At 32.4% G+C, this 135,498-nt stretch overlaps 5 protein-coding genes, 1 long non-coding RNA gene, 1 other non-coding gene and 3 pseudogenes across 37 annotated transcripts; 8 read left to right on the top strand and 2 right to left on the bottom strand.

Annotated features, from left to right (window-relative positions):
• Positions 1 to 26,831: 26,831 nt before the first annotated feature.
• On the bottom strand, positions 26,832 to 26,904 carry TRNAR-UCU (transfer RNA arginine (anticodon UCU)). Its single transcript has one exon. It is a non-coding gene; the product is annotated as a tRNA-Arg (tRNA).
• Positions 26,905 to 29,708: 2,804 nt separating this feature from the next.
• Positions 29,709 to 33,630, top strand: LOC146896828 (uncharacterized). 3 transcript variants are annotated; one of them, XR_015022990.1, is made up of 6 exons: positions 29,709 to 30,122; positions 30,287 to 30,425; positions 31,613 to 31,716; positions 32,719 to 32,805; positions 32,918 to 32,933; positions 33,257 to 33,630. It is a non-coding gene; the product is annotated as an uncharacterized LOC146896828 (long non-coding RNA). The 3 variants fall into 3 exon arrangements; XR_015022988.1 differs by having other exon boundaries at positions 31,571 to 31,716; XR_015022989.1 differs by having other exon boundaries at positions 31,571 to 31,716; positions 32,700 to 32,805.
• A 1,843-nt stretch (positions 33,631 to 35,473) lies between these two features.
• LOC146896827 (uncharacterized) lies at positions 35,474 to 44,116 on the top strand. Of its 24 annotated transcripts, none has more exons than XR_015021719.1 (21): positions 35,474 to 35,776; positions 36,169 to 36,239; positions 36,578 to 36,607; positions 36,684 to 36,790; positions 36,918 to 36,962; positions 37,304 to 37,422; positions 37,790 to 37,894; positions 38,602 to 38,676; positions 39,130 to 39,170; positions 39,272 to 39,391; positions 39,524 to 39,583; positions 39,761 to 39,868; positions 40,498 to 40,576; positions 40,676 to 40,884; positions 41,120 to 41,158; positions 41,241 to 41,422; positions 41,513 to 41,564; positions 41,790 to 41,942; positions 42,510 to 42,616; positions 42,895 to 43,136; positions 43,700 to 44,086. XR_015021719.1 is itself a non-coding variant. In XM_085733328.1 (21 exons), exons 19-21 carry the CDS (start codon positions 42,578 to 42,580, stop codon positions 43,731 to 43,733), a joined length of 315 nt encoding a protein of 104 aa, XP_085589454.1. In that variant the 5' UTR covers positions 35,474 to 35,776; positions 36,169 to 36,239; positions 36,578 to 36,607; positions 36,681 to 36,790; positions 36,918 to 36,962; positions 37,304 to 37,422; positions 37,790 to 37,894; positions 38,602 to 38,676; positions 39,130 to 39,170; positions 39,272 to 39,391; positions 39,524 to 39,583; positions 39,761 to 39,868; positions 40,498 to 40,576; positions 40,676 to 40,884; positions 41,120 to 41,158; positions 41,241 to 41,422; positions 41,513 to 41,564; positions 41,790 to 41,942; positions 42,510 to 42,577; the 3' UTR covers positions 43,734 to 44,086. The 24 variants fall into 24 exon arrangements, 19 of the variants coding, with proteins under 19 accessions (XP_085589454.1, XP_085589453.1, XP_085589456.1 ...); XM_085733328.1 differs by having other exon boundaries at positions 36,681 to 36,790; XM_085733327.1 differs by having other exon boundaries at positions 36,681 to 36,790; positions 41,862 to 41,942; positions 43,700 to 43,885.
• Positions 44,117 to 44,700: 584 nt separating this feature from the next.
• LOC146896826 (ethylene-responsive transcription factor ERF039 pseudogene) lies at positions 44,701 to 45,681 on the bottom strand (annotated as a pseudogene). Its single transcript, XR_015023983.1, has one exon. The product of XR_015023983.1 is annotated as an ethylene-responsive transcription factor ERF039 pseudogene (transcript).
• Positions 45,682 to 66,497: 20,816 nt separating this feature from the next.
• Positions 66,498 to 70,742, top strand: LOC146896825 (uncharacterized). Of its 4 annotated transcripts, none has more exons than XM_085738837.1 (10): positions 66,498 to 66,680; positions 67,333 to 67,409; positions 67,895 to 68,123; positions 68,256 to 68,410; positions 68,535 to 68,580; positions 68,668 to 68,759; positions 68,925 to 69,021; positions 69,224 to 69,280; positions 69,447 to 70,058; positions 70,704 to 70,742. In XM_085738837.1, exons 1-9 carry the CDS (start codon positions 66,552 to 66,554, stop codon positions 69,618 to 69,620), a joined length of 1,056 nt encoding a protein of 351 aa, XP_085594963.1. In that variant the 5' UTR covers positions 66,498 to 66,551; the 3' UTR covers positions 69,621 to 70,058; positions 70,704 to 70,742. The 4 variants fall into 4 exon arrangements, with proteins under 4 accessions (XP_085594963.1, XP_085594965.1, XP_085594964.1 ...); XM_085738839.1 differs by having other exon boundaries at positions 67,328 to 67,409; XM_085738838.1 differs by lacking the exon at positions 69,224 to 69,280.
• Positions 70,743 to 72,703: 1,961 nt separating this feature from the next.
• On the top strand, positions 72,704 to 81,267 carry LOC146896824 (putative calcium-transporting ATPase 13, plasma membrane-type). The gene is made up of 7 exons (XM_085738836.1): positions 72,704 to 74,269; positions 74,396 to 75,079; positions 75,231 to 77,801; positions 78,994 to 79,419; positions 79,585 to 79,654; positions 80,106 to 80,207; positions 80,957 to 81,267. Exons 1-3 carry the CDS (start codon positions 72,943 to 72,945, stop codon positions 76,274 to 76,276), a joined length of 3,057 nt encoding a protein of 1,018 aa, XP_085594962.1. The 5' UTR covers positions 72,704 to 72,942; the 3' UTR covers positions 76,277 to 77,801; positions 78,994 to 79,419; positions 79,585 to 79,654; positions 80,106 to 80,207; positions 80,957 to 81,267.
• A 3,704-nt stretch (positions 81,268 to 84,971) lies between these two features.
• Positions 84,972 to 103,621, top strand: LOC146896821 (uncharacterized; annotated as a pseudogene).
• LOC146896823 (uncharacterized) lies at positions 85,910 to 90,443 on the top strand. Its single transcript, XM_085738835.1, has one exon. The coding sequence runs from the start codon at positions 88,831 to 88,833 to the stop codon at positions 90,244 to 90,246; it is 1,416 nt and encodes a 471-aa protein (XP_085594961.1). The 5' UTR covers positions 85,910 to 88,830; the 3' UTR covers positions 90,247 to 90,443.
• Positions 90,423 to 94,297, top strand: LOC146896822 (uncharacterized). Its single transcript, XM_085738834.1, has one exon. It carries the CDS (start codon positions 90,423 to 90,425, stop codon positions 93,471 to 93,473), a length of 3,051 nt encoding a protein of 1,016 aa, XP_085594960.1. The 3' UTR covers positions 93,474 to 94,297.
• A 9,961-nt stretch (positions 103,622 to 113,582) lies between the features above and the next one.
• Positions 113,583 to 116,171, top strand: LOC146896820 (uncharacterized; annotated as a pseudogene). The gene is made up of 5 exons (XR_015023380.1): positions 113,583 to 113,715; positions 113,806 to 113,836; positions 114,079 to 114,167; positions 115,139 to 115,235; positions 115,988 to 116,171. The product of XR_015023380.1 is annotated as an uncharacterized LOC146896820 (transcript).
• Positions 116,172 to 135,498: the final 19,327 nt, after the last annotated feature.

Genomic DNA, 135,498 nt, shown 5'->3' with positions numbered 1-135,498 from the left:
TTGAATGATTCTTGAAGGTTTTTTTTCCTTAAAATCATCACATTTTAAGCCTCTTCAAATATCAAACACAAGGTAATGTCTCATTCCCTCAATTTATCATTGTTGGGTTCGTGTTTTTTTTCTTTTGATTTACTCAAAGCGGGAAAGACATGTCAATTTGGATTTGTGTCGGGCGGGTACCCACGGATACGGGCTTTGTTGTCATGTCTAGTAGCAGGGGGCCCCGTGCTGATAGTTCCAGACCATCTCAGATGAACAAGTCTGAGCCTCAGCCCGAGCAGCACCATATGAAAGAGGAGAATGAGGTGGATGCTGAAAACGCGGATTATGATGGGCAGCCACAGGAGAATGTCAGATTTAGTAGTAAGATTCAACAACTTTTATCTTTTTGTGTAATTTTTTTATGTAAGTTGAGTGATATGTTTGTTTAATTATTGTAAACTCATGTTAATGTTTTGGTTTTAATTTTTGCAGTGACGTACCACTTTAAAGTGTGTGAACAACAGGAATAAGTTACAGGCTATACATGATAATGTAAATGTGGCTACTGGCTAGGATGCAAGTGCGATGATTCAAGCTTGGGGATTCCATTATTATTATTATTATCTTCTTTCTTTAAAAGTTGCAAATATTAAAAAGAAACTTAGCATGAAACACAGTCACAAGCTCTATATCACTGATACATCTGGTTGAATGTGTGGTGTCTGATAAGTCTTTGTGTCCAACACCGATATAACATTCGCACATGTAAATACTTTTAATTATGACATTTTTTTAATTATAAGAACAAAAATGGTGCTTTTTTTTGTCCATGATAACCATAAAAATGTTTGGGGAATATATAGAAAAAGATTTATTCATAAAAATAATTAATTATTTTATTGTCAAACCCGTAAATTATGAGATATAAATCAGAATCGGCCTTATGTGTTTAGGCGTCTAAAAAATTTTATAGTGAGGTTCTCATGCTCATAGTCATAACGTACATATTTCCGTTTGGTTGGACTATAAAGAAATGGACGATCTTTGCGTATTTTCCAATGACAACCTCCCTTTTCGTTTTTACAATCATTGCAAAAATCACCAAAAGCTCTGAACGTTTTCATCAAAGTATAGTCCAAGCCTAACTTTTTGTGCACCACAAAAGCCGTAATAACGATGTTCACCTAAATTATGAACTCCTAACTTTTTGTCGGTTTTACATACAATACTCACCCGATCATCTTCTTTATCATATGTTGGAAAATCTTTAGGTAAGGCGTTTTCAAAGGAAAGAGTATAATGCGGTGACCCCATGCACCATATACGACCCCAATCCCATTTCCATGCATTTGCTATCTTAGAAAATACTAGTATTAGTGTCAAAATAATTTCCACTAACAGCATTAGTGCCATAGATAGAAGATTAATCTTAGTTATGCATATATATGCACATGCATTATGACCCTTAAATAGTTTGTAATATTGAAGTCGTTATAATTGTTTGAGAGAAGAAAAAACACACTAGATTAATTAACTTTTTCTTTTCTTGCATTAAACGCTTTTCATTAATTACTTATAACTGTCCCTAAAAAAATTAATTACTTATAACTGAAGTACGTATATGACTACACCAATTTGTAGGATGAAAACGTAAAAATATTATGATTATTTTTTATAATTTTTTTTTTTGGAAAATCTTGAATAAAAATCATTGTACAAACTGTGATTTTAATTGATATATACCGATGATTGAATGGAATCATTGAAATAATTCAACATGATTTAACAAATAGATTATTATATTGATACATTGCGTTCAATTATTTTAATGATTCTACTAATCTTAATTTTGTAGGTGTAAAACTGAATTTGACATTTTTTATTTCTCGTAAAATGATTTTGCTTCAAGAATGAATTCTAATTCGAAGATTAGAAGCTAAGATTTGTATATTTTTAGTCTAAACATGATTTATATATTGAAATTTATTGTTCAACTTACATTTACATAAATGTCTTTGATAAGCGTCCCGTGAGCATAGCTCAGTTGGTAGGATAATGCATTATTATATGCATGAGGTGGGGTTCGAACCCCGGACACCCCACTTATTAACCTTATAAGGTGAATTCTAGTCACTATGCTACCTGACCAAAAAAAATTGTCTTTGATAAAAAAATGGTTTATGAAAGAACACTATAAAGTAATTTGATTAATGAAGTCATTCACTTGATTAATGATATAATGTTTGGTTGCTGTGGTTATTTTTATATAAATGTATTAAAATATAAATAACTCTACATTCAACTCATTTTTAAATAAAATCAACCATTGATCATTAAAAGAAAATCAATTCATTCAAGGCCAAAAATGATTAGCAAAAGGTAAAAGAAATACTCCCTCCGTTTCAAAATGAGTGTCGTTTTAGGTGTTTACACACATATTAAGAAATGCAATGATTAAGAGAAAGAGAATGGTTATTTTACCAAATTATCCTTATTAACTATTGGTTCGTTTTAAAAGTAATACTTTGGAAGTAGTGTTCAAAGTATTAATTGGAGGGTACAATTGAAAAGAAAAAGTTATTATTGCATTGAAAACTGAAAGCGACACTCATTTTGAAACAATTTTTTTTGGCTAAAGCGACACTCATTTTGAAACGGAGGGAGTATAGTTTTGGTTAAAGGTAGAGACGGTCCAATTGAAAAGTCACTTTTTTTTTCGTTCTGGAAATCTGTCTACGAGCCTTTTGTGTACCACACCATCTTGTTAATTTGACCAGTAGTCTATCTACCTTTTGGCTGCGTCACCGGAGGGAGACCTGAATAAGCCATTTAGCGTAGGAGACATGATTTTCTTTGGTTTTTTTTTGGTTTTTTGCAAAATGAATATGAAACATTGGATAAACATAAAAACTTTTGAATGGTTGTGATCTATAGGTAATGTGACCCAATAAAATGTTATTATTTAAATGGTTAAATAAGTTTTTAGTCCTTACAAGTATATCGAATTTTTTTTTCAATCTTCATAAAAAATATCATATTTCTTTGTCTCTATAAAAAATTTCGACACGCAATTTTAGTTCTTATAAATTAAAATTTGTTCAATTATGCCCAAATTTTAAATTTTTTGAAAGATTTCTTACTTATTTAGAACATTATACAAAGTTCCTCCGTAGAAAAAATGTTTTATCAATCATTTAAAATTTAAAAGTTTAAGCATAATTAAATAAATTTTAATTTAATAGAGACTAAATTGTGTGTCAATTTTTTTTATAGGGACCAAAACATAAGACTTTTTTTATGAAGATTAAAAACAAAATTTGATATATTATAGGGACTAAAAACTTATTTAACCATTTAAATAATAATATTTTATTAGGTCACATTACCTATAGATAACAATCATTCAAAAGCTTTCATGTGTATCCAATGTTTCATATTCATTTTGAAAAGAAAAAAAAACAAAGAAAATCATGTCTCCTATGATAGGTGACCTATCCAGATCTTCCACTGAAGACAAGGCCCTGGCGTTTGTTTTCGTTTTCAAAGATTGCTCTGTGAGCCTTATGTGTTTTTTTTTAAGGGGAAGAGCCTTGTGTGTTTGTTTAAAAGCTTATCAATTTATCGGAATATAAATCTCATTGACATAAATCTATGGTTGAACGTGTGGTGTGTTCTATGAGTATTTGTGTCCGACACCGATATAACATTCACACAAATTAATATTTTTAATTATGGCGTTTTTTTAATTATAAGAAGAAAAATGGCGCATTTTTTTTTCATGATAACTATAAAAATGTTTGGGGAATATATAAAAAAAAGTTTTATTCATAAAATTAATTAACTTTTTTTTTATTGTCAATTCTGTAATTTATGAGGTATAAATCAGAATCGGCCAAGTATGTTTAGATGCCTAAAATAAATATTATAGTGAGGTATTTAAAAAAAGGAAATGTAAACTAGTGCCGCCGGGACATTAGGTAAGGACTTTAAATTGTGATTTTTTTGTGAAAGTTTGTGTGATAGTGTATTGGAAATTGAAAACTTTGTCATTTTTATAGAATGCTTAAAGAGTATCCCAGATGCACTCTTTGAAAAATATTAACAACAATGCTTATAAATATAAAAATGAAAATCAAATTTTAATGAGTAGTGCGAGATTTGAACCTAAGCCAAAGAGGATAAAAACATGTTCTCGGTCAATCCCATCGGAGTCCATATCAATGAACTTACGACAAAACTTGGTCCACCTACGGCACAACCGCGGCAGATTAAACAGTTCTGAAGGTACGGTTAACGACTACCACCGCCAACACGGAGCGTCTACTTACCAAACTCTTTCGAGGAACATCCGGCGAATCAAATCCACACAGATGAAACAGAACTTTTTGAAACCATATATTAAATCTAGAAAATCCAAATTTAAGATTAAAAACAAATCAAGATACGGATCAAACCTCCACAATTTCATCTTGTAAAACACAAAAAACCAGAGAAAACATAGAAAAGCGACGAACACCAAAAGGAAAGAACATATAACGGTTTCCCCTGGCACCAAAATTGATTATAATCAAACAATGCATTTGATATCTTAGAAAATAGTATTAGTGTCAAAATAATTTGCACTACAACATTTGTGAAATTTCTGGTAATGACTATGTTATTCAATCTTTCTTTTACCGGTGCCATAGATAGAACACTAATCTTAGTAATATTGAAGTAGTTATAAATTGTTTGGAAATAACAACAAAAAAACTCTTTTGTCTTGCGTTAAACACTTTTCATTAATTACTTATAAAACTGAAGTACGTATATGACCACACAAATTTGAAGGAATGAAAACGCCAAATATTGTGATTAAATTTAAAAAAAATGAAAAATTTTAATAAAAATTGTTGTACGCGGAAAGACAAGGATTCACGTGTTCTTCTTTCCGTTTTTATATTGCGCTAACGTTTGTAAATTATGAACGGTGAATTTTTATGAATTTTTAATTTTGATAAAAAATATAAATATAGATGTTTGTTACTTTCAAAGTATAAATATATCATTTTTATAGTCAAATTTGTTTACCACTAGAAAAAAATATTAAATTAGTTTAAGGATATAATTATAAGTAAAAAAAGTCATCCCAACATAGATATATATACATACACACACTCACGGTTTAGCAAATAGATTATTGATAGCCCTTAAAAAAACAAAAATAGATCATTGACAAATCATGATGAAATATTTCAATAATTCTACTACACCATCTTGATTTTAGCAGCTATAATTGATTGTAAAGGTGTAAAATTTATTTTGATATGTTTTGTTTCTTTTGGATAGAATTGATTTTGCTTAAATTATATATCTCAAAGTTAGGATTTGTAGCTTTTGCATCTAAACATGTTTTTTACATTGAAATCTAGTGATCAATTAACTTTGGGAAATGCTAACTTGCGCCCTTAAGACACAAGTTTAGAAGACAAATGTAGAAACGTATTTTTGAAAATCGTGCATTCAACGTCTTGAAAGGTTCAAAACTTATTTTTTTAAATACAATAAGGAGAATGTTAACCATTGCCCTTGGAGCATTGGTTAAAGTACTAAAATAAGTAAATTTGTATTGAAAAGTTGTGTAATTATTGCTAAGAAAAAATAAACATTTGTAATTCCAAGACAAAGTTTCCCTTAATGGAATCCTTAACCATTGCCCTTAGGGCACTGGTTAGCAAGACCCATACAATAATTATGTTTTAAATCTTTTTTTAGATCCTTAACTTTTGTCATTATGACACAAGCTAACATATCCTATTAGCTTTTATGTAAATGTAACCGAACATAAAACTCTTTCGGCTCACTTTTAAGTAAAATTAATTTTACAAAATCAATTATTTTTATGCATACAAAAAATTAAGGGCAAATTGCACCGACCTCCCTTGAGTTTTGCAAAAATGTCACTCACATCCCCTTTATTTTGCAAAATGGCATCGACCACCCTTATTTTATTTTGAATGTGACACATACCTCCCTTCGAGGTTAACGGCGTTAGATCGCTGTGAAAACAAAACAAAATTTGTAAGGTTCTTATCCCTTCCTTTGCAACTTTAATGCTCTAAGGTTGATGAACGACATAACTTCCATAGTAGTGAGCATGTGAATCTCACAAGGTTATACTCATACTTGGTTGTTTGACTAGTTTCTCATATTTCCATTCATAAGTAGGTCCATGGCATAAAAAAAAACATTAGGAATAACCTGTGATTGCTCTCCACCCAGCAACTTTTGCTCGCGCCCTGCACTGCTTCCAAATATACCCTTGCGTTAGTTAAGTCACGTAGCGTGACTTAACTAACGTACGTTGTAAGCCATGCGCGACTTAAGTCACGCAAGCTGTAAGCCATGCGTGACTTAAGTCATGCACCACTGGCCTATGCGCGAGTTAACTCACGCACGTTGTCCGGTGGTCAGAACTGAAGAACAAACGTTTTTTTGGTCTGTGGTCAATGTTTCAACATTCAATCCACACGTTTTCTACCAAATTTTACACGTTTTTTGACCACATTAATGGTATTTACCACCTATACTACCATTCCCACCTATAAATACCCCTCCATACTTCCCTAATTCCTCACACCATACTACTTTCTCCCCCTCATCACTCTCTCCCTCTATTTCTCTTCTTTCTTTTTTTTCTTTTCAACATTCTCTTTGGGGTAAAAGGTGATCAATTTTCGTCGGGGTAAAGTAGTGAGTAGCCGACTTGGGGAAATGATCGACCCTTGGGATAATTTTAAACCTATTTTTTTAACCGCAGAAACTTTTTACCGTGGGTAAAAAGAACTTCTTGTGGTAAAAAAACAGATTTAAATTTAGCCCAAGGGTTGATGATGTATTTTCCCCAAGAAGGCTGCTCACTATTTTACCCCACGAAGATTGATTACTTTTTACCCCAAGGAGAAAATAAGTAGATTTAGTGAATAAGTTCAAACTTATCATATGAATTATTGTAATGTAATTTATGAATTATTAATAAAATGAGAGATTATTTATGCCTCAATTTTGTTCCTTTGTTTTATATTTGTTGTATTTACCTTTATTTATATTTGTATTGTATTTACCTTTATTTATATTTGTATTAATTTAAAGAATAATATCGAATCAATAATTTAGAATAAAATTAAGAAAATAATTTAGATTAATGTAAACAAAATAATTTCAAAATAAAGTTAATAAAATAATTTTGAATAAAGTTAATAAAGTTAAGAAAATAACATAATTTGAATAAAGTTAATATAAATAAAATAATTTTGAATAAGTTAATAAAAATAATTTGAAAAAGTATCCTTGCGCCACTTAACTTGCGCCACGTGACTTAACTTGCGCAGTAACTTACACTTGCGCAAGTTAACTAGCGCATGAGCATTTTCGGCATGGCTGCAAGGTGCGAGCAAAAGTTGCTGGATGGAGAGCAAAATTCACACATACCTGCGAATGCGAAAGTAGGCCCAACATATGCTATAATGGCCTTTAATGGAGGTGCTTTTGATTTATCGCTCAATTAGATAAAATCAATTAAATTTGTTGATTTAATTTCTCTTAAAAAATAACATACTAGTAGTTCATAAATCAATCTAAGATATTCAACAACACATATTACTTTGAAGTTGAACACAGTGTTTGGAATTTGAACAAACTTTTTTCAAAGTGCAGAATCACATTTTTTTGTTTTGTTTTGTTCAATGGTCTAATGGTGTTAACCTTAAATGGATGTAAGAGAAAATAAGGGAGATTAGTGTCACTTTACAAAATAGAGGAGGTGTGAGTGACATTTTGGCAAAATTCAAGGAAGGTCAATGTAATTTACCCATATTATTAATTCACTTAAAATCAACTGGGATTATTAAAATCCAAAATATTTTTTTTATAGAAACAAAGTTAATTCATGTCATTAACAAGAAAAGATTCAATACTTGCCAAAAAAATAAGTTCAATACGATCAATCTAAAAAACTTGGCAACTAGCTCAAGAACCGACCACACTAGCTAAATTATGAGCAGCCGTGTTCGCTTGTCGTCTAATAAACTTCACCTCAAAGTTGAAATTAATAGACATATAGTTCTTAGTAACCGTAACTATTACATAAAACTCAAACACTCCACTAAGTTGAGACAAAATGAAGTTGACAAGGGTGCTTGAATCTGAGTCAAAGATAACATTGCGCCACCCCTCGCAGATAACAAACTTTCAACTAAAAAATTTAGGCCTTGAGCTCTAATTTGGGCAGATTAGCCCTTGGCCCGAAGCCGTCTATAATATATATTTATTGAGTGACATGTGAACAACTAAAATGGAATAATTCTAAAATAACCATATAAAAATAGACAACAATCAAATGTTACTTATTTTTGTTACAAATCAAATGTTACTTTGATTATAAGATAGAGGAAAAATTATTATTATTATTAAAATAGCAACCGTATAAAAAATTTTGTTAGACAAGTTGTCAAATTAACTTTAAATATAGTTCCTCTAATAAAAAAAATTACTCATAGTCATATTGTACATACTTATCTGTGATTGGATTATAAAGAGAGGGATGATCTTTTCGTATTTTCCAAATACAACCTCCCCATTGGTAATTTTTACAATGATTGCAAAAATCACCAAAGGCTGTGAATGTTTTCGACCATATAGTTTTTTCATTGCTAGTTTTTTCGTCCAAAGTGACCAAAGAGACACTGCAACGAAATGTTGGTTCTGGCCCAGATGATTTATTATTATCATCTGATGCACCACATAATCTGAATTTTAAATCATCCCTGTCGGCTGTTCTATTAGTATTATCTGATGGTCCATTACATCGGATAACCACTGGATTATTTTGAATACTCCATGGTGGAGAATCATTGTAATTTTTTTTGAATGAAATTGTTGGGAAATCTTTAGCTAGTTCGTTATCAAAGGAAAGAATATATAACGGTCTCCCCTGGCACCAAAATCGATTCCAATCCCAAAATGCATTTGATATCTTAGAAAATAGTATTAGTGTCAAAATAATTTGCACTACAATATATGTGAATTTTCTGGTAATGACTATGTTATTCAATCTTTCTTTTACCGGTGCCATAGATAGAACGCTAATCTTACTTATCCAGATGTACAAGCATTATGACCCTTAAATAGTTTTTAATATTGAAGTAGTTATAATTGTTTGAAAATAACAACAAAAAAAACTCTTAAGATTAATTAATTTTTTTAACACTTTTCATTAATTACTTATAAAACTGAAGTACGTGTATATGACCACACAAATTTGAAGCATGAAAACGCCAAATATTGTGATTAAATTGAAAAAAAATGGAAAATGTTAATAAAAATTGTTGTACATGTAATGAATTTGTTGGAACACTAGTTGAATTTGAGTGGAAGCCGGAAAGAATAAACACATGTCCCTTACGAAAGAACTAGTGTTGGTATGAATTGAAAAATGTCATATATTGGATAAGAGTTTGTTTTTTCTTTTTGACAAATATATTGGATAAGAGTTGACCGCCAAGGTTATGTCCTTGGGTACCCACACTTTTGCGAATGGATGAGCGCTTACAAAAATATAAATATATATGTGTTTGTGTGTGTGTCACATGCACGACGCCACCGTTCGGCTGGACTCGGGTCAAAAGAAAATATATATATTTTATCACCTGAAAATGATAAATTAATTTTTTATTAATTTAATCATTATCCGAAAACGTTAAGTTTCGTTATAATTCGATCCAACAGAATATCCGGAAAGTTCCAGATATATCCACTCACGAGAAAACAAATTTGCGGATTACTTATAGATTAAGTTTGCGTAATCCTTAAGTCGCTCTGAATTTGTTACGAACTCTCCCTATAAAAGGATAGCTCGCCTCTAGGCATGACAATGGGGTGTGGTGGGGACGGGTTTTACCTTCCCCGTCCCCATACCCTACTCTCATATACTTACCTGTTACCCTATCCATACCCAGTGGGGATGAGAAATCGAATCACATCCCCGTCCCCGACGGGTTCGGGTATCCCTGCCCATCCCAATCCCCATCCCTGTAGTGGATAATTTTTTTAATAAAAATAAAAGTATTTTTTAGCCCCGGAAGAAATGTTGTAAAGCATTATCCAACAAAGAGATGTTGGTGATCGATGACTATGGTGAAGGGGAAGAAATAAGCCATGAGTGTGAGATATGGAAGGAGAAACCTGGAGCGACCCAAGTGTATCTTCCTTTGTTTTTAAGAATGCAATTATAGTTTATTCGTGGGCTTGACTTTGACTGCTTGAAGTAGGAGGAGATAAGTTATATCAGTTCTATAAGCCATTAAAACATTGTTATTTTAGGTCAAAAATAGTATTTTCTTCTTGCAAAATCAGAAAAACCAAATTTAGTATCAGGTAAAATATGTCTTTAGTCCCTTTAAATATATCAACTTTCAATTTTAATTCCGATCAAAATTTCCTTCAAATTTCAGCCACTCTAAATTTCTGCTTTCAATCCCTTAAAACATGTTTAAACTACACAGTTAACCCTTTACTATTTGACTATGTGAACCGAGTTCAACAGCTAGAAACAAAAGAAAAACCTCACTCTCAAACTTCAGAAGATGAGTACCTCCATTGAATTGAAGAGAATATAAAAGTAGAGAAGAGACTATGCTATTTGTGCTTCATTAGAGCTCTTTCTGGACTTGTACTTTGATTTCTTCTCCAGACTTTTCGGAGAATACCTTCGCAGGAGGAAACAAGAGTGGTGCATCGATTGTAAGCATCATTTTATCATCGTATAGTCTTGCTGTATTTTGCAAAGCCTACACAGCAGGAGAAAAAATAATATCAAACATTACATGCATGCATGCATGCATACACATATATAGGAAGGTTTTGAGTGAGACCATGAGCCCTGTGATGTTAATATTGATCATTCATCTACAATTAAATGAGTATTGGCTCCTGCTACATTTTTTCCATCTAGAATTTATGTTGCTATTTTGAAGTTATTTAGAAGTTCTCAAACTTTTATCATATTAACTCTATATATCAATTACAAATCAAGAGACATGTGCGAATGAACGAATTTTTAGTTAATCGTCAAAATAACTTCACTCATAATCATATCGCACATACTTCCCTGTACTTGGACTATAAAGAAAGGGATGATCTCTACGTATTTTCCAAGGACAACCTTCCTTTTCTCTTTTACAATCATTGCAAAAATCACAAAATGCTATGAACGTTTTCCTCAAAGGAGATGGATAGTGTTGGAACATATGTAGAAATTGAGTAAAAAGACTAAACACAAATTCCCATGTTGGGTAGAACTAGTGTTGTGTGAATTGAAAAAAGTGGAAGTCCCACATCGGATGGAACACACACATTAGTAGTGTTTATATAGTGGGGGTGTACCTCTAATTAATGGGGGTACATAAGCACTAGAGAAAAAAAATATATTGATATATATTTTATTATTTGGAAATGATAAATTAAATAATTAATTTAATCATTATTAGAAAGTGCTTTCTTAGTCCCCAAGTTTTGCTAAAATATTTTGGTACATACTATAATATATTTTTGTACTAAATTTAATATATTTTAGTATTCAATTAAGATATTTTTGTACTAGATCTAATATGTGAATTACTTAATCGCAAAGTAATATGTTACTTGTTCCCAAAGTTTCTCATATTACTTGTTCCCAAAGTTTCTCACTTATTAGTTGTGAATTTTCTCTATAAATAGAGAGCTCACACAGTGCATTCCACACACCAAAGAGTTTCATTGAGTTGTCGGGAACTCTTTCTCTCTTCTCCCTTTTTTGACTTGTGTTGACGAGTCTTTTCATCTCTTCTCCCTCCTTCGACTTGTTTAACAAGTCATTCTCCTTTTTCTACTCCTTTCTGTCCCTTCGGAATTAAGAGTGTTCTTAAGACCATAGTCCCTTTTCGGTTTAATGTCCCTTCGGAATTAAGAATGGTCTTAAGTTCATAGTCCCTTCGGTAATATATGTCCCTTCGGAATAAAGAGTACTTTTAAGATCATAGTCCCTATTTTGAATAATAATGTCCCGTCGGAATCAAGAATGATCTTAACAGTATATAAATATTATAACAATATTTTTCTATTTGAGGAGAAATGGTAGTAACACCATATTTGAGTGGTCATAGTACCATATTGATAGTTTGGAGAACTTAAGGGTTAGAATGGTGGAAACACCATATTTGAGTGGTCTTAGCACCATAATAGAATGGTAATAATACCATATTAAAGTGGTTTCAGTATTAAAGAGTGGTCTTAGTACCATATTTGAAGGTGTAATTCTCGAACGGTTTTCTACAGTGCAGTAGTTAACCGCACAATTGTAGCTGGGCTTGTTTTATCCTGGAGGCGACGTGGTTGATAGTCTACCTTGCACAATTTTGGGTAGTGCCACGAAACGTCTTAAAGAGAGCGACCTGGTCGTGACTCAACCTAGTAACAACTTCGGTAGATAATAGAATTTGGAAATTCAAATATTTGGAAATCCAAAAAAAACAACAATTTTAAGACGTTTCGATCTACTATGTTCACCGAAGAAGTTACTTATTAAGGTTAAGTTGTCCCTAAATATATTAAGGATAAATCATGCTATAGAAATACATCTTTTGACTGAAACGATGAAGTGATTGTTGTTTTAAATAACAACACTAAAAAATTCAAATACGTTGAATTTGTTTGAAATATGGTTTCGAAATCAAATCCATATAGTGAAACAATAATTTGTTACAAAACAAATTATTTGTTACAGAACCAAACGAGTTTATTTTGTTACAAAACAAAAGAAACGAGACAAAACAAAAGAAACGAGCCAAAAAAAATATTTGGAGCTGAAAATTAAAAAAATGTGAGCTGTCATGTAACAAGCGATGTGAGCTGAAAAGAAAATGTTTGGTTCCGTTTGTTACTAAACAATAACAAGAATTGATAAAGTTTTTTTTATTGGCTGGTACTTACGTGAGTTATTGTTTAAAACAATAACAAGAATTGCCATAAACTTTATGGCATATTGGGTATATAGACATGTTGCATGTTCTAAAAATAAGAAAGAATCTGAATTTCAGATTTCTACTGAATAAGACTGAGTTGACTCAGACTTAAAGAGAGACTTGTCTACCATACATTCTTGTGCAAAAAGATTGCACCTTTGATGGTATGTTCAAAATTAAACTCTCCTTCTATTTTATTAGTTGTGTGATTTTAATATTTGACATATCAAAATTTATTGTGTGAACAAGCGTTTAATTTTAAACTTGAGTAACTTGGACTTAATTCCAACGTTATATGATTAGACAATTTTATTTATTGTAGTCAAGAAATATGAACCAAATGTTCATATAAATCAGTGTTTAGAGAATTTGAATCTCTAAACTTAATAAATTATGATATGTGTGAATTTGATGACACATAAACTAGAAATGATGAAATGATATTTTATCATATTTATTGATGACTGTAAAATTCAAAAAATAAAATTGATAGCTTGATATGTTCAATTTCTATAATGAAAATTGAAATTTATGTTGGATAGAGTACCCCAGTCTAAGAACAAAAATTCTAATTAAGAAATTTTTGAAGAAAAGACAATTGATGAAGTATTTTTGCATCAAACAAGATAAGTATTTGTGTATCGTCTCCACAGCGAATAGTGTGTTATCAAGGACAGTTTAACATCAATTATCATTCCAAGTATTAAGAGTACTTGTTTGTTTGAAATGTGATTAGCTAAACTAATTTGCACAAAGTAAAATTTGAGATAAATAAGGATTGAAACTTGTTAGGAGTAGCGTTCCTTAACCAAGCGTCACACGTAACCTAATGATCCATACGAATTCTAGCTTTATAAACAACATTATCACAATCAATTCTAAACTATCCTTCGTGTCCAAAGTGATATAATTAACTCTAAGATATCGTTTAAACATTCGTGTCCAAATCCCTTAAACGATAACAAAGTCGATCAAATAACCTAATCGACCGTGTCCAGCCTGATTAAGTATCTGAAAGCATTTAACTCTTGATTATGGTGATTATAACAAGATTAACAAAGATGTCAAGTAAGTTAACCTAAGATATATTGCTACTCTAGCTCTAGATTCAAGAGTTTGTGTCCAAAGCATCTTGAATCTCATTGAAAGCATTAACACAAGAATAACAACAATATTGAATATAAATTGCTAGAACCATATATTGCAAGATCAAAAGATTACATGTTTAACAAAGATCAAGTACCTCTCATCCCAACAAAGGGTATTTAGCTACACATCATTATGGAAGCCTTGCAAGGATGGATTGAAAAGGAAGGAACCATTACACTTGTGATGTCTCAACAAAGGAATAAAGATCCAACTTCCAAAACCACTCTCACTCTATATGATCTACCCTATTTCTCTCTATAAAATATCTAAGACTAAAACCTAAGAGAAAAACTAAGAAAATATCAAGCTAAGATCCCAACATAATAATTTCAAGGAATAGCAAGTGGGCATTTAATAGCCTCTGTTCTGCTTGAGCTCGCAGATGCGGGCAGCATCACTCGCAGATGCGAGTGATTCTTCTAGTCCAATGAGATGCTGCCATGTCATAAATGAGGAGGTCAAACTGCCCTAACTCGCAGCTGTGAGTAAGGGATTTTGATGAAGTATTTTTGCATCAAACAAGATAAGTATTTGTGTATCGTCTCCACAGGGAATAGTGCGTTATCAAGGACAGTTTAACATCAATTATCATTCCAAGTATTAAGAGTACTTGTTTGTTTGAAATGTGATTAGCTAAACTAATTTGCACAAAGTAAAAGTTGAGATAAATAAGGATTGAAACTTGTTAGGAGTAGCGTTCCTTAACCAAGCGTCACACGTAACCTAATGATCCATACGAATTCTAGCTTTATAAACAACATTATCACAATCAATTCTAAACTATCCTTCGTGTCCAAAGTGATATAATTAACTCTAAGATATCGTTTAAACATTCGTGTCCAAATCCCTTAAACGATAACAAAGTCGATCAAATAACCTAATCGACCGTGTCCAGCCTGATTAAGTATCCAAAAGCATTTAACTCTTGATTATGGTGATTATCACAAGATTAACAAAGATGTCAAGTAAGTTAACCTAAGATATATTGCTACTCTAGCTCTAGATTCAAGAGTTTGTGTCCAAAGCATCTTGAATCTCATTGAAAGCATTAACACAAGAATAACAACAATATTGAATATAAATTGCTAGAACCATATATTGCAAGATCAAAAGATTACATGTTTAGCAAGGATCAAGTACCTCTCATCCCAACAAAGGGTATTTAGCTACACATCATCATGGAAGCCTTGCAAGGATGGATTGAAAAGGAAGGAACCATTACACTTGTGATGTCCCAACAAAGGAATAAAGATCCAACTTCCAAAACCACTCTCACTCTATATGATCTACCCTATTTCTCTCTATAAAATATCTAAGACTAAAACCTAAGAGAAAAACTAAGATAATATCAAGCTAAGATCCCAACATAATAATTTCAAGGAATAGCAAGTGGGCATTTAATAGCCTCTGTTCTGCTTGAGCTCGCAGATGCGAGCAGCATCACTCGCAGATGCGAGTGATTCTTCTAGTCCAATGAGATGCTGCCACGTCATAAATGAGGAGGTCAAACCGCCCTAACTCGCAGCTGCGAGTAAGGGAGCTCGCAGTTGCGAGCTGCTCGCATTGGCACTCGCAGTTGCGAGTTTGAGTGCGAGTTGCATGCCTCCTGGATCAGCTTCTGCCCAAATAGTACTTTTCATGATTTTTGGTATTTGATCAGTGTCTTGAGGCTAATTCCTGCATAAAAGGATAGAGTAAGATATATAAAGCGTAATAAGGCATTTAACACTTATTTCTCGGCTTTTCCTTCAATAACTTGTAAAACAAGTAACAAAAAGTGCATGAAATATAACATGAAATTAACACTTCTTGGCACTTATCAAACTCTCCCCAACTTAACTCTTTGTTTGTCCTCAAACAAAAGATTGAAAATCAAACAAATTAATAGGACAAGACACAAGTACAAAAGGCTTTTGAAAATTATTTCAGATGAGTGATTTGAAAGTGAATGCCCGGGCAAGTCTAAGTTTCCAACTAATCTAAAATTCTACTACTAATATGAGATGAGTCCTAAGTACAAAGTTCATGTCAAATATTTCAAAACAATAATACATTTATTTACGAACCACACCTAACACACTTCTTTGAAAGTAGATAAACAATTGAAAACATATAAATGAGGGTTATGAACACACATCCGGCAATCAAGTTAACATTCCAATCAAGTTATGTGTCCATCCAAATATCGTTTCAAAAGGCATAAAAACATGGATCAAAAGGTCTTTGAGGGTTATAACTTGGCTTGGCTACAAAAGAAATGTCATATGTGGGGCAATTGAAATCAAAAAGCCTAACAAAGAGGAACATTCCTTGTATCAACCATTAAATTCCACAATCTTTCCTACCAATCATTACAAACCCTTGGTGCTTAAACATGAAGCACTTTGATCTTGACAACTTATTCTATTTTTGGATTTTTCTTTCTTTTTCTCTTTTTCTTTTCATGTACACATTTTTTTTTCTTTTCTTTTTGTATTTACAACACCATGTTGTCTTGATCAAAGATGAAATTACACCATTAAACTTGACATAAGATTAACATCTACCTTCTCTCCCCAACTTGAATCAAAATACACCCTATTTGAATGTTCCCTTACTCTAAGGCAAAAGGGACAATTAAACAATGAAATTTTAGGGTTCAACAATTAAAAACATATCAGAGCCCTAAAGTGTGTCAAAGATGAACTTAATTTTGAAAAATTTAAAGGCAACTTCATCAAGCATTGTGCTTATGAATTGACAGTTCATAATTGATGACTCCGATTTATTTGGCTCAAGTGGGTTAGCAAGTACTCGCTCTTCTCACAAGGTAGGCTATTTGTGGTCAAGTATGTTTCACTCATTAACAAAAATGTGCCTTGATCACTTCCATGCCTTCACACAATTTAAAACAATTATTGGATTTAAAATAACACAATTGAGTTAAACAATGAATTCCGGTCTCCTTGCATATGTACAAACACTTGAGGTTTCCTCACTTTTATGCTAGAACTAAGTGGTTCATAAATAAATAAATTATTGCGAAAAACTAAATGAAATGAAATTTGTACAAAGTACTCGTTCCATATTCGAGTAAAAACCTAGAAAAACTGGAAACTTGTACCTTGGCTTTGCGCTTTAATCACAACTATGAATCATTATCAATCATCTGAGATTTGAAATTAAGCAAGAGTGATACGCAAGAAACTTCCACAATTTTTAAATTAAAACCAAATGAAGTACTTATTTAAACCAAAAGTGCTAACATATAACCATAATACTAATTAAACGATACGAACATCACAATATTAATTAAAACGAAACAAAAGTAACCATACATCAATATCCAAAATACTTAAACAAAATACTGATAAAGTAACAAAGTACGAGTTCATGTGCTAAAATAAAAATAACCAACAGAATATTGTTCAAAGCTAACAAAAAAGAAAGCAAAATAAAATAAGGAAGACAACAAGAATTGATTGAAATCTTGATAAAATATCACTCAAAAAGGACTAGCTTTCAAATCTTTTCTTCCTCCTCAAGACTGCATGTCATCATCATCTGACCCATGGGGGGTTGAAGTAGCACTGTGGACCATCTCTGGATCATCCTGCTCATTACCATCACCACCTAGATCATCAACATGCATATCTGAAGAATCACCCCCTCCATAGACAAATGGCCTGTCCCCAGGCCAAGCACAATATGCCTGAAAAGCCTCTGGCAAAGGAACCTGATGGTCTGCTACCTGTGGGTAACCGACATGTAGCTGCATCCGGTACAAAGAATCATGCAATGAAGTCATCGCTCTCTTGTTAGCATCGAGGTAGTCCCAAGTGTAAGTAAAACACTGCCTCTGGGCTGGGTCCATGTGTGAGAAATCATCAGCTGATGTTGGAGCTTGAGGTTGGTGTGATGAGGAAGCTCCGGTACCTTTCTTTCCCTTACCCTTACTCTTCTTATTTTCACCCATGATGTAACGGGTAATGAAGGCATCATCAATGGGGTTTTTGATTATTTCATGATAATCAGTGGGCATCCTCATGTGGGTGTCTTTGATCAAACCCATGATCAAACCAGGAAAAGATAGGCGAGTTTTTGGCTCACCATGGCCTTGAAGCACAACCTTTTTTAGCTGCCAAGCAATGGTTCGGGCTATATCTACCTTGATGCCTTTGAGAATGTAAAAAATTAATGGGCGAACATCAACGGTGCAATCGAGCATATGACTATTAGGTTTCACATTGTGTAAGATGAACCGAAAGATAAGTTTGGCCGGTGGTTTCATCAGTTTATATTGGGCAATGTGCTCTCTACCCGCATCACTTTTGTCATAGGTTTCCCCCTCTAGCATAATGAACTTTTTAATCTCATTGTGGTGCTCATCAAGGAGAAAATGGCCTAGGTTTTGCTTGTTATGGAAATCATCAATCCCATCCTCAGTCTCAACATCTAGGTCGAAGGGATTTCCTAGGAATGTATTTATGGCATCACGATCAAACTTGATTGTCCTACCCCTCACAAAGGTTTCAAAAATGAAAGGGTCGGTTTGAGGGTTTTGAGGAAGGGCATTGGCATAGAACTCACGCACCAACTCTTTGTTGATTTTGGTTATGGGGTTTAGGAGTCTGGCCCACCCTTGCTCAAGGAAAAGTTTGTGAAAGTTGTCGTATGGTCCATCCGGTTTAATTTGAACAACTCTCTCAGTTCACAAGGACTGTTTAAGCAATGCATTGTATCTGTTCTGGTGGTACCTAGACCTAAATCTCTCCTGATCATAGGACTGGTTTTGGGGTGGGGGTTGGGTTGCGGATGTTTCGCCTTGCTTTCTCTTACCCGTATTAATTCTTTTAGGTGGCATGCCTGCAAAACAACCAGAAAAATACCATACAACATAGAATATACAATTAAAATCAGTATGGAACAAAATAAAACAATTGCAGGTTCAAAAAGTTGAAAATCACAGAAACATGCAGCAAGTTCTGCTGCAACTCGCAGTTGCGAGCAGATGCACACGCAGTTGCGAGTTCAGGATGATACTCACAGATGCGAGTTGGTTCACTCGCAGATGCGAGTTGCCCAGAATTTGGCAAAAACGCATCTTTTTCAAACTTTTCTCAGTGCCATGATGTTCTAAACCTACACAAAGCATTTACGACCCTTGTTTGACAATTTAGATGAAATGAATCATGCATTGGTTCAGAAAATCAAATTTGCGCCACAAAACCCCTAATTTTATTTTATTTTCAAAATTTACAAAAGGGTTATTTAACAAATGTGGCTTAGAGTGACAAACATTACAAATTATGCAAGATTCAATTTCATCATATGGGTAACAATTTCGCATGGCTTTTGAATCAACAGAACAATAATCTACCCTAGGGTTTCATGCATACAATAAAAAGAAAGACAAAGGCATGGAATCACAACACAAACCTGTTAGTTAGCAATGAAGAAATGCAAGTGCAGATTTGATGCTCTAACTCTAAAGCTTGACTTGAATGCAAGTTGATTTTGCTTCTAAGGGTTTGTTGTTTCACGTTGGTTAAACAAAGTTGAGAGAAAAAATTTTGATTTGTTTTGATGAGAGAGAAACTAAAACCGAAAATGATATGATAATGGGTGGTTGATTGTGAGTTAATGAGAATTGGTGGCCTTGGGTTTCGTAACTGCCCAAAACTGCAGCTACTCGCAGGTGCGAGCATAGCTACTCGCAGATACGAGCGTTTTGGCAGTCAACGCAGTCAAAATCCACCTGCTCGCAGTTGCGAGCTGTTTTACTCGCAGTTGTGAGTACTTATGGTTCAGACTTTTGCTCTCTGTTTGGCTTCTGTTTTTGGATGTTTTGATGCATGCACATGACTCTAATATCTAATTATGCATTAAAACACTAAATGGACTTTCAAAATTGGGTTGCCTCCTAACAAGTGCTTGTTTAACGTCGTTAGCTCGACGCCTTTTTCGTTAGGGTGGCCAAAATGAAACGGATAGCACATCATCTTTCGAAACCCTATGTTTTGGTAGGAATTCCATGAACTTTAGGAACAAATGATTTGGAGTCCATGACCTCCCTAGCTTTGGTTTATTGAACAAGGTGCAAATTTCATCAATTACCCGATCGATTTCTACCTTGTTCACTTTCTTCCCTCTTGCTTCCGTTAAATCTTCCTTGGTTAGTAACCGTTCCTTTTTCTCAACCACCATGACTTCTTCAATATCAACAGTTGTAACTTCCTCATTTTGAACAACAACTTCTTCCACAATCTCTCCGACTCTCTCAAACATGTTTGGATTATTTTCTTGTTCTCTAAGAGTGGATTGATTGTTGGCTTGGTTATCCATGATTTGTGCTTGAATCAACCCAATTTGAAGTGATAAAGTCTTCAATCTTTGGTTGGTATCTTGCATGTTTATCATGGATTGTTGCATGAAGATATTCAAAGTATTTTCTATCACCGAATATCTTTCATCTTCATAAGAATGTTGAGGATATTGTTGATAGAATTCATACTCGGGTGGAGTATAGAAGTTGCTATAACCATGATCAGCCATGATTGTGGCTAGGTGATGATCCTAAAACGGAAACAACTAACAAGAAACTTTTCTTTGTTTATCAACAAGGGGTTAGTACAAACAACTATCAAGAAATGAAAACTATTTACGGATTATGTACGAATGCTTAAAATGATAAATCAATCGTTCTATCTATGATAACTAAACACCATTCCCCGGCAACGGCGCCATTTTGATGAAGTATTTTTGCATCAAACAAGATAAGTATTTGTGTATCGTCTCCACAGGGAATAGTGCGTTATCAAGGACAGTTTAACATCAATTATCATTCCAAGTATTAAGAGTACTTGTTTGTTTGAAATGTGATTAGCTAAACTAATTTGCACAAAGTAAAAGTTGAGATAAATAAGGATTGAAACTTGTTAGGAGTAGCGTTCCTTAACCAAGCATCACACGTAACCTAATGATCCATACGAATTCTAGCTTTATAAACAACATTATCACAATCAATTCTAAACTATCCTTCGTGTCCAAAGTGATATAATTAACTCTAAGATATCGTTTAAACATTCGTGTCCAAATCCCTTAAACGATAACAAAGTCGATCAAATAACCTAATCGACCGTGTCCAGCCTGATTAAGTATCCGAAAGCATTTAACTCTTGATTATGGTGATTATCACAAGATTAACAAAGATGTCAAGTAAGTTAACCTAAGATATATTGCTACTCTAGCTCTAGATTCAAGAGTTTGTGTCCAAAGCATCTTGAATCTCATTGAAAGCATTAACACAAGAATAACAACAATATTGAATATAAATTGCTAGAACCATATATTGCAAGAACAAAAGATTACATGTTTAGCAAGGATCAAGTACCTCTCATCCCAACAAAGGGTATTTAGCTACACATCATCATGGAAGCCTTGCAAGGATGGATTGAAAAGGAAGGAACCATTACACTTGTGATGTCTCAACAAAGGAATAAAGATCCAACTTCCAAAACCACTCTCACTCTATATGATCTACCCTATTTCTCTCTATAAAATATCTAAGACTAAAACCTAAGAGAAAAACTAAGAAAATATCAAGCTAAGATCCCAACATAATAATTTCAAGGAATAGCAAGTGGGCATTTAATAGCCTCTGTTCTGCTTGAGCTCGCAGATGCGAGCAGCATCACTCGCAGATGCGAGTGATTCTTCTAGTCCAATGAGATGCTGCCACGTCATAAATGAGGAGGTCAAACCGCCCTAACTCGCAGCTGCGAGTAAGGGAGCTCGCAGTTGCGAGCTGCTCGCATTGGCACTCGCAGTTGCGAGTTTGAGTGCGAGTTGCATGCCTCCTGGATCAGCTTCTGCCCAAATAGTACTTTTTCATGATTTTTGGTCTTTGATCAGTGTCTTGAGGCTAATTCCTGCATAAAAGGATAGAGTAAGATATATAAAGCGTAATAAGGCATTTAACACTTATTTCTCGGCTTTTCCTTCAATAACTTGTAAAACAAGTAACAAAAAGTGCATGAAATATAACATGAAATTAACACTTCTTGGCACTTATCAACAATCCAACTTGTCTTATTTTTGAACTTGGAATTTTTTGGACTATATTTGGATTTTGAACCCCAAGAGAGTTAAACTCACTAGTAGAGCCTATGAATGTGTATTCATTGGGTATGTTATAAATAACGAGACATATAAGTTTTATGACCTAAATGTTAAAGTGATCATAGAATTTAAAAGATGTCGATTTCTATGTAAATGTTTACCCTTTTAACTAAAGAATAGTGGGGGCACTAGTGGGGGCTCTAATGGGAGCACGACATTAGTGGGGGGCAAAATAAATTCCCTTCCAAAAAAATTAAGAACTAGTGGGAGCACTATATCTAATCACATTCATGTAATTAGAAATAGTTATGAAAATATCATACGAGATGTTATAGAACCTCAAGGAGGTAAGAAAGCAAGAATTGCTAAAGAGTATGGACCTTATGGTTTATACATTGGAAGAAGATTCATTAAGCCTTAAATAAGATATATCCTCATTGGATGTTGAATTTTGGCAAGAAGCAACATACGATGAAATGGATTTTCTAGAGTCTAACAAAACATGACACTTTGTTGACTTGCCTGATAGTTGCAAACTAATCGGTTGTATTTGGATTTTGGGAAAAAGAACTAAAACCTGATGGTACGGTTTATGAATACAAGGCCCTCCTTGTAATCAAAGGTTTTAGACAAAGAGAAAAATATAGACTTCTTCGACATTCATTCACCAGTCACGAAAATCATATTCATAAGAGTACTAGTCCCTTTAGCCATCGTTCATAACTCGATAGTACCCCAAATGGATGTGAAAGTTGTCTCTTTTTATGGTGAACTAGAAGAAGAAATCTATATGAGACAACCTGAAAGTTTTGCGATTCATGGACAAGAAAACAAGGTCTGTAAGTTAGATAATTATTTGTATGGTCTAAAATAAACTCTTAAGGAATGACATGAAAAATTTGACATTCTAATGCTATCGAATGAGTATAAAGTGAATGAAAGTGACAAATAATATTTGCACGATCATAAGTCTCTATAAAGACGACTTGCTCATATTTGATTTAAAGATTCATGTTATGAATTATGTGAAATCATTGTTTATCAATAACATTGATAAGAAAGACCTAGACAAAGTTGAAGTTCTTAAGAAAATATTATTATTTCACCGTAAACTTGCAATCATATATTATGATCCAAGTGTAAGAACACTTGAGATGGAGTTAAACAAATAAAATATGCGAGCATCATTGGCAGTCCTTAGGTAAGCCACTGAATGTATTAGACCCGACATTGCCGATGTCGTAAAACTCTTGTGCAAGTTTACTAGTAAACGGATGAGAAGCATTGCCATACTATAGAAAGAGTCATGAGGTGTCTTAAGAAGACTATGACTCTAAGATTACTTCACTAGGAATAACCTATTGTACTTAAATGGTACAATGGTACAAGATATAAAATAGAACATCTTTCAGATGAATATTTAGCGAGTAGTGTTTGCACATTGAGCATCACTAGAGGAGTTGTTTGTTAAAACAAATGATATTGACGCAGTCCACTATGGAATGAATCTGAGATGAGAACACTAGAGAAAACTAGTGGAGAAGCAAGTTGACAAGATGCTTGCTAGTTGAGAATCCTTAGTGGATAAAACCGTTTCTAAAAGTGTTAATTCATTGTGATAGTACTGCAGCTATTACAAAAATAGAGAATCGTTAGTACAATGGAAAGAGACGATAATTAAGGCACGAACTCATAAAGGGTTAGAGAGCTAGCTACTCTCAAAAGGAACGGTTAAAGTAGATCATGTACGTACTGATAAAGAATTAGTCAATCCTTTGACGAAAGGAATTACTAAAAAGAAAGTCCTAAACACATCCAATAGGATGGGACTAATGTCCAAAGGTCATAAGTGATGGTAACGCAACCTAGATGACTGAAGATCCCAAGAAATAGGTTCAATGGGTAATAACAAGTCACAAGTGATAGAACATGCTATGTTAAAAGTAAGAAAGCATGATTCCTGCAGCGATAGAAGGATGAGATAATAGAAACTCTTAATGAGATCTATATTCTATTTGGAGTGGTGTACATAGCTACAGGAGTACTCTTGATAGACTCACCTATACGAATGTGGAACTAAGGGCCGGTTCCTATGGGATTCGGGACAGAATACCTAGAGTGTTCGTTAAAATCGGGATACACGTGCAAGGCCATAAACGCACGGGCTTTTAGAATACACCTTATGAAAAGGTTTGTGTGTGGGTTCTATGTCTGAGATAGAGTTCAATGCTGTAAGCAACTCTTGTTAATCAGAATTTTACTCGCTATGCAAAGGTTCAAGTTGTAGGCGACACCTTTGTTTACTAGTAAATCTTATGGAGACGTTTTTGACGTTACTTCTGAAACCATTTTTTTAATTCAAGTGGGGGATTGTTGGAACATGTGTGGAAATTGAGTAAAAAGACTAAACACAAATTCCCATGTTGGGTAGAACTAGTGTTGTGTGAATTGAAAAAAGTGGATGTCCCACATCGGATGGAACACACACATTAGTAGTGTTTATATAGTGGGGGTGTACCTCTAATTAATGGGGGTACATAAGCACTAGAGAAAAAATATATATTGATATATATTTTATTATTTGGAAATGATAAATTAAATAATTAATTTAATCATTATTAGAAAGTGCTTTCTTAGTCCCTAAGTTTTGCTAAAATATTTTGGTACATAATATAATATATTTTTGTACTAAATTTAATATATTTTAGTATTCAATTAAGATATTTTTGTACTAGATCTAATATGTGAATTACTTAATCGCAAAGTAATATGTTACTTGTTCCCAAAGTTTCTCATATTACTTGTTCCCAAAGTTTCTCACTTATTAGTTGTGAATTTTCTCTATAAATAGAAAGCTCACACAGTGCATTCCACACACCAAAGAGTTTCATTGAGTTGTCGGGAACTCTTTCTCTCTTCTCCCTTTTTTGACTTGTGTTGACGAGTCTTTTCATCTCTTCTCCCTCCTTCGACTTGTTTAACAAGTCATTCTCCTTTTTCTACTGCTTTCTGTCCCTTCGGAATTAAGAGTGTTCTTAAGACCATAGTCCCTTTTCGGTTTAATGTCCCTTCGGAATTAAGAATGGTCTTAAGTTCATAGTCCCTTCGGTAATATATGTCCCTTCGGAATAAAGAGTACTTTTAAGATCATAGTCTCTATTTTGAATAATAGTGTCCCGTCGGAATCAAGAATGATCTTAACGGTATCTAAATATTATAACAATATTTTTCTATTTGAGGAGAAATGGTGGTAACACCATATTTGAGTGGTCATGGTACCATATTGATAGTTTGGAGAACTTAAGGGTTAGAATGGTGGAAACACCATATTTGAGTGGTCTTAGCACCATAATAGAATGGTAATAATACCATATTAAAGTGGTTTCAGTATTAAAGAGTGGTCTTAGTACCATATTTGAAGGTGTAATTCTCGAACGGTTTTCTACAGTGCAGTAGTTAACCGCACAGTTGTAGTTGGGCTTGTTTTATCCTGGAGGCGGCGTGGTTGATAGTATACCTTGCACAATTTTGGGTAGTGCCACGAAACGTCTTAAAGAGAGCGACCTGGTCGTGACTCAACCTAGTAACAACTTCGGTAGATAATAGAATTTGGAAATTCAAATATTTGGAAATCCAAAAAAAAAAAAAAAAAAACAACAGATAGTTATACAAAGGAACACTACAAAAGCCAAGATGACCAATTGGATCCGCCGCCGTATAAGGAGGTCGAAAATCGACTAGTGGTGGATCAACTTGCTCACATCTAATTAATGTATCACTTTTTTTCGCATCATATGTTGGATCATCTTTGGATATGCGGTTATTAATGGTAGCAGGATAATATGGATCCTCAAACACATTATACGACCCCAATCCCATTTCCATGCATTTTTTATGTTACGAAATAATTTAGTGTCAAAATAATTTGCACTATAACATTTAAGAAAAAAATGGTAACACATACTTATATGAATAACACTTGTGAGACTATTTGAGAGAACATATAGAAACAATGATATGTTCATAAGTTGTTTTCAACTTATTTTCAGAAACTGTCAAGGAGGGCTTATGAAAACTGCATATAGCTTATTTATACGAAAACAGATTGATTTTATTTTATATTTTAATATAGAAATAGTAAAATAGCTTATACATAAGTGTTTATAGAATAATTAAGTAGATAAACATTTATAGTACTATATGCACTTAATTAAAATGTTTAGCCAAACAAGATAAAAACGAAACTAGTAGTAGTACCACCAATCTTTGAAGAGAGAATCAGTCATGGGCCAATCAGAACTTGAGTCCTTATCACACTGTCCAAACAAATAAACCGTTATCATTCATCGTATCCTAGCAGAGTATATATAGGTGACTGTGATTCACAAAATTGAGTTTTCTTATTATGAAATGTTTTCACTCATTTTACCAATAAATATTGTAACCAATACAAGAAAATGAAATGAAACCAACCCAGAATAGATTTGGATACAAGGTGAAGGAAAATAACAGCCACATATTGAGAATTTCATCACAATCCCCCCAAAAAAATAAAAAGAAGAGCACGCCCAGTGGGACTCGAACCCACAATCGCTTGATTAGAAGTCAAGCGCCTTATCCATTAGGCCATGGGCGCTTTTGATGTTAGTTCTTTCGTCTGAACGTTTTTATTGGCATGTTATGGATAAATTATGATTTTTCTATTTCAAACACTCTAAGAACATCCTTTCAAAATAAAACATTTAAGAATTCTATTCATGTAATAAAAAACTACAAATAACTTGAACCAAGTAAATATATTTTAGTCTAATATGCTTAGGATTATATGATTTACAGGAGCTTATGTCGTTTACTGTAAGGAGCTTTTCGGTTTTAAGTATAGGTATGACTTTGTTAGGGATAGGAATGGGAATAAGCCAGACCAGACCAATCTTTGATAGGCTTGGGCCTGACCTATGAATTTTTTTGCAAGCGTGAGCCTGGTCTATGACCTTTCGTAGGCCTATTTTTTTAGTTTGGTCTATTTAAAAGCATATCCTGACCTAAAAGCCTATTTACATGCCTACATCAAAGAATTAATTTTATCTACTGCTAAATATGCCAAATTGTCCTTAAATCATATTTCACTATAAGGCTTGTCTATCGCTATAAGGCCTTAAAAGTTTATTTCATTATAAGGCCTTAAAGCTTATTTAAAAAGCCTATTTACATGCCTTTTTATGACTTTTTAGTCCCTATAAATATTTACAGTTTTGTTTTTAGTCCCTACAAAATAAAATCACACTTTTTAGTCCCTATAAAATTTTCCATCAACATTTTAAGTCCCTCTTAATTTTTCCATCAACACTTTTAGTTCCTGTAAAAAATTTCCATCAACAGTTTTGGTCCTTAAAATGCTTAAGGAAAATGTCACAAGGACTAAAAAGTGTGATTTTATTTTGTAGGGACTAAAAATAAAACTGTGAATATTTATATGGATTAAAAACTTAATTAACCCTAAACATATCTATCTATATATAAAAGTTAACCCATGCCAATTTTGAAGCCCTAATTTTTCCTAAGCCCTAATCAATATAATTACTGTTTTACCCTAACCAAAACAATTAAACCGATAAACATAATAAAAAAAACCGCAGAACACACAACACAAATGCCATTCTTCTTCTTCTTCAACGCGACTCTTCTTCTTTTTCACGCGATTCTTCTTCTTCTTCCCCTAAAAAAGTCGCTGAACTGTGCTTTCTCTCAAACAATCTCCTCCTCACAATTTCATCTTCTTCTCGATCTCACCACTGTTAGTCTTCAACTCCTATTCTCTAACCCTAATTTCTCTTCTATCCCTAATTTGATTCCGAATATATGCATGCTATTCACATAATCTATATATAAAAGTTAACCCATGCCAATTTTGAAGCCCTAATTTTTCCTAAGCCCTAATCAATATAATTACTGTTTTACCCTAACCAAAACAATTAAACCGATAAACATAATAAAAAAAACCGCAGAACACACAACACAAATGCCATTCTTCTTCTTCTTCAACGCGACTCTTCTTCTTTTTCACGCGATTCTTCTTCTTCTTCCCCTAAAAAAGTCGCTGAACTGTGCTTTCTCTCAAACAATCTCCTCCTCACAATTTCATCTTCTTCTCGATCTCACCACTGTTAGTCTTCAACTCCTATTCTCTAACCCTAATTTCTCTTCTATCCCTAATTTGATTCCGAATATATGCATGCTATTCACATAATCGATTATTTTTCTGCTTTTCGTTTTAATCGATTGAGATTTCTGTTCTGTTATTGTTGCCGAATCGGTTTTGATTTTTTTTTCTTTGATTGATAATTTTTTTTCTTGCTCAATCGGTTTATCGCATGTAGTTGCCGATAAACAGATACTATGGCCAATCCGCAGCTGGTGTTGATTCCGCCGCAGCCAGTGCTGATTCCAACCCCAACCCTTTCTTCTTGCCGATAAACAGATACTATGCACCTTTCATTGACATGTATGCCTCTTTGATGAAGGGTAAATCCTACCTCCGTATTTTTAACCGGTGAGACGTGTGAAATGCATTTTCTAATTAAGTGAATGAAAATTTGTTATTGATGTTCTAATTTAAGGGTATGACAATTAGGGTTTGAGTTTTTAGCTTCCATGTCTTGAAAATAGTTTATAAATGTTTTATCAAATCAATATATTCCATTCTTTCAAAAAAAAAATCAATATATTCCATGCTGAGAAGTTATAACTGACTGATCCTCTTCAAAAACATAAATAGTTATAACAGACTGATCAACTTTATTCTAACAGGTCCAAATCATATATAGATATCATTTTTGTTTTTTTCTATACATGATATCAGCTAATCGATTGTCCGTTTTCTACTTCAATACTTTTACCCTATATAAAGGTCGCAGACATTGGTCGTGGCAAAATAGAGGCCTTATATAAAGGTTTTTTTTGTACTCTTAATTATGGACTGGCTGGGTAAGTTTATCGATTTTCATGTTTATTTTTGTCCATTTAATTATTGACTGGATGGAAATGTGATATTTTTTTTGTTAGAAAAATAAACCCACCCGCAAATTAGCCAACTCTCCATTGGCGCTGCCTCCATCACTCCCATCTTGCCACAAATTTTTTCGGAGGCAAGGCAGTAGCATAGAAGGAGAGAATTGGAAGTTTTGTTGTTCTTGCCGTACAAAATTGACGAGAGTGGCACCGACGTTCGTGAGTGAAACGCGCGAATGATTATGAATTTGTGGTTTTGAAATTAACTCACTATTTTGGAGTTTCAATTTAGATTTTGATTTGATTTCAATTTGGCTTCCAATCATGTACTTCTGTTTTTCTTTCCAATGCCGCAATTATTGCAAAAATCATTCTCCATTGTTGTTGCTATAGTTTTATTTTCTTTTTCATGTTTTTATGCAATCTCACAAAGTAAATAAAAGAATCATGTTTGGTTAGTTCTTTGGTAGTCAATGAGGATGCTCTATAAGCTATAAAGCAGTGCAAATTTATAGCAATTAGGTAGCTTAAAAGTCAAAATTTACTTTGATATGCAATTTAAAAAGTCGTTTAATCGTTTTTTTTTATGTTGATTTGGTACATTTGGTTCTTATAATGAATGATTGTTGTCCATTTTGAGGAATTGGATGGAATCAGACTTGATTCTCTTCTGCTCTTTATTTGTTGTGTTTATGTCTTCCCTCTATAAGTCCCCTCTCAATTTTTTATCAGTTTGTGTTTTTGAGATTTTCTAATTGAGGCTTTTGATTTTACCACTTCTGATTGCAAGTTTGGAAGATAGTGCAGAAAATTGTGTATACCTAGATGGTAGAGATTCATGTCAAGGTATTTGGTGTTAGATGATTTTTTTTTGTATGGGGTTTATCTTACTATAATTGACTCATAACTCTCAATATTAATAATCATTCCAAATCTTATAGTTTTCACATTTGTTACATGAGAGGTCAAACTCTCTTTTCGTAATTGTCATGTTTTGTTTTGTTATGTAGGGCTCAAATTCATATTGAAAGTGGAAATTACGCTACGTGAATGGGACCTTCAAGAATTATTTATGTAGGTCTTTGTTGCAAAAGAGACATTTTGATGAAGTGGCTTAAGAAAAACAAGTGGAGCATGATTAAGAATGAGGTATGCTTAATCAAAATATAAGTACTATAAATGGTTTTTAAGCATATTTATTTTTATGTCTATTTTGTGGAAGTGAATGGTTTATGAGGAAATTTCTGCATAAGTGTTTTATATATTATCATTGGTGCTATGGTTATGACATTAGATATTTGTATCTTTTGTGACATGTCTAATAAAATAGTGTAAAAGATATTGCTGCTTTTTGGGGTTTATAAGCATCAGTATGTTTAACTTTCAACTTATATGAAGTAAGCATTCATGTTTCTCTACTATTTGCATTTTAATAAAACTTTAATTTGTGTTTCACTTAAAATGTGGAGTGTTCAACTTGATCCAAAAGAATAGATAATTTATCAAGAAAAGAATGTTCAACTTAAGAATGTTTTAAATTTTTATCTTTTTCTTTTTGTAGAAGTCTATTTTGACTCATTGTTGCTATATTGATGTGAGAATTGAATACATATTCCATGCGAAAGATTTGTTTTGGTAATTAAGCGCTTTGATTTGATCATGTTGTGTGCTCTGATATGTGATGGCTGATTCTGTAAAGTATTTTAAAACTCAAGTGTTCATATAAAAGTTTTCAGTTAAAGATCTTTAGAAATGGACATTGACTGACTTCTAACATTTTAATGAATAAAAAAATCTGTTCACTTTCAAAATATTAGGTTGTTGATTATCTACTCTTTAAATGCTTATGACTCTCGATTCCCCACTTTATCGTTTGGTGTAGTCCTCTTCATTTACATTTATGGGGAAACTACAATCATTCATGCTTTGCTTCTCACAATTTTCTTCAATTTCTCTTTTCATTGAACTATTTTGGAATTGTTACTATCATAATTTATGGGCAGGTATAGTTATGATAAGTCATTATGATCTCTTACTCCATTGAATTAATTTTAAGTTAGTTCTAATATGTACTCTTGGTGAAAGTATGATATTTGATAAGCCTCCTTCCCACATGCTAACAAATGTTTTCTGAATGTAGTGCATTACTAATGTGTTAGGATTCATTCATATTCATATTGCTCTCTGCTTTTAAAGATATGCATCACCTAAAAGTTTTGAAAGTGTGCATCTGTTTTATATCCTGTCCTAATTCACCAAAAAATTGAAGAAGTCTTTTGTTTTCTTTTGTTCAGTATCTATTTATGGACATTCATGTTTCTTCATCAATATGGCAGCAACACAGGCACAAAAATGCACGATGGAGGCTGTTCTGTAGCATCACTATCACATGTGGAGCTTAGTAAGTGGTGCTGCTATAGAGCCATAACTTGCAATCATGGTAATTTTCGTGATGTGTATGGTAATTTTCTTCAAGTTAAATCTATTAGACTCCAATCCAAAATAAGTGTAACAAAAGGGGAAGCATATGGTTTATACTATGCTATAAAGCAGATTCATGAGTTGAATACTGATAACATCATTTTGGATTTAGATTTTACGATAGTAGATGATCATGTTAATTCCACGTCCCACGACACCTGATTTATCTGAGTTGAACTGTATTTACAAACTCTGTGGTAGAGCTTACTAGGAGGCAAGTTGATGTAGTGGCTTGAGTGGATACACAACTAATCCGCAAGTTTATGAGATTGTACCAAATTGTATTCATGATTTTATTCTTAATGAAATGATGAGTTTTCTTGCCTAAAAAATAAATATTCAATTTCTCCGAGTAGCATAAATCTCTATTTTTACTTCATATTCAATACTTCTCTTACATTCATGAACACATCTTATATCATTCCGATAGAGTCTATAGAAGAAATTGAATATATCTTTAATTTGATCCAAAACATAAAAAAATGACTCCTACCATCATATCATTGATGTGGATCAATGCTTTTTTTTTTTGTAATACAAGAAAGGATGTGGATTATTTCAAAAAAAAAAAGACGTGGATCAATGTTTATCATGTTATTTTTATTAAAGTGAATCTTCTATTATCTTTATATTATCATGCTGGTATTTATAATTACATCAAGAAACAGACTGAAAATTCTATTGATTGATGAAGAGGGTAATTACATCAACACTACATCAAATGTGGTATATACAGAAGTTTTCTGCAATGTGTAATTTTAGTGTGAAATTAAATCAGTTTTGATGTTGTGGCTGAGATGCTACTTTTGCATGGAGACAGGTAAAGTGTGACTTGAGATTTAACAGAATTGTATATAGTATAATGATATTGTACTGTGAGTGATTCCTTTGTTTGTTCCTGTATTTGTGCCGGAGAATTCAGTCTGTGTGTGATGTTATTAGCCATGTACGCTTCGTACAGATGAGACCAGGTGACATTGTAGACCCACTGATCTGCGATACATGCTGCTCAATCTGTTTGTTCACTTGAAAGACATAACGTTTATTGGTATGTTCGAGTTTAATAGGCATATTTCAGGATGGAACATTTAAATGTTTACTTATATATGTTAATATAAACACTCATGCTTCTCAAATTGTATTTTTTTGAATGTTGGCAGGTGAATTGGGAGCTAGGTGAGCAGATTTTGATGCCATTATTGTTTCAAGACCCATCGGTCAATATATGTATTGGAAGTCAATCTAATGACATTGTAAATGCATTATGTTATATTCTTCGGTGTGAAAGGCATACATTTAGTATTACTAAGTGTCTTATTGAGATAATGTATTTCTAAGGTACCCTATTAAAAAACTGTGTATCCAATCCTATGGCGGAGTCAACGTAATTTTTCAAACTCACATTAACTCAATTGTATTGTTTTTTCAAAGAATTTGTGGGTATTTTATATCTATTCAAGTTATGTTTTAAACAAATTTTTTTACGCAAATGTCTGCAGGATGTACAGGAGGTTGAAGACTCATGCAGCAATACCTCTGTGATTGACACACCAACCAGCAAGACAAGTCTTAAGAGGTCCTCTGATAGCATTAACTCTGTGGCTGTTGAACATGGTGAAGCTGGTCAGGCATCGGTTACAAAACCTAACAGGGCTGTTCGTGTCAAGATTGAGCCTACCGACACTAAAGCTGTTTAACTTGCTCGAATGATGGAACTATCTGCTTTGTTATCGAATTTCTTCAATCTCCATGAATCAGACATTTAGGATTCAGTGTTTTTCCTTTCTGTAACAGGGTCGATGTCATGGAAATTGTTTAATATGGTACATTAAAAACGTATGTGGCAATTTATTTTATGAGTTGAATTATACTATTTTTCCGATTCAAGGTAAGTATTTACTTTCATATTTGCGCTATATTTATTCTTTTGTATGACCCGTGCGTTAGCACGGGTCGATGGTCTAGTGTAGAATAATTAAAGAATGTGATACACAATATAAATTTTTAAATAAAATAAAACAATCAAATTAAAGAGTAAAATTATTTTAAGATATGGTAATCTCTAAAAGCAATACTTATTGTAGAATGGAGGCATACCTACTACGTACGTACCATCTTGAAGAATTTGAAAACATTGCAACGACGTATCTTGAATAAGACAAATATTGCAACGACGTATCTTGAATAAGACATTGTGATGGAATATTCAAAACCTTACAACGGTATAATTCCCAAACGGAAACTCTTGCTATATTTTTTCTTCAAAGGTGTTTTCCAATTTATTTATTTATCGGTTATATTTCTTTTTAATCTTTTGACAATGCCTTTACCTTTATTTTTTCTTTCTGTCCGAATCTTTTTCCACCAAATAAAATCCATAAAATAAACGTGTAATATTAATTTAACTCGACACGCCAAGTCAAATATAATAAATAAGAGTCATTGAGGGCAGTGGTTGTATAACTATAGTAATATAGTAATTAGGAAATTAGCCAAACTAATTAGTTATAAGAACATGAAAAGATGTGGGAGTATCTTAAATCTTACACGCTAATTAACCAATTGATGTGGTACCATACATAGCCTAAACTGATTTTAAAAAAAAAAATACATTGTATAAACTACGAAAAGCGTGACATAATGGATGGATGATTAAGATGATAATGATAGTGGAAGATGACATTAACACATCAACGGGCATAAATATTGACAATGGCGCTTTTAAAAGACTTGCTAGACATAATATTGCTAATCAACGATTTAATGTTTAATTTGGTCATAACAACTAATTTGACAAAAGACAAAGCGTGTATTAAATTTGTACTACCTTTTGCTCCTTATCCTGACTCCATTTTCACCATACTATGAAGAAACATTCTTTTTCTTTAGAGAGCTTTGAAATGAGGGTCTAACGTAACAAAAACATATATATAATGTAAAGGCTTGGACTCAATCAATTTAAGCATAGAAAAAATTTCAATTTCTTAAAATACATTGGTTGTTGCTTTTGATCTCTCAATTTTTTATTTTTGTTATAAAACGACCACTTCTCTTTTAGCTAGAAAAGAAATTAACCAAAAGATAACTAAAAAGTACTATGATTAATTACGTAATCGAGTTATTTAACTCAAATGATTAATAAGATTCACTTTAAGATAACTTTAGTTCGATTATGAGCTATAAGACATCTCAAATGATGAAAGGTCCCTGTGACATTGTCTTTGTCCTCAAACTATTCACCATGACTTTTTTTTCCACATCTTCAATCCCGCAAATAAAATTCCCCACGCTTAAGTTTCAAAATAAGATTGTCCCCACTGCGATCCTCGCTTATAATTACAAATTGACATCTCTAAATAGATCTAGGATATTTTCTCATTAATAACTTGGTTCAAGCTCTAATAATTTTAATGTTTTAATGTGTATATTAACCTCACTAACTCACCATCCTTAATCCGTCACCTAGCTATTTCGTCCAATGAGAGGAAAAATATTTAAGAGTGTTTTTTTTTTTTTTTTTTGAAGGAATTTAAGAGTGTTACAATGGGAAGGTAAAAATCTTTCTTTACAAGTATATTGTGCACACTCATCTACTAAACCAAATATGAAAATCAATGTCCGTGGAAATTACCCTTTTGCCCTTAATAAGGGCATTTTCGTCAATTAGTAAATGGACTCCCCTTGCCTATATATATGTGAAAAGAAAAAAAAAACAAAAGAAAAGAAAGAAAAAAAAACAAAAGAAGGGGAGAGAAACGGGAACGGGAGAGGAAGAAGGGGAGAGGAAACAGGAACAGAGAAAGAAGGGTGGACTAATTGCATCAAATTTCATCTCCTTCTCCTTCTCTCTTCTCAAACACGGCCTCACCCTCTCTTCTTTCTTTTCCATCAAATTTCATCAATCTAATTGCATGCATGTCTCCAAAAAGTTTTTTTTTTTTATAATTTTAAGGGTTTGATTTTGTGGGTTTGGTTTATTGTTTGTTGATTTCTGTCTCATTGGTTCTTCTTCATTGAAGGTAATTTCCTTATCTCTGATGAATCTAAAATCATGATCAACTGTATTTTTTTTTATTTTCTGTTCTATTCTTGCTTTGGATATGAGATTGTATGTTAAAGGTTTTGATTTTTGAAAAAAAAAAATTCAGTCAGACGGTGATTAGGGTTCCAAATTGAAGTTTCTGGGTTTGTTGTTTAGTGATTTTGTATTTATTGTTTCTTTTATGATTTCTTCCCCATTTTATGGTCCTGTTATTGAAATCAATTTGTGAAATTGTTGTTGTGCTGTTTGGGATGAAAAGCTAGAAACCATAAGCTGTTTGTGGGATGAATTTGTGAAATTGTTTTTTCTTTTTTATTCAACATTGATTCTGGTTGCATGTTTTGAGAAAGTTGTTCTTATTATTTTAAGGGTTTTATTTTAAGAGAAGATTGATGCAGATGGAAAGAAGAAGGAAGAAGGGAATGCATTGTTCAAAGTTGGTAATTGTTATGTTCTCAATCATGTGATTTTATTTAAATAAATTATTTATTTCAGATTTTTGCTTTATAAGTTATCAGTTATGACTTTTGTTTGATGTAAAAAGTGAATTGATGTAAAAAATAAATGGGTTGGGAGAGGCGCTCATCAAGTGTTTGAGGTAATGTCTCAATATGTGAAATAAAATTTCTCAATTTGTATAGTTTTGAACTATTGTTATCAGATTGTTTAGAAAGTAGCAGTTAAGTTGTTGTGGGGTATGTTTGAATTGATGTTTTAGTGTTTGGGTTAAAATTGAAGTCTTTAGAAGCAATAAGCTGTCAATTAATTTGTTTTGCAGAAGCTTAAGTTGGAATACAAGTTGTTGTAGGTATGGTTATTTGTTCTTTATATTGGAGTTTTTGTCTTGCTGCGGCCGTATTTAATTTTGGCATCTGATCCAGAAGCTTGCCAAGCGTTTTTATGGTCCGTATAAGCTGGTCAGGCGGATAGCTGAAACCATATGAAGGTGACCCAAATACAACAGCCCTGCATCTGCCAAATTCTGCAGAAGGTAATTCACTTCTGATTCACCCTTTACAAGTTCTGGATTAGAAGGATATCTCTAATGGATGGTCTTTTATGAAGTGCTATATATGAAACTTTGAAATATAAGACATTTTGTGCGGTTTGAATTTCAGGAAATAATAAGTGTTTAAGCTGCGTGAAAATTTTCAATATGCAAGGTAATTTTCTGTGATGTACTAATTATGCATCAGGAACTGTAATTAATTTACATCTGTTGATATATCATGATATGTGTGATTTTTCAATGCAATTGTGTTTGCAACTTCCAAGCACTTGGAATTAGTAGGCATTTTCTACCGTTTGAATTTCCAGATATAATTAAGCGCTTAAGTTTAACAGTCGATGTTTCAACTGATTGAAATGTTTGTTAATCTCCGTTCCAGACTTTCTTTTTGGAAGAACCTTTTTCTGTAACTTTGCTTCAGCCTGAAAAGAAAACAGACACAGGGGAAAATAGTTCCCGTAATTGCTGTGTTGTGTGTGAATTTGACAATTTCAGGATATGTTGAGGATGATATCACTGTGAATTTTCTCAAAAATTTTAAACCTGATGAAATCCTCACTTTGGACAATGCTGATCGTCGGTGTAAAAAGCTGAAAGGGTTGGCTTTCTCTAAGGTTTGCAGATCATTTGAAACTTCTTTGCCAAGCTTTCATATTTTATTTCTGTCATACACCTATAACTATATATGAGAGAAAATTATAATTTACTGAAATAGATTCTTAAAACTCATCCCAATCTCTATCCCTACTTAGCATCATAATCTGTAATTTTGATTCAATGGTTATTTCCTGCATTTATTGAAGTTTCAGTACGAAATATATATGTTTGTCCAAATCAGTATGAGAAGAAAATGATATGGTTTCCAACTAATTAGTACATCATAGTATTATAATTATAAATAACAATCATTCCATTCCGTTCAACATATGAGAGGAACACGAGATTAAGTTTCAACGTATGTTTTTAATATTTTTTGCGTAGAACATGAGAAGAACAATATGGGACTGGTTGCATTTTAGTGACTGTCAACTATGGCTGTGCATGCTCTTTCCTCTGAAACGCAACTGACAGTTTCGACACAATTAGGTATTTTATCTCTCTTCTATCTTATATATATCTGTGTGATTATATTTAGTCAAAAATTGTTGAATTCATTTGTTGATTCAAATTCTGGTATATCATGCTATTTGTTTTATTGTTGAATTTAATTGTTTCAAATTCTGGACTATACTTTGAGCACAAGGTTGTGGTAAGAAACTGAGAAACCCCTTCAACAATTTTAACAGCGTGCTCATGTTTTTGTTTTATTGCTTCATTTTACATTTTTTAACGAATAAGTTACCTGGTTTTCATTTTGGTTGAAAATATATGTGCAATGGACTTTATTTCATGTTCTTGAGCAGACCTCGCTTAAGTTTTAATATATAAAAATTCATGTTCAGTGAGATAAATCACTTCCAAATTCTGACTTTATGTTCCACCCTCTTGAAGATTTACAAGTTATTCAATATATATGACATTCAATTGATTCTCTTGGCTTCAAATAAAACTTTTTAGATTGTTCTGAACCAACTGAGGTAATTCTTAAGTCATTTTTAACACAACTATTATCCATAAATATGTGCTTTCTTTACAACTCTACTTGGTAAAGAGGTCAATCCGAAGTTGGCAGCTACTGAGAAAGCCTTTTCATTATCAGTATGGACAACATCAATGGTCATTTTTTGTTGATGTGGATTAGTTCTGATTGCTTTAGGGATGCTTTCATTTTGGCAATTTTTGACACAATGCAGGGTGTTCTATTTGTAGTAGTGCTTTGTCTTATACTGTTGATTCGTCCATTTCAGTGGCAGAGTTTACTGCTCCCGGTGAGTCTGTCAATTCAACAACCTATGGTTTGAGATTTTTCTTGGGGCTTTACAAAGTCTAACAATATCTTTTCAGGTTTTGCCTGCAAAAATGATTGATTTTCTAACTTTATGAATATAATGCCGTTATTGTTACTTTTGTTCTTATAAAAATGAATTCTGATTTGAATATATGCTCAAATACAAAAAAATTTAATCTTTTTAATCTTAAGTTTTTGAAATTACCTTAAAGTATTACTTAGTTTAAAGCAAGTTACCTTTTAAATAGAATTTTTTAAAAAAAAAATCAACTTAAGATTATGATACTTTTGAATTGATGAAGTATTAGTTAGTTTAAATTTCCATGCCTGTTTACAACTCATTCTAGGGAAGTTTTTGAACCATTTCAACCTAAAAAGTAAACTCTTTTAACCATGTAAAGTTTGATTTAATTCTGTGATTTTTATTGTGTAGGTATGAAGAGGGTTAAAGAAATTGTTGAGGAGCTTCTTGGTGTTAGTTTTCTTTTCTTCAAATACTTTGAATAAAAAAGTTTTGATTTTTCCATTGTTTTGCTTTACATTGAAAAAAAGTTTTGATTTTATTTGTTTTTCAGGTTTATGAAGGAAACCAAATGTTGGCCCTTTATTAAAGAGGGTTCTTACAAGCTGCTATTGAAACTATTCTTCGTAAAGAATTCAGAAATTTTACGCTTATTTATTATTTTTTATTCACAGTAAGTTCTCATGATATTCATAAATGGAAATGTGTAATTATACATTGATTTTTTTAACCAAACTGAAGTTTTGCGCTGAATTTTTGTCTGTCATAGTTATATATAACCTAACACGTTCATTATCATTTGTAGGCGGATATATTTTTAGCACCTCAATTACATGCTGCATCTAAGAGATTCGACATTCACGTGGTAGTATTCTATCGTCTCGATATTTTTGTGGGGGAATAAGGGATTGTAATGAGTATTGCACTTAGTGAAATTTTGAAACAATGGGAAACAGCTGAAGTATTATGTATGTTCTTTGGAAACAGCTGAGGTATTATGTATGATCTTAGGATGATGGAGTCTATATAATATGTTTTGTAGCATCAGAGAGCATGGAAGGCTTTGAATTGGACTCAGAAGTTGAGTTTATTGACGATAGTTATCTGTGGAATAACATCTTCATCAGAGATTTCTACAAATAAGCTTGAGGTTACTTCTCTTGCCTAGAATGTCAATCTCAATTTTTACTATTTTTTATGTTACATGTCCTCCTTTTATATGGTTGATCCCCTTTTAAAATGATATTTAGTCCTGTTCTGGGTAGAGCTTCTAGGATCTCTTCCCGCAGTGTGTGCATGTCATTTGGTTTATGTAAAACTATATGCATTAGGTGGAAAAATTAATGTAAACTCTATAAATTATATTTGGAGTACTTTCTCCATATTCTGTAGCTAGATTATGAATTGGTATATATGACTGAAGTATTACAAGTTGGTCTTATGATGAATTGGTAAATTTTTATACAGGGTTCTCAGTGGTATGCTTAAAATTTGATTTGAATAATTGCAATCTTTTTCGAGAAATTAGAAGTAGCTTAGCTTTTACATTTATGCAGAATATTAATAATGTATATGATTCCAAACCATGCCCTTATTGATAGCTAGAAACGACTTGGCTCTGTTGTGAATTAACCTTTCCAAATTTCTTATGGTTTTTAAATGAAGATACTAACAGCACCAAAAAATGTATGATTAAGTAATTATTGCTATAATTCATATCATCTTATTGTATATTTTTTTCAATGTATATTCATTATGGTTCCTATGAATTGATTACAGGGAAATGATGATGATAATGATTCATGGTTTGTTGAAATTTCTTTTATGGCTCGTGTTTTTTCCTGCATAATTCTATTAGGTACCTTAAAATAAACTATTATTGTTTTATGAAAACTTTGTTTCCTACGTTACATTTTTTTTTATTATTTATGTGACTTTTACCTTTTTCATTTTGAAGGACTTTTCATGATTGTGAGTTTTATGATATTGAAATGCCTTGGAGCTGATTATGGCGAAATTCACAATGTCATTGAAGCGCAAGAAGTAACTGAAACTGAAGCATTATAAAGAGAGGCCATAGTTAGTATGACCAGCTATGCGAGTTCAGATGCAGCTGTTCCACTTTCAATCCCACTAAATAAGTGAAACCATGGGACAATTTTGAATGTGAGTCAGACTGCTGAAAACTATGTATTATGTGCATAAAAGGCATTTTCTGTCAAATTTGAGGGAAAATTTAACACTGAAAATCTGAAAAATAAAACACTTTATGTTTAAAAATATATAGTATTATTTGTATAGTAAAATAGATAGATATACACCTATGTATTTAGGTAGGAATGCTATTGCATAAAAATGCCATTGAACAAATTTTGAAATTCAGTGGTTATGTATTTTGCAGGAAACAGTGCAGTGCCTTACACCAAGAAAAAAAACTCAGGTTTGTATTGAAGGGAGATCTTTTATATAATAATTATAATGTCTATTATTACATTAAATAGTGATCTCTTGCAAATTTTCAGGGATTAAGAATCAAGGGAAACAAATCTCATTTAAAGGCCATGAGTGAAAATAATCATGAAGTTATTGTCAAGTCAAATAGGTCTGATTGTTCATGTGTACAGAGTGTTGAATCTTCCTTTGTTGCTGATGTGGACTCTACATTATGACCTGAAGAAGTTGAAACTTTGGTAAAATTTCAAAGGTGATATTTATGAGTTTAGATGTGGTTGTAAAATGTCTTGCTTTGGCTATCTTCCTTCATTTTCCTGATTTCTTTACATCATTTTTGCAGGTTGCGAGATTATATGAGTGGGTTGTGTTATGAGGGCAACTTACATATCCAGGTTAGCTTCTATTATTTTTTGGTTTATTTCGTTGCCTTTTGTTTCTTTGTAGATGATCTTAGGTTTGCCTCTTTAATGATTTTAATGGTGTTTTTTTACAATACTATATAACTTCATTTTACCAGCTCATTCCGTTTACAATATGCTGGTTCTTTTATTTAGAGTTAAACACAAGATTCATTGTTTTGTTCCCTAAAAATAGTCTTCTTTTATTGTTGTGTGCAGAATATCCAATTTTTGTATATTTTCACATTATGCACTCATCTGTCTATGCTCTTTGTGTTTCCACCATCTCAGCATATTGGTGATGATATTGCTTTTGTTGGAAAGGACATCTGGAATTTGAAGACATATATGGTTGAATATGAATTCACATCTGTAAGTTAATATGTTTTGCCACTGAGAACCTCAATCCTTTTTATCTAACATTAGGTTTATGGTTGAATTTGAAATCGCATTGGTAAAATGTCTATACTTGAACATTCTTTGTTTTGATCAAGCATATATGAATGTGAAGTTTTCATGTATTTTTCAATGAAGCAATTATGTGTGTCATATGTGTGTTTGGCGTGACATGTAGAACTGATAACTGCTTTGTTTATATATGTGTGTCATTGATTTCTTCACACCTAAGTAATCCATATATTTCATCCAGTGGACATTTGGTTGCAATTTTGTTACAATGTAGTTTCTTTTTAGTATGCTCCAGGGTTATTTTTACATATAGTTTCATCGCCTGCTTATAGGTAAACACTTTGTATAGACACCATCGGTTTAAATTTATCAAAAGTTGGCCTTATAACAGTTTCATAGCTTTGCTTTGTATGCTGGATACCAAGGCAGTAATCCAATTTATCACTCATTGTTCATTCTTCTTTTTATTCCAAACTATATTTTCACTGCTAATGTAGACAAGAAGTGTGACATTATTTGCTAATTTGCTAGGACAAGGCAAGGCTTCCATTCCAACATGTTTTGCCAAAGAGTATGGTGTTGCCCTTGACGACTACGTAATGTTGCGTGATCCGAAGCGAAATGTCACCATTGTTCAGGTTGAAAAGAAGAATGGGAAAGTTTACCTTACATTATAACTTTGTTTTTGCCAATATCATTGTGATGAGAGGAAAAAAACTCGGTTTATCTTTTGTATTTTCAACGTTCTGTTTGTACGTTTTTAAAACACACTAAATAGCAAAACTCCAATTTCACAGTTTCTCTTATTGTGAAGGAAAATATCGATAAGTAAGGATCATTTTAATGAATTTTACATCATGCTTTGGTTCAAGTTTGAACTAAATGTTTGACATATGATTCTTGATTATTATTCCAGAAATACCGACTTCATACGCGGAGAGTTCCAGCTGCAAGTGGTACTGGTCACTCTGTTGTAGTTCTTGGAGGTTTATGGATGCCTCAAGAACAATACAATGACTCTTCCAAAGGTGATAGCATGGAAAACGATGATGATGAAAAATCTGAGAATTATAGGATACACTACTTCGAACTAAAGATGATAATGTATGCCAAGAAATGTGTAAATTTTGACGTCAAATGGCATTACATTATATTCAAGTAAGGCTTTGTTTACCCTTTGATTTGTAATGTTTGATTGTATTCTAGGAGAATTTGATTGGACTTGGATTCTTTGGTAATTGGTAGATCTCATCTGTGTGTCTGATTGACGTTTAGTTCTATAAATGGATTTGTTATGTTCCACTTCAATTGTTGTTTATTAGTTTCAGTCTCAGAGTTATATACTGTATATTAAGATTGTTGAATTTTGTTTTATGCTAAAGCTCTAACACAGATGTTGTTTTGGTTTCTGCTATTATAGTTGAGAAGAACAAATTCATTATTTTGGTGATTGAGTTTTGGGTGGTGCTAAAGGTCTAACACAATTACTGTTTTTGCTTCAGTCATTCCCGTCTTAAAAATCTATATCTATTTTATTTTGGAATATGATTTCATACTTTTAGTATTTGGAATAATTGCTGGCATCTATTTCTGAATTCAATTGGGTCATTAGGTATAACATATTGCAAATCAAATCATATTCTCAAAGCTAGAATAGGTTGTGTTATTAGAAAAATTATGCATGATGTTAAATTTTATAATTTTTCTATTATATTCTGTAGCATTTCCCTAATCACGTCTCAAAGAGCATATTGAAAAGAAAGTATCTTCGCATGAAACTCGAAGATGTCGAAACTCACAAGATTTACAAATGTAAAATAAGGACTGCCGGAAGAAGGAATACTGAAAAGTCTATGTGTGGTGAATGACATAAATTTGTCATCGATAGGGGTTTGAAAAAAGATGACAAATTGATTTTTGACTTGGAGAATCCACCAACAAAGATGTGGGTTGAGCATGTACGCATCCACTAGCAAGTTTTTTGTAAATGAAATTTTCCGATTATGAAGTTGTTTTAGCTATAATCTCATGAATGCATGCTGCAAAAGCAATATTTTGTTATTTCGGTTACAATTTAAAGTTAAATGACTTAGACAATTTTATGTTAACATGGTTGATAGTTTCCCATTTTCCATTTATTACTCGTGACAAGTCGTCTTCATCTATTATAGTCTATAAATATCTGTTATTTCGCAGTTTATCCATCCAATATAATATTTTTCCCAAAAGCATAAACATTATAAGCAATCATTCATGAGAACAAAATATTACATATTGAAAGTAGGGGGTGGATCATGGTTTATGGTAGACCTATCTAGGATTTGATATGTTATGGATCATGGTTTATTATATTTATATGCATGTAATATCTATATTTGGAATCAGTTTACTTTTAAGCGTATTAACAAATATGTGTTTGCCAACAAAATTAACCGAAAAAAGCAATCCACCCCGTGCGAAGCACGGGTTTGTAACTAGTTTAAACATGAAAACCAATCATTTGACTGAACATTTTTTTTTTCTAAAATTACCACACGTCTAGAAGGTCTAGTCATATCTAGCCTATGGCCACTAGCTAGCTACTAACTACAGCAAAATATCAATATAGCATTGAAACAACAAAAAAGAAATATCAAACACAATGTTCATTATTATTTTATGGCTAAAACTTATTCTACATTCACATTGTTCATTTCTAGTAAACAGAGGAAGCCACCAAAGATTATGCAAAGAGAAAATAGAAAGTTGCATTTCAATTGGAGTAACCTAAGACCATAACAATGTATGAAAGTAGAGTGTAGTAAAGTAATATATTACAATAATGTTCCAAAAGTAGAACATTTGGTGAAATTGAAAACAACCCATGATTTTAATCCCAAAGTGGTAACAAAAAATCATCAGAAAAAGTAGCATAGAATTCAATTCCTTCAAACCCCATTAACGGAGAAGGATGATGATAAACCCAAGTACTATCAACTGAGTCATCTTCACCTTCTTCATTAATTTTAGGAAGTTCAACAATTTGACTAAGTTCTTCAACAGATTCAGATTCAGAACAACTTGTTGTCACGTGCATGACAGGGTCATCAAAGTCAACCATAGCAGCTGCAGCGGTTGCTGCGGCTTGAATGTCGCGTGGTGCTGATGTTGCTGGTCTTGGAAGCATGTTTGATAAATGAGGAAAATTGAGAATTGCGGTTTTTCCTTTGATGGTTAAAGCTGCTACATCGTGTGCTCTAGCTGCCATTTCTGGTGTTGAAAATGTTCCTAGCCAGATTCTTGATTTCTTGCGTGGTTCGCGAATTTCGGACACCCATTTTCCCCAGTTTCGTTTTCTTACTCCGTGGTAAGTTGGATGTTTGTTGTTGTTGTCGTTGCTGCTGCTGTTGTTGTCGTCGTCTCTGGGCCTTTTGGGCCGTGATGGACTTTGTTTCTGAATGGAATGTATTGGTGGTGATTCTTGTGAAGATGATGAAGAGGTTGTTGTTTGTGTCATTGTTGGGAGTGAGTTGTTATTACGATGATTATTAGATTTGGAATGAGAATGTTTATGGAAGGGGGGTGCAAATAGAGAAGAATTAGAGTAGGGACTAATAGGGAAAGGGGGGGAATGGAGAAAGGATTGAGAGGACAAGTGCCAAAGGCTAGTCTTTTTGTAGTGAAGGAAAAGCTCCTTCTTAAAGCGACCCTTGACCTACCAAATAATGTTGTTCTACCTTAACAATTCAATCTTTTCAAGATTTTTTGTTTTTAACTTTTTGAAATGCAAAATTCTCTTTGTTTGGAATTTTTTTTATTGTAAATAGTAGCATCTACTTTTAAATTATTAAAAGGAGAATGTTAACCAGTGCCCCCGGGCATTGGTTAAGCAGTTAAAAGATGTAAGATTTTATTAAAAAGTGGTGTAATAATTAGTTAGTCAAAAGTGACAGTTTATATTTCCAACACAACTTTTCTACTTTTGTATTCCTTAACCAGTGTTCCGGGGGCACTGGTTAACAAGAACCTTATTAAAAAAATACTCCTTCCGTATTTGATTATAAGACTACTTATAAAAAAATGTTTGTCTCTAAATATAAAAAGATTATCTACAAATTTTTAGATTTATTATCCCTACCAACTGAGTTAAGCTCACGAAAATTAAAAGGTATTTTTAAATTAATTTTATATGAGTTTCATCGTGTTCTATATATGTAGATCTATAAAATGATTTGACTAAACATTTTTTTTACTTTACACTATTCAAAGCATGTTTGGTTCATAGTTTTGAAAGATTCAAAGTTCAAAACCATGTTTTGTGAAAGGTAATTTAGGAGCCACCTCACTAGAAAACTAAGTGTATATTTACTTTACAGTTGAAAAATTGCGATCGAAATTCGAAATATTGTGTAAAATAAACATGTTGTCTGTAAAATATTTATTTTGACAATTAGTGAATCATGTAGACCAGTTGTAGGAGTTATATAGTTTCTACGCTAGTAGGATGAACAAGAGGTGGAATTTAGCCTGGGAAAGGCTAGTTGTTTCCCATCATGGGAAAACTGTTTTTTAACCAATAGATCATATGATGTGCATAACTTTATGGTAGGCCGGCTGCACTAGATTTTTTCTGCAATCATATTCATCCTGTTCACAAACCCAAAAGGAAAACACAATGTCAGTAACCGTATTGTTCCATCATTTTCGTTTCTTCCTTCTGCAAGTGTTCCAATAACCAAGCTTTGCCATTTTCATGGGGCTTCTTATTTCTTCAATTGAAAAACCCACCAAAAACTTATTTTATTTCCTTGTTTCCATAATTATTTTATTTGCTTGTTCCATTCATTAATTCATAATTCTGCTGTTTTTTTTAGGTTTCCTTCTTCTTCTTCTTCTTCTCATTAATTCATAATTCGCCACTTCTTAATTTCTCAGATTTAACTTTAGCTTTTGAAAATATTTGAGAAAAAAGAAATTGATGAATATAAAGAAAAAAATCATGGTGACAGTAACTTTCTCTTTAAATCTCAGAAGTAATTGACACCCATGATTACAATTTGCTTTCTAGAAATTTAAAGAGTCTCCTCCAATTGCAATTTTCTATCGTCGCAGAATAATGGACAGATTGTGGTAGTTGTTGTGGTAGTTGTTGTTGCCGTGATTTTTCAGATCTGGACATTTTCTACTTGTGGTTTTCTAGATCTGAACTTGTGGAAAGAAAAATTGGTGAAGATGAAGATTCCATTGAAGAACACATGAAGATAAATATTTAACTTTTAATTAAAAAAATTATCTGAGTTAACATGTTAATCTGGGTTTCAATGAATAAATTCCAAAGAGTTTGAAGGTTTGATGTTTTTCAGGTCACCGATTGTGAAGTGGGTTTGATGTTGGTGGTGGGGACATGGAAGAGAGGGGATGAAAGATAGTATAAAATTAATCTAGTGTTGAAGGAGTATGGTAAGAGTATTTGATCCAATGGTTAAGACTTACTTTTCCTATGGTGGGAAACAACTCCTCTTTCCCGACATAATTAAGGCCCCACATAAAGTATAAATTATTGTAGCTCCAACGTTCATATATAACATTATTTATGTGTAAAACCTCGTAAGTCCACGTAGTTTCATTTTTCTTGTGCCCGTTGCGATTAAATTGTCAGTTGTGTTGTCCAAACGCAACGTCACTAGTTAAAGAAAATTCACAACCTTTGACCAAAAATAAATATCACAACCATTTTGCTTTCTCCACTTTTCACTTTTCTTTTGGTAAATCAGTGTATCCGACTAATTGTGGTGACTAATTATCTTAGGCTTTGTTTGTTTGCGAGTTTGGAGATAAAGAGAGAAAGAGGGAGGAGGGTTCCGAAAAAAATGAAGGAGCAAGTTGAAGAAACAAAGTACATTGAGAGGGAAGGACTTTGGAGGGTTTAATTTTTTTCATAATACAAAGCCCTCCTTATTTTGGGGAATAAAAAGTTGTATCGGATGAGACTTTTAGAGGGTTTATATGAATTCTTCGAATTTATTCTATGTTGTTATAATATTTTTAATATTAAAAATATATGAATCATAAACATTAGTTTACTATTCTCTAAAAAAACACTTTCAAAAAAATGTAAAAGATTTCTCAATTTCCATCTATATTTCCCACTCCCCAAAACCCTTACTTCCCCTCCCCTCCAAACTCCCAAACAAAATCTTAAAGTAATTAACATTCAACATATGTTTTTTATCTTTCATATGGACCGACAAGATATCAAACATAAAATCAGTGTATACCTTTTTTCTTGGTAAATTAGTATATCTATGCGCGTAATTATGAAAACTAATTATCTTAGATAAATAGGTAAATCTCTCAAAAAAAAGAAATCTCTTAGGTAATTGAGATCTAATATATCTTTTTGGTTTTTTCTACATTACCCTCTCTTGTTTAGGGGGTATTTACCCCTTCAAGATATCAACCAATCAAAATGTAATATACAAATGTAACATTAAATGTCAAATAAATGAGTCAACACATTAGTTTTATTTTATTTGTAACACATTTATGGAAACAACACATTTATCTTACTTATTTGTAACACATTAGTCCTTTATTAATTTTTGTCCCATTTAGGTCATTTATCTATTAAAATGTGTTAAAGTTAATCCTTTTGATCATTTTTCTATTAAAAAACATTGAAAATATTAATTTTATTAATAACTTTATTTTATAAAATATTTTTTAATAAAAATAAACAAATTCATAGACCACATGTGCATCTTCATTCTCATCTTCATCATCTTCATCTTCTTCCATAAATCAAAAAATAGTCCATCCAAATACACGTTCAAATTCCTTAAATATTTTCACTTTCATCTTTTTCTAAACACAAAATTCAAAATCCCTAAATTTCATAAACCCTAAATTTACCAAACCCATAAATTTGGATTTTGGATTTAAAGAAGGAAGCCCGGAATTTGGATTTTGAATCCCCAAAATCTTCGTTATTAATAAAATATCAGAAATAATAGGATCAAGGGTTAATTATGTTTTTGGTCTCTACAAAATGACGACCTTGTAAGTTTAGTCCTTACTTAATTTTAATAGCATTTTTAATCCCTACAAAAAATTTATGTACTCAATATTAGTCCTTACTCAATCCAAATTTGTTTAATTTATGCTTAAACTCTTAAGTTTTTCAACAATTTTTTACATGCGTGTTAAGAACGTTATTAAAAGGTCCTCCGAAAAAAATATCGCAAAAATTTGATTTCTACGTCCATATTTTTGTTACTTATATCTTAAACTTTTGTCATTTTAAAAAATTCATATTTAATTTATTTCATGTTAAAAAATTATAGATTTTAGTAAATGAACCGTTCATAGTGTTCTAAACTTGTATAAAAAGAATCGTTAAAAAATTTAAGAGTTTAAGGATAATTAAACAAAATTTATTTTAGCAGGGACTAGAATTATAAGTAAATTTTATTTTGTAGGGATTAAAAATGCTATTAAAATTAAGTAAGGACTAAACTTACAAGGTTGCAATTTGGTAGGGACCAAAAACATAATTAACCCTAGGATCAAATAGATGTAGATTAGCTTCATGAGAGAAGTATGATTGATAGGAAGAAACATAGGAAAAACCCTTAGAATTCATATTGAATTGTATTGAAAAAGATTAATGAATTACATGGTTGGTCCTTTTATAGACCTCAATTACCCTAACTACTTGTAACTAACAATAGTTCTATCTAACTAACGTTTAACCAACTCTAACTACCTTAACTAACTCTAGTTATCTAAACATAAAACTTGATCCATTGTTACGTGAGTGATCATTGAAACTTTGGCCAACGAGTAATGTGTGTTAATATTTCCTTCTACTGGTTCTTAAACTTTATATGTAATAGCAATCTGGTGTTTCATATTATAAACTTATCTTTTATGAAATTGTGTAGTGTGTGAATGCATGTTTGGAAGAATTTATTTATTCTCATATATTTCTTCCATTGTTCGACAGAAGGTAAATCATATTCAAAGTATTGTTGGTACTAAATCTGAACATGCCGTGATTCAAAGTTTAAGAATCCAAATTATGGGATTCTTTCTTTAAATCTAAAATCCAAATTTATGGGTTTGGTAAACTTAGGGTTTATAAAATTTGGGAATTTTGAGTTTTGTGTTTAGAAGAAGATGAAAGTGAAAATATTTAAGGAATTTGAAGGTGTATTTGGATGAACAATTTTTTGCTTTAAGGAAGAAGATGAAGATGATGAAGATGTTCATGTGGTCTATGAATTTATTTATTTTTATTAAAAAATATTTTATAAAATAAAGTTATTAATAAAATTAATATTTTCAATGTTTTTTAATAAAAAATGATCAAAAGAATTAACTTTAACACATTTTAATAGATAAAGGACCTAAATGGGACAAAAATTAAATAAAGGACTAATGTGTTACAAATAAATAAGATAAATGTGTTGTTTCCATAAATGTGTTACAAATAAAATAAAACTAATGTGTTGACTCATTTATTTGACATTTAATGTTACATTTGTACTCCCTCCGTCCCTATATCTAACCACCCATTTGACTTTCTTTTTGTCCCTAAATCTAAACCCCTTTTCAAATTACTAGATGCATTTATTATTTTTTTCCTAAACATTCCCCTAATTAATACTACTAACTTGTTTTGAAATTTAAAAAAGTCAAATTTAATACATATACAAACAAAGGACAATATGGTAATATTAACACACAAAACAGACATAATAATTACATTGTCAGCTTTTCTTAAGAAATGTGAAAAAAGGAAAGGGAGGTTACATTAAGGGACGGAGGGAGTATATTACATTTTGATTGGTTGATATCTTGAAATGGTAAATACCCCCTAAACAAGAAAGGGTAATCTAAGTCTCACCAACAATTGAGTAAATGGTTGAGGGACCAAAGCATTTTATGTGTTGCACCATGTTGGTCTTTCACCACCTATATATTGACAAAATCTAAAGCATTATATACTACACGATTGTCCTTTTTATTTTCCATTTCCTTATCTTTGTTCCTTAGTTCCTAGCTTGTTTTTCTATTTTCTTTTCGTCTATATCATTTTAATTCATGGACAATGACTTGAGATAACAAGTCTTTGTATGTAAAATTATTATGTAATAAATAAGCATCCTTTTGTGAGAAAAAAGATGGAACATATCTACCATAGGCTACACTAGGAATTGTATGTTTTTTTTTTTGAAGGGAGGGAATTGTATGTGTTAAACGCTTCATTAAGTATTGTCTTAATCGTTTTTTCTAATTAAATAGAAAGAAACAGCTCTACCATATGCATGCTTAATTAACTTGCGTGGTACCTACTCAATCATTCCTCTAATATTTTGACAAATGTTCAGGGACGGATCCATAAATTTTAATAAGTAGGGTCAAGGTTATATCATAAAAATTTATATAAAACTATATAATCGGGTAAGCGTACAAAAATATATAAGTCATGTTTATAATTGCTCTAAAATGTTGATTTTTTAAGATATTTTTCCATTTCTAGCAGAGTATAAAAAATATAACCCTAATTAATTATTTTTTCAACCACCAACGTCGCCTTTTCAACAAATATTAGAATAATTTATAATATAATATTAGTTTTATGGTCTTGCTAACAATATGCTCTAAGAGAATTGGTTAAAGATTTCATAAAAGACTTTTTTTTAATAAAAATAAGCGTTATTTTTTTTGATATAATAATTACAGCAAATTTTTATAAAAAAATCACTTCTTGTAATTTCTTAACTAGTGCTTTTAGAACACTCGTTATGACCCTTCTTAATTTTGTAATTTTTTGTAATGTTATGAATAGACTATGTAAAGACAATTATATTATATAAGTGGGGTCAAACTACATAAATATCAAATTTTAAGTTGAAAGTACAATAAACAAGTGGAGGCAAGTGGGTCAGTTGACCCCATTGCCCCCCACATTGGATCCGTGGCTGCAAATGCTTCAAGCTTGGGAGAGTAGCACTTGCACATTTTTAGCAATGACACTCAATGGAAATCGACTTCCCTGCAATAATTGTTTTTACTTTTTACCCATTCAGAGTCAGCACATCCTTGACAATTTGATTAGTATTAGATTTAGACGGTCTGTATATTAATACAATTTGATTTTTAAATATAGAAAAATTCAGAACTTAAAATATGAAATGTTATATCTTGATCAGTGACTACGGAAACAATCTTGAACCATAGGAAACGCATTTACATAATTAGTGTTTAATTAGTGAATAATAAAGTGTTCTGGACCGACCAAAAGACCAATCTCATATTGACATGTGCACTAATCGTCCACCGCACTAAGACACGACGCTTGAATGAACACGCCAACATCAGTGCACCACATTACATTCAAGCACGCCTCCACGTGTCAATCACCCAACACATGTCCTCTAACCTGTTCCCTAATCACACGTTGCATAACCTGGAGACGGTTATTCTCATGCGCGCCTATATATGGGTGACTTAGTTTCACCCTCAAGGTACGATACACTTTTCACCACACTTTTTACATACTCTTTCCCAGTTTTATTAGTGACTTAAGTGTTAAGGTGGTAACGTGCTTGCAAACACCTTTTATTCCACCACGAAGACTTATCGTCACCGTACTTAGGTTGCGTTTGGCCCAGCTTATTTTAGGTCTAAAAGTTACTTTTGAATCAAAGTCGAAAAAAAGAACTTTTAAAATAAAGTCTAAGCTGTTTGGGATATTTCAAAGTTTTTAGCTTAAGACTGTTATGAAGTTAAAATTTATTTGATAGAATATATTTACAAAACTCTTTTTTTTAATGCTATAATTAACTATAAATTTTTAATGTACAATAAAAATTCAAATACATTATATTAAAGAATATATTTTGACAATTTTAAACTTTTCAGCTTTAAAAGCTATCTTTAAACTAATAATTTTTGTTGATTTTTTTCTTTTTACAATTTTTAAATTGAAAGTCTTGATCATAAAAATATCTAATAAATGAATGAATTATTTTTTAATATGATTATAATATTATATTCTCTTATACTATATTTCAAATTAAATATGATAATCCCTCAAAAAAAGAAAGATAACATATTCTAAGTTATAGGATCTTTTAAAAGATAATACTATAACATAGTTCTTGATTATCATTATTAAAGTATACGTCAGTCAAAAAAGGTAAAGTCATAAAGAAAAATCGTGTGTATTATTTTTTATTTTACGAAGGATAATGTTTATTGCTGTTGTTGTTTTATTGTCGTTTTGTTTTTTTATTTCTTTTGACAACGTTTCTGTATGCAAGAGATTAAAAAAATAAAATATAAATAATGGTCTGAGTAGGTGTCGAAGAGAGATCAAAGAAAAAAAGTAGGCGAATGTTTTCAAAAGTTGGGATTTATAACTTTTTTTCAAACTCCTTATACATTGTTTTTCTTCACAAAATAAAAAGTCCTTATTTTGTGTAGAGCTTCTTTCAATTTGTGTTTGGTCTGACTTCTCCTTAAAATAAGAAAAGAAGTCATGAAAAAGCCGGGCCAAACGGTACCTTAAACACTTTCCGCCACCGTTGCCTTTCATCCATCGTTATCGGACGGGTCATAAAAAATACTCTCCTTTAGTAAATTATGCAAGGTAATACTGCCACTGACACAAACAGTATATGTAAATAAAGTCAGCTCTGCCCATAATCTCAATTGGCTCGTGGTATGAAAGTCTTATTATTTAAACTAATGGCCCTGGCAACTATTAATTTTTTAATGATTTGGGGATATGAAATATTACTAATGTAATGTCGAAAAAAATAATATATCATCATTCTCATTTGTCTCATACAAGGGGTCATCATAGCACGTCACAAACACAAAAGAGAATCGGACAAAACAAAACACATGAAATTGATTAAGATTAGAGCAGTTGGTTAATTAACACATTATTTTTGTGGTGTAGCACAATTTGATATTGATATTGATATGATTTAGAAATGATATGGTGGTGGCTAATACAAGAGTCAAGAAACTTTTTCTTTTTATTTTGTGTTAAATTAGTTGTACACGTTTACTTGAAACAATAATGGATCTTGTTACTTGAGTACTAGCTAGTCTTTTTTTATGGATTGATTGTTGTTGGTTTTCATTATTTTATGGTACATTAGTATTAGCAATTGCTTTATGATAAAGTTAGAGAGTTTATAGGGACCAGTCCGGTTTTCTTTGCTGAACTCACATGCTTTTATATAAAATGACTCCACTATTGTCTTCATCACATGGTCATTAAATTTGAGTTAGTAGTTAACTTAAACAAGAGATATTTTGATTAAACTAAAGAGTAATGACATATTATTAAGAGTAAGTCTTCTATGGACACAACATCAAATAAAATATCTTTGGGCAATGTACATGAAATAAAATAAAAATTAAAAGAGAATTATATTAAGTGATGTTATTTGATAGGGCAAAATTGTTTTTGTTTCAATTTTTTTCTTAGTTTAGTTTATGTGAGTGTGTCCAATTGTTTTGATTTATAGTTGTAATCATAGAAGACTTGCTCCATTATTAAGCTTTGAGTTTAAAACTATCACGTGAAGTGATGCTCAAATAATTGTTTTTTTATGTACTGCATTTTTCTTGCCCGCAAGGGAAGTAACTGTGTATTTATTGGTCCAAATACGTACAAAACTACCGTATAAAGGAATCATGACCAAGGTATCAGTCATAGCTAACTATATATTCGGAATTTGGTCTTTTTAAAATAATAAGATATAAGATATGGACATATGGTCTTGATATGAATCCTTTTAATAAGAAGCTATTAATTTCAACAATTAGGATCAACATGATAAAGATTCTATCTTCTCTAGTAGTTATATTTTTTTAGTAGAACATTCTCTGGTAGTTGCATTCGTTTTCCTTAGCAAAAGAAAAGCTAATTCAATTCATTCAAAATTATCAAATACAAAGTAGAGGGTGCATCATGCAAAATATGAAGGCTAAGTAGAGGATGCTTGTCTTCAAACATATGACACTATACAATCATTTTTATTAAGTAAAATACTTCTACATCGAGATGCAACTTCACCAAACTCGTTTTGTCGAACAAAACAACATGCATTCTATTTGATATGGCAGTTTTGATAACTTAATAAGTACATAGTTTCAGCTTCTAGAATGGTGGCAAAAGAGAGAGAATAATCTGATTTGCCAAACAAAAATAGGTTGGTAGAGTCTCGAAAACACATATCATACCCTATAATAGAATTATTGTTGAAAAAGTTGCATCTACATTACACTAGAGAACGTATAAGCATACCTAATACTACAATTATATTCCACCATTAAATTTTATATCAATTACGTATATACGTGATCTTCTCGGTCCCTCTTTAAGATGTCTCACAAATAAAAAATTCAGATGGAAAGCTCAAATGGAAAGCTGAAATTACTTTTACCAATTATTATCCCATTCAATCAAAATGTATCACTTCAATATTATTTTTAAATTCAATTAAATGTAACATTTTACTGACATACTTTTTTCTGCCTACACTCCTTTGAATACCTGTATAATCTAGATGGAAAGAAGCTCGTTAAATCAATACTACTTTGATCTTAAATATAAGTAAAAATTAATATAAAAGTATGTATTTGAGCCAAAATACTTCAAATTTCTTTGATCAACTTTTGTTTATATTTAAAACCGAAATGAGTACTATAGTCTAACTACAAATTGTTCCAATATAATGTTAGTGAATAGTGATCAAATTCTGGATTCCACTTTGGTGCCATAGTTGTGTGCCATTGGTGCCATCTCCACCACACACACACACATCACACACACATCCCCACATCCATCAACACACATCAACGGCCAGGATTGCATCAATGGCACCAATGGCACCCAAGCAATGTCATGGAAGTATTTTCCTCAAATTCTGAGTACTAACAAAATCTCTCATTTTACCTCTACCCAATCTGATACACATATATGTGTATGTGTGTGTGTGTGTGTGTATATATATATATATATATATATATATATATATATATATATATTAAAGAGACGTGAATAGTAAGAAACAAACTAAATTAGCATTCCTCCAGCAAAAAAAATCTATAAGAAACAAATTGCTGCCTTCAAAAAAAATATTGCTGCCCTCAAAAAAAAAATTGCCGCATATATTTTTTGGGCGTATATAGTTGTGAATTTAATTTATAGTTTAGCAAATTTTTTTCCAAGACTGCAAAAGGTTGCCAACTTTTGCATTTAAAAATGTCGTGTACTGATTCATGCATGAGGGGTCCAATCCAACATCTCCCCACTACTACCTATACCTGGGGTCCCAACGACAAACGAAGAATTTTTTTTCCTTCTACCCCTATCAACAAAAAAAAATGATATGTGTGTCCCTATTTGAAAACAATTGATTAAAATGCCCCTATTCTTCATTTTGGATGGCGAGCAGAACCAATTTTCAACAATCTCTGCAAGTTTGCAGGCTTTTTTTCTGAACAAACTGTATGTTCTCCATTTCAAATGGAGAGCAAGGATTTTTATTTATTTTTTTTCTTGTTCTTCTTTTCAAATGTCGAGCAAGCCTTTTTTAGTTTTTTTTTTGTGTTATATTTTTAAAATGGCAACCAAGCCATTGATTTTTTTAGGTGTGTTTGTTTCAAGAATTAAATTTACAATTTCAGGAATAACATTTTCCGGAACATTATTCCTAGAAATCTTAATCATATTAAAAGGTTAAGAATGACATTTAGTCACTTTAGTCCCTGAATGCAGAGAAATTGCAAAACAGTCCCTGAATGTAGACTCCGTTGATCAATTTCAGGGACATTAATACAAAAATCAATGGCTTGGTTGCCATTTTAAAAATATAACAAAAAAAAAAACAAAAAATGGTTTGCTCGCCATTTGAAAAGAAGAACAGGAAAAAAAAATCCTTGCTCTCCATTTGAAATGGAGAACATACAGTTTGTTCAGAAAAAAAGTCTGCAAACTTGCAGGGATTGTTGAAAATTGGTTCTGCTCGCCATCCAAAATGAAGAATAAGGGCATTTTGATCAATTGTTTTCAACTAGGGACAGACATATCATTTTTTTTGTTGATAGGGGTAGAAGAAAAAAAAATTCACAAATGAAAGCCAATGTGTCTGGTCCCTTTAACAAGTCTTTCTCAACACATAAGACAACCACTTAAATTCCAATGATTAGAAAACAATGCATACCATGCACAAAACGTTCAAGTACAAACATTATATAACTAAACTCTTACAGTATCACAAATCTGGCAGGGATCAAGGTATAAGTAGAATCACTTCTGTATTCTATTAATTTGAAAACTCCTTTTACAAGTACTTATACAGATAATCTACTATAACAAACTAGCTAACAGGACAAAACAAGGCTGAAACTAAATGGGCTTAACAGGCCCGACCGTGAGGGGGTGCAAACAGCTCAACAGAGCTGGGCCTCCCTCAACCATGGGCCTCAATTCTTTTTTTTAATATCAACTAATACTACTGCCCTCCAATCTTTTTTAGTACCCCCAACCATTTTATGTCCTCTTGTTTTAGCCTTTTAGGCCTATTAGAATTAGGTCCTTTGCTTTTGGTGTTAGGTGGGGGTTCCTCATGTATACGGTAGTCATTTTCACCTTTGGGTGTACCGCATATATACGACACCTTATAATTATCTTTTAAAAAAATATAAATAGAACATTGCTCTTTTAAAAAAAATACGTTTTGATTTTATCACTGGCCTCTTTTCATTCCCAGAGTCGAGCCTCCGAATTCTTAGGGACGGCCCTGGGCTTAAGCCCAGAAATACAAAGCAAGGCCCAATGCCAAAAACATCTTAATATCTAACAAAATCAATGTTTGAAAGTTAATTAGAAGATATTATCTTCAATGATGGAGGGAATTGATGTTAAACCAAAAATAGTACAAGGTGATGAAAAGCCTTTCTTTTGAGAATTTTTTTGGTCAAGTAGTTTAGTGGATGGTGTGAACCTTATTTCAAATTATTGATATCATATCGTAGCTTAGCAACACGTATACGATTAGATTTCGAGAATCGTTCTTTAAATTAGTCCAAACATCAAGAATGTTCTCAATGAAAACAATTGATTGTGCAATTTGAGGACATCAATCTAAGAGTGAATCAAGCTATTACATTGTTCCCAAGCTTGGAAATTTGGATCAAGAAGTGCAGGAACTGGAATGCTTCCATTAACGAACTGAAACTTGTGCTTAGCAGCTAAAGCACGACGCATCGCTTGAGCCCAACCAACAAAGGTGTTTCCATCCAAAAGCAGTGTAACCGTAACATAATTAGGTCCCTCACTAGGGTGAACGTAGTATTATAAAACATAATTAGGTCCATCACTAGGGTGCACTCCTTATGGTGTGTTAAACGATTTTTAAACATTATAAACATTTCCTTTGACCATATTTACATTCTAGGAACGTTTTATGATTATAAATAGGCTTAATAGCAGTTTTGACCCCCTATGTTCCAAGAAGTTGCCATTTTGGCCCCATAACAAAATAAAATACAAAACCGCCCCCTAAGTATTGCCTCTTTTGCAGTTTTGGCCCTCCAGGTCAATTTTGACCAAGTCAATGCACACGTGGACGCCACATGTGTATTTTTTATTATTATTTTTAATTAAAAAAACTTTTTTTTTATTTTTTAATTAAAAAAATAATTTTTTTTATTTTTTTGATAATTAATAAAATAAAAAATTACACACGTGGCGTCCACATTAGCTTTGACTTGGTCAAAATTTGCCTGGGTTCCAAAACTGCAAAAGGGGCAATACTTTGGGGGTAGTTTTGTATTTTATTTTATTTTGTTAGGGGGCCAAAATTGCAACTTCTTGAAACATAGGGGACTAAAACTGCTATTAAGCCTTATAAATAATAGGGGTGGCAAAATGAATGGATATGGATTTGGATCTTAATGGATGGATCAAAACAATCCATTAGTCCATTAAAATCAACTAATTTTCTTCTTACAAAAATTCTTCTAATCCAATCCATTACATATAAAGTCCATCTCATCCATCCATTTATTAGATTTTAATGGATGGATGTTCATCCGATCCATAAATTAAAAAGTATTATTTATTTCTTTGATTTTTACATTAATTTACTCTAATAAAGGGGTTTTATATAACAAGGTCGATCTGATCTAGTCGAAAAAAATGAACAAAGCCCAAAACTGATTTTTGTAGCCCAATGTTTTTGGACAGAAGCCCAATTGATTAAATAAATAAAAAAATATATAATATTATTAATTATTATTTAAATAAGTTATGGGGTGGAGGTGGGTGGTCAACAGCCACCACCGGCATTGACCAAGACGGAGCTCCGGCAACCCCATGTCGACGGACGGCGGAGCTTCGACAACTCACGGTAGAGCTTCGACAGTCAAGGTGCTCCAGCGGTGTGCGTTGTTCGATGGATTTTATTTTTTTAATTATTTTTAATATTTATTAAAATAATAAATGATTAATTATAGAAAATATATATAGTTTAAAAAAATTCAGTTTATCTTTTCAGATTTTCTTTTTCAGTTCTTTATTTCTAATTAATTTTATTATTTAATTTTTTAACTTTTTATTGTTAGATTTTTTTTTTTTTATATTTTGTCCATTGAATTTTACTAACATTTGAATTAATCCATTGGATTTTGAAAATTAGTTGGATGGATTGGATTCATCCATATTTTTAAATGGATGATTTGGATCCAATCGATTAAAAAAAAATTGTTTGATGGATGAATTTTATAGTGGATGGATATGAATTTGGTGGATTAAATTGTCACTCCTAATAAATAACCTTGCATCCTTAACCATTTTCATTTGTTTTTCACTTTTCATTTGTTTTACGAATTTCTTTTTTAAATTTATTCTTAGAAGTGAGTTATGATATCATATCACAGTCACTATTCACCACTCATACTATCCCGAAATTTGCTTTACAATTTATGTGAAGATATAGTAGTACAATGGTTAGCATCATTCATATCAATTTCAATGCAATTTTTGGGTTTAAGTTGATTTTGAATTATAAAATGTGCAAATCCATAAAAAAAAAACGTTCAAATTATATAATTTGGACGAAAGTATTTTTGGATTTGAGTAGAGCGCATGAAAAGAAAGTAAAGTGGAAAAAGAAATTACCAAAAATTATGGTAAAAACTCAGGTATTTCTTCCATCGTACAGTCCAACGCATTAATCGATGTTGTGCGTAGCATTTATTTTTCACAGATTGGTCCTTCATACTTCATTTATCATCAAAATATGAAGACCAAAAGGATGAGAAATTTAATATCTCCATTGGTTTGCTCTTTATGTTGGATTTGACTTTTATATCAACCACATACAAAACTTGTTTTGTTTTAGCGTTTTTTATTTTTACCTACAACTTAAAAGTTTGTAATATAGATACATATTAGGGGGTTTGTTTTGCAGATTTATTGTGCTTGACTATCGATTATGTGCGATAACTTAACTAGTTGATTATAGGGGGAAATTGTGTTTAATTGCACAAAAGGAAGATGATAAATTTTTCTTCTTGAACACATAATTTTTTTTTGAACACATAATTTTTTTTTTTTTACGAAGTAGTCTATTAGTTAAAAGTTCACATCTTAAAATGAATAAGTAAGGTGTATGGTGTTCGAAATTCGACCCTTACATATATGATATATAATGTAATGTTCATACCAACTGAGTTATACTTACGATGACTTCTTAAACAAACTGATATAAATGCCGTATTTTTCCAAGGCTTCCGCTTTTGATTTAACTTTTTTTATCTCTCTCATTGAGCCTAACATCAACACTTTTTTGAATGACAAATGTTAGTATGATAATTGTTGTTTTCTTTTTGCCAAAACTTAAATCATAAACTTCAACTCCTCAATTCCTTAAATCCTTTCACTCAAATGAGTTGAGCTACCCAATCTCCCGCCTAACATCAACACTTGCTTAAACAATAGATATTTGAATATTTAAATATCATATCTTCAATTGTACCAACAAATATATCTTCAAGCTTTTGATTGGGTAGTAAGTTGAGAAACTAATTTTGTTAGTGAGTTTGTTCACCTAAAGCCCTGATTCTCTTCTGATGACCATCTTCATCTACCACAAAACCTTGGCTGCCTTCAAATTTGGTTCAAGTTACATCAAATGAAATACTTTTAACAAAAAATTATATATATTCTAAATAAAATTATATATTTTGATGCTTGTAATAATGCTAAACTTACGTTATAGTAGTACTTTTATACCTCCTTAATTATGAAAAACGAAGTTTTTTTTTTTTGGTTACAATGAAAAACGAAGTTGAAAAGATTAAAAAAATACATGTCATTTTTATATTGAAAATTAACACCATCATGTCCCTAAAGAACCTTACCAAAGTCAACACCCCGTTGCCTAAAATTAGTTGGTCAAATGCATTAGCAACAGCAACAACACTACTTTCTATATTGAATATTGATTTGGTGAGTTTTGTCGTTTTACTTAAAATCTAAAATAAAAACGAAACTCATTTCATGAACAGAAAAATGATGACCCTCCTCGAATTTTTTTTATATTGTTTCTAGCTTCATGCATGATAACATTATTTCAAAAAAGTGATATAAACATTATAATATAAAAATAGTATTATTTAAAAATAGGTAAGGTATTTTATTGAACTCTTGAAAATTTAATAAACTTTCTAGTGCTCTTCACGACTTCGTGTCCTATTTGACGCGGTTATGACAAATATTGTTAAACATTAATGCTAAATTGTTAATAGACTTTTACCAATTTTAATTAAAACCATTTCACCAAAAAGAATGATGTAAATTTATGTTTGCATGGATAATATTTGATCAGTAGGCAATATTGGCATCATGAGTAGATACTCGTCATTTGAGCATTGCTGAAATTGAGAGTGGTTTTTTTGCATGACTCCACTTTGCAACAAAGATAGTTACACTTAAACCAATCAACTTTCTTTCCCCAAAAGCTGGTCATCAACTTTGTATTTTTATTACAAAATTATAAATATTCGTGGCCAGGCTTAATTAATTAAATAAACTCATCCGCGACCATATTCATTCCCAAAATCATAACCGAATGTCAAAATCAAGTTATCATGGTTTCACACCAAATACTGGGTCATGTCAAATGCTAATTTAACTAAAAAACTGAGTGGCATTCATAATAACAATTAACTCGTTTACATATCGGCTCTGTTTGGTAAAAATAGCGGATAGCTTATAAGCTAGCTGATAGCTTTTAGCTGATAGCTTATAGCTGATAAGCTAATTAAAGTGTTTGGTAAAAATAGCGGTTGAACTAGCTGATAAATGTAAAATTACATAAAAGGACATTATTAATTCATATAAAATTTATACTACTATAAATTAATATTTAAGATATTTGATAATTTAAATATTTTAAATTTAATAAATGTTTATATATTATTAAATTATTGTTTTTCGGTAAAAAATTATTTTCAATTTATTTCGATTCAGTTTCCAGTTATTATACATTAATAAAAAAAACTAAAGTTTACAAATTTATTTTAAGAATAAAATAAAAAATAATCAATTCATATGATTAAAAAAATTTGTTAAAAAGAACGAAGGATAAAACAAAAAAAAAACGTATAAATGGAAATAGGATAAAAAACATGGGTAAAAAGCTATAAGCGAAGCTATAAGCATGGGTTTAAATTAAACGAAGCTATAAAGGAAGCATGGGTAAAACACGTATAAACGAAGGATAAAAAAAATTTGTTTTAAATTATAATAAATTAATTATTAAGGGTAAACATGGGTTTTAGTTAAAGTGGTAAGGGTATAAATGGAATAAAACATGAAAAGCTATAAGCTATAAGCTCAAACGCTACTTGAAGGCTGTGTTTGGTAACACAAAAAAGCTAGCTTATAGCTTCTTGGATTAGCTTATAAGCTTGTTGGATGAAAACGTGATGTGTTTGGTAACAAGCTTTTCTCATGAGCTTATAGCGTTTTTTGAGAAGCTATTTCAAGTAGCTTTTTAGCTTATAGCTGGTAGCTTTTTATATTTTCTTCCAATTTTAACCTTTTATTAATATAGTTTAATTTAATTTTAATTAAAAAAACTACCCACATTCTTATTCAATTGCCCACGTTTAAAAAAAAACTACCCACAATCTTTTTCAAATTTTCTTGTTCACTTTCTTTTTTACATACTCTTAATTCAATAATAAATAATTTTATATAAAATTTACAATAAAAGTTTAGAGTAAAATTCATTAAAAGAAAGTTTTGTTAAATAAAAAATGTCAATTGAATTCATAAATACATTTATCATTTGGGGATGAAAATATTTTGAAATAAATTTAAACATTTAAAAAGAAATACATTAATTAATAAAAATTGTATATATGATTTATAAAAAAAAAGATTGTCCTTTTACGTCATTTTATATTTATCAGCCACTTGAACAGCTGATTTTACCAAACACTTTTTATTTTAATAAGTTAACTTTTCAGCTATAAGCTATCTGCTATCAGCCATCAGCTACCAGCTAGCTTTTCAGCTATCAGCTAGCTTATCAGCTATCAGCTAGCTTATAGCTTCTTTTTACCAAACACACCCGAAGTAGCTTCTGAAAAATAGCTTATAAGCTCGTGGAAATTCGTGAAATAAGCTATAAGCTCGTGGTAAAAGATCGTTACCAAACAGAGCTTTTTTTGTCAAACGAGCTTATAAGCTATAAGCTATAAGCTCATCTGGTGGCTTACCAAACAGATCATTTCCAATTTTCAATAATTTTTTCAATATCAAAGTTTAGACAAGCTGAATTTCAACAGTCATGGGAGTTGAAAAAAATTTCAAAGTTCAAAAAATGTTGATAAAATATGTGTCCACCAATGAATTTTGCAAATCACCAACGAGATTCAAACTAACATTAAAAGTTAAATTTTTACTAATTGAACCAACATTTGTTCAAACAAACAGAATTTGTTTTACTCCCTCCGTTTCAAAATGAGTGTCGCTTTAGCAAAAAAAAATTGTTTTAAAATGAGTGTCGCTTTCAGTTTCCAATGCAATAATAACTTTTTCTTTTTAATTGTACCCTCCAATTAATACTCTGCACACTACTTCCAAAGTATTACTTTTAAAACTAACCAGTAGTTAATAAGGATAATTTGGTAAAATAACCATTCTCTTTCTTTTAATCATTGCATTTCTTAATATGTGTGTAAACACCTAAAACGACACTCATTTTGAAACGGAGGGAGTACTATTTAAGTGGCAGTAATCACATCAAATGATTTCCAATCCCAAAGTTTGATCAATTAATTAATGAAATGAAATTTGATCTAGATAGATCTAGAAAGTTGGTTGGATTGAAGCAACATTTCGTTGATGTTGATTATGATGGATGATATCTGCAAACACTTCAACGTTCAAATTAGTAAGAGAGTGTAACAAAAAAAAATTAGTAAGAGAGTAAATAGTCTTTGGTGTTAGAGAGTGAAAAAATTATGTATTTTTTTTTTTGAAGGAAAAGATTATGTATCTTGTACTGTTGTGGAGGAAGGGATTTATGTGACGTCGAGGAGGAGATTTTGGAGAATAATGGAAAGATGTTAGATACGTCTTTCTTCAATGGTCTAGTTCCATAGTCGTTAGAGGTCGTTGAAGGAGCTACAACGTTACGGATTACTAGAATCCCATGTGAAATGGATCAGTTCTATCTTAATTGATATTTTGAAATGGATCGTGAAGTAGTGGTGGACTAGACCTTTGATCACTTTGAAACAACATTTTTTAATTTATGAATTTAAAGGCTAGAATCAAATGATTTTTAAATTGACATCCACTTTTATAGTTACATTTTAAAACTTACAATACACCATGATTTTATTTTTTGAAGAGAAGTTAATAGAACAATTAACATATTAATATTTGCTATTAAAGAAAACATGAAGAAAAAAAATTAGGCACATTTATTTTGCAAAAATATTTTCTACTTTTATTTCCTAAAATGTGTTTATTTTAATAACTTGTTAGTAAGAAGATGAAAGACCCTTGAAATATATCATTGTGATGTAGAGAAAATAAATGCACATTTAAGGGTACTTGTAATTATAGACGACAACAAAACTCATACATGTGAGCACTCGCTCGAACAAAACTTAAATTGATGGGTTTTTCCCATTTTGATTAGGTTTGCGTATGTGTTAGAGTTTTCCCAATTTCAAAATCCAGGTACAGGATGGGTATTGAATATATAAATACCCACTCTGAATCCATACCCAAACTCGTCCCGAATATAAAAAAAAATCAAATTATTATCTCTTTTATTTAAATAGAAACTCAAACCCTAAATTATTTCACTCACACAATCAAAGTCTCAGTATTTCAGACGACACTCACTTTTCTAAGTTCTCCCTCTTCTCCTTCCACATCTCACACCTCCGGTCTCTCTCTTCTCCATCACCGTAACCATCGACTACTATCATCTCTTTCTTGGATAATGCACTGCAATATTGAGCCCAGGACTGAAAAATACTTTTTTTATTAAAAAAATTATCCACTGCAAGGATAGGGCAGGGATCCTTGAACCCGTTGGGGACGAAGATGAAATTTGATTTCTCATCCTTGTTGGATATGTGTAGGGTAACATGTAAGTATTTGAGAGTAAAGGTATAGGAACGGAGAAGGTAAAACTCGCCCTCACCCACCCCATTGCCATGCCTACCTGTAATAATGAAAACAAATATTTTGTATTTGTTTAAAAAAGACACACAATTGTTCACATTAAGAGTGCATTGTCTATTCATTATAAAGTGAAATTGATACAAATTTTAATAAATAAAAAATATTTTTACAAATTAAATGAGGTGTAATATTTCATCGAACCTATTATCAAATCATTAAGTAAACCTAGTGATCATCACATTGAAATAAGAGAAATCAGAATTTGACATCACATAAGACATTAGATATTCAAATCATCTTAGTTACATGTTCAATGCCTACCTTTTCATCCAACGTGAAAGTTCTAACTCACATCGACACACAATGCATGTGAGGCAAAACAAAAAGTATTTCAATTTAAACTCTTAATTGATTTTTAGTTTTTTTTTTTTAGGAGTAAACCTCCAAATTGACCATTTTGTTTGTAAGTCGCACTCAAATTAGTTTTCGACTTTATTAGTATTTCAAATTAATATCCGCCTTTGTTATAATTTTCTCAGTTAAATATATGTCTTTATATTTTAGTCAGAACATGATAGACTTAATTGAAAACCTTTTGACAAAAAACACAAACTAACTTAAAATTTTAATGAAGTTAGAGATAAATTTAAGAGTCATTTACCGGATCAATTTAGTGGTTATGGTTTTTTTTTTGATTGATTTGAAAGTTGAAACTTGATACTAGTGCCACGTTTGAGACGTGTAGAAAAGTATAGCGTATAAAATGTGCTTGGTGGGCGCACGAACTTAACACATTAAACACAGTTATTACTTACATACAACATTTCGCCGGCGACCAAACGATGAACTCCGGCAACGGAGTAGACGAGTCATATCGATCACTTCCATCGCTGTATCTAACCTTCTTGTCAATATGGTTCGTCTCTGCTTGTTCATGGACCGCTTACACCTACAAAACCCGCCATTTCCAGGTTCCTATCGATTTCATTCTTCATAATTGATGCATGTTGGTTTGAATTTTAGATGATAATGAATAATTGAATTTGAAACTGAATGTTTCTATCTTTAGAAATGAGAACAGATAACTGTTTTTGCTAGTTTTGGACTCTGTTTTGTTATTTGAGTTTCATCCTTTTGGTTTTATTGACATGCAACCAGAAAAAAATAAAGAATTTTACTATCTTATAGTTTCATTGATTCATTCTCCTTAATATTAATACGAAGGGCACATAGTAATTTAGTAATGAAACTAAGGAGAATTAATATTTGTTAAAAAAAAAAATTGTAAATTTATCTAAACTGGATGTGATTTCTGTGACTTGATGAAGTTCTGTTGGCATAAGAGAGTTTATGGAAACGGATTATGACATGTCTATAGTCATTTTCAACTTATTTCCATAAACTCTCCAAGATAACTTATGAAAGTAACTGAAATGGAAACAATTTGACTTTTATTTTATTACTATTTGTTATAGAAATAACTTATTTATATTATAAACAATTATATATAATATGAAAAGGGCCATAGTATTGTTAATTTGTACTTCGAACTTGAAGCATATGATTTTTTATATTTTGTAACGGTTAATTTATTTATTTTGTGATATTGTTTTGCTAGAGCAGTGGAATAATTTGCAGTGGGCACTTACTTCGATTCCATTGATCAAAGCATTGCAGCTCATGCTATCCTTCCTCTTCTGGTACGTTCCGGACCTTGTTTAAAGTCTAAAATTTGGTATTTTGATGTTTATACTTGGATGATATTGTATCATCTTTCATTAAGTTCAAACAAGGACTTATTAGCCTTACCAAAAATGAAAAGAGAATTTGAGTAGTATAATATTATAAATCTAAGTGTTCTATTTGCATGAATTACGATATTTATTCACAGACATGGGGCAGTGGGCACAAATTATTAACATTAGTTTTGATGTTTATTTGTAGAATTACTGTATATAATGGAGAATCAATTACATTTTAGAGCAGTTTATTTTTAGAGTGGTAGTTGTATGAGGTCTTTTGTTAAGGTAGCCCCAAATACATAAATGTTAGGTTGCAAATGACTCTTCTGGTGTGACACTGAAGAAGGCTTGGTTTACTTGAATCTCTTTTGACAGCATATCCTAGTGGTGTGAAATTTGTATAATTGTATTTGTGGTCTGTATTTGTAACACTATTCTTGCAGGTATTCATGCTTCAATTTTCAGGCATGCTCGTTGTGGATGTCATTTGGTGTATACGTAACTGGCGTGTTGTTTCAGACAGCTGCTTTTGTTTCCTTTTTGCTCATTGCTCATGGTTACTGCATCATGTGTGAGCATCTTTCTTTAAATGAACGCCGTTCAACTGCCGCACTTGCATGTGTCTTTTACTTAACTCTAGTTGGTTACAAGGCTTCTGTACCATACTTCACCGTAAGCTTCTTCGATGGTCATTGTAATATGCAGTTCAACTGAAACTACTTTATTTTTTAAATGACAAATTTGTGATTTATAATAAACATGTTTATTTCTTTGATGCTAATCCATATTTAAACAAATGTACAGGTGCTTCTGCTATTAAATTATTTTATTTCATTCTATGTAATATTCCACCATATATCCCAAAACCTACTGGTGTTGCGAGAACAATTGAGCATTATAGAAAATGAGGATGTTCGAGCAATGCATGATGCTGTGTATAAAAAGTTCATAATGTTCAAGTAAGTGTTGCACATCTGAGAAGTGTATGAGTGATCTCTTCCGTTATGTCATAGATTTGTATATCATCTCATCTAAACAGAAATTCATACTTTGATAGTTAACTTCATTTCTTATTTTGTGCAGGAAATTTCAGGGTGCAATGCAGATGGTAGCTATGGCAGAAACTATGGTATTATATTTGTGATATATTTGGTATACTTTCATGAACAATGATATATTAGTAAATATGTGATTTTGACTAGCCCATTAATTGTAGATATATATGAACATCTATGACTCCTCAGAGAATTATTGGCTTCGCTTATTGATCAGAGAATGGACGCAATTTTGCATCTTTGTGTACATTGGGTATGCTTATCTATGTTCCACTGCAATCAACCCTTTAATTCCCTGAAATTTATCAAATCTTTTAACAAAAAATGAAGCGGTGCAAGAAAACTAGTCATGATTTTCCTTCAATTATTTGTCCAATTCTAATCTCAAATAGTTTTTAATCCATTCCTTAACCTGCAGATGGATTTTCAGATCACAAGATTTGGCACCGCACTTCTCTGTTATGCCGGCCACAAAGTCTAAAGGCATGACTCTGGTGCCTCCCATCTACAGTATTGTAAGCTATCGATCTTCACTACATGTTCATGATCTCAATGAAATGTATCGTTTTGGTTATTATGTGCCATTGAAACATTAATAGTAAATGATGTTTACAATCTTGCCACATTAGGCTGGAGTTTCCATTAATTCTTTTTGGAAAACAAGATCTTAATTTGTGTTTATAAAAAAAAGATCTTAATTTGTACCTTATGGTGCAGGAAATGGATGCAGCAACCTTTAAAGAATTTAGTAGTCGCGAATGGCACATTGGGTTGGTAAGTGTACAAACATGCTTTAACGTTCTTAGTTGGATAGTTAACTAATTTATACAATCTTTTGGTGACTTCTGTCTTCTGTTATTCATTCATTCATATGTTAATTAATTTACTTTTACTCATACACTTGTTATGAAGTTCAAATAATTCATCTCATCTTTTGTAGCCAACGTCCACTCGTCATGATGAATGCTCCAAAAATGAAGTTCTGGTAATTATTCAGCATCCTAGTGCTCAGAAGCCAAGAAAGCTTGATGCAATTTCTAATAGCACCGCTGTGTCAAATCTCAATACAAATTTATCTTCATGCCAAACACAACAAATACAGCTACCAACATGATGAATTATACCTGCATTACTTGCTTATGCCTTTTTCTTACAGCTAGTACAGGCACAATTGTCTTTTTCCTATGATTAGTCTACCATCAATTATTTTTCTTGGTTTAGAAATCACTGGGTAAGTGTAAAAAAGACTCCTAGTTCCTGCAATGAAAAAAGACTCCTAGGCAAGTGCAGAATTAAATAGTACAGTATAACTACCATGGATAGTAAATTGAAGCCGTGTTGAATAGCTCATATTACGAATTTTGCAAATGGGAACTTAAAACATCAATTCAAAATATGAGTCATTTGATCTTCGTTTAATGACTTTAATTTACCAATCTTGTTAACTGCACTATTTTTTAACCACAGAAAATTCTAATTTGGTGCAAAACAGTGAGTTATAGCTTGTAAGTTGTGTCTAGCACAGTTTCAGATTAGAGGTAGCTGCAAATATGTATCAATCTGTGAAGCCCCGATACTTCAAAATGGATGACGTATCGTATCCCCTGCGTATCCTGCACCGATACCTGCCCGATACTTCCCGATACGTATCCGGAGAGTATCCAAATATTAAATTTTATTTTTTTAAAAAATAATTATCCGATACTTTCCGATACGTCCCGATACTCACGGATACTTGTGTTTTTTATATTATTTTGATTTCTGTTTTTTATTTAAAAAAACTAAGAATAAAAACATTATATTGTATGTGTTCTTTTTTGGATATAGTGTTTCTTTTTTGGATCGATATATATAGTATAACACTAACAATGTTCCTTTTGGATATAGTGTAACATTTATGTATAACACTGATGGTGCTCTTTTTGGTATATATTGCGTATGTAATTGACTAATGACAACTCTCTTAATCGTCAATATTATTTATATTTATGTTAGTGTGCTACGAGCATGGTTTCTTGTGTTTGTTAATATATTTGCATATTAAAAAAATGGTTATAATTATATTGTACATTGAATTATATAATTTTTTTTATTAACGTATCTCAGCCGTATCGTATCTTGATTTTTGAAATTTTCCCGTATCGGCGTATCGGTGCAGTATCGTATCCGTATCGTATCTCGTATCCGGGCTTCACAGGTATCAATACATTATTATCAAAGGAATTCTTAGTGTGCATATTCTTGATTTCAGTGTCGATTGCATTTGACCTTTTTAAGAAAAATCATGTTAAAGGTTTTCAATTTTTCTATCGACATTTGATAGGGACAGTTGGTCCACTAGCCTAACTTCCTCAAGTTGGGACAGGTCTAAGTTGAAAATTAAGTTAACTTTTTCTTCTGCATTGATCACTTTCAACAAGTCAACCAAGTAATGTTGGTATTGTAAAACAAGACTACAAATGCTGACTCGTTGAACCAAAAACGGTACCAAAAACTTTGAAACTTTAAAACAGGTATTAACAAGAAAATTCAGAATAAGAAAGCTTTACTTGAATCAATTGAATTTCATGGTGTGTTTGTATTGAGAGTGTAGGAGGGGAAGGGATGGTAGAGAGGGTTTACTTTTTTTTTTTTTTAAAAAAAAAAAAAATTAAATTATAAACACTATAAAATATTTTTTAAAAAGTTAACTTATTAACATGATAAAAGATCATATAATACTTCAATCACATGTTTTGATCTGATTCTCCTATAAACTCCACTAGATTTTGCAAATAAATTGGTTTGATAAAATTTGATTTAAATTATAACGTCAATTTATAATCCATTAGAAGTTCATTAAAGTTCAATTGGTTAATCATCCATTAATATAAATTATTTGATTTATTCATTAATAATTTTTCACTAATGAATATTAAATATGTTGAGAAATTTGCAATCCTCCCATACTTGCTCTTGACATGTCTCTGCTCGCCCTAATCCTCCTAAGAGTCTTAACAACAGAGAGGAAACGTGAAAAGACATTGAAACTCGTCTCGTCATAAAATATATGCTCAAAGAGTAAGTCAATGAAACATGCATGCCTTACATATTCTCTAATAGAACCTTACATACTTGGAGTGGGTTGGTTTGGACCAAATACATATATTATTTTATTTTTTTGCTTTTTTCTCATACTTGAGATTAGAGGGACTAATGTATTTGCATGATGTGGAATGATTGGTAGCTAACTAAATGTCCCGAGTATATATGGTGAAGAAATAGTTGGGGGCATGGCCATGAGGCAGCTAGCACTTTTCTTCACCCTCGTTTGTATCCATAACTATTTATGTGGGTAATAGATATCCATGGAAATTTCTGGTATTTTCTATGTATCTACCACTGGTCTAGACTTGAAATTTCACATACCATATTTAATTCTCCTTTAAATTTTTAAAAATTATATGCTATATAGACCACACCGTGTTTAATATGTCTTTTAACCAAAAAATACCATATTTTTTTGATAAAAAAACACTCCCTCTCTATGTCATGTAATAACTATCTCATTTACAAAAAAAGATTTTTCACAAAAAGAGTGACACTTTCAATATGCAAGATAGTTTTAATTCATTTTTTTTAATTATACTCTGTATATCACTCTGTATATCACTAACCCTGCCGTCGTGGTTGATCCGGGAAATAATCACCTTTGAATTTTGATCTGCCATATTTGGGATAATTGTATAAATGAAAAATGATAAAACAAAATATAAATTAACTTTACTCTTGTATTGGACTACATGTCAAAAAACGAGGAAGAATGAAAGAAAGTGCGCATACGTGGTCAATACGTGGGGTATAGTTTAGCTTCATCTTAAATCCTACTAATTGTGATGTCAAACATACCAAATTGCTAATTTACCCTTAATTAAAGCATCTCCACAACTACTTCCTAGTAACTTCCTTCCTCTCTTTCTTCCCTCCTTCCTTCCTTACTTTTTTTTTTTTGCTAATAAATTACTTCTTTCCTTAAACAAAGTGAAATTCGTTTTTTTAATCCTTATCAACACGCAAAAAAATTAATTAAATACCAAAAGCGGTATGGATAAGCTCCCATTTTATCAAGAAATTGAATCTTGCATGCTAAGGAATATAGCGCGTAAATTAACATTACTCATAACTATATATAATATGCTAGTTTGTTGCACCATCAATATTCAAAACCCATAGTGTTTATCTTCCAATATTTAGCCTCACCACCTTTGTTACATCAATTTGATATACATACGTGCATTGGTAATATTGTTTCAATCTCAATCTTTCAATTCATTCCCTTCTTCATATATACATTTTGTGCGACCATATACCCATTTCATATACTTCATTCTTTTCTTATTATCATATTATTATTGTGATCTCAAAATCGTTGTTATTATCCTTTTGATATTGAAACCATGTCAATGCCCTTGTTCACAAACTTGAACCACATTGAGACACTTCTCAATGCACCAAACACCAACAACACAAACAATATAAGATGGCACAATGCCTTCATGACAATCTATTGTTCTAGGGCTTTCATGTCACGTTCTACCAAGAAACCAAAAATCACACCTACTCCATCTTTCACCGTGGTTGATTTAACTTCACCTCACTCTTTTACCATTGATCAAGAAACTCTCGTAGATATTGTCAAAGAGAAAAACATTGACACACTTCAGAAACATGGTGGAGTTGAAGGTGTTGCTTCATCACTTAAAACTAACATTGAGTTTGGTATCAAAAGTCATGATGATGATTTTCAAGACATTTCAATTCGACAACAAGCGTTTGGTTCCAACACTTACAAAAAACCACCTTCTAAAAGTTTCTTTCATTTTGTTGTTGAAGCTTTTAAGGATTTAACAATTCTTATTCTTTTGGTTTGTGCTACTCTTTCACTTGGCTTTGGAATCAAGGAGCATGGAATCAAAGAAGGTTGGTATGATGGTGGTAGCATTTTTCTAGCTGTTTTCATTGTTATTTCAATGTCTGCAATAAGCAACTTTAAACAAAACAAACAATTTGATAAATTGTCTCAAGTGAGCAATGATATTCAAATTGATTTGGTTCGAAGTGGGCGCCGACAAAAGGTATCAATATTTGATATTGTTGTTGGTGATGTTGTTTGTTTGAAGATTGGTGATCAAGTACCAGCCGATGGATTGTTCGTAGATGGACATTCATTGAGAGTTGATGAATCGAGCATGACCGGTGAGAGTGATCATGTAGAGATTAATCAAAACTTTCATCCTTTTTTGTTTTCCGGAACAAAAGTTGTTGATGGATATGCAAAAATGCTCGTTACATCGGTTGGTATGAACACAACATGGGGACAAATGATGAGTTCCATAAGCAACGACATTGACGAAGAAACACCTTTGCAAACAAGGTTGAATAAACTAACGTCCTCAATTGGAAAGGTTGGTTTGGTTGTCGCATTTTTAGTCCTTGTTGTTCTGTTGATTCGATATTTCACGGGGAACACAAAGACCGATAACGGAGTTAGAGAGTTCAACGGTAGAAAGACTAGTTTTGATGATGTGATGAATGCAGTTATTGGAATTATTGCTGATGCTGTTACTATTGTCGTTGTTGCTATACCTGAGGGTTTGCCATTAGCTGTCACATTGACACTTGCTTATTCAATGAAGAAAATGATGGCTGATCAAGCAATGGTGAGAAAACTTTCTGCATGTGAGACTATGGGATCAGCTACTACAATTTGCACCGATAAGACAGGTACTATTTGAAATACAAAATTTAGTTATATTCTGTTAATAGATATTTAATTTATTGATTCTTGACTTACTCTTTATACATAGAATATTTCACACATACTCACTTTGATCATGTGATTTGTAATAGGTACACTCACTTTGAATCAAATGAAGGTGACAAAGTTTTGGCTTGGTTTAGAACCAATGGAAGTTGGTGCATATTCAAATGTTGATCCATATGTTCTTCAATTGATCAAAGAAGGAGTTGCTCTAAATACTACTGGTGGTGTTCACAAATTGAATTCAGGTTCTGATTCTGAATTCGAGTTTTCAGGTAGCCCAACAGAAAAAGCAATACTATCTTGGGCTGTTTTGGAATTGAAAATGGATATGGAGCACTTGACAAAAAGCTGTTCTATTCTTCAAGTTGAGACTTTCAACTCAAAGAAGAAAAGAAGTGGAGTTTTGTTGAAAAGGAATGTTGACAACCAAACTGTTTCACATTGGAAAGGAGCAGCAGAGATGGTACTAAGAATGTGTTCCAAATACCATGATGGTTGTGAAATTTTGAAAGATCTTGACCATGAATCCATGTTGAAATTTGAAAGCATTATTCAAGGTATGGCAGCTAGTAGTCTTCGTTGCATCGCTTTAGCGTATAGAAAAGTTACAGACGAAGAGCTTGGAGATGGAGAGACGAACAAGATGGTGGTAAAAGACAATGGTTTAACATTGTTAGGACTTGTCGGCATTAAGGATCCATGTCGTCCAGGAGTGAAGACAGCGGTTGAAGCTTGCCAACATGCTGGTGTGAATGTCAAAATGATTACAGGTATTACTAAAATATCTTATTTATTGATAACTTGATAACATAAAATCTCTATTTATACATACGAGTCTATATGAAAATGATGAAGATAATAAGAATAATTAACCTAACTAATTGTTAATTAACCATTAACATACTTTATCTCTGATGACAGGTGACAATATTTTCACTGCAAAAGCTATAGCATTTGAATGCGGAATTCTTCAACCTAATCAGGACACAAATGAAACAGTGGTTGAAGGTGAACAATTTCGCAACTTCACGCACGAAGAGAGGTTGGAAAAAGTTGAGAAAATCTCTGTGATGGCAAGATCTTCTCCTTTTGATAAACTTCTAATGGTTCAATGCTTAAAAGAAAAAGGTCACGTAGTTGCTGTAACTGGAGATGGAACAAATGATGCACCGGCATTGAAAGAAGCTGATATTGGACTTTCAATGGGAATTCAAGGTACTGAAGTAGCAAAAGAGAGTTCAGATATTGTTATATTAGATGACAATTTTGCATCTATAGTAACAGTTATAAATTGGGGAAGATGTGTTTACAACAACATTCAGAAATTCATTCAATTTCAATTAACAGTGAATGTGGCAGCACTTGTTATAAATTTTGTCGCGGCGGTTTCAGCAGGTGAAGTCCCATTAACAGCAGTTCAATTATTATGGGTGAATTTGATTATGGATACATTAGGTGCATTGGCTCTCGCAACGGAAAAACCTACTAAGGATTTAATGGATAAAGAACCTGTTGGTAGAACAAAGCCTCTTATAACTAACATTATGTGGAGGAATCTTTTGTCACAAGCTTTGTACCAAATAGTAATTTTATTAACTCTTCAGTTTAAAGGTGAGACTATTTTTGGTGTGACTTCGAAGGTAAATGACACATTGATATTCAATACATTTGTTCTTTGTCAAGTGTTTAATGAGTTTAATGCAAGGAAATTGGAGAAGAAGAATGTGTTTGAAGGGATATTTAAGAGCAAGTTGTTTTTGGGAATTGTTGGTGTGACATTGGTGCTTCAAGTTGTGATGGTTGAGTTTTTGAAGAAATTTGCTAATACTGAGAGGTTGAATTGGAGAGAGTGGATTGTTTGTATTGGTTTTGCTGCTGTTTCTTGGCCAATTGGTTTTGTTGTGAAGTTTATACCAGTCTCAGATAAACCTTTACTTGATTTTTTGAATTTTAGGAAGAGATATTGAAGATTAATTAGCCATATAGATTGATTTAAAGATGCTATATCAGTTGTACTATGGTAGACTAATAAAGAAAATATGCAGGATTGTTAGAAGCAAATCTTCATGTAAATCTTATCTTATTAATAAAAGTTCTTAAGTTTACGTACACAACTTTTTGGAGCCAAAAATTGAGGCTAATTTTGACATTTCATAATTATTATTTTATTATTTAATAATTTAATATCATATCGTATCATACTTCATATCATACTTAATATAAATGTTGAACAGTCTGATAAACACTTTTGCAACCCTAATCCCAAATTTCCCTCCCAAATGATCTCATTAATGACAATCATACTTAATATAAATGTTGAGCAGTCTGATAAACACTTTTGCAACCCTAATCCCAAATTTCCCTCCCAAATGATCTCATTAATGACAATTACAACTAACACCTACCTAATTATGTGCACAAGGCTCAAGTATGTGGCATAGAAAAATCAATTCTACTCCTGTCTACCACATGACTGTCTACCACATTAACTATCACTTACTCTAACATCTCATTTTTTCTTCTCTGTTCTTTTCTATTCTGTCACAAACCTTTCTCTTTCTCATGGATCTCTTCACCCTTTTTGCCATTCATTCTTCTCCCGTCTCTGTCACCTTCTTCCCATTTTTTAACCCTTCCAAATCATCAAAGCCATGTCCACTCCAATTTCTATCCATAACTCAGACTCCATATCCACATCAGTCAAAGAAGAAGAAGATTTGAGGAAGACGACGATCATTAAGGTGATAACTTTTTGAATCAACTTTCTATTTCACAAATCATAACATTAAGATTCCTCAAATCATAAATTTGTCCGTCAAATAGAGGTATTGAATTTGTTCTTTCTCAATTTATAATTCCATTTATTTTTTTCTCATTTTGATTTCAATTTCATTGATGATTCCAATGTTAGTTATACTATTTAAATTCGATTTCGGTTGATAATTCCAGTGATGATAGCACATTTTTTGTCTTTGATATAACTTTGTTCTGATTCTGTTGTTCTATTAAAGGTGGACTTGCACATGTATGTTTAAATTGTTGTATTTTGATTGTTGCGTGGGTCCTCAGACTTAGGTGCCTCTACCAATATTATTTCTGTCGATTTTGTTTAATGTCAATCTGGTTTGTTGTGTTCTGATTTTGGCGTTTATGGTGATTTAGAATTTTGATAGTTGGTTATTTGAAGGTGATTTAAGGTTATTGTTATTATTGAAAGTTTTTATCCTTCTGATTGGTTTTTCACATTTTGCAATTGACAAGTGATACTTACACTAAGTTATATTTTGCTTTCTTGATTGATTTGTATCCTCATGTGAAATTGATTTTTTTTTTTAATAACTTGCTTCAGCAGCGCTTTTACTTCCCCCCAAATGTGTCTAACTATATCTCATTTCATTGTTACATAATCTTTGGGTGATAACTGATAACAATTGAGGCAAAGGAGTAAAATAAATAAACTTCATCTTTATGTGGTCAAGAAATCTGCAATGGGTGAGTTCTCTTCTCTAATTTGATATTTGATAATTATTGATGCTGAATAGGGCGCTAGACTTTAAAATTATCATGTTTTGATCCATGGTTAATAGTGCATCATAACAACTTCTACCTAAAAACTAGCACCCTAATCCAACTACTTAGCACCTATTCCATTCCTATTAAGTAGGATTCTTGGTTAATTAATACTGCAGCATAATAACTTCTGATTGAAAATTAACGCCCTATTTAAATGCTTTGACATGGAATAACGCAATTAATTAATGACCTACCTTTCATTGAAGTTGTTTTGATTAAATAAATTAGGGAAAATTACATCCACCTCCCCTGATGTCGATGAAAATGACACTAACACCCCCTCTAGTTTTAAAACTTACACCAACCTCCCTTAAGTTTTTGTTAAATAGACAAACACCTCCTTTGCTATTAACACTGTTAATTTTTTCTGCTAACTCAATTTTTTTAGTATATTCAATTAACCTTTAATGGTGGAAAACCTCCATTGTTGAACTTGAATCAATTTAAGAAACAAAATTCAAATATGAGTATCAGATCAAACATTCAAGAAAGCTATTCCAAACATTCAAGAAACCATAGGTTATGGCTTTTTAATTTCACATCGATTCCCCATTTCATTCTCACTTTTCCTCTCCTCCTGAATTTAATTATATATGTTGCACTCAGATTATGGATTATATGATTATGCTCACTCTGATATAATCATCAATTTAATTTGTCATTAATCCTTTCTTTAAACCGTCAATTCCATTTCATTGATCTTTCAAAAAAAAAAAACAATCCATTTCATTGATGCTTACTCTCGCAATTGAAATTATCTTTCATTAGGTTAATAAAATCAGAATTTCATTGTCCTTAGAAATCAATTTAGTAGCACAATGGTGGTGAAAGCATACAAACAAGAACACATTTGCAAACATCTATGAAAAGAAAACGGAAAAAGTAACAGAGTTAATAGCAAGGGAGCTGTTTGTATATTGGAGGAAAACTTAAGGGAGGTTATTGCAAGTTTTAAAATTAAAGGGGGTGTTAGTGTCATTTACATAAAGTTCAAGGGAGGCGACTGCAATTTTCTCAATAAATTATGCATTGAGTTCATGCTATTTAAATAAGTTTATGTATAATTGTTTCTTCTTTCTCCATATTCGATTCAATCTACCTACTGGAATAGAAGATGTCACATTTTGATAAATTGATGCATGCCAAAAACTGTGATGTTGTTGATGAATTGAGAGGATTGAAAGGTATGATGAGATTGGCAAGAGTGTAATTAATGTTGCAGGTTTTTCCAACTATTTTTCGTTTATAAAATTTCTATGTTGTGGAGGTGTTGATTTGGTACATTTGGTTCTTATAATAAATGATTGTTGTCCTCTTTGAGAAATCGAATTGAATATGACTTGGTTCTCTTCTTCCTTTTATTTGTTGTGTATCTTTCTTCCCTGTATAAGTCTCCTCTCAATTTTTATCAGTTTCGGTTCTATGGTGGGGTTTTGACTTCTAACATGTGGTGGTCTATTGATATCATGTTTGCTTGCAAGTTTGGGAGATAGTACATAAAATTGTGTATACCTAGCTGGAAGAGGTCCATGTCAAGGTATTTGTTATTAGATGAAAATTCTGTTTTATTTTTTTGGATGTGGGTTCGTCTCTATAATTGATTCACAAATTTTGAAAATTGTACTTGAAGACTGTCCTTGTGTATTCCATTTCTGCAACCAGATTTTTTCTTTTATATTTCTAATTGGTGTTTTTTCTTCAGGAATTTATCAAATTGAGAATTCGCAGTAAGAGGAGACATAATGAAAAATGAAGTGAGAAACCATTAGCTGGTGAGTATTTTTTACAACCCTTACCTTTTGTTCTTCATTTACACCTCGTGCATAATAATATCAGCTACTTCATTTAATGACCAAATGTAGAGCTCAATGTATGTATGCTAAGATTTAAGGTTGTTTTGCAAGAATCCCTGAGCAGCCAATACCAACTACTCCCTTATGCTATATATTTTACTAATGATCTATATTAGTTGATTCAAGAATATTGGGTGTATAAATCTTAATAGAGATTACTATCTTAATAGATTTAAAGGACAACTGCTCCTAAATATATCGCATGCCATTCCTCTAAATCTAAAACGTCGACGATGTTATTCATTTGAACATTGCAGACCATTTTAATTTAACATTGTTTTTACTATTAATTCGCAAAATAGGTTTTGTATTAATAAAGTCCTGCTGATTTTATAAGCTATACTCAGATGATTTTCTACGCTATTTACAGGGCCATTGTATCAATCTTCCAGTTGTATGCTTATGTTGACGCAATTTAGGTGAAATCACCATTTTGAGTAAAACAGCGGTTCAGACTTAAAAAAAAAAAAAGGTATAAAGTCCTGCTGGTTTTATAAGCTATACTCAGAGATGAATTTCTACGCTATTTTCAGAGTCGTTGTCTCAATCTTCCAGTTGTATGCTTATGTTGCCGCAAAGCTCAATGTAGGCATGCTCAATTAGAGTGCAGTTAAGGTTATCATGTGCCATGTGTCGTTTGCTCGTAGTGATTTTCTCAGCATTGATACTTGATTAGCTCAATATAGCCATTGTTGTAGGTAGTGTGCTCAAGGTAATCATAGACCTAATGACATAAATGCTTCCACATATAAATGTAGGGCGGCTCATAGTATGTGGTAGGGCTTTAATTGCAACTGTATTTGTGGAGCTCAATGTAACCCATGCAACGTGCTTGCCTAAAATGTGTGTTATACGAAATAAACACCATTCAATGTCAGGTGTTTTCCCCAAGAGTTTGTTCACAGTTCAAGCTACTCTTGAGGACACATAAATTAAATGCAAGCCTCCTTAGGAATATTATGTTCTCCTTTAAGTCTTTGATAGTCATCATGTCATATACACTATTTAAAGATATGTTCACTAAACTATGAGATCACCATTTCCTGACATTAGCTTAAGCCCAACATACACTTTAAGATAATTCATGATTTATGAGTTTGATCAGCCTTGCAAAAATGGCCACCAAATGTTTGTCCTCACGAAGGACTACATTCTATTTGTGTTCAACTCTTTTCTGTATCACTATTTTAGTCCTTGAATACTGATTATATTCATTTGTAGGAAAATCACCCAATCACTCAGCCAAAATCACTCAAATCTCAGAGATTGCTGGTGTGAAGATATTGGTTCATGATGACGAGGGTGATGATACAATATAACACCAAGTGTGTTCTATAAAGAAATATTTCAAAATGTGCTTTAGTTGATTCATATGATTATACAAATGTAACATCAAATGTGGGCTATACAAAAACATTTGCATATCATTGTTATGGTTTTTATTTTACAATCATTTTTGCACCATACATTATGCGGTAATTCTAACACTATAATACATACTAGATTGTTGACCCGTGCGTTTTTGCACCATACATTATGCGGTAATTCTAACACTATAATACATACTAGATTGTTGATCCGTGCGCCGCACGGGTCGAATAGATTGTAATATATAAAAGTAAAGTATAAGAGATGAAATAATTGGTATCACGAGGTATAAATATTACTTTTGTTTCTTTAAATTTGTTCCAATCAAAATAATCTTTCTTTACCATAGCCTATCTTTATGCCTGTGAGGACTAAAAAGAACAGCAAAAATAACAAATGTAATAATATTCAATTTCTTCTATAGATTATATCTGAATGCTATAAGATTTGTTCATGAATGTAAAAAAAAGTATTGAATATCATTTCATTAAGAATAAAATCATGAATACAACTTGTACCAAAAAAAAAATCATGAACTTGGTATAGTCTCATAAACTTGCCTCCTAGTAAGCTCTACCATTATTATTATTATTACCCCAAATTTTGCCTCGCAAGAAGTTGTTGTTCGAGAAAAATCATGGATAGGTAAAGAAAAAAAAGAGGAAAATATTAGGGTTTTTGTTGGGGTAGCATTGATAAACACAAACTAATGATGCAAATTTAGAGCCAAAATTTTAGGGTTGGGGATTAGCATTTAATGATGCAAATTTAGAGCCAAAATTTTAGGATTGAATTGTTGCAAACCTAATAAGGGATTAGTGGAGGGAAAAAATTAGGTTAAGTTGCTGTAGACTTAACAAAATTAATAAATAAGGATGACTAACACTATAACAGACCCGTGCGATAGCACGGGTCAAAGAGTCTAGTTTATCTAATTATTTTGAAACCTATTGCCACCCTAAGCCAACCAATTAAACAAGAAATTGCTAAATTTGTGCAACTAAACTACTTTTTTTTTGGTAGTGCAACTAAACTACTGTTTACATTTTCCTATTTTCAACATAATCTTTGACTTGTTTTCTGTTTTTCCTATTTTGTTGTTTAGTTATTGAATCCTATTCACTACAACAAAATAGGAAAAACAGAAAACAAGCCAAAGATTATGTTGAAAATAGGAAAACGTAGACAGTAGTTTGGTTGCACTATAAAAAAAAAAGTAGTTTAGTTGCACAAATTTAGCAATTTCTTTTCCTATATATGAGTGCCACCAAAGTACTGATACGTTTTATATTTTTAGCATAATCTTTGGTTTGTTTTCTATTTTTTCTATTTTGTTGTTTAGTTATTAAATCTTATTCACTACCAAAAATATTTTATTGAATCGTATTGCCACTATAATTGAACCAAAATTTGTGCCACCGACTTATTGGATACGCTTTTATTTTTTTCTCATTAATCTTTTTTTTTCTCATTAATCTTTAGTTTGTTTTCTCATTAATCTCATTAAATTTGTGCCACCAAAGAAAAAGAAAACACCAACCCTCATCTATTTTTTTTTTTTTTGGTACCGACTCTTTCTACATCTCTATGCAACTTTATGCCAAACTAATCCTCTCTCACTCTCTATATAAGTAACATCAAATAGCATTTATAAGTCATACTTCATCCTTCGATTAAATCACCTTACTTCAAACTAAAGTACGTTGTAATTTTTGGTTTCGAATCTCTTTTATTATTTCTAACTTCGTCTTTTTCAAACTAAAGTACGTTGTAATTTTTGGTTTCGAATCTCTTTTATTATTTCTAACTTCGTCTTTATATCAACAATTAAAGTATCTCTCTATTATTATTTCTAACTTTGTCTAACTTTGTATGATTTTTTTCTTTTCAATTCTATGTAGGTTGAATAATGGATTCTCATATTACTGATATTGATGACATTGTTGCTGGAAAAATCGATTGGAAGACACGTGTTTGTATAGTTAATCTTTGAAAAAATTCCTGAATTTAACAAACCAAAAGATTCATCCAGTATTGAATTACTTTTGCTAGATGAAAAGGTATGGTCATGTATGATCTTCATATAGTTCTATTGTACCTATAAATTTATACAACATGTCTATGTTATGTGCGATGAAAAGGCATTCATATACACACACACACACACACACACACACATATATATATATATATATATATATATATATATATATATATATATATATATATATATATAACATATCTACTGAAATGACTTTCGTATGTGAGAATATGAGAATGTATTATCAACCTTTTAGATTAAAATAAAGGGCTTAGATTTAATGCACAAATAAACACATCATGTGCACCATCGCCTTTCTTCTTTTAATATTTTTTACGGATCTTCTTCTTCTCATCTCCACGTTGAAAAAAGGGCTAAAAAGGGCTAACAATATATATATATATATATATATATATATATATATATATATAAAATGAGGAATGCTAATTGCAAACGCTTAATCACACACTTTTTAGCACACGCCATAATGTGATGCCACGTTGCAATTTCTTTAAAACATGTAACTTGTTAACCGGTTCAACAAGTTGACATATTTTTGTTTTAGTTTTATTTAATGATTATTATTGGTTGCACCGTTCAGAACCAAAATACCAGGATACTTCACCACGACCGTTCGGTTTCTGTGTATTCCACCGTCTATTGCAAGACCATCCATTAACAGTGCTTGAGAAGTTGTGATTATGGGTTGTCGGACACGGTGTCTCGCTACAAATATGGAGTCATGGAGGGCGGTGAAGGAATTATTGAAATCTGGTTTGGGGGCATGACACACATAAGAGGACACCAACAAGGGTTGGATTGTGCCATTTTAGTAATTTTTATCACAACAATTTTTGTATGTAAAAACACAGAAGCTTCAAAGTTCAAAACCACTATATGATTAAGTCTCACCGTAAAAACACATCCTTCAATAAAAAATAACAGTGGAACAAAAATAAAAAAGAAAAGTTGAAAAACCAAACACAAAAATTAGCAATGATATAGGGGAGAAAAATTTAGGCAGTAATTGAATATGAAAATAGAGTGAAAGTTGACAGAACAACGATGGAAGTATAGATTTTATTTTGAGTGGTTAATAAATGGTGATGATATATGGTTTTAAGTTTTATCAAAAAAAAAAAAAAGGTGAATGAAGGTTGTGGTTGGGTGCTGGTGTATGAAATAGTGTAATTTCCTGTGACGGTGCTTGATTTCCTGCGACGGTGCTTCCTTTTCACGGTGAAGCACAAAATTAGAAAAATATAATTAAATAAATAATAAGTAAAGTTAAACATGAATAGCCAGCAGGTAGCCCAAAAAGAAAAATTAAAAATAGGTGACGTGGCCCAATTACATAGAGTGTGACAAAAGGAGAGTGTCAGAGCGTTTGACACTAGCACTTCTCATATATAATATACATTATTTCTATATGGTTCTATTATCTATCTATTTTTTTATTAAAGATCTTTGATTTATTCACGTATTTCACACGTCATATCTTCTGTTTTTCATGACTGTGATATGGACGTGTTAGTTAAACAATTAACCTATTCAATTTAAACAGCCATATATGGATATGTTGGTAAAACAATTAGCCTATTAAATTAAAACTACCATAAATTGATAATATAAAAAGTTCTTTATTGTGTTTCATGACTATGATATGGATGTGTTGCTAAAAAATATTATTTGGTCATTGTTTTTTTGTTTCATGTTTATATTTCACATTATCTTTTATTCACATAAATTTACATAAGGTTTTATTTATTTCAATTGTCAAATATACAAGCTTCTATTAAAAGCAAGGATATCAAACAACATGGAGATTCTATTGAAAGAGGGTGCTTCATATACTATAGAAAAGTTCTTGGCCTCATTTAATAAAGGAGGAAATTTTTGATTTGATAAAGGATGAAATTTTAAGCCAACAAATCACAAATGACTAAACTCTTGAACTTGACTCTTGAAGACCTTGAGTTAGTGGAGTTTTTTTTATCTTTGTATTAACTACATATATAGATGTTTTTTTAATTAATATTCTTGGTGTAATAAAAAAATTATTTTGTAAAATTCAGGAGCAATACAATCATTTGTACTTTATGGGGTCATTTTGCTGAACAAATGAATAGCTATCTGAGTACAAATGAAAATACTTTTCCTATTGTAATTATTATGCATATATGTCGACTTAAAGTTTTGGTGGTAATTAGATTATCTTTTTAAATGTAATTATTTTTAATTTCTTTATATTGTTAATAATATATATCACTTGATAACTTTTGGTGTATCGTATTAATAGGTCAGTATGGGATTGCCAATGCATTCAATAAACCAAGTTGTTTATAAATCCCAACATTGAATAATGATGCACCTACAAGAAAAGGTATGCACTAACCTATCGTTAGTATATTATATAATGATGATGATGATTTTTAGAAGTTTTTTATATTATATAATGATGATTTTTAGAAGTTTTTTTTTAGTATGATTTTCTTATATATTTTACGATAGATTTGAAACAGACAATGCATCTTTGACCCAAGGGGTCACCCAGATGACAGGACAATCTTCACTTTCTTTGGCTAATGATCTACTCCAAACAAAATACATGACTGTCATACCCCAATTTTTGACCTAAGGTCCCACCGACACATGTCCTCTGACCCGAAATATTCTCTGACGTTTCAGTCAAAATTTCGGCAGAGAGGTATTTTAAAATACCTCATATTTTGGGTCGAAGTCGGGCCCTCTTCTCTCAATTTTTATATTTTATTTTCATCTTTTAATTTTTAATTAATTAATTTCCATCTTTTATTTTCCTTTTAATTTTCAATTTTAATTCCCTTTTTTATTTTTTCTATTTTAATTAATCACGTTTTTTTTAGTCTTCTTTTTTCTTATTATTTTTATTGTCCAAAAAAATCCAAAAATATGTCCAATGGGTCCGAAATCTGCATCCGCCAAGGCCAAAAAAATTTCTCAGCTGTGCCACAATTCCGGGGATGTCAACACTATTTCCAGTTAAAACAACACGTTTTCTTTGCCTGCAAGTTCTTTCCATAATCACACAAACCATGGTACTATAAAATGAGACCTGCAAACAGAGACAAGACACACAGAAAATTTTACAAAAACCCTAGCCGCAAATTCACACACAAAATTCCCCAAATAGTCTTTCTTTTCACGCACAAAATACACCATTTCCAGTCATCACGAAACCTGTTACAATCACGCAGCAAAACAATTCAACCAATATCACATATCCAAACCCCACAATCACAACACAACCGACCCAAATCCTCATATCGATTCAAACCGATCAACAAACGTCGCAACACCAGGAAGCGTTTTCTGATACCAAACTCAACAACATCAAATCGGAAGCCTCAATATCACAACCGCCGACGTTCATTTAGCCACGCAAGAAGACCCTTTTACCAAATCAATACCGTAAATCCGAAATCAAAGGTATAGACTCTGTTTCTTTTAGATTTAGGTTGATTCCAATTCTTTGTATGTGTTTTTGAACTAAAAAAAAACAGGAAGTAGGAATACAAAGTAAGGGTAGAAAAAAAAAAAAGGAAAATCAACAAAAAAGAAGAAAAATAAGTAGAAATGGAGAGGAAGAAGAGCTGACGAGAGAGAGAAAGAAGAAGGGGAGTAGTTTTTTTATCTTTCTATATTTTTTTTGTGTTAAAAAAAAAAGGAAAAAAAGGGAATAGAAACCGAGAGGGAGAAGAGAGAATTGGGAGGAAGAAAGAGAAAGAGGGAGTCAAAATGAGAATTTTTAGGGTTTGGGGTATATTTATACCCCTCTCGTAATCCTGTGTGTGCTAGTGAGGGTGCTACCGCGTACCTTCACGCCTTTAGGCCGCAGGATCCTGATCTGATGGCCCTGATTAACCCTTTGAGCCTCACCCGACCCAGATACAATACAAACCGACCCGGTTCGGTTATCCTAGGCCCATTTTCAGTTTTCTATTGTCTGCACCCCCATTTTTATTGTTTATACCCCCTGCATTGCATCTTTATTTCAATTCATGCATTTTTATTCCTTCAATGTTTTTTTTCGTTTCTTTTTTTCTCACGCATTTCATTTAGTTTAGGTGTATTATTATTTATTCTGCATGTTTATTTATTTATTGCATTATTTATTTATGTCATTTATTTTATATTGCAAGATCTAGCATGTAAATAGGTCCGATGTAAAATCATAAATAAAAAATAGTGTGCGTGTGTGTGTGGGTGTGTGCGTTTTATTTATTGCATTACTTATTATTAGGGACTTTGTGGTGGTCCAACGTCACCATAAGTCCACACGTATTTATCTTTTCTTGCTCCGTTAGCTTATATTCATGCTCTAATTAATCACCCTTCAAACTTTTTCATAATAAACCTTGGTCCCAAAACCAAGTGATCTTTTTTCTTTTTTTGTTTTCTTAATCAAATTCTAAATTAATCTAATCATACTTTGAGTCTACCTTTTTTTCAATTAAAAAACACAAACCCGCTTACTTGCCACTTGGCTTTTCCTTTTAAAACCATTTTCAAAATCTAATAAAAAACACAAAACCAAAAAAAACAATTTCTACCCCGAACTACGAGGTTTTGATCCCTCACGGGTACGTAGGCAGAGGACACTCGTCCTTCCAAATCAATAAAATGTAGATAATTAGGTCTTCTTTTTTTAATCGTTTCAAATTCTTTTTTTCAAAAAAATAAGCAAGTTATAGCACATTATTTAAATAAAAATCAAAAGGTTCTCGTAGAGTACTACGAATATTTAGGGTGCTAATACCTTCCCTAAATATAACCAACCCCCGGACCCCCCCAATTTAAATAAATTTTTTTCAAAGTCGTGAAATAATTAGTGAGTCAATAAGCTAATCAAATAGCATTGATCTCCGAAAAATGACGCGACAGAAATGGCGACTTCACTGGGGATACCTTAAGAGGGTTAAGCCTAACTTGGTTTAATTTAAATTTTGTGCTATAAACTTGCTTAAAAAAAAAAAAAAAAAATCCAATCAAAAATAAAAGATGGAAATTCGTGTATATATTTGTTCTTCCTTCTTCTTCCTCCTTTCTTAAACGTGAGCGGTGAGATAAGTCCTACACCCGGACTTGAGGGAAATTAAGATAGGACCGGGTATAATCATAGTTTCCATGCCAAGAGTACTCTTCGGTATTGGTACATGTGATAACCCACTCAATGGAGGGATCTTGGAGGTATACTTTTGTTGTCGTGAGTACTCGCGTATGACATGTTACTTTCAAGTGACCGTCGAAGTTGAGGACCTTTAGTCACCTTTAACCCATCTTGGCCTTTTAGGACGTAGTGCGGTGGCTAGTCGAGAGTACTCTCGTATTGGTCGTCACGCGATACTACACCCAAACGAGACTAACCGATGAATATTGTTGGAACGAGAGTACTCTCGTCGCCTAACAAATATTCGGACGTGGTTGAAAACTTTGGGAACCTTGATAGAACCCTTGTTACATGTGCAAATGGAAACCTTAGTCCTTACCAAATGGCGTTGTTATCCCTAAGCTCCAACATTGTATATCTTGAACCTCATCATGTTTCCTTGCATAATCATACATCCATGCATTCATTCATGAAAACTTTTTCCATTCATCAAAATATTGAAGGACTTATATTAGTTTTATTGTAAACATTGTAGATATGACTTTCAAAACAAGGAAGCTTAAGCAGTATAGCTTCAGGAAGCTTGATCTTGTAAGGTTAAGGGATCTAGGGAATAAGGTGAAATGCTCGGACCGTTTCCATCAGGACCATGGGAATCTCCTCGGTATTGTCAGGATGAAGGTTGACGAAGGACTCCTTGGCACCTTTGTTCAGTTCTATGACCCAGAGTATCATTGCTTTGGTTTCCCAGAGTTTCAATTGGTTCCCACTCTAGAAGAATATGCTTTTTGGATTGATCGACCAGTGCTCAACCAAGTACCTTTCAGTGGTCTTGAAAATCCTCCCAAATTCTCAACCATCGCCGAAGCTCTCCATTTACCAACTACAGAAGTGAAAGACCATATTACCACTAATAGCAAACTCTTAGGTCTCCCTACCAAGTTCCTTTACGAAAAAGCCGACTATTTCTACAGAATGTCCAGTGCTGACGCCTTTGATGCCATCCTTGCCTTACTCATTTACGGCCTAGTGCTCTTTCCCAACCTTAACAACTTTGTCGACATCCATGCCATTTCAATATTCCTTTCAAAAAACCCTGCTCCCACTTTGTTAGCCGATACCTATCACTCCATCCATGAACGTACTCTAGCGGGTCGTGGACTTATCAAGTGTTGTGCACCATTGCTCTACAGATGGATTACCTCTCATTTACCCCGAACTCCTCGTTTCACCACCAACCCAGATGGCCTCCGTTGGTCAGAGAGACTCATGGCCCTTACTCCAAATGAGGTGGTGTGGTATGAACCAGCTTACGACAAGGGAACCATCATTGATAGCTGCGGGTTATTCAACAATGTACCGCTCATGGGCATGTATGGAGGAATCAGTTATAATCCGGTCCTTGCTAGACGCCAGTTTAGACTCCCCATGGAAGGAAAGCCTCTCAGCATTCATCTGGAGAACATATATTACCACAATGAGAGTGACATTGCGGGAATGAGGCGTCAAATTGCACGAGCTTGGCACGCCGTCCGGAGGAGAGACAGAGGCCAGTTAGGAAAGCGGACGGGGGCCGTCCATGCGGACTATACGCAATGGGTTATTGACCGATCCACCGACTTTGGAATGCCTTATAAGCTCACCAGGTTCTTGTCCGCAACTACTCCAGCACCACCCATGCCGATGACCCTTGAGACTGAAAGGGAATATCAGAAAAAGATAGCTGAGTTGATGGAAGAGAATGCAAGAGTGACAGAAGAGTATAAAGAAGTAGTACGCGAGAATGAATGTGTAATGGGCCTACTAGAACAGAAGGATTGGGATATCAGCGAGTTGAAGAAGGAAATTGTTAGATTGAATGAAGAGAAGGAGGCCATAATTGGCCAGATCCCGGGACATAAGAAGAAACGAAGTGCTTTCTTTGCCAACACATGTTCTTATCCGTCTCCCTAGAATGATCAAAGTTTCCTCCAGAGTTGTTTACTGCCTTATGTCTTATATTTTAAAGTCTATCCCTTGGCTTGGTTGTTAGAAAGGGGATTATCTTGTAAAATTTTATATTTGTAAGTCTATCCCTTGGCTTGGTTGTTAGAAAGGGAATTATCTTGTAAACACTCTATTTATTATTAATGTTTAGGTTGTCTGTTTACAAATTTGCTTTTATAAGTCCTTCGATAAATAAAAAATTATCATTTTTGCATAAACATATCATGCATCATTTTGCATTTCATGGTCTCAAAACCAAAGTCTCACACAAATTTTCTTTCAGTCCATTTCAAAAGGTGGCCCCACGTATCATCTACAAGCCTACCCGCACTATCTACACTCGAGCAAACGTTAAGAAGAAGATGGATTCTCTCGAACATGAAAACCGAGTGCTCCGTGAAGAAATGACAGCCATGCAGGCTAAAATGGACGAAATGGCTGAAGTGATGAAGACAATGGCGGAAGCGCAGGTCCAAGCTCAAGTCCAAGCTCAAGCACAAGCTCAAGCACAAGCTCAAGCGCTGGCTCAAGCACTAGCTCAAGCACAATCTCAAGCACAAGCACCACCGCCTCCTCCTCCTATCAGAACTCAGGTTGAAACATCCGCTGCCCCTGGATGGACAATATGCGCCGAGACTCCGACACACTTTGCTCCGCAACATTCTGCACCTCGGTTCTCGCCTTTCACTGCCGGCGAAATACTCCGTCCCATTGTGTGTGAAGCTTCAAGTTCTATGCCAGAAGGTCGTTCTTGGGGCGTGCCAGTTTGCCTCAGTGAAGTATTCCGTCCTATCATGACCGAAGTTCCGATGCCTACTCGTCAAAATGCAACTCATGTTCCTCCACCTCTGGTAGGAGCTCCTCCAGCCGCTATGACCTATTCGGCTCCGGTGATGCATACCATTCCACAAGAAGAAGAGCCCATCTACCATTCAGGGGATATGGAAGCCTATGATAGAATGAATGACTTGCAGCAAAAATATGATGAAATTCAGCGAGATGTGAAGGCCCTCCACAAGAAGAAAGTATTTGGGAAGACTGCTTATGATCTCTGTTTGGTGCCAAATGTTCAAATACCCCACAAGTTCAAAGTACCAGACTTCGAGAAGTATAAGGGAAAATCATGCCCTGAGGAGCATCTAACAATGTATGTGAGAAGAATGTCTGCCTATTCCAAGGATGATTCAGTCCTTATCTATTTCTTCCATGAAAGTTTGGCTTATCCTGCCTCAAAATGGTACATGAATCTAGATAAAACAAATATCCAAACTTTCCAAGATCTGTGTGATGCTTTTGTGGAGCAATACAGTTACAATGTGGATATGGCCCCAGATCGAGGTGACCTACAAGCTATGACTCAGGGAGACAAAGAAACATTCAAAGAGTATGCCCAGCGGTGGAGGGATGCCGCTGCCCAAGTCAGCCCGCGAATAGAAGAGAAGGAGATGACCAAGCTCTTCTTAAAAACTCTCAATCAGTTTTATTACGTGAATATGGTCGGAAGTACTCCCAAGGACTTTGCTGAGATGGTTGCTACGGGTGTACGGTTGGAAGAAGGAGTCCGAGAAGGACGTTTAGTAAAAGAAGGGACATCTGCAAGTGGAACCAAGAAGTCTGGGAATCACCTCCCGAAAAGGAAAGAACAAGAGGTCGGTATGGTGGCCCATGGGAGGCCTCAACAAAATTATCCAGCCTATCAACACATTGCTGCCATCACACCTGCTACCAATACCATCCAACCACCAAATGGTCAACCTCAATTCTCACAATATCCACAACAACCTCAATTCCCACAATATCCTCCACAACAATATCCCCAACACCCACAATATCCTCCCCAACAATATCCCCAACAACAATACCTTCAACAATATCCTCAACAACCATACCAACAATATCACCAGCAACCATCTCAACAACAACAACCTCGACCACAAAATAACAGACTGAAAATTGACCCAATTCCCGTGACATATGCAGAATTACTCCCAGGGTTGCTCAGTAAGAATTTGGTTCAACTTAGAGCACCTCTTCCAGTGCCAGAGAAACCACCGGCATGGTATAAACCTCACCAGACTTGTGCTTTTCACCAAGGGTCCCCAGGTCATGATACTGAAAACTGTTATGCCTTGAAGAATGCAGTCCAGAAGCTGATCGATGAAAAGAAGATAACCTTCACGGACTCCGCACCAAATGTTCGAACCAATCCATTACCAAACCATGGTGCCGCAGCTGTCAACATGGTCGAAGATTGCCCAAAGACCCATCTCATTCTGAACGTCCAACACATCCGAACACCTTTGGTCCCTATACATACCAAGATGTGTCAAGCGTCTCTCTTTGAACATGATCATGCCGCCTGTGAGGTGTGTCTACTAGATCCTCAAGGTTGTCAGAAAGTAAAAGATGATATCCAAGGACTTTTAGACCGAGGAGAACTTGTTGTTGAAAGAAAATGTGATGATGTATGTGTTATAACTCCCGAGGGGCCTTTGGAGATATTCTACGACAGTCGAAAGTCAGTTGCTGCTCCTTTAGTAATCTGTCTACCTGGTCCAATACCTTATGCTTCTGAGAAGGCCATTCCGTACAAGTACAATGCCACTATGATAGAGGATGGTCGTGAAGTTCCAATACCACCTTTGCCGTCTGTGGGAAATGTTGTTGAAGACAGTAGGATACTGAGAAATGGGCGTGTTGTTCCTATGCTGTTTCCAAAGAAAGTTAGTGCTCCAGTAATTGAGGAGACTCAAGCCAAAGGTTCTAGTGCAGTCAAAGATGTAAGTCAGTCTGGGGGGACCAGTGCAAATTCTGATATTGATGAGATTCTCAAGCTAATCAAGAAGAGTGAGTACAAGGTGGTTGATCAACTGATGCAGACTCCATCAAAGATATCTATAATGTCGCTACTGCTGAATTCTGATGCTCACAAGGAGGCTTTAATGAAGGTCCTGGAACAAGCTTTTGTGGACTACGATGTGACTGTTGGTCAATTCGGAGGAATAGTGGGGAACATCACTGCATGCAACAACCTGAGTTTCAGTGATGAAGAGCTTCCGAAAGAAGGAAGGAACCATAATCTGGCTTTGCACATATCTGTGAATTGTAAGACCGACACTTTGTCAAATGTGCTGATAGACACCGGTTCATCTCTAAATGTGATGGCCAAAACAACTTATGACCAGCTCTCTTAAGAGGGTACACCTTTAAGACGAAGTGAGGTAATGGTAAAGGCTTTTGATGGTTCGAGGAAGGATGTCCATGGGGAGGTGGATCTGCCTATTACAGTTGGGCCGCAGATCTTCCAGATTACATTTCAAGTGATAGACATCCGAGCATCATACAGTTGCTTGCTAGGTCGCCCTTGGATTCATAAAGCTGGGGCAGTAACCTCTACATTGCACCAGAAGCTGAAGTTTGTGCATAATGGGAAGCTGATAACTGTGAATGGGGAGGAAGCCCTGTTAGTAAGCCATTTGTCGTCTTTCTCTTTTATCAAGGCTGACAGTGTTGAGGGGACATCGTTCCAAGGACTTGTCGTGGAAGAAGAGAATACTAAGAAGAATGAAGCATCTATTTCCTCTCTAAAAGATGCTCAGAGCATAGTACAAGCTGGAGGATCTGCAAGCTGGGGGAAGTTGATAGAATTGCCAGAGAACAAGCGTCGAGAAGGTCTGGGTTTCTCTCCGTCAACTGATTTGCCTTGGAATGTCGTCGTGCCAGCAAGAGATACTTTCCACAGTGCGGGCTTTATTAATGCCCTGTTAGAAGCCAATGATATCATTGAAGACAACCCTGAGGGGATACCACAAAGCTTCGTGACTCACGGAGGGTCTAGCCACAATTGGGTCGCTGTAGATGTTCCTTTCGTTGCTCACTTGTCCAAGTAATGCATTTGTTTTTATGCTTTTTTCAAAAAAAATCCTTTCGCCCCGCCCCAAGCGAAAGTGAATCTATCTAGGGCCCTTTGCTTCAAGAAATTATCATCAATTAAATAACAATGTCGTTTTGTTCCCGACTTTTGTTTTATTTTTCTTTTGTGCTTTTTCTGAAAAAATGGTAAAACAAAAAACCAAAAAAAGATATAATTCACCGTCGAAAAATCTGCATTTACTTATTTTCTAAAATCATCAATCATGTGTGCAGATTAAACATCAATGAACCCTTTGAACAACATAGCCCTATGATCTCTCCCAACTTTGAATCCCCTGTGTTTGAGGCGGAAGAGGAAGAGAATGAAGAGATTCCCGATGAAATCTCTCGGTTACTTGAACGAGAAAGAAATGCCATTCAGCCTTATGGGGAAGTAATAGAGGTGATCAACTTGGGTACTGAAGAAGACAGGAGAGAGATCAAGATTGGGGCATCACTGGAAGCAAGTGTCAAGAAACGAGTGATAGAACTTCTCAAGGAATATGTTGATGTGTTTGCTTGGTCGTACCGAGATATGCCGGGTCTAGATACTGATATTGTGGTGCACCGGTTGCCGTTAAAGCCTGAATGCCCGCCAATCAAGCAGAAGTTGAGGAGAACCCGTCCTGATATGGCCCTCAAGATTAAAGAAGAAGTGCAGAAACAGATTGATGCAGGTTTCCTTGTCACATCAGAATACCCTCAGTGGCTTGCCAACATTGTGCCTGTTCCGAAGAAGGATGGTAAAGTCAGAATGTGTGTTGATTACCGTGATTTGAACAGGGCTAGTCCCAAAGATGATTTTCCATTGCCTCACATTGATGTATTAGTTGACAGTACTGCAAAATCCAGAGTTTTCTCCTTCATGGATGGTTTCTCCGGTTACAATCAGATCAAGATGGCACCCGAAGATAGAGAAAAGACATCTTTCATTACACCTTGGGGCACCTTCTGTTACAGAGTAATGCCGTTTGGGTTAATAAATGCAGGCGCTACCTATCAGAGAGGTATGACTACTCTTTTCCACGATATGATGCACAAAGAGATCGAGGTTTATGTAGATGATATGATTGTCAAGTCAGGTACTGAAGAGGAGCACGTCGAGTATTTGCTGAAGATGTTCCAACGGCTAAGAAAGTATCAACTCCGTCTGAATCCTAACAAATGTACCTTTGGTGTAAGATCCGGGAAGCTGCTGGGCTTCATTGTCAGCCAGAAAGGTATTGAAGTAGATCCCGACAAGGTCAGAGCTATCAGAGAAATGCCCGCTCCACAAACAGAAAAGCAAGTAAGAGGGTTTCTCGGACGACTAAATTACATCTCCCGTTTTATTTCTCATATGACTGCAACATGTGGGCCGATATTCAAGCTACTCCGTAAAGAGCAAGGTGTTGTGTGGACAGAAGATTGCCAGAAAGCCTTCGACAGCATCAAAGAGTATTTGCTGGAGCCTCCAATTCTTATCCCTCCAGTTGAAGGAAGACCACTGATCATGTACCTGACTGTGTTGGAAGATTCTATGGGTTGTGTGCTCGGGCAACAAGATGAAACTGGGAGAAAGGAGCATGCTATTTATTACCTGAGCAAGAAGTTTACTGACTGCGAGTCTCGATATTCCATGCTTGAGAAGACTTGCTGCGCTCTAGCCTGGGCTGCCAAACGCCTTCGTCACTATATGGTTAATCATACTACTTGGTTGATTTCTAAAATGGATCCGATCAAGTACATCTTCGAGAAGCCCGCAGTAACAGGAAGAATCGCCAGGTGGCAGATGTTGTTATCTGAATATGACATCGAGTACCGTACCCAGAAAGCAATCAAAGGGAGTATCATTGCAGATCATTTAGCTCACCAACCAGTTGAGGATTATCAGCCTATCAAGTTTGACTTTCCTGATGAAGAAATTATGTATCTGAAGATGAAAGATTGTGATGAACCGTTATTCGGAGAAGGTCCAGACCCTGAATCAAGATGGGGTCTAATATTTGACGGAGCTGTTAATGTTTATGGCAACGGAATTGGGGCAATCATCATCACTCCTAAAGGTACTCATATCCCTTTCACTGCCAGACTGACGTTCGACTGTACGAATAACATGGCAGAGTACGAAGCATGTATCATGGGTCTTGAAGAAGCCATTGACATGAGAATCAAAGTCCTTGACATTTATGGTGACTCAGCCCTCGTAATCAATCAAATCACAGGAGAATGGGAGACCCGTCACCCCGGCTTGGTCCCCTACAAAGACTATGCAAGACGATTACTGACTTTCTTCAACAAAGTCGAGCTACACCACATTCCCCGTGATGAGAACCAGATGGCAGATGCTCTAGCGACCTTGTCTTCCATGTACCAAGTAAACCATCACAATGAAGTGCCTTTGATCCGTATCAGACGTCTTGAGAGACCTGCTCATGTATTCGCTACTGAAGAAGTTGTTGATGACAAACCATGGTTCCATGATATCAAGTGTTTCCTTCAAAATCAAGAGTATCCACTTGGAGCTTCTAATAAGGACAAGAAGACTCTAAGAAGATTGTCTGGCAATTTCTTCTTAAACGAGGATATTCTGTATAAAAGAAACTTTGACATGGTGTTGCTCAGATGTGTGGACAAGCACGAGGCAGATTTATTGATGCATGAAATACACGAAGGCTCTTTCGGAACTCATTCTAGCGGGCATGCAATGGCTAAGAAGTTATTGAGAGCAGGTTATTACTGGATGACGATGGAAGCTGATTGTTACAAGCATGCCAGAAAATGTCATAAGTGTCAGATCTATGCCGATAAGATTCATGTGGCACCAACTGCACTCAATGTTCTTTCATCTCCATGGCCTTTCTCTATGTGGGGCATTGACATGATTGGCAGGATTGAACCAAAAGCGTCAAACGGGCACCGCTTCATTCTAGTGGCTATTGACTATTTCACCAAGTGGGTTGAGGCTGCATCCTATGCTAATGTGACCAAGCAAGTGGTAGTCAAGTTTATTAAGAATCATATTATCTGCCGCTACGGTGTCCCTAACCGCATCATTACAGACAATGGGACGAATTTGAACAACAAGATGATGAAAGAATTGTGTGATGATTTCAAGATCGAGCATCATAATTCGTCGCCTTACAGACCTCAAATGAATGGTGCTGTCGAAGCAGCAAATAAGAACATAAAGAAGATCGTCCAGAAGATGGTGGTGACTTATAAAGATTGGCATGAGATGCTTCCCTTTGCATTACATGGGTACCGTACTTCCGTACGCACATCAACAGGGGCAACCCCTTTTTCTTTGGTATATGGTATGGAGGCTGTACTCCCCGTAGAAGTTGAGATTCCTTCAATGAGAGTTCTGATGGAGGCTGAGTTATCAGAGGCTGAATGGGTTCAAAGTAGATATGACCAATTGAATCTGATTGAGGAAAAGCGCATGACGGCCCTATGTCATGGTCAACTATATCAAAAGAGGATGAAGCAGGCTTTCGACAAGAAAGTTCGTCCCCGTGAATTCAAAGAAGGTGATCTTGTGCTCAAAAAGATTTTTAATTTCCAACCTGACTCCAGGGGCAAATGGACGCCTAATTATGAAGGTCCATATGTTGTCAAAAGGGCCTTCTCTGGTGGTGCCATGACTCTTCAAACCATGGATGGCGAAGAACTTCCGCGTACTGTAAACACAGATGCAGTCAAGAAATACTTTGTCTAAAGATCATAAGAACAGCTCGGTAAGTCGAAAACCCGAAAGGGCGGCTTAGGCAAAAATGAGCATCTCGGTGGACTGAAAACCCGCAAGGGCGGTCCAGGCAAAAGTTAGAGACATTAAACAGAAAATCATCCCGATAGGCTGAAAACCCGAAAGGGCGGTCTATGCAAAAGTTAGGGATAAAAAGAAAAGACAAAGTAACTGCATCCAGTCTGGCACAATCCACTTGGGGCATACCTGCTATCAAAGAATCTCCAATCTGAAGCATCAAAAGCAGCGGAATTCAAAGTTGTTGGAAAGGATAGGGTTATGAAGTTCAAAGTACCTCTCCATCTTTAAATTACCATTTTTTTCAAACTTTGTAAAGATCTGTGGAGTCGCGCCATTGGCAGGCCACCATTCAATCAATAAAATTTGAGCCCGTGCCCCTTACTTGAAATTCTCATTTCTTCTACTTTTCAATTTTATTCTACTTTGTTTGATGATAATACTTGAAGCAAGTTTCTTAAAATCTTTTGTGTTTCTTTAAAAGCATAAACAAACAAATGCAGCTTATTTGAACTTGTTAGTAAGAGAAGGCGCGTCTACTTTCACTTCAAGGATGGTTGAGTCCTGACAAGCAAGCAGGGTCCGACACTGTGGGAAGCCTTCAAAAAAAAAAGAAATAAAAAAAATAAAAGCTCGCTAAGTCGAAAACCTGGAAAGGCGGCTTAGGCAATAGAGAGCGTCCCGGTGAACTGAAAACCCGAAAGGGCGGTCCAGGCAAAAATTAGGGGCATAAAAAAGGAATATACTCCCGGTGGATTGAAAACCCGAAAGGGCGATCCAGGCAAAAGTTAGGGATTCAAAAAAAAACAAAGAAAAGGCACGACGACTAAAATGCGTCAATGGAAAAACATTCTGTATCGGCTTACAAATGACGACTTCTTCCAGGCGTTTAATGGACTCTCTCCCTATAAGACATCAGTTGTTACTTTATCCTCAATGAGATCATCTCCAAGGAAGTTTGCCGAGTGTGTAGTACTGCAATGCTGGTCCACTCCCCACCTTACCAGTCCTTTCTAGTCTCGTCGAGTTCATCCATCACACACATACGGTCACACAAGTTGAACTCATACATTCATACATTCATGCAATTATACATTCATGCATTAACACTTTCACATATTCATACACAGCATATGCATAATATCAATTCACACATGGATGCATCAGTCACCCAAAGTCTAGTTTGGTCGTATCCTTTTGATTCAGTTTTCAATTGTTTCAAGCTGCCAGTCCTAAACAACGGACCGCTTGAGTCTACATTTTGTCTTATTTCAGGCTGCTAGTCCTAAACAACGGACCGCTTGAGTTTATCTTTTTAGTCTTGTTTCAAGCCGCCAGTCCTAAACAACGGACCGCTTGAGTTTATCTTGTTTCAAGCTGCCAGTCCTAAACAACGGACCGCTTGAGTCTACTTTTTTGCCTTGTTTCAAGCTGCCAGTCCCAAACAACGGACCGCTTGAGTCTACTTTTTCATCCTGTTCAAGCTGCTAGTCCTAAACAACGGACCGCTTGAGTCTACATTTTGTCTCATTTCAAGCCGCTAGTCCTAAACAACGGACCGCTTGAGTTTCCTTTTGTCTTGTTTCAAGCTGCTATTCCTAAACAACGGACCGCTTGAGTTGCCTTATGTCTTGTTTCAAGCTGCCAGTCCTAAACAATGGACCGCTTGAGTTTACCTTTTGTCACGTTCCAGTTTGAAATCACATGTCATCTTCTTCAGTGTCATCCCCAGTTTAACTGTTCAAGTGATGTCACTATAAAGTTTTGTCTTCATTAAGCTATCGTTCCAAACCGATACGGTAGTAGACAATCTCTTCCCCAGTGGAACTATAATTCCCCAGCGGAGTCGGATCCATTTTCTTTCACGAATTTGGGTATCCCGTTATTGTTTCCACCCCAGTCAAATCGTCTTCGCCGTCCTGCATTCATACTTGCATCATGAGCATTTCACAACATCTTAGGTCCAAAATTGGTGTATTTTTATATTTAAGTCTCTTCGGTCCGTCAAATCAAAGACTTCATCTTCAAGTCTCCGGACGAAGAAACTTAAATAGGGGCATCTGTCATACCCCAATTTTTGACCTAAGGTCCCACCGACACATGTCCTCTGACCCGAAATATTCTCTGACGTTTCAGTCAAAATTTCGGCAGAGAGGTATTTTAAAATACCTCATATTTTGGGTCGAAGTCGGGCCCTCTTCTCTCAATTTTTATATTTTATTTTCATCTTTTAATTTTTAATTAATTAATTTCCATCTTTTATTTTCCTTTTAATTTTCAATTTTAATTCCCTTTTTTATTTTTTCTATTTTAATTAATCACGTTTTTTTTAGTCTTCTTTTTTCTTATTATTTTTATTGTCCAAAAAAATCCAAAAATATGTCCAATGGGTCCGAAATCTGCATCCGCCAAGGCCAAAAAAATTTCTCAGCTGTGCCACAATTCCGGGGATGTCAACACTATTTCCAGTTAAAACAACACGTTTTCTTTGCCTGCAAGTTCTTTCCATAATCACACAAACCATGGTACTATAAAATGAGACCTGCAAACAGAGACAAGACACACAGAAAATTTTACAAAAACCCTAGCCGCAAATTCACACACAAAATTCCCCAAATAGTCTTTCTTTTCACGCACAAAATACACCATTTCCAGTCATCACGAAACCTGTTACAATCACGCAGCAAAACAATTCAACCAATATCACATATCCAAACCCCACAATCACAACACAACCGACCCAAATCCTCATATCGATTCAAACCGATCAACAAACGTCGCAACACCAGGAAGCGTTTTCTGATACCAAACTCAACAACATCAAATCGGAAGCCTCAATATCACAACCGCCGACGTTCATTTAGCCACGCAAGAAGACCCTTTTACCAAATCAATACCGTAAATCCGAAATCAAAGGTATAGACTCTGTTTCTTTTAGATTTAGGTTGATTCCAATTCTTTGTATGTGTTTTTGAACTAAAAAAAAACAGGAAGTAGGAATACAAAGTAAGGGTAGAAAAAAAAAAAAGGAAAATCAACAAAAAAGAAGAAAAATAAGTAGAAATGGAGAGGAAGAAGAGCTGACGAGAGAGAGAAAGAAGAAGGGGAGTAGTTTTTTTATCTTTCTATATTTTTTTTGTGTTAAAAAAAAAAGGAAAAAAAGGGAATAGAAACCGAGAGGGAGAAGAGAGAATTGGGAGGAAGAAAGAGAAAGAGGGAGTCAAAATGAGAATTTTTAGGGTTTGGGGTATATTTATACCCCTCTCGTAATCCTGTGTGTGCTAGTGAGGGTGCTACCGCGTACCTTCACGCCTTTAGGCCGCAGGATCCTGATCTGATGGCCCTGATTAACCCTTTGAGCCTCACCCGACCCAGATACAATACAAACCGACCCGGTTCGGTTATCCTAGGCCCATTTTCAGTTTTCTATTGTCTGCACCCCCATTTTTATTGTTTATACCCCCTGCATTGCATCTTTATTTCAATTCATGCATTTTTATTCCTTCAATGTTTTTTTTCGTTTCTTTTTTTCTCACTCATTTCATTTAGTTTAGGTGTATTATTATTTATTCTGCATGTTTATTTATTTATTGCATTATTTATTTATGTCATTTATTTTATATTGCAAGATCTAGCATGTAAATAGGTCCGATGTAAAATCATAAATAAAAAATAGTGTGCGTGTGTGTGTGGGTGTGTGCGTTTTATTTATTGCATTACTTATTATTAGGGACTTTGTGGTGGTCCAACGTCACCATAAGTCCACACGTATTTATCTTTTCTTGCTCCGTTAGCTTATATTCATGCTCTAATTAATCACCCTTCAAACTTTTTCATAATAAACCTTGGTCCCAAAACCAAGTGATCTTTTTTCTTTTTTTGTTTTCTTAATCAAATTCTAAATTAATCTAATCATACTTTGAGTCTACCTTTTTTTCAATTAAAAAACACAAACCCGCTTACTTGCCACTTGGCTTTTCCTTTTAAAACCATTTTCAAAATCTAATAAAAAACACAAAACCAAAAAAAACAATTTCTACCCCGAACTACGAGGTTTTGATCCCTCACGGGTACGTAGGCAGAGGACACTCGTCCTTCCAAATCAATAAAATGTAGATAATTAGGTCTTCTTTTTTTAATCGTTTCAAATTCTTTTTTTCAAAAAAATAAGCAAGTTATAGCACATTATTTAAATAAAAATCAAAAGGTTCTCGTAGAGTACTACGAATATTTAGGGTGCTAATACCTTCCCTAAATATAACCAACCCCCGGACCCCCCCAATTTAAATAAATTTTTTTCAAAGTCGTGAAATAATTAGTGAGTCAATAAGCTAATCAAATAGCATTGATCTCCGAAAAATGACGCGACAATGACAATTTCAGATATCACACAAGCTAAACAAGTCTAGAACTTTTTGTTGATTTGCTTTGACTTATACAAGTATACTATGTTGTTAAATAATTCTTAATCCATATCTGTGTTTTAATTTTCTAATTATTATTCTTTAAATTTAATAATTATGCAGGTGGGTGTCTGTGTTGTCTTGGCTCAAATTATTGACATAGACACCAATAAGAAGTGGTGCTACGTTTCATGTGATAAGTGTTTCAAGAGGGTTGAACCTGTTTGTACAAAATACTTTGTGAAAATTGTGATACATTAGTCGAAGCTACCAAAATGTAATGTTTTTCATATTAATTTTTATTATTTGTCACTCAGATTTTTCAAGCTAAACTTAATTATTCTTTTTACATAGTTACATATATAATTAGCAAATCTAATTTCAATTTTTTTTAATAACTTACTATGTATATGATTATTTAAACGATAAGTTGTATTATCACCACTTTTTTCTTTTAGTCATTGATTTTTTTGGTTAGTGATTCTTTACAAGGTTATTGAATATATCATGTATATTCACTTTTCATTTTAGGTTTATGGTGCACATTCATGGTATGGATGATAGTGGGTCAACTACCTTTGTGTTGTTTGATATAGTTATTTCACAACACTTTGAAAAGACTGCAAAAGAACTAATAGAATCGGTAATGAACTTAAGTATATTATTTTTTGTATTTTTTATATGTTATATTATTAAAACAATAAACATTGGTTTTAATTGTTTACTAATACAAATCAAAAACAGGGAAAGACCACAAATGATTATCCAACTGAGTTTGACACCTTACGTGACAAGGATATGCTTTTCAAATTGGAAATCAATCAAAAAAATGTTGAACAAAGGTTTTATACCTATGCAGACAAAAAGATGTCCGATGACAATGAAATCATTGATGAGTTTAAGAAAAAGTATCATACTGAGTGTCATGCTGCTCCTCATAATGGTGAGGAAGATGATGATGTTGATTTCATGGGTCCTATTACTCCCCAAACTGATGATAATGTGAAGGTAGTTAAATATTCTTTATATCTACTATAAAAGTATTCATAAAACTTATTAAATTAACTATTGCTATGAATGTTTATTCGTGTAGCTTCTTGGTGATGAAGCTAATTCTATTCCTAAAGATACTCATTCATCCAAGTCTTTGAGAAAGAGAAATGCCGACTCAGATGCAACACATATTGACATTGATTGTTGAACTCAGTCGTCAACCACTAAATTGCAGAAAGTTGTCAAAAATAAGCAAGAACCTGAAGATTGATATTTTAACTCTTCTTAGTCTAAACTACTTAAATTTATTTTGTTTGGATTTTTTTTACTCAATAAGTACTTTCTTAATTGTTTTGGAAATTTATTTGCTTAACATTTTCTAATTTGGTTGTTATGACGTTTGGTACTTTGGTGCATGTGTCATATATCCAAAAATAACATGTTTACGTTTTTTTTCCACTAATTTTTCTATTTTGTTGGCACTATAAACGCCTACCCTCATCTATTTTTTTGTATTTGTTAACTAACTTTTCCTAGATATGTGGCACTTTATGCCAAACTAATCCAATGTCTCTCTATATAAGTAAGGTCAAATATACTTTATAAAAGCAAATGTAAATCATTGTATTTAAGTTGGATGGCTGAAATGGAGAAAATCCTCCAGTGTTTCATGTGACACAAACATACAGTTTTAGTTGAAGTGCAAAAATATCAGACAGTTGTCAGACCAACGATGTTTTATGGAACATAATGTTAGGTGTTTAAGAACCAAAACGTTAATAAAGTAATTGTGTACAGATGAGGATGTTGCGTTGGATGTGTGGTAAAACTAGATGAGATAAGATTATAAATGACAACATTGTAGAGATAGTTGGGGAAGCACCTATAGAGGTAATTACAGTCGTTGATGTATTTGTATTTTTATTTATCTTTATTTTTTGTTGGGTATTTATGTTGGCTGCATTATTGCTAAAACAAATATCCTTGTTTGTGTTGTTGGAACCAATGTTCTAACATGGTTTAGGCATCTCTGTAAGATGTTCGATGATGTGCTGGATGATGACTCAACATGTCCATTTTGCAGTTGTGTTACTTTTCTTCATGGTTGCGGATTGAAGAAATGTATGTGTGATATCTCTCTACCTTGTCTGTATGACCTCAGGTTGTTTTAACAACAAATAAATCCAAAGGGGGAGATTGTTGGGTATTTGAGTATTGACTTCATTGTTGCTAAAACAAATACTCATGTATGTTGGATATGATGTTCCAACATCTTGGCACGATTCAGTGTGCCCTGTTTATGTGGCTTGGTTTAAGCAATCTTTAACTTATTAAGGAAACCACGCCCTATTTCTTGTTGAATATTAAAGTCAAAGACTCGTTGATACAATCAGAATTCCACACAACCCTCACTCAGCAAAAGACACATACAAAACTGAACAAGGATTTTGTTTATTCAACCATGTGAGACACTCCAACCTATGATTAACATCACCAGGACTTGTTACTTTCTGGATGATGGATCCAACATGATACAAAGAAGGATTCCAACTTCCTTCCTACTAATATTTTTTTGCGTGCAATCGACTAAAATAAAAGGTATCCAAGAATCTAACATTGAGCCCTAAATGTATACCAGCTTCAATAAGGTCAATAAGCACATCTTGATACTAATGAATGACTTTATTTGTAGTATTAATAATTGATTTTTCCTTTATGTCTATGTTTTGAAAAAGTTTCATGTAATCATGTTTCATATGTGATAATGATAAATATCAGTTTAGCTAGAAATGAGTCTAAATGTGAATAGCTAAATTGATAAATTGGTTTTTATCCAGTGGGGACCATTCATACAAAGTGAGGAATTTAAATTTTAAAAATAATAATAAAAGAAAGACGTAAACAAGTATTTCACCACAAACGAAAACTTCATTAGAATAAATATGGACTTGAAGCCCTTTATCTACATCCTAAAGCCCTTTTTGATTTTCAGTTTCTTTCTTCTTTTTTTTTTTCAAAAAAAAAAAAGAAATAGAAAATAAAAAAGGAATGGATGGATGGACCTATGGCCCTTGAAATATAGAGAAAAAATTACATAAAAAAACATAATAATACTAACAGATAAAATGGTTGTTGAAGGAGGAGGTGGTGGTGGCGGCGGAGGTCGTCGGTCATGGAGGCGGCGGTGATTATGCGGCAACGTTGTTGTTGGCGGCAGCACCGTCGTTGGCAGCGGCGGCACCGTTGTCGGGGTTGCAGCATTTCTTGTAAATCGCTTTTTTGATTCAACCGAGTTGTAGGATAATATCATTGCATCTAAACGTACTGACTACGAGAATTGGGATTAACCAGGTCAAACCAACAATTAAGGCCAAAATAGGGCTCAAAATCTTGATGAAGAATCCCGAAATGAGACCATTAAGTTGTTGTAAAATTAGGCATAAATTATCTATATAAATAATAAATATATAAATAAAAGAATCAATTAAATATAAATAAAAGAGATTTCAAGTAAACTTATCTGTCTTGATTTTGTCGTAGAATTAGATCACCGTCTTGGGACAACTTGAATCAACCTCATTGTAGAATCAGCCGAAAAGATGAACAAACAATGAAAGTAGTCTGAGACGTGCTGATCACACTGTCCTTAAGGATTTTCCGCGTAATTATACGCTAATCCCCCAGGATTTAACAGACCCTTCTTGATTTTAATCAAGGATACAGAAACTAGCAAGAATATAATTTAATCAGGAAGATGAAACCCAAAGTAGTGTATAGCTTGATAAAGATTGATTTTTTGGTTGGTTTGTATATTATCAAAAGGTATGAATGTGAGGAGCAATTTTTCTATGGAAAAACACGTGACATTTCTAACACTATTTGTTTCAATACTGATCAGCCAAAAGTAGTCAAGAGTTTTTTTTATATATATGCCTCCAATATATGCCAATTGATATGTTGCCCAATAATACCAATCCGTTACAAATTAATAGCAATAAGTTACAAATTAAAACTACTTTTAAAGTGATGGAAATGAATATTATAGGCATACATACGTTAGCAATTAACTCACTCATTGACCAAGCAAATATAATTAATTTTTTATGGTATCTGTATGAAATAAAAATTATAACTTATGAAATATCACAAATATACATTTAACATAATGACACAAATTCAGAAAGTTTACACATGTAATGAGTTTCTTAAATCGAGTTTACACATGTATAGCCTCCACATTCAGAAAGTTGCATAACGATCAAAACAAGAAATTGTCATATAAGGAATAAATGACACAAATTCGATCAAATAGATTTGAACTATACATGTAACATAATGACACAAGAAAACCAATACACAATTTCACACAAGCATCCAACAACAAAATAAAGTTTGGGATTCTACAACTAGCAAGTGTGTTTAATTTGAAAACTGTTTACTGATTCATGCGAACACAACCTATCACCCTTTTATCAATTCTGGAGCATATCATATATGTATCAATTTTGCTTCCAATAATATAATTAAAATATAAGCTTTCAAAATTTTCACAAGTTTACAAATTGTCTCAAAGGATTTAGATGAAGAACTCACTAAAATTGTTACGGCGTCAAACTTCTAGTGATTTAAATACACAGATGAGACATGCATGAATCAAACAAACAGACTTATACTATATTCACAAAGCTCTCATCCAAAACTCAAATATAAATATATAAAATAAGTGAATTAAAACTAATCACATAATTGACAACAACAACAAAATTCTAGCATTCTCAGGATGTCTGGTAAACAAAATTTTCATAAAATATAAGGACATAAAAGATGATACACAATCGTATAACATATTTTATACAAATTGCAAGTCACAAGAGAAAATAGTATACATTGATTAAACATGTCGGATTGCCCTATTATTTACTACTCTATCTCTTCTGCAATCATGTTTCTAAACCGAAAGAAATAGTTTTGATAGTTAGAGGTATATCATTTTCAAAATAATTTCGCTCAATAACGAAGGTACTGGCAAAAACGAAAGCATAAAAATTACCAATTTGAAAAACCACAGAATCTTGATATTTACAAACACATTCAATACACTCTCACCACACACAAAAATAATCAATGTGAGGTTTAAAGTTTAGAAAGTGTACCTGACCCCTTGTAGATGATTTCAAGGGAATAAGAGTTAAGAACTTACAACGAAATCAATCACACTATACTCTCGTTCATTTAACAGCCACGTTAAATTGATGGTTTGAAGTTCATTGTATTCTTTCTCATATGAAATATCTACTTGTTGGGTGACACATCCATAGTATAATTTCCAACAACTAATTCTCCATTCCCTTTAAATCAAAGGTTCACCAAAATTTTCACCTTCTACAAACCTTCTCCAATTCACCAAAAGAGAAAAATATACTCAGATACTGAGATTAAATAATAATAACAATGCTTTGTTAGAAGAATAATGGCTTTCAAAATCAACAAAGCATATCACCGTCAATAATTTCTCATTCACAAATCAAACAATAAAATTGTAACAATTAAACAATTATGAAAAACCTTAAGATTGTTGTAAAATTAGGCATAAATTATCTATATAAATAATAATAAATATATAAATAAAAGAATCAATTAAATATAAACAAAAGAGATTTCAAGTAAACTTATCTGTCTTGATTTTGTCGTAGAATTAGATCACCGTCTTGGGACAACTTGAATCAACCACATTGTAGAATCAGCCGAAAAGATGAACAAACAATGAAAGTAGTCTGAGACGTGCTAATTGCAATGTCCTTAAGGATTTTCCGTGTAATTATACACTAATCCCCCAGGATTTAACAGACCCTTCTTGATATTAATCAAGGATACAAAAACTAGCAAGAATATAATTTAATCAGGAAGATGAAACCCAAAGTAGTGTATAGCTTGATAAAGATTGGTTTTTTGGTTGGTTTGTATATTATCAAAAGGTATGAATGTGAGGAGCAATTTTTTTATGGAAAAACACGTGACATTTATAACACTATTTGTTTCAATACTGATCAGCCAAAAGTAGTCAAGAGTTTTTTTTTTATATATGCCTCCAATATATGCCAAATGATATGTTGCCCATCAATACCAATCCGTTGCAAATTAATAGAATTAAGTTACAAATTAAAACTACTTTTAAAAGTGATGGAAATGAATATTATAGGCATACCTACGTTAGCAATTAACTCACTCATTGACCAAGCAAATATAATTAATTTTTTATGGTATCAGTATGAAATAAAAATTATAACTTTTGAAATATAACAAATAGTGTAAAAATACAACATAAGTACCATGGTTAGAAGCATGTGAACAACATGTCTGTTAGTTGGCCTATCCAGAGCGGCAAACAGAGTGAATAAGAGGAAGCTGACATAAATAATTGCAACAACAGCTATGAGAGCATGCTTAACGCCCTTGTGGTCTTTGAGGTAGGCGGTAACCTCTGTATCCATCTGGGAGCATAATAAAGCACCAAAAGCAAGAACAACTCTCCTCGAAATGGATTTAACAATTTGGTAACGCTCCCGGTTCTCAACATTCGGGTCTTCAAGGGTCCAAACAGTTGGAATTGGAAGTGGAGCATTTGCATTTCTAGCTGTCATTGATTGATTGTTTTTGTGTTGTTTGTTTGATTGAAACTGGGGATTCTGGTGTGAGAGGGTAAAAATCTATTCTTGGTGGTTTTATAGAGGGTGTAAATACTACATTTCATTGCTGCTAGCTGTAGAATGAATGACCGGAAAAGATGGATGGTGGTGTCGAGAGTGGAATGGAGAGTACTTATTTTTTTTTTTTTTAGGAAAAGAGAGTACTGTTTATCATCTTGTCTTGCTTGCTTATATGATGGTTTATCTCATAAATTGCCGATTATTTTTTATTATAAGCGACAAAAGGATGAGGATTTAGGTTTACGATGATGGGTTAAATGTGTAATCTGCCAAGTTTGGATTTTTCAGTGGGCGTTGGAATTGTCTTGTACCAAAGATAATGACAGGTCTCTCTCTTGCACAAAGATAATGACAGGTAGTCCATTTTATCAGATAATTGCCTAGAAAATGGATTATGTGTTGTTAAGGTATATTCTTCAAAGGGAGTATATATTAATTCATACATAACTTGTTTAATTAATAAATATACAATGATTACTTTAAACGTTATTATTTAGTCACTTTTCAATTAATCTAATTTCAACGTAATAATTTCGTCGTTTTTACCAATTTGATTCTTTTTTCTTTTTTTTTCTTTCTTTCTCTGATTTCCTCTTTTAATTTTATATCTTTCTTATAATTACTCACGTTGTCCCACAATGAGTGTTCGATTTGATTATTCACAACAACAAAAACTTGGAGAAATATGATAGTAATTAAATACATTCATCAACTATAATGACAATTATATAAAGTCTATTTAGGTAATCATACATTCTAAAACAATTTTAATTTAAACTATCAAAACCAAACTTATTTAAATGTATCTAAACATAAATCACTTAATATTCGACTGAGCTTTGAGTAAACTACTAATTTGGTCTTTGTCTTTATAAGACACTCTCAAATTAGAGGCAAAAAGAAACGAGAGAAACGTAACCGAAATAGGGTGGGAGAGAGTGGCTCTCGGTGAACACGGAGAAATATTTGATACTTAATTGTGTCCGTTGTTACTCCGCTTCTCTTTTCTAACAACCTTTACTCTGCATAATTTACGGTATGAAATTAGTTGCAATCTCATTTTTTTTATGTGAACTTTATAGACATTTGATGAAAGAATCAATTTTTGACTTGTTGAATATTAAAGTCAAAGACTCGTTGATACAATTAGAATTCCACAAAACCCTCACTCAGCAAAAGACACATACAAAACTGAACAAGGTTTTTGTTTACTAAACCTTGTGAGACACTCCAACCTATGATTAACATCACCAGGACTTGTTACTGTATGGATGATGGATCCAACTGGATACACAGAAGGGTTCCCACTTCCTTCCTGCTAATATTTTTTTGCGTGCAATCCACTAAAATAAAGGGTATCCAAGAATCTAACCTTGAGCCGTAAATGTATAACAGCTTCAATGAGGTCAATAAGCACATCTTGATACTAATGAATGACTTTATTTGCAATATTAATAATTGATTTTTCCTTTGTGTCTGTGTTTTGAAAAAGTTTCATGTAATCATGTTTCATATGTGAATAATGATATATATCAGTTTAGCTAGAAATGAGTCTAAATGTGAATAGCTAAATTGATAAATTGTTTTTATCCGGTGAGGACCATTCATACAAAGTGAGGAATTTAAATTAAAATAATAATAATAAAAGAAAGACATAAACAAGTATTTCACCACAAATGAAAACTTCATTAGATTAAATATGGACTTGAAGCTCTTTAACTACATCAAAATTAAAAAGGCATAAATCATAAACATAGAAACAGAAAATCAAAAAGGAATGGATGGACCTACGGTCCTTGAAATATTGAAAAGAAATTACATAAAAAAACATAATAATACTAATAGATAAAATAGTTGTTGTTGGAGGAGGAGGTGGCGGCGGCACTGTTGTTGGCAGCGACACCGTTGTCAAGGGTGCAACATTTCTTGCAAATCGCTTTTTTTATTGAACCGAGTTGTAGGATAATATCATTGCATCTAAACATAATGACCAGGAGAATTGGGATTAACCAGGTCAAACCAGCAACTAAGGCCAAAATAGGGCTCAAAATCTTTATGAAGAATCCTGAAATGAGACCATTAAGTACCATGGTTAGAAGCATATGAACAACACTCCTGTTAGATGGCCTATCCAGAGCGACAAACAGAGTGAATGAGAGGAAGCTGACAAGAATAACTGCAACAACAGCTATGAGAGCATGCTTAACGCCTTTGTGGTCTTTGAGGTAGGCGATAACCTCGTATCCATCTGGGAGCATAATAAAGCACCAAAAGCAAGAACAACTCTCACCGAAATGGATTCAACAATTTGGAAACGCTTAGGTTCTCAACATTCGGGTCTTCAAGGGTCCAAACAGTTGGAATTGGAAGTGGAGCATTTGCATTTCTAGCTACCATTGATTGATTGTTTTTGTGTTGTTTGTTTGATTGAAATTGAGGATTTTGGTGTGAGAGGGTAAAAACCTAATCTTGGTGGTTTTATAAAGGGTGTAAATAGTACCCTTCATTGCTTGCTAGCCGTAGAATGAATGACCGAAAAGATGGATGGTGGTGGAGTCGAGAGTGGAGTGGTAAGTAATGATTTGTTTTTTTTTTTAGGAAAAGAGAGTAATGTTTATCATCTTGTCTTGCTTGCTTATATGATGGTTTATCTCATAAATTGCCGATTTTTTATTATAAGCAACAAAAGGATAAGGACTTAGGTTTATGATGATGGGTTAAATGTGCAATTTGCCAAGTTTGGATTTTTCGGAGGGTGGTACCAAAGATAATGACAGTCTCTCTCTTGTACAAAGATAATGACAGTAGTCCTTTTTATCAGATAATTGCCTAGGAAATTGACAGAGCTGGCCCTAGGCATAGGCCAGGGGTGCGACGGCCTAGGGCCCTTAAAAAAATCGATGGAGGGGTGTATATAGAAATATTTGATTTATGGGGGGTTTATATAGCAAAGTTCACTAAAAAGGCCCGGAATATTGATATGATAAAGAATGGGCTAAAATCTGTTAATGTTTTAGGCCCTTTTGGTCATATTTGCTATATATACCCTTGATAACACAAAAATTTCTATATGCACCCTCCCTATAATTTTTTTTAATTAAAACCAAACAATTTTAATTAAAACTATCAAAACCAAACTTATTTAAATGTACCTAAACATAAATCACTTAAATATTCGTCTGAGCTTTGAGTAAACCATTAAATTGGTCTTTGTCTTTGTAAGACACTCTCAAATTAGAGGCAAAAAGAAAAGAGAAACGAGCGGGAGAGGGTGGGAGAGAGTGGCTACCGGTGGAGACGGAGAAATATTTGATACTTAACTGTGTCCGAAAGCAACTCAAAAATTTAAAACTAATTTCCAATGTTTTATATGTTTTTAAAAATGATCAAAATCTCTTAATCTTTGTTTATTTCTTAAAAAATGTTACAAAATGTTGTTTAAATGTAGAAGTGGTGTGATTAAAGATAAAAATACTAAAGAATTAGTCATAGAAAACTCTTACTTGTGGCTCCAACGAAGTTGGTTGTTGCAGCTGGAAGAAGAAGAAAAAATACAATTTTAACACAATTTTTTTAAATAAATCGAAAATCATATAATAATTCTTATATTAAATTAAATTAAATTAAATTAACACTAAATGTGAAACAAATACTTTTGTTTCTTTCAAAAAATACATATTAGTTTTAAATATGGCAAAATCAATACTAAGCAAAATTCATTGACAGGCACGTAAACCCCACCAACCGAATCATCCATGGCAAAATCAACATATAAATTGAGAAAACCTCCAACTTTTTCTTTAGGAAGCAAATGCAAATTTATTATTTTTCAATAACGAAAATTTTAATTATTTTAATTAATGTTAAGAGTTCCACATCGGATAGGTGATAACCCGACAATGTGTATATTATCGTGGGGGCAATCCTCACCTCTCAAGCCGGTTTTGTGGGGTTATGTTAGACTTAACCACCATTTCTAAGAATTAATATAATTACATATTTTTTCAAGGGGAGTCAATTAAAAAAATTCCCAGTTTATTTTTATCTAGGGGTTAAAGTTGTTTTTTTATTTTTTTCATAGACTAAATTGGATTTTTTGAATTTTTTGAGGGCTTAAAATTGGTCTTCAATCTATTATTAATTTATTAAATTGATGCTTTTATTTTCTTTATATTTATTTTTATATTTTTGTAATTTTAATTAATTTTTTTTGGAGTAAACCAAGTATCTTTGCGTGCAATTGCAGAGATTAATCTCTCGAGTCGGTAGAAACATAATAAATGACGAAACTCTCCTTTAAATTATTTTTTTGTTTTTTTTAACAGCCTCCTTTAAGATATTTAAAATTGTTGCATATTTACATGGTTGAATTCGAACTTAATATCTTTTTTTGAGGGGATTATATGAAACTTTTGTTTAATGATATTTATGTAATTTTATTAATACACATATTTCCTTTTATTTTCTTTGATTTCCTTTATCAACAACAGATTTAGTTTTAGTTGTAGTAAAATGAAAAAGGGTGTTACGGTAAAAAGTGAGACGAAACATATCATTGGCATCGCGAGTGTGCAATTGGTGTTTGTCGAAACAAAACGACGAGAGAAGAGGGAAAAATCAATCATTTCTTCTCATCATCATCCTCAATTTTACAGTTACACATCAAATCCTCCCTGTAAGTTCTTCTCTTCCATTTTCACCGATTCTTATTAAGGTTAATAAATTTCCATTTTCACTGATATAACATTTCATACTCTCATTGTAGCGGTTAATTGGAGCCACTGAAATGAGTTCTGGTATTTCTTTCTCTCATATCTTATGCTTAACTTTCAATGTCAAACCATTAAATTAAGCTAATTCTAAAACAAATGATAGAAAGAAAGTTAAATTATTTTTGTATAAGCTATAAGCTGTTTTTACAAGTTTTCCAAAACAGACCCGTGGTTGTTCTCTCTAGTACTATTATAATAAGCTATTTCTGGCCTCTTTTTTGCTTTGATTCTAAAATAGTATTCTCTGAAACTGTTGTAATAAATAGGTGGTGCATTTGGTGGTAACCGAGGGCTCCGTCCGGTGCCTCCGGAGAAGGGAGTTTTTCCATTGGATCATATGCATTTGTGTGACTTGGTATGCTTCTTCTTCTCTTAATTCTCCATCAACAGCTGTAGGATTTAGATGCATATTTTATTTATACTTCAAATAATAAGTAAAGCCCTTGCAAGTTTTGATCTTTTGATTATGAGCTAGGTTTTTATTGATAGGTTAATTTCAGCGTTAGGCACAGAGTTTAAGGTATATGATGTGATATGTTTGTTATATAGCAAAAATTTATTACTGCAATGGCTCTTGACTAAACACCCATTTTGTTCTTAACCTTAGCACCCGTCGTCATATTAATCCTTAGACTAGAGAAATATTGGTACAAGTAATCACCCTATTACATTATTTCTTCTATGTTTCTGTCAAATTAATCCTTCATCAGTGGTTGATTTGACCAACAAAAGATATATCATGGACAAGGACCATTTTTTTTATTTCATTAATGTAGGGACTAGGGATCGATATAACATTTGTTGTAAATATAATTTCATATCTTGCAATTATTTGTAAAAATTGTATTTGACCCGGTGATTAGACCTGTTAGTTGTATTATAGTCTATTTAATCAATTTAGTGATTGTAATCTCACGACTTTTGAAATAATATTCAGCAAATCATTTTCAAATTTACAAAATTTATTGAGACTAGAAACAAAAATGGGGGTTTACTCATCAAAGTTAAATTTTTATTGAGACTAGAAACAAAAATGGGGGTTTACTCATCAAAGTTAAATTTTTTGTTCTATTTAGATTCTCTAAAAAGGTAAAACTGAAGTGAACCGAAAAGAATAGAGTGTTTTGTTTTAAGGTTAACACATGTTCCAAAGTATGCTCAACACCAGAGCTGCAATTTGTTGCCATATCTGTAATGTGCATTTTCGAGTGTTTGATGCCAAAACAAACTGGCAGTAGGTTGTTTCATTCTTTCAGTTACTCATGCTGTCAGAGTTTATCATGTCAGTCTTCTTGTACCTTAATTTCTTTATTGGCCTCATTTCAGGACAAGAAAGAGTATCTCAATTGTTTAAAGACTGCTGGAAACAAGTCTGAAATATGCAGGGAGTTTTCAAAAAATATCTGCAATGTCGTATGGAAAAGTGAGTTGGTTTCACTGTACTATAGACGTAGTTATCCTAACATTTCTGATGTACTTATGTTTTTCTGTTGCTAGTTACTATATTGATTTCAATATTTAGTGTTAAATAAGCTACTCTAGAGCTCCATATTACGGTGTAACTTGATGAATAAGCAGCTTTGTCAAAAATTGCTGTAACTTAAATAAGCTCCCTCCGTGACAAAATTATATTGATAATCAAGAATTTAGACCGAAACATAAGCAAAATTTAGATCGAAATATAAGAAAAAGGGGTCCGATGTGGTCCAAAATTTTGACCGGAAACATTTAACTTGGGACTCCTTTTGCTTATATTTTGTTACAAAGGACTAACATGGAAGCATTACTCCAGTAGCTCCTATAGCTTCCATTATTTGTCCAAGCAGTATTTTTAAAATAATCTAGTGTCTTCAATGTTTTTTGTATGGATCTCTATTGTTCTTATGATTCTGAGAACCTGTTGTAGTTGTTCTTTGCATAGGAGCTTGGCAAGATGTAGTAACACAGGTTGAATGATAGTTTTATACAACATTTTGCAATGAAATTATTCTCATCAATTTGTAGTGAAGTTGACAATTTTAGTGGACATATTGATCCGTTTTTATTATTCATTGCTAAATATTGATATGTTACTGCTGTTGATGTTATTTCTGGTATGTATGGCTTTTAGGTTTGTTTTGACTGGAGTTGTGTTATCACTGGTTATGTATGAACTATATAATTGACATCTTGCAGGAACTTAATGGCAAAGCAAGATTTGGCAGAACTTGGTTTTAAGGAAAGTAATGCAGAAACTCCTGGAGGGAAAATTACCGAAAGGATTGGTGATCGAGAGCAATGAACCCAAAGAATTTTGAATGTATATTAATATTATTTTGAGGTTAAGTTTTGGTAATTCCATTGTCTCCTTTTTCATTCAGTTCATTTGATAAGCAGATGTCTAACCGTATTATTATTATTATTATTATTATTATTATTATTATTATTATTATTATTATTATTATTATTATTATTATTATTATTATTATTATTATTATTATTATTATTATTATTATTATTATTATTATTATTATTATTATTATTATTATTATTATTATTATTATTATTATTATTATTATTATTATTATTATTATTATTATTATTATTATTATTATTATTATTATTATTATTATTATTATTATTATTATTATTATTATTATTATTATTATTATTATTATTATTATTATTATTATTATTATTATTATTATTATTATTATTATTATTATTATTATTATTATTATTATTATTATTATTATTATTATTATTATTATTATTATTATTATTATTATTATTATTATTATTATTATTATTATTATTATTATTATTATTATTATTATTATTATTATTATTATTATTATTATTATTATTATTATTATTATTATTATTATTATTATTATTATTATTATTATTATTATTATTATTATTATTATTATTATTATTATTATTATTATTATTATTATTATTATTATTATTATTATTATTATTATTATTATTATTATTATTATTATTATTATTATTATTATTATTATTATTATTATTATTATTATTATTATTATTATTATTATTATTATTATTATTATTATTATTATTATTATTATTATTATTATTATTATTATTATTATTATTATTATTATTATTATTATTATTATTATTATTATTATTATTATTATTATTATTATTATTATTATTATTATTATTATTATTATTATTATTATTATTATTATTATTATTATTATTATTATTATTATTATTATTATTATTATTATTATTATTATTATTATTATTATTATTATTATTATTATTATTATTATTATTATTATTATTATTATTATTATTATTATTATTATTATTATTATTATTATTATTATTATTATTATTATTATTATTATTATTATTATTATTATTATTATTATTATTATTATTATTATTATTATTATTAGTTTTTCTTTTTTCAATACGTACCGTAGTCATTTTGTACATTCACTTAATATATTGTTTTATAATTTAATAATAATTTACTATTTAAAATATAATATTTGAAATATTTAATTATCAGGGATTACATTATGATTCAGTAATGATCAAATCAGTAAAGTTTAACATGGTGCTATTATTGGGTGATTAATTCAATCATGATATTGTGTCCAAAATGTCTCCCATTTATCAGCCATAACAACTAGACAATGTTCATTGTCACGTAACTATAACAAAGCCATTAAGGTGGCTTGTTTTGTTGTTGCAAGGCTATCAAAATATCTTGAGATCAAAGTTGAGGTCATCAACATTAATCACTAAATCTAGGTTACAAAACGCTAGTAAAGAAGTAGAGACCAACCACAAGATTTCTTGTCAACAATGAGACCATCTTCTAACTGTGAGTGACTAGAGGTATGACAAAATTATTATCAAACTGGAGACACTGTTTTATTGTTCAGCTATGATTATAAGCAGCAATAAACTGTTCACAGGGAGAAGTGTTGAAATTGTTTCAAATTCTAAAGTAGCTTCACACTCACTGAACTGTTATATGCTTTCACCACATTATGAAACTCACCGCCACAATTTTAGGAATAACATTGAAATTTACTATTTAATGTAGGCTAATGTTATGTATTAGCTTTATAAGTGTTTGATAAATTAAGACTTTATACTTGGACTGAGCAAAATGTACAAAATTTAGGGATATCAGTGACTTGTACACGACTCACATTACTTATGCGCATGTCATGATACTTTCAATGAAAAGTTTGAAAACTTTGTTTATTTCAATATTGCATATAACCAACCATATTAACATGGCACCATAATACAAATTGATCAAACCACAACATTAAAATATCTCTGTATGGTATAAAGTTGGCTCCATACATCACTTCAATTTATAGAACTGTTAACTTTCTTAAAATGTGAAGTGAATGAACTAATTGTGCCTTTGCGTAAGATAAAATATTTTGACAAAATTAAGGTAGAAATTACAACTCTGTGGGAGCCATGATGTTTAATATGAAAGTTGACCAATTGATTATTAAAGAAGGCCATTGTAGTTGAGAATGTTATTGAATTAATGACTTTAACGAGATTGGGTTAGAGGAGGTGGTTGAACTCTTAGCAGATGATGTAGCAACAGTTTACAAGAGGAGTGTTAGTACTTTTAAGCTCTCTAACACAACTATTTTTTTATAAACATAATATATTAAAAAAAAATGAGTAGAAGTTTCAAATATACCCTGAACCTTCTAAACCCCTTAATCAAGAGGTATTACCTTTGAAAAATGTGTGTTAAAGAGTGAGGACAGTTGCTCTATGGGTCATTTGGATTGCTTAACCCTTGAAAAAACTCGATCGGGAGATAGACTCCGATGGGAAAAATCGATCGGATTGTATCTCTTGATAGGTTTTATGGAATCGACATTTACGGTCCGATAAATCGAGAGACCTTTGAGTACAGACGAAAGGTCCCTAAAATCTTCAAAAACCAATTTAACATGTGTCCAATGGTGCAGTGGCATAATCAATCGGCCAACATAATTTGACATTCCTCTTGGTACATATTTAAATCGACTGTGTGAGTTTGACAAATTGAGCATTATGTTACATTTACGTATGTGCTTAGTTAATATCATTCATATCAACCTAGCTAGTTCACACTTTGGGAAGGCTACTGAAAATGCTTTCAATTATCACTAGCACCCAGAATAGTTGAACTTGTATTAGTGTGCTCTGATATTTTACCTTGATCAAAAACCAATAACACTACGGGGTTAGTCCCCTTTGTGTACAAAAAATAAAAACCAATAACACCACACTTCAATAGTCATCTATATATATATATATATATATATATATATATATATATATATATATATATATATATATATATATATTTTGTTGACTGCAAATTGGAGGAGTAAAGTAGGGATAAAATGATTAATATGCTTCAAGAAAAAATAAACAGAGTTGTCATCTATTGTGATGCTCCATAAACACAAGAAATTAACACACATGATAATTTTATTTCATATAACCAACAATATGCCACAATATTACAAACTTTATAGACTATAGAATAATATATAAAATATATATCCTTGACTGGTTGGCCTTAAGCTAGCTACCTAGCTAAGACCCAACCAGCCAAGGACGATAAAGGTTATTTATTAACTATATAATATCTATATAATAATATTTATATAATATAATGCTCTCACACTCACACAAAATGATACGTATAGATATACAGATATAATATAACACACAAACCATGCATGGCCACATTAATCTCTTATCATCATGGAAGACTTTGAGCTGGGGTGGGGTGGGTGGGGGTTGGAGGTGTGCACATCTTATAGTACTGATCACAAAAGGTAGGGCTAACAAAAAAACACAATTTAAACAAAATCGCACAATCTATAATCGGAATAATTGTCTTTTGAGAATTGTAAATAGAATCCTCTTTCTCCATTTGGTAACTACCTCTTCCTCCACCTTGAACATTGTAACCATTCATAATTGTCACACCAACAAGGAGAACTAGAACAAATGAAACATTGATGATTTTTGCCATAATATATGATCAATGAGAATATTAGTACTCTTTTTACACTAGCTTGTTTTTATTTTTTCTCTGATTGCATGGAATGAATTGGCTCTAAAATCACTCCAATTTATAGAACTAATATTTTCCTTAAATGACAAGTGAATGAATTAAATTTGCCTTTGAGTGGAGAAAATTATTCTCACAAATTTGAAGATTGTGTGTGAACCATAGTGTTAGTTAATATCACTTCTGATTTTCCTGTTTTTTGACCGAAACAAAGTTAACTATTATCATTAATCAACCAATGTTCAATACAAGAAGGATAAGAATAAAAAATACGGTGACTAGCCCAAGAACAGCCACCCTAGCTAAAGTATGAGCAACCATGTTCGCTTGTCTCCTAACAAACTTCACCTCGAAGTTGGAATGTAAAGATAACTGGTAAATAATACTAGAAACAATAGCATAGAATTCCGAATCACCGTGGCTCGGAGACGATAGAGCTTGCACTAGAGTAGATGAATCGAACTCGAAGACAACCCGGTCCCATCTGTTTGCATCCGTAAAATGAAGAGCCTCGAGTAAGGCTACCGCCTCCCCTCCAAAACTTGCTATACTTGCACGCCGCCATTTCGTTTGAGCCCGAATAAATTGTCCACGAGAGTCTCTAACACAACAAGCAAAAGTTGTAATATGGTTACGTTCATGGAACGCAAGCATCCACGTTGCACTTCAACCACTTCGATTTTCCTTTTATGTTGTGGTTTAAGGTGATGACTAGATTATATTAATTAAAAAGAAGGAATAAATAGTATTATAATAGAAATGGGATAGGATTTGTGGTTGGTGGTGGACATATATGAAGCTAAAAAGCTTAGTGGTAATTGATTGTATTCTAATTTGCTTCCTGAATATGGTCATGTTGTAATGTGAACTAGCACATAAAAGTGCAGCTAAAATTTTGAGTGGAATAACCAATTGTAATGAAATTTACATAAAAAATTTAATGAGCCTTTTAGTTTGTATTTGGTAGTTAATTTATAACATAATTGAGGCTTATCTGAGCCCTTAGCTTTGCTATTTTAACCTCAAAAGTTTTGAGGAAGAAACAAATATATTAGGAAAAAAGATTAAATGTTGAATATTATTATTATTTTTTTACAAGAAATGTTGATTTTTTTTTTTGGATCAAAAGAAGAAATGTTGAATATTTATTTATTAAAAAAAATGTTGAATATGTTAAAGCACGACGGTAGTTAGTATTAAGTATCATCTTCGTTCTTAAACATATATCTTCCTTGAAAAAACAATTCTCTCGTTCTTAAACATATATCTTCCTTGAAAAAACAATTCTCTAAATATAAGTTTTGTTTCAAATTACTAAATACAATTATCTATTTATTTATTTCAAGTATACAAAAAGTTAACACTATCAATGTCTAAGAAAATGAATGAAAAAGTTTATCGTAGCACCCTTATTCGTGGTTAAAAAATATGGGTTATGTTAATCGGTGTTTTCGAGACACGATTAAAAACTAAAAGTATAAAGAAAAGTTAAGTTTTGCATTAAAAGAACATTTTTACAAATAAAATAAACAATTTTCAAGATAATATTTCTTTTTATAATTTTTTAACAAGTACCTCTAGAATATTAGTTAACAATTAACATTTCCTAAAAAATATTTGTAGGGGATGTCCTTCTAATATATTTTTGTTCTTGAAAGTGACATTTATTGTCCGACACATCCTTGGATCAACAAAAATTATTACAATCTATCCCAATATAAATTCCATTTGCCGTTTTAATCCAAAATGTTAACTTGGTGTTAACTTTGATGATGTGTCCTTTTTGTTGCCATGTCAAATGCTTACTTGGATGCTCACGTAGGCGAGGGACAAAAATGCTCACAATTATCTTATATCTTTTTCTTCTCCAACACCTCCAATTCCTTCATTTTCTCCAATATTACTCATCTTGTCCAGAAATTTTCATATTCATACTCAGAATTCAAAAAATAAAAATTCAAAATTTTTCTACATTCTTTATCTTCATTTTCACCCCAAAAACTCAAACCATCTTCAAGTTAGATCTTCGCTCTCAATTCATACAAAATAAAAATAGAAACTCATATTATGTTGCAAAATTATTATGATTTAGAATTGTGAGGTACGCAAAATAATGGAACCGAAAGGATTCTCAACATTTTGTCTCTCACCTGGTCAAAACATATGCTACCAACAATTTTGATCCACATAATAACAAAAGCTTGACTTCTTGTTTTTGTATGCAGAATGATTTTTAAAATTGAAATTATAATAGTGGAGGATTGTGGATTGTTTTACTATATCTTCATTTTCATCTTTGAAAGTGTCTGTAAGGTAACTCTACTTTTTGTTTAAAAGGATTTATCAAATAGCACACTCTTTCTCACTTTTTTCGTTTCAACGATTAACAAATATTAATCTATTAATTAATTATACAATAATCTTTTTTAAATATTATTAATTCAGTTGCACTTTCTCAAAAGCTTAAAATGAAATGAAAGGGATACTGTTTTCATTTTGGTATCTGGCCAACATGGAAGTCACACACATTGGCATATGATGTGGGGAAAAAATTAAGGACACATCATCACCTTTAACACTCATTAATGTTTTGAACTAAAATGACTAACCGAGTTACCAATAGTGGAGTTTTTTTTTTTTTTTTATAATTTTCGTTGATCTAGGAATGTGGCTGACAGCGAGTGACACTTTCAAAGATAAAAATGAGGGTTTAGTCCATTGCTTTTACATGATCAACTAAATGATTCCCCCCTAATAGAGAGATGTAAGCTTTTATTTTATGTTGCATATGTGTGGTACGAGATTAATACGACAAATTTTTTTAAAAAAAATTAAGGTACGAGTATGCCAACAAAAAACATGAATTTTGTTACATAATATCTATATATTTAGCTTCTTCAAAAAAAATATCTATATATTTTTTTTAAAAAAAAATAGGTTTCACCTACAAATAAAAACTATTGGACCTGCCCAGATATCGGCCTATGATCAAGATTTTATTTAGTTATATAATAATTTTGATACCATAATACTTATTTACAGATATCAATATTAACACAAACATAATACTTATTTACATATATCAATATTAACACAAACCATGCATGCTTCATCGGAAAGCTTTGAGCTGGTGGATGGGGTCAAGGGGAGGTTCACAATACTTATCGTACAAAGGACACCGTTTTGGAGGATCATGATAACGACAATCATAATATATTAATATACAATTACAGTTATTCATAATTGTCACAATAACAAGAAGAACCAGAACAAATTCTCTCAAAAATAAATAAAAGAAGAACCAGAACAAATGAATCACTGATGATTTTTGTCATATATAATATATGATCAAGGAGAATATTAGTAGTTCAAGGTTGATTAGTTTATTAATTAAGGGTCTTGTTAACATTTCCCTATTAATTAATTAGATAGAAGGAATAAATGGACATAGTGGTTTGTTGTGGTGGTTGAATTATAATGTACGTAGATGTGAACCATCGCATGAGATATTTTTTATTGATTGACACTGTAAAAAGTCTTACATTGATAAAAATAAACTAAATAAATGTTGTTTCATTTCTTTTTTTGAATTGTGTTGCCACAAATTCTTAGTTAACACAATTCACTAAACAAAATTATTGGATCGAAATATTAAATAGTGAATTATTGGACCTGCCCAGATATCGGCCTATGAAAAATATCGGCCTATGATTGACACTAATCATATTGATCTAAACAAAATTCACTATTTAATATTTCGATCCATGAGTTATAAAAAAAAATAAAAATTATAAATGGTTAGAATAGCTCAAGAGATGAAAATAATATAATGGCTTGAAGTCTATCAATATTTTTCATAAAAATAATATAATGATATTTTTCTTTTATGAAAAATGAAATAAAAGTAGTACAAGGTACTCCAACCCGTCATATAAGGATAGTCTTAACCAATTCTCAAACACGCCAAAAAAGTATTCCACCAAATTTGTAAAAAACTAAACCAGAAATTATATTTACCTTACCAACAAACCAAGTCCAAATAATATAAATTTGGATTCAATATCAGGCTTTTCTTATTTTTTACACAAATATCAATGATGGTTGAAACTCCAATTATGTTGGCAAGTTTTACGTCAACTTACTGCTTTGATTTTTAGCTAGTATTTTTCTTTTCTCTAATTAGTAAATAAAAGAGGGACTAAAATTTAGGAACATGCTTTAAAGAAAAAATAAATAAAGTTGATATGTATGTATACATTGTATCGTGATGCTCCAAAGAAACAAGAAATTAATACACACCGTGAATTTTATTTCAATCTTCATATATAGGTATAACCATATACATGCCACACACCATGTACCCAAGAAAGCTATAGCTATCTATTACTAAGGCACAACAAGTATAGGCCTATCAAGATTTATTTAGCTATATATAAATTTTTATAGCTCATAATACTTTCTTCACACACTCTCACAAACTGATACATATAGCTATATATTTCTATAGATGCAAATAGAAATATAAATATCAATACTAACACACAAAGTCACAAACCATGCATGGCCCAAAATCTCTTATCACGGAAGGCTTTGAGCTTTATTAGGGTTTACCACTTTCAGCTGGGGTATATTGGAGATCAATATTATTGGGAGGAGAAGGAGGATTGGGAATAGAAGGAGGAGGGTTGGGAAGATTAGGAGAAGAAGGGGGTTGGGAATAGAAGGAGGAGGGTTGGGAAGATTAGGCGAACCACCACTACCAGGAGAAGAAGGAGGCTGAGAAGTACAATACTTATTGTATTCATCACAATAGAGACGAAACAAGTAACACATCTGACCCCAAAAGTAACAACCAACAAACTTTTGAGATTTGTAAATACGATCATCTTTAGGTTCATTACCTCTTCCAGTACCCTCAGCACTATACCCATTCAAAATTGCAACAACAACGAGAACTAAAACAAATGAAGCAATGGTTTTTGCCATAGTATATGTGAATGAGTAATTTTTATTTTCTTAGTGATATTGTTTTGCATGGAATAAAAGTGGCTCCATAGAACTCCAATTTATGGAACTGTTGATTTCTTTAAATGAGAAGTGAATGAATTAATTATGGTTTTGCGTGGGAAAAAATAATATCACAAAATTAGGGTAAAGCTGAAAACTGTGTGGGAGCCAGGTTTAAATATTAAGGTTGACCGGAATATTGTTATTGTTATAGAAGGAATAAATAAAATTAATTAAGTCAAATGATGTAGTTAAACTGGTTAACAAATGGAAATTTGAGGTGATGACCTTTGGACCATTCATTAATTAATTGATTATGCATTTATCTTCACACTTCTCATATGGACAAGTCTCCAGTCCAAAAAAATAAAAATATACGAGAAATGGGCTAGTGGTTGTTGATTCAATAAATATATATGATATATCTGTTCTAATATGTGTATAACACTATTTATTACTCTTTTTAGTTAAAATAATACGTGTATGACTCCTTTTTTAGTTTAAAAAAGAGTAATAAATAATGTTACATTATTTAGGAAAACATTATTTATTTTTATTTTTTGTACAAAAGACGGCCAAAGGTCCAAGGAAAACATTATTTCTTACTTCTTACTTGGTTGATTAATTTGTTACAGTATGCGTGTGTGAATAATGTAATTTCAATTTGAGATTTTCTTTCTTCATTTTTTATTTCAAATGAGGATGTTCTTCAAATGATAGATATTTAGCAGGTTGCCAAATTATCGTTCAAGTAATAAAAATATGTTTTTGGTGGTGGCGGGGTTCGAACCCCGGACCTTGCATATTTTATGCATTGTTCATACCAACTAGCTAAACTCACGAGGACTAATAAAAATATGTTTGTATTCACCGAGTTTGTTCTTAATTTTTGACGTAACAACTATAAAGTACCGGGGATGCAAATTGGTGGGGGTGTGTTTAGCATATAACTTGGATTAACAAAAAAATGATTTGGTTAAAATAAAAATTAAAAGGTGATTAAGTCATTTGAATCCCCTCTTTTATCACTAATTGGTAATCATTATCCAATTCCTATAATTTTTTTTAGAATTAAGGCGAATTAGCAAAGTAGGTTAAGACCAATGTCTTGACTCAAAATCTCTTTCATCTAATCACAACATCCTGGTGTTTTAGGCGAGTTTGTGTCTATTGAAAGTTTTATTGAATGTTATTATTTGTGTCACAATAAAATAATTCAATATGTCTAAAGTCATTATTTGTTGAACAATTGTTTTAGATTGAGTTTTAAAAGATAACTGAATAAATCTAGATTGGCAATTGCGCATAAAATGGTACTTGAACAGTTATATAGTTCAAGTAGATGTAAAAGTGGTTCATCTACATATCTGATCCAAAGAAAATTATCTAGACATAGCTAGAACAAATATTGCAATAGTGTATTGGAGAAATTATACATAAAATGATTATGAATACAAGTCTTCAATCTTGTTTCCAAGGAGAATTCCCCAAATTCAACTCTTTAAATACATTATATTAAGTTCTAGTGCAAAATTTTAAACCCCAAACAATGAACTTCACACTTCTATTTATGAATATCTAAAATTAAAATGCCATGTGTTAGGTGCATCATTCATTCACGCACCTCGCGCATGACTGCATGAGCTTTTAATATTGCCACGATGGCAGTATGCCATGCGCAAGGCGCAAGATATATTGTGCAAGGGGCATCTACCATAACACAAATTGCTTGCCAACAACTCAATCATGTGTGAGGTGCAAGCTTGGTTGCACGAGGCATGGGTACCTTAATCATAAATCATCAATTTTCTTCGTCCTGTCTCATTTCTCATGACTTAACTTTTATAGTGGATCCACTTCAAGATAATTACATGATAACTCATGTAAATTCACAACACAACTAGAAAGTTGTCTGGTTATAGGGTAATTTGAGATGATCCAAAAGTCTTCTAAACACAGTGAATAATTATACTAATTGCATTGAATAATTATACTAATTGGGAGTCATCACAATGAATAAACATGTTAGGAATTTTTATGTGTACACTACTTTGATTTATTAATTTACTGTTTTTTCTTCTTATTTTTCTCTAATTAAGGAGAAAATTAGGACTAAAAATTAAGGACTTAATTTGCTTCGAGAAAAAAAAATATAGTAATACAAATCCAACATATCCCAAATATATATCCTTCAAGAAGCTACTAGCTAGCTATCTAGCTAGGCACAAGTAAAAAGCCTATGAAGGTTTATTTAGCTATCATGAATATTGAGGTATTCTTGTATGGACACAAATACAAATGAATAGTATTTGGTCACACACATCAAAAACCTCTTTCTCAAAAGACTAAATCATTTTATTATCAATTTCTTTTTTATTATTAGAAAAAATCTTTTAATGTATGTGTGTCCAAACACTATTCATTTATGTTTGTGACTATGATAGACTTTTTCCATGAATATTACTCACGAAAATACTTACTTGAGCACAAGTGTTTAGACACTAAATTTAGACACATAAGCATAATTGAGAAAAAGTAGAGAGAGAAAATAATTAAATAATATTTATTCTTTTAAATAGTTAAATAAAATGTATTTTGTTTGTGTGTGCCTAAGGCATGTGCCCAAAAACATGTGCTCAAGCAAGTCTTTCTCTATTCACAGATTACCATGATTGGACACAATTGATCTCTGATCATGGAAGGCTTTGAGGTGGTGTACAAAACTTTTTTTTTTTTTTTTTGAAAGAAGGTGGTGTACAAAACTTATAGTAACGAGGACAATATCTAGGATCAACGAGACACAAATCATGCAAAAGACCACAATCGTTTATAACCGGCGGTTCATATTCATCTTTCTCGAGTTGGTTAAGATTATTTCCTCTTCCAGCTTTACCCTCAGCTACATCATAAATATTCATCATAACTAATGTTACAACAACGAGAACTAGAACAAATGAAGCACTCATGATTTTTGCCATATCTATTAGATTATACTCTTTTGCAGTACTAATTGTCTTGTTTAATTTTCTCTAGAATGAATTGGCAGCTCCAAAATCACTCCAATTTATTAACGAAATTTGACTTTGCGTGACGAAATTTATTTTCTTAAATTGAAATCGTGTGGGAATTCCATAGTCTTAATATTTACTACATCTTTTTTTTTATTATTATTATTTTGTGTAAATTGAGTATCCTCTCCGCTTAAATGTTGATATTATTGTCTCGAATAAGGTTCAGATAAAGTATGGCTATAATTAGTGGCAAATCTCTCCATCTAACATTGTTGTATTCTTAAGATTGAATTCTAATTTTCTTCCTAAATATGGTAATGTAGTTGTGTGAACTAGTGCGTGATTAAAGCACCATAAATTTTGAGTGGAATAATAAAGTGTAATGAGCCTTCTTGGTGTATTTTGTAGTTATGGCTTCTTGAAACGTAATGACTAAAATAGCTACTGATAATAATGATCCACATAAAAGAGCTGCATAGCCCAATATCATCATACTTACGTGCATCATTAGTCAATGGGATTGTAGAGCGGGTACTAATATTACAGATTGATGCATTTTGGTTAAAAGACCCGAAGTCGCAAAGCCTTGGGTAAAAATAACACTTGGTGCGATTATTGTACTTAAAAGGTTTTTTTCCTTTTTAAAACACGGAACCATATGAAAAATGGAAAAACCCCATGAAAGAAAGATTAGTGATTCATATAAATCACTAAATGGTAAATGGCCCGAAAAAAACCAACGAGTAATTAACAATCCCGTTACACGAGAAAAAGTTATTATCATGGCTTTTTTGGACAAATCATATAATCCTACGATTTCATTGACTAATAAGGTTATCAAATGAATTGAAATAACAATTGATATGACGGAAAACGATATATGAGTTAATATATGCTCTAAAGTTGAAAATATCATATCTATAATGAAAATAAATATCTATAATGAAAATAAAAAAGGTATGAATACTAGGAATAGAAATAGGGAATTGAATTCATTATAGGACTTCTTCTTTTCAAATTTTAAAAATATAGCATAGGATGCCATGCCGCTACTCGGACTCGAACCGAGATGCTCTAGCACTGCTTCCTAAGAGCAGCGTGTCTACCAATTTCACCATAGCGGCTTACTCGAAATCATAATAACCAACTCTTTAGTCAATCGTCGAGATTGAAAGAATCACTTAAAGTGCACTATTTATTTAGTACATTTCTTTCCTAAACATTTAGTATAAATTGAGAATAAGAAGTAAATTTAAAATTTGTATTTATTCGAATATCAAAAATATGAAAAAATTAGATTCTATATATTTAGAATATATTATTATATATATATATAATATATTCTAAATATATGTTCCATATTCTATACTAGTATTAGTATAAAATGAGTATTAAAGAATACTCTTTGAATCGAGCTAATTTATATTATTCCAATCCAACATTTTTATTTGTTACAAAAAAAACTTTTTGATTTACCTGTAAAAATGGATTGAGCTAATGAAAAGGCTTTCAATGCTGTCCAATATCCCTTTTTTTTCCAAAAATTTTTACGAATATTTTTTTTTGATATAGAAGTGCGCTTTTTGGAACTGCCATACAATTAGGATAGTTTTTATTACTATAGTTCGATGTGAAAGACATTTGTTACGTAAATGAAAACGAATTATTACGTAATTAGCCGTATGTCTTATTTATCTTAATTCCCTCTTTCTTTTTTTCTATCTAAAGTAAAACCATTGAATATTATAAACCTTTTCCAAATATTTCATAGATAATAATAGATCTATATCTATGGATCTCTTTTTTCTTTTTATTGTAATGTAAAAGAATCAATTAGTTCAAAAAGAAACTAATTTATATTGTTTTTATAAGTTATATCAAAATAAACAAATGTTCTTCGTTTTGGTGTAATGATTTATCCCCACTCTCACTCTATATATCAAAATTTTGATTTTATTTATTATTATTTAATTTCATTATTATTTATTAATAGTGATTTTTCTTAATATATATATAAATGACTAACATAGTTATTTATATTACTTATAATTAATATTACTTAAAATAATAAGATTTTTTTTATTTTCACTAGGAATTTGGTTATTGGCCGATTTTGACTTTGTACTTTCCAATATTGGAACGATTGTGCAAAGATTCAGAAGAATTAAGAATATAAAATTCGATTTATTTATTCACTTTTTATTAACCGAACCCCTTTACAAAAGAGATAAAACAAATGAATAAGATTTATGGTGCATAAGGAGATCCTTGGCGCACCGTGCATAATCGCTTTCTACATCCAACATAATTGCTTTCTACACCCTAAGTGAAATCTTAATTCTAATAAGTAGAGGTGTCAATAGAGCCCCAAATTTCAAATCCCACTTAAAAAAGCTCCAAGCCCACTAAATTAAAGCCCCATATTATAATTTTTTTCTTAACAATTTATTTATGCAAAATAGTTTATTCGAAATAGTTTATTTATGCAAAACAACTTATTAGAATGATTTTTTAAAAACCGCTTATTCAAAACAACTTATTTATGCAAAACGGCTTATTCCAATCTCATTTTAAAAAGCAACTTATTCAAAACAGCTTATTTATGCAAAACGGCTTATTCGAAACAACTTATTAGGATCACTTTTTTTAAAACTGCTTATTCAAAACAACTTATTTATGCAAAACAACTTATTTGTGCAAAACAAATTGTTTATACAAAACGACTTATTCCGATTTCATTTTAAAAAACAACTTATACAAAACAACATATTTATGCAAAACAACTTATTCAAAACGGCTTATTTATGCAAAACGGCTTATTCGAAACAACTTATTTATACAAAATAGCTTATTTGTGCAAAACAAACTTATTCAAAACAACTTATTTATACAAAACAACTTATTTGTGCAAAACAGCTTATTCAAAACGGCTTATTTATACAAAACAACTTATTCCGATTTCATTTTAAAAAACAACTTATTCAAAATAACTTATTTATGCAAAACAACATATTTATGCAAAACAACTTATTCAAAACGGCTTATTTATGCAAAACGGCTTATTCAAAACAACTTATTTATACAAAATTGATTATTTGTGCAAAACAAATTATTCAAAACAACTTATTTATACAAAACGGCTTATTTGTGCAAAACAACTTATTCAAAACAAATTTTATTTATACAAAACAAATTTTATTCTCGATTTCATTTTAAAAACAACTTATTCAAAACAACTTATATATGCAAAACAACATATTTATGCAAAACAACTTATTCAAAACGGCTTATTTATGCAAAACGGCTTATTCGAAACAATTTATTTATACAAAATAGCTTATTTGTGCAAAACGGCTTATTCAAAACAACTTATTTATACAAAACGGCTTATTTGTGCAAAACAAATTTTATTCAAAACAAATTATTTATACAAAACATCTTATTCGATTTCATTTTATAAAACAACTTATTCAAAACAACTTATTTATGCAAAACAACATATTTATGCAAAAACAACTTATTCAAAACATCTTATTTATTCAAAACAGCTTATTCGAAACAACTTATTTATACAAAATAGCTTATTTGTGCAAAATGTAGCTTATTCAAAACAACTTATTTATACAAAACAACTTATTTGTGCAAAACAACTTATTTATACAAAACAGCTTATTCCGATTTTATTTTAAAAAACAACTTATTCAAAACAACTTATATATGCAAAACAACATATTTATGCAAAACAACTTATTCAAAACAGCTTATTTATGCAAAACAGCTTATTCGAAACAACTTATTTATACAAAATAGCTTATTTGTGCAAAACAACTTATTCCAAACAACTTATTTATACAAAACAGCTTATTTGTGCAAAACAACTTATTCAAAACGGCTTATTTATACAAAACGGCTTATTCGAAACAACTTATTTATATAAAATAGCTTATTTGTGCAAAACGACTTATTCAAAACAACTTATTTATACAAAACAAATTATTTGTGCGAAACAGCTATTTTGCACAAAATAAGCTGTTTTGAATAAGCTTTTATGAGTTAGAGAGAGAAATGAGTATGGATTATGAGTTTCTTTACCGGAACGTTGTTTAACATGTTATACCTTTGCAATTATTACCGAAACCATAATTATGGTTTAATGGTTTTGATAATCATGTATGTGAAACCAAGATAAATGTGTAATTATTTTTAATGAAATTATTATTGTTAGATGGTTTTGAATAATGATTAAGATGTTATACACCGAAATTATTACCGAAACCATAATTATGGTTTAATGGTTTTGATAGTCTTCTATGAGAAACCAAAATAATTGTCTAATGGTTTTGCTATGGCTATGGTTTACTGTGAGTTGGTTTCAAAACCATTTTGCCGTGGAAATGGTTTCCGTGAGTTGTACTCCAAAACCATTTTGCGGTGAAAATGGTTTACGTGAGTTGTACTCCAAAACCATTTTGCGAGTGAAAATGGTTTCCGTGAGTAATGCTAACACCAAATCCGAACCAGATTGATCATAAACAACACAATTCATCACAACATTCACAATAATTCATCCAATCCGAATTCCAAACTTATACCAACAGATTTCACATCGAATCATTTCCCAATTCCGGTGAAAATGGTTTTGTAATAAAAAAATTGTGATAAACATTTAAATCATTATTAAGTAACCACTTAATAGTACACGCTTATAACCTAATGTGAATTAATCAATAAGTAACCACTTTTTTGTAAAGCCTCGTCATCTCTCTTTTATTTCTTACGTTGTAAAACGAATTTCGACTTTGTCTAAATATAATCGCGCTTTAATGGTTTTAATAGACTTGTATGTGAAAGAAAAATAATTGTCAAATGCTAAATACAATTAAAGAATAGTGAAAATTATTATTGACAAATGATTTTAAATAAAAACTATTACCGAAACCATAAGTGTGGTTTAATGGTTTTGATAGTGTTCTACACGAAACCAAACTAATTGTTTAATGGTTTTGCTATGGGTATGGTTTACGTGAGTTGTACTCCAAAACCATTTCTGCCGTGGAAATGGTTTATGTGAGTTGTACTCCAAAACCATTAGATGTACTTAATGGTTTTCTTTGATCCAACATGGTGCATATCACAATCAAAAATAAAAAACATATGGAATTTTCTAACCATAACGAGAACATTTTCAAAACCATCGTATTCGGGCACCAACTTTGAATTCTTAGCAACGAATCACAATTCTCGAGAAAAATTCCCAATTTGATTTCGACAATTTCTCAAACCAAGTCCATCATCAATTTTCCCAAATTCAAATCAATCCCTAATCCCTCCAACTCATTACTCCCAATTCTCCTCCTCTTCAACGTCGTCCTTTCACAATCAACGTCGTCCTTTTTCTTCCAAAAATCAAGAATGCAAAGGAACACGAAAATCTCCAAGAAACTTCATCACCAAACCAATCAAACCCATCATCTATATGTAACCAAAATTGAAAATCATAGCAAGATTCGAATTCAAACACAAAATCATCGGTAGTAACAGTTGACAAATTCCCGAAAGGATGGGACCCGAGAATTGAACCAAAACAAGTGAATGAAATAAAAGTGAAGAAAATATGAATTTCAATCAAAACAGAACACGGTAACATACCTTTGATTTTCTCAATGCGTCTCTTGATTTCTTGTAAACAAGCTTCACAATACATGTGAACTTTCGAATCACTATCATAACCTTAGGCTGCACCATATAATAAAATAAAAATGATAAAAATGATCCATCACGGATTCGGATAAATTTAAAAAGAAAAAAAATAATTAATTAGCCTCTTCAGCTTTCTTTTCTTCCTCTGGATTAGGTTTCTCTTTCTCTTCAATTTTTTTCTCTTGTTACGAAGGTGGGTTTGGGATCGGAGAAAGAAGCTCAACTTGTCTATGACTCTTCCTTCCGAACTCTTTCAAGAACCTTCAATGGATCCGCTTTTTCTCCTTTAACAACAACCTTGTGAGATTTGCAATCGGTAACCACATTTTTATAATTATAAATCTACACGATTTCACGCATAGCGTTCCGCAATTCAAAATTGAAATCTCTACAAATTCACAATCACGCAAACTTGTCACGAATTACAATACACACATACCTCGAAGAATAGGGATGATCTGCAATTCCGTTTGGGATCGGCGACCTAGGAATCGAATAAGTTGTTTGTGCAAAATAGCTTATTTTGTGCAAAATAGCTTATTTTGTGCAAAATAGCCGTTTTGCACAAATAAGCCGTTTTGTATAAATAAGTTGTTTTGAATAAGCCGTTTTGCACAAATAAGCTATTTTGTATAAATAAGTTGTTTCGAATAAGCGATTTTGTATAAATAAGCCGTTTTGAATAAGTACGTTTTGCACAAATACGCCGTTTTGTATAAATAAGTTGTTTCGAATAAGCCGTTTTGCATAAATAAACTGCTTTTGAATAAGTTGTTTTGCATAAATATGTTGTTTTGCATAAATAAGTTGTTTTGAATAAGTTGTTTTTAAAATGAAATCGGAATAAGCTGTTTTGTATAAATAAGCCGTTTTGAATAAGCCGTTTTGCACATATAAGCCGTTTTGTATAAATAAGTTGTTTTGAATAAGCCGTTTTGCACAAATAAGCTCTTTTGTATAAATAAGTTGTTTCGAATAATTTGTTTTGCATAAATAAGCTGTTTTGAATAAGTTGTTTTGCATAAATATGTTGTTTTGCATAAATAAGTTGTTTTGAATAAGTTGTTTTTTAAAATGAAATCGGAATAAGTTGTTTTGTATAAATAAGCTGTTTTGAATAAGTGGTTTGCACAAATAAGCTGTTTTGTATAAATAAGTTGTTTTGAAAATGTTGTTTTGCACAAATAAGCTATTTTGTATAAATAAGTTGTTTCGAATAAGTCGTTTTGCATAAATAAGCTGTTTTGAATAAGTTGTTTTGCATAAATAAGTTGTTTTGCATAAATAAGTTGTTTTGAATAAGTTGTTTTTTAAAATGAAATCGGAATAAGCTGTTTTGTATAAATAAGCCGTTTTGAATAAGCCGTTTTGAACAAATAAGTTGTTTTGCATAAATAAGCTGTTTTGAATAAGCGGTTTTAAAAAAGTGATCCTAATAAGTTGTTTTGAATAAGCCGTTTTGCATAAATAAGCTATTTTGAATAAGTTGGTTTTTAAAATTAATCGGAATAAGCCGTTTTGTATAAATAAGCTGTTTTGAATAAAATTTAATTTTGCACAAATAAGCCGTTTTGTATAAATAAGTTGTTTTGAATAAGTTGTTTTTGCACAAATAAACTCTTTTGTATAAATAAGTTGTTTTGAATAAGCCGTTTTGCATAAATAAGCCGTTTTGAATAAGATGTTTTGCATAAATATGTTGTTTTGCATAAATAAGTTGTTTTGAATAAGTTGTTTTTTAAAATGAAATCGGAATAAGTTGTTTTGTATAAATAATTTGTGTTGAATAAGTTGTTTTACACAAATAAGCCGTTTTGTATAAATAAGTTGTTTTGAATAAGTTGTTTTGCACAAATAAGCTATTTTGTATAAATAAGTTGTTTTGA

The sequence above is a fragment of the Medicago sativa genome, chromosome 8 (assembly GCF_051527215.1).
Source record: "Medicago sativa cultivar Bolivia chromosome 8, Bolivia_mono, whole genome shotgun sequence".
In the NCBI taxonomy this organism is placed as follows: domain Eukaryota; kingdom Viridiplantae; phylum Streptophyta; class Magnoliopsida; order Fabales; family Fabaceae; genus Medicago; species Medicago sativa.
The sequence above is the reverse complement of the archived record's forward strand: the minus strand, read 5'-3'. Positions and strand labels throughout refer to the sequence as shown.

Bases quoted from the DNA above. Each gene is read 5' to 3' on its own strand.
- LOC146896824 (XM_085738836.1), top strand. From the start codon at position 72,943: ATGTCAATGCCCTTGTTCACAAACTTGAACCACATTGAGACACTTCTC. The intron at 74,270-74,395 runs GTACTATTTGAA...GATTTGTAATAG, and splicing joins AATTTGCACCGATAAGACAG to GTACACTCACTTTGAATCAA. The intron at 75,080-75,230 runs GTATTACTAAAA...CTCTGATGACAG, and splicing joins GAATGTCAAAATGATTACAG to GTGACAATATTTTCACTGCA.
- LOC146896823 (XM_085738835.1), top strand. From the start codon at position 88,831: ATGACTTTCAAAACAAGGAAGCTTAAGCAGTATAGCTTCAGGAAGCTT.
- LOC146896827 (XM_085733318.1), top strand. From the start codon at position 41,296: ATGAAGTTATTGTCAAGTCAAATAGGTCTGATTGTTCATGTGTACAGA. The intron at 41,409-41,512 runs GTAAAATTTCAA...TCATTTTTGCAG, and splicing joins CTGAAGAAGTTGAAACTTTG to GTTGCGAGATTATATGAGTG. The intron at 41,943-42,509 runs GTAAGTTAATAT...CTAATTTGCTAG, and splicing joins TTGAATATGAATTCACATCT to GACAAGGCAAGGCTTCCATT.
- LOC146896822 (XM_085738834.1), top strand. From the start codon at position 90,423: ATGTTTAGGTTGTCTGTTTACAAATTTGCTTTTATAAGTCCTTCGATA.
- LOC146896825 (XM_085738837.1), top strand. From the start codon at position 66,552: ATGAACTCCGGCAACGGAGTAGACGAGTCATATCGATCACTTCCATCG. The intron at 68,124-68,255 runs GTAAGCTTCTTC...ACAAATGTACAG, and splicing joins CTTCTGTACCATACTTCACC to GTGCTTCTGCTATTAAATTA. The intron at 69,281-69,446 runs GTAAGTGTACAA...CATCTTTTGTAG, and splicing joins GCGAATGGCACATTGGGTTG to CCAACGTCCACTCGTCATGA.